General features: G+C 43.1%; 5 protein-coding genes across 6 annotated transcripts in view; 3 read left to right on the top strand and 2 right to left on the bottom strand.

Annotated features, from left to right (window-relative positions):
• Positions 1 to 4491: 4491 nt before the first annotated feature.
• On the bottom strand, positions 4492 to 7018 carry LOC106583448 (uncharacterized). The gene is made up of 2 exons (XM_045705756.2): positions 6661 to 7018; positions 4492 to 5975 (listed from the first exon to the last, which is right to left on the bottom strand). Exons 1-2 carry the CDS (start codon positions 6851 to 6853, stop codon positions 5074 to 5076), a joined length of 1095 nt encoding a protein of 364 aa, XP_045561712.2. The 5' UTR covers positions 6854 to 7018; the 3' UTR covers positions 4492 to 5073.
• A 12025-nt stretch (positions 7019 to 19043) lies between these two features.
• Positions 19044 to 62280, top strand: LOC106583446 (protein bicaudal D homolog 2). The gene is made up of 8 exons (XM_014167620.3): positions 19044 to 19536; positions 49688 to 49900; positions 52798 to 52950; positions 53267 to 53725; positions 54376 to 55398; positions 55659 to 55810; positions 57298 to 57544; positions 59767 to 62280. Exons 1-8 carry the CDS (start codon positions 19297 to 19299, stop codon positions 59767 to 59769), a joined length of 2490 nt encoding a protein of 829 aa, XP_014023095.1. The 5' UTR covers positions 19044 to 19296; the 3' UTR covers positions 59770 to 62280.
• Positions 62281 to 63114: 834 nt separating this feature from the next.
• Positions 63115 to 67384, top strand: LOC106583362 (caspase recruitment domain-containing protein 19). Of its 2 annotated transcripts, none has more exons than XM_082967627.1 (6): positions 63115 to 63404; positions 64337 to 64472; positions 64672 to 64828; positions 65105 to 65170; positions 65297 to 65362; positions 65807 to 67384. In XM_082967627.1, exons 1-6 carry the CDS (start codon positions 63352 to 63354, stop codon positions 65914 to 65916), a joined length of 588 nt encoding a protein of 195 aa, XP_082823753.1. In that variant the 5' UTR covers positions 63115 to 63351; the 3' UTR covers positions 65917 to 67384. The 2 variants fall into 2 exon arrangements, with proteins under 2 accessions (XP_082823753.1, XP_045561738.1); XM_045705782.2 differs by having other exon boundaries at positions 63118 to 63404; positions 64333 to 64472.
• LOC106583445 (ninjurin-1) lies at positions 67377 to 80366 on the bottom strand. Its single transcript, XM_014167618.2, has 4 exons — positions 80176 to 80366; positions 74408 to 74651; positions 71038 to 71221; positions 67377 to 69626 (listed from the first exon to the last, which is right to left on the bottom strand). Exons 1-3 carry the CDS (start codon positions 80230 to 80232, stop codon positions 71079 to 71081), a joined length of 444 nt encoding a protein of 147 aa, XP_014023093.1. The 5' UTR covers positions 80233 to 80366; the 3' UTR covers positions 67377 to 69626; positions 71038 to 71078.
• Positions 80367 to 131090: 50724 nt separating this feature from the next.
• The window catches only part of LOC106583444 (serine/threonine-protein kinase WNK2), a 25344-nt gene continuing 12255 nt past the window's right edge, over positions 131091 to 144179 (top strand). Inside the window, exons 1-5 of the mRNA XM_082967504.1 lie at positions 131091 to 131099; positions 131859 to 132176; positions 137381 to 137433; positions 143306 to 143468; positions 143672 to 143788. Coding sequence (XP_082823630.1) covers positions 131091 to 131099; positions 131859 to 132176; positions 137381 to 137433; positions 143306 to 143468; positions 143672 to 143788 — 660 coding nt within the window. The remainder of the gene's footprint in view (positions 131100 to 131858; positions 132177 to 137380; positions 137434 to 143305; positions 143469 to 143671; positions 143789 to 144179) is intronic.

Below are 144179 nucleotides of genomic sequence, written 5' to 3' on the forward strand. Positions count from 1 at the left end.
CCCTTTGTCTTTCCTGCTTCTTTCTCAGTCCACACCCACTTCCCTTTGTCCACCAAGTCGTCATATCGGCTTAGCCCACTAGGGAATCTTCCCTATCCTTGTTAGTAACCAATATCTAATGTTTATTTGTTTGTGCATTTCTGTGATTATTTAGTTAGTTAGTAAATAAATGATTAAGCCAATTGGTGTATGGATGATTTAAAGTAAAGGCTGGGTTCGTGCAGATAACCAACAATTTACGACGTTTGGAATGAGACTGACGCGAGGTAAAGAATAATTCATTAATAGAAGACTAATTAATTAGATATTAGAGTTATATTCTGAAAAGTATAACTTTGTAATCTGAAAATTTTCTGTGGTGGCCCGACTTCCTAGTTAATTAAATTTACATGATTAGTTGAATCACGTAATAATAATTACAGAGAATTGATTTGATAAAATAAGTATTCACCTTTAATGATGGATAAGATACGACAACTCCAACACCATCATTAAGTTTGCTGACGACACAACAGTGATCACCGACAACGATGAGACAGCCTTTAGGGAGGAGGTCAGAGACCTGGCCATGTGGTGCCAGGATAACAACCTCTCCATCCAAACACACCAAGACAGTCGTGAAGAGGGCACAACAAAGCCTATTCCCCCTCAGGATACTGATAAGATTTGGCATGGGTCCTCAGATCCTCAAAAGGTTCTACAGCTGCACCATCGAGAGCATCCTGACTGGTTGCATCACTGCCTGGAATGGCAACTGCTCGGCCTCCGACCACAAGGCACTGCAGCGGGTAGAGCGTACGGCACAGTACATCACTAGGGCCAAGCTTCCTGCCATCAAAGACCTCTATATCAGGCGGTGTCAGAGGAAGGCCCTAAAAATTGTTAAGACTCCAGCCACCCTAGTCATAGACTGTTGTCTCTGCTACCGCACGGCAAGCGGTACCAGAGCGCCAAGTCTAGGTCCAAAAGGCTTCTTAACAGCTTCTACACCCAAGCCATAAGACTCCTGGAAAGATAATCAAATGGCTACCCAGACTATTTGCATGTGACAATTTGATTTAACACAGTCATCCCTACTGCCTCTGATCTGGCGGACTCACTAAACACAAATACTGCGTTTGCAAATGATTTATGAATATTGGAGTGTCCGCGTCTGTCCGTAAAAAATGTATACATGTATATTTAAAAAAATGGTGGGCTCTGGTTTGCTTAATTTAAGGAATTTGATGTATAGCATTTACTTTTACTCAAGTAATACAACTGAGTACTTTTTCCACCACTGTACTTAAGTACATTTAAAACCAGATGCTATTAGACTTTTACTCAAGTAGAATTTCACTGGGTGACTTTTACTTGAGTCATTTTCTATTAAGGTGTCTTTCCTTTTACTCAAGTATGACAATTGAGTACTTTTTCCACCACTGAAACTATGGCATCATAATTTTGTCATGAGCTTCATTGACAACTCCAACCACCATGCTCCCCAGGTATTCAGCGACCGCCTCTGTTACCGACCTGTGTCTGTGCCTGTTTGGCACTTTGGAGAGTATATCAGTGGTCGGTGGCATCTTCTGATAAAGAATGCATTGTTTGCATCGCCGAGCAGTGCCCGGGAAATAATTAAATACATTTTTTACATTCTACCACCCCCTCCAATTTAAAACCAAACATGGATGTCAATGTTTGCGAGCGCTCCATTCTACTTCCAGTCTGCGGCAGCATGGTGCCCATATAGAGCTTGCCAGCTTGTAGTCCTAAGACCCGGAAATGATCAGCCATTCCTATGGGGAAAATGAATGGGGAAAGAATAGGTTTTTGGGATAAACGCTGAAAATAATGTCTGTTTTAAACACAGGCTTATATATTTTATTATATGCGATAATATCAGTTAACATGACCTTTATGAATTATGAAGCCTTTATGTCCTTTGTGCTTTTTAAAAATTACATAAATGCTTCAAAATTCACAAAAAAATGTCCTTAGCTGATGAAAATGATCTCATAGAACAAAACGTATAAGATCTCCTAAGCCTGCGCTTACCACAGACCTTATTTTCAGTGTTTGTCCAAAACTCCATTCATTTTCCCATAGGCAGAGTTAGTGCCTAAAAAAAGACATCATTACTACTGCTCTCTATTGCGAGGCTGATTGTCAGGACAAACAGGGGTGTATGTATTCATTTGTAGGATTGCGTGCAAAGCGTTTGTTCTGTTGCAAAACAATTTGCAAAGGAAACAGTTTACTCCAAAGGGATTTCATTACACTGAACAAAAATATAAACGCAACATGAAAAACCTTCAAAGCTTTTACTGAGTTACAGTTCAAATCAGTAAATTGAAATAAATTCATTAGGCTCTAATCTATGGATTTCACATGACTGGGAATACAGATGTGCATCTGTTGGTCACAATACTTAAAAAATAAAAGGTAGGAGCATGAATCAGAAAACCAGCCATGCAGCGCGACACATCTCCTTCACAGAGAGTTGATTGTGGCCTGTGGAATATAGTTCCTCTTCGATGGCTGTGCGAAGTTGATGGATATTGGCAGGAACTGGAACACGCTGTCGTACACGTTGAGTATGCAGGCCATGGAAGAACTGGGACATTTTCAGCTTCCAGGAATTGTGTACAGATCCTTGCGACATGGAGTTGTGCATTATAATACTGAACCACGAGGTGATGGCGGCGGATGAATGGCACGACAATGGGTCCCAGGATCTCGTCACGGTATCTTTGTTTATTGAAATTGCCATCAATAAAATGCAATTATGCCTACCAATACCATAACCCCACCACACTGGGGCACACTGTTCACAATGTTGACATCAGCAAACCGCTCTCCCATAAACACTTTCTGCCACCTGCCCGGTACAGTTGAAAGCGGGATTAATCCGTGAAGAGCACACTCCTCCAGCGTGCCAGTGACCATCGATGGTGAGCATTTTGCCCACTGAAGTCGGTTACAACACATTAAAAACAATCTGCCATTTCCAGCTACAAATGTCATTTACAACATTAACAATGTCTACACTGTATTTGTGATCAATTTGATGTTATTTTAATAGACTTTTTTTGTTGTTGCTGGATCACATTTTTTAATGGACATTTCTAAGTGACCCCAAACTTTTGAACGGTAGTGTGTGTGTGTGTGTACACACACACACACACACACACACACAGTCTACCAAACATTAGGAACACCTTCCTAATATTGAGTTACACCCCCCCCCCCCCCCCCCCCCCCCCCCCTCAGAACAGCCTCAAGTCATCGGGGCATGGACTCTACAAGGTGTCAAGCGTTCCACAAGGATACTGGCCAATGTTGACTTCAATGCTTCCCACAGTTGTGTCGAGTTGGCTGGATGTCCTTTGGGTGTTGGTTCATTCTTGAACCAACACCAGGGTGTGTAACATCCTCTCAGAACAGAGGGTGTGTAACATCCTCTCAGAACAGTGGGTGTGTAACATCCTCTCAGAACAGTGGGTGTGTAACATCCTCTCAGAACAGTGGGTGTGTAACATCCTCTCAGAACAGTGGGTGTGTAACATCCTCTCAGAACAGTGGGTGTGTAACATCCAGAACAGAGGGTGTGTAACATTCTCTCAGAACAGAGGGTGTGTAACATCCTCTCAGAACAGTGGGTGTGTAACATCCTCTCAGAACAGTGGGTGTGTAACATCCTCTCAGAACAGTGGGTGTGTAACATCCTCTCAGAACAGAGGGTGTGTAACATCCTCTCAGAACAGAGGGTGTGTAACATCCTCTCAGAACAGAGGGTGTGTAACATCCTCTCAGAACAGTGGGTGTGTAGCATCCTCTCAGAACAGAGGGTGTGTAACATCCTCTCAGAACAGAGGGTGTGTAACATCCTCTCAGAACAGAGGGTGTGTAACATCCTCTCAGAACAGAGGGTGTGTAACATCCTCTCAGAACAGTGGGTGTGTAGCATCCTCTCAGAACAGAGGGTGTGTAACATCCTCTCAGAACAGAGGGTGTGTAACATCCTCTCAGAACAGAGGGTGTGTAACATCCTCTCAGAACAGAGGGTGTGTAACATCCTCTCAGAACAGAGGGTGTGTAACATCCTCTCAGAACAGAGGGTGTGTAACATCCTCTCAGAACAGTGGGTGTGTAACATCCTCTCAGAACAGAGGGTGTGTAACATCCTCTCAGAACAGAGGGTGTGTAACATCCTCTCAGAACAGAGGGTGTGTAACATCCTCTCAGAACAGAGGGTGTGTAACATCCTCTCAGAACAGAGGGTGTGTAACATCCTCTCAGAACAGAGGGTGTGTAACATCCTCTCAGAACAGAGGGTGTGTAACATCCTCTCGGAACAGAGGGTGTGTAACATCCTCTCGGAACAGAGGGTGTGTAACATCCTCTCGGAACAGAGGGTGTGTAACATCCTCTCGGAACAGTGGGTGTGTAACATCCTCTCGGAACAGTGGGTGTGTAACATCCTCTCGGAACAGAGGGTGTGTAACATCCTCTCAGGAACAGAGGGTGTGTAACATCCTCTCAGAACAGAGGGTGTGTAACATCCTCTCAGAACAGAGGGTGTGTAACATCCTCTCAGAACAGAGGGTGTGTAACATCCTCTCAGAACAGTGGGTGTGTAACATCCTCTCGGAACAGTGGGTGTGTAACATCCTCTCGGAACAGAGGGTGTGTAACATCCAGAACACTTCTTATTTGCTTTATTTGTCCAACATGTCAATATTTACAAGTCTGCTTTTAGGGGGTAAACACTCCCCCCAGGGGGTACTATAGACACACACATCAATGGTTTCATTTACATTTTGTTTGTCCATTCTGTGAGACATATAAATTGTGATTTTTACATGCAAATAATGCTGGAATTGCCAAATAACTACTAGGTTCTGAAAAACGTATTACAGCATATACATTTGTGCCATGCTCAGAAGGGTTATGAAACATCAGCGTTTTACAATGGAAAGGTCCTCCTACAAGTGAGAGTACAATTTTTCCCCAAGCAGCACTGTCATGTTTATCCCTCTGGGTTCATTCTCATCCTCAGTTCTTACAAGTGAAGCATTTACCACAAAGTCAGCAACGTGGTTTCTCTCCTGTGTGATGTCTTCGCTGGTGCCATTTTAGATGACTTGCTGATCTGAAGCATTCTACACACATGGGGCACTTATATGGTCTCTCATCTGTGTGAGTCCTCATATGAACAGTCAGGTTTCTCATCCGGCTGAAGCATTTGCCACATTCTTTGCACTGATATGGTTTCTCCCCAGTGTGAGTTCTCATATGCTCAGTCAGGTGTCCCATCCGGCTGAAGCATTTGCCACATACATTGCAACAATATGGTTTCTCCCCAGTGTGAATTCTCTGATGAGTTTTTAAAATGCTACTTTTCAGAAAGCATTTCCTGCAGACAGGACACCTGTGTGGTCTCTCCCCTGAGTGAGCCGCCCTCAATGGAACTTTCAACTCACTGGCTTCCCTGGTCTTAATAGAGCTTTGTACTTTCATTGTCCATGTTGTCTTTGATTTGAGTGGCTGTAACCCTGACATTAACCCTCTACTGTCCCTTTCACTGTTCCCAATCTGAGCTGCAGAATAGTCGGTATTTACTGGAGAGCGGGGCTGTAATTCATTGTTTGCTTCAGATTCTCCATAGCCCTCTCCATCCGGTTCCGTTTTGATCTCTTCAGTTGTTTTGGTGGGTAGAGCGTCCCTCTCTCTGTTCTCCACAGTTTGGGTTTGGGAATGATGTGAGGGCTGGGGAGGAGAGGGAGGAGAGAATATGACCTCTTTGATATCAGACTCCAGCCCCTGAAGCTGCTCTTCCTCCCGACTGGTCACAAACTCCTCCTGTTCCTCTTTAATCGGAGTGGGCTCTGGGTCCTCCTGGCCCAGACTGGGGCTCCACTCCTGCTCACAGTGCTGCTTCTCAGGAAGAACCTCCTCTTCAGGGACAGGGAGAGTGAGCTGCTGGGGGTCTGAGAGGATTGGATAAAAAATTAGTAGTCAATCAGTTGATTGGCAGGCCTGGCTGGTTCAATCACATTGATTGAGCTAGCTTGCAGCGGTCATCATTCACTACTAACTATCCATTAATAGACACTAACTGTTTCAGCGCCTATTGACGATAGTATGTTCTGATCTGACCAGGGGAGTTTTGCTAAGAGCCCCGATGCTTGCTCTAAACATTAATACGCATCGCTTTCGGTACGATTTTGGAAACATAAGAAACATCTTTCATATCAGCGAGAAATAATTTTCTACAAACAATAAGGTTCAATTACACACCTTTTATCGGGTTAGGTTCCCACAAGGCCATATGATATATGTCCATGTTACAGCACTTGTTTACGGAAGACAGAAGACAGAGTAGACTACCTGTGCTATTAGCTGTCTGCGAACCCCTGTGTTAATGGAAGACGGACGCCACAAACATGTCACTGAAAATGTCTGCTGCAACTGTTAAAACCGGGTAAAACAGTGTACAGTATGTGTGTATTTTTCATTTGTTAAATTATTTTGATGTGCCGCAATTGAGAATCGATTCATATTTACATGGAGTATTTGGGCTTCGAGTGCCAATTTGCCTTTACACAGAACTTGTAAGGTCCTTACGGAGTAAAGTTGGGTTCCTTTAGTCCATTATAAGGGCTAACTACTAACCTGCTCTCTGTAGCTTTATGTCGGGTTGGAAAACCAAATCCAGCAGCCTCCGTAGACGATCGATCTCTTCCTTCGAACGGGAGATTTCTTCCTGGTACTCTGCTATGGTATTTTCCACTGCCCCAAATATCTCAACAGCCACCGCTGTTAACCGCTCGCTTAGATAAACCTGTAACAGCTGCATTTTAGACATTTTCAAGGAAACGTTTAGGCTATTTTGTTGTGAACGCTAGCAAGCAACAACCATTTCCCCTAGGTTCAAGATTGAAGATACTTTCCCCTTTCATCTGTAGCCTTTTATCATTTCGGTTTGTTCATCTCCTGCATCACTACTATTATGCTAGCGACACTAACGACGACGTCAGTTTGCTATGGTAATGAGGAAACCTTCAAAATAAAACATTGCAAGGTGGATAACGTAACAAATATCACATTTTAATCAGTCGATGACATTTTTTTTCACTTATAAGCAAATGCAAGAAGGAATTTATGAAAAAAAAATTATGTTTTTAAACACATTATTTTAAGACCACCCTTGACAATACAATGTTCAAGCTTGTATGTTGAAAATATTAGGCTTTATAGTGAAACATTTTTTTATTTGTGCCGATCTAAAAGTGGGGTTGTGAGTACTCAGTAGAGTCTGTAGAATATACAAGGAACAATAATACAAACACAACATGCAACAATTTCTAAGATTTCACAGTTCACATAAGGAAATCAGTCAATTGAAATAAATTCATTAGGCCCTGGCCTATGGATTTCACATGACTGGGAATACAGATATGCATCTGTTGGTCACAGATACCTTAAAAAAAGGTAGGGGTGTGGATCAGAATACCAGTCAATATCTGGTGTGACCACCATTTGCCTCATGCAGTGACACATCTCCTTCAAATAGAGTTGATCAGGCAAATGATTGTGGCCTGTGGAATGTTGTTTCACTCCTCTTAAATGGCTGTGCAACGTTGCTGGATATTGGTGGGAACTGAAACACGCTGGGTGACATATCTGGTGAGAATGCAGGCCATGGAAGAACTGGGACATTTTCAGCTTCCAGGAATTGTGTACAGATCCTTGCGGCGTGGGGCTGTGCATTATCATGTTGAAACAGTATGTGATGGCGGAGGATGACTGGCATGACAATGTCCCGTGTGGCTCAGTTAGTAGAGCGTGGCATTTACGATGCCAGGGTTGTGGGTTCAACTCCCACGGGGGACCAGTACAAATAAAAATGTATGCGCTCACTACTGTAAGTTGCTCTGGATAAGTGCATCTGCTGAATGACTAAAATGTATAGGTATCTCTGTTTATTCTAATTGCCATCAATAAAATGCAATTGTGTTCGTTGTCAGTAGCTTATAGTTACCAATATCATAACCCCGCCATCACTATGGGGCACAATGTTGACACCAGCAAACCGCTCTCCCATACACACTGTCTGTAATTTGCCAGGTACAATTGAAACTGGAATTTATCTGAGAAGAGTACACTTCTCCAGTGTGCCAGTGTCCATTTGCCCACTGAAGTCAGTTACAGTGCCAAACTGCAGTCAGGCCGTGAGGATGGTGAGCTACCCTGAGATGGTTTCTGACAGTTTGTGCAGAAATACTTCAGTTGTGCAAATTCACAGTTTCATCAGCTGTCCATGTGGCTGGTCTCAGACAATCCCGGATGTGGAGGTCCTGTGGTTACATGTGGTATGCGGATGTAAAGCCGGTTGGACGTACTGCCAAATTCTCTAAAACCCTGTTGGAGGCAGCTTATGGTGAAGAAATGAACATTCAATTCTCTGGAAACTGCTCTGGTGGACATTCCTGCAGTCAGCATGGCTATTACACACTCCCTCAAAACTTGAGACATCTGTGACCTTTTATTGCCTCCAGGACAAGGTGCATCTGTGTAATGATCATTCTGTTTTATCAGCTTTTTGATATAACACACCTGTCAGGTGGATGGATTGTCTTGGCAAAGGAGAAATACTCATTAACAGGGATGTAAAGAATTTTGTGCACAACATTTGACACAAATAAGCTTTTTGTGCGTATGGAGAATGTCTGGGATCTTTTATTTCAGCTCATGAAACATGGGACCAACATGCATTCCAGACCCCTTGACTTTTTCCCCATTTTGTTACGTTACAGCCTTATTCTAAAATGGGATATGAAAAAATTCCCTCATCAATCTATACACAATACCCCATAATGACAAAGCAAAAACAAGACGACTCTTTGCCAGTTGTGCGCCGACTCATGGGTCTCCTGGTCACAGCCGGCTGTGACACAGCCTGGGATCGAACCCAGTGCTGTAGTGATGCCTCAAGCACTGCAATGCAGTGCCTTAGTCCGCTGTGCCACTCGGGAGGCCCTTACTCAGTATTTGGATGGGGAGTGTTGCTGCGCAGCTATATGTAGGACTCTCCAGAGATGTTCGATCGGGTTCAAGTTCGTACTCTGGCTGGGCCACTCAAGCACATTCAGGGACATGTCCCAAAGCCATTCCTGCTTCGTCTTGGCTGTATGCTTAGAGTCATTGTCCTGTTGGTAGGTGAACCTTCATCCCAGTCTGAGGTCCTGAGGGCTCTGGAGCAGGTTTTCATCAAGGATCTCTCTGTACTTTGCTCCGTTCATCTTTCCCTCGATCCTGACTAGTCTCCCAGTCCCTGCCACTGAAAAACATTCCCACAGCATGTTGCTGCCACCACCATGCTTCTCAGTAGGGATGGTGCCAGGCTCCCTCAAGATGTTACGCTTGGCGTTCAGGTCAAAGAGTTCAATCTTGGATTCATCAGATCAGAGAATCTTGTTTCTCATGGTCTGAGAGTCCTTTAGGTGCCTTTTGGCAAACTCGAGGCGGGCTGTTATGTGCTTTTTACTGAGGAGTGGCTTCTGTCTGGCCACACTACCATAAAGGCCTGATTGGTGGAGTGCTGCAGAGATGGTTGTCCTTCTGGAAGGTTCTCCCATCTCCTCAGACGAACTCTGGAGCTCTGTCAGAGTGACCATTGAATTTTTTGTCATCTCCCTGACCAAGGCCATTCTCCCCCGATTGCTTAGTTTGACACGGTGGCCAGCTCTAGGAAGAGTCTTGGTTGTTCCAAACTTCTTCCCTTTAAGAATGATGGAGGCCACTGTGTTGTTGGGGACCTAATAGACAGGTGCGTTTCTTTCCAAATCATGTCCAATCAATTTAATTTACCACAGGAGGACTCCAGTCGAGTTGTAGAAACATCTCAAGGATGATCAATGGAAACAGGATGCACCTGAGCTCAATTTCGAGTCTCATAGCAAAGGGTCTGAATACTTATGTAAATAAGGCATTTCTGTTTAAAAAAAATATACATTTGCAAATATGTCTAAAAACCTGTTTTCACTTTGTCTTTTTGGGGTATTGTGTGTAGATTGATGAGGAAAACAATTTCCGGTCTTTCCGAATGCACTGCATGGTGTCATTTCATCAGGCGCTGCGTAATACAGAGTGTTTCTGGACTTTTACTACACCCATTCCATAGGCCACAACGCAAATCCCTGTATATGAAATACATATCTGCTTATAGTGAATTTTTTTATATTTTTGCTGACGTAAAATTAGGGTTTGGAGTACTCCATTTAGAAAGTGCCTACAGAAAATATTCATAGTATACCCCTTGACCTATTCCACATTTGTTACACACAGTACCCAATAATTGCAAAGTGAAAACATATTTGTAGAAAATTGAGCACATTTATTGGAAATGAAATACAGAATGATTTAATTTACTGTACATAAGTATTAACATCCTTTTGCTATGACACTCCAACTTGAGCTCAGGTGCGTCCAATTTCCTTTGATTATTCTTGAGATGTCACTACAATTTGATTGGAGTCCACCTGTGGCCAATTCAATTGTTTGGACATAATTTAGAACAAAACACATCTGTCTATATAAGGTCCCACAGTTGACAGTGCATGTCAGAAGGCACGTAAAAGACTATGAGATTATAAGGGAAAAGATGTTGTGGTCTGAGGAGACAAAAATATTACTCTTTGACCTGAATGCAAAGTGCTATGTCTGGAGAAAACCAGGCACAGCTCATTACCCATCTAAAACCATCCATACCGTGACACATTGGTGGTGGCAGCCTCATGCTATGGCGATGCTTTTCAGTGGCTGGTGCTGGGAGACTGGTAAGGATAGAGGGAACAATGAATGGAGCCAAATACAGGCAAATCCTTGATGAGAACCTGCTTCAGCGTGCAAACAACCTTAGACTGGGGTGAAGATTTACATTCTAACAGGACAATGGCCCCAAGCATACAGCCAAAGCAACGCTGAAATCGCTTCAGAACAAGGATGTGAAGGAACTTGAGTGGCCCAGCCAAAGCCCAGACTTGAATCCAATTGAAAATCTGTGGAAAGACTTGAAGATTGCTTTTCACTGCCACTCCCCATCTAACTTAACAGAGCTTGAGAAAATCTGCAAGGAAGAACGGGAGAAAATCCCCAAATCCAAATGTGAAAAATTGATACAGGCATACCCAAGATGACTCAAAGTTGTAATCTCCACCAAAGCAATTTCTACAAAGTATTGACTCAGGGGTGTGAATATGTATGCAAAAATGTATATTTCTCTATTTCATTTTCAATGAATTAGCAAAGGTTTCCTAAAACGTTTTGACTTTGTCATTATGAGGTATTGTGTGTAGATTTAGAATTCAGACTGTAACACAACAAAATGTGAAGTCAAGAGGTATGAATACCTTCTGAAGGCACTGCATATATATGGTGGCGCTGAATAATGCCAAGTGTTGCTGGCCTTTTACTACACCCATTCCATAGGCCATATGGCAAGTATTGTCTTATAGTGAAAGCTTTTTTGTGCTGATGTAAAAGTGGGGTTGGGAGCACTCAGTAGGGTGTTTATCGTACACCTCTTTGAATGATCTAGTATCATAGTATTTTCTGATAATTACACATTTGTGAAATCTATCTGGTATCATACAAAAATAATACAACATTTTCCTCACAAAGACAAGTCATCTGTGCTCTAACAACTGCACATAGAATGACTATCTGGGTCTAAACATCAAATTGCAAAGACAACCAAAACTCTTCCCACTGGGCACAGGCATCAGTTCAATGTCTAGTTTTGATTTACATTTGTTTGAGTTGTGAACTATCGTGAATTCAACATGAAATCAACAAAGAAATTCACCATGTCATTGGATGTAGGTGAAAAAATGGGTGAAAAAAAGACTAAATGCTCCTAGGTGACGATTTTCCGCAAATCAAATTTGTTTTCCACGTTCATTTAATGTCATCACATTGATTTTTGGGGGTTGAAATGATGTGGAAACAATGTTGATTCAACTAGTTTTTTCCCCAGTGTGTTCCATCTCCACTAACTAAAGAGGATTATAACATATTAAGCAATGACAGAATAATGAATGGCTAGAATGATCTGTTGAAGTTACATCTGAAGGAACAAATTAGGTTAATGTGCACTGTGTTTTTTTGCGAGTCAGAAATGACAGTCTGTTTTATGACAGCGAAGAGGTTATGCCAAATTTCCCAAGAATGGCCATCAACTGCTGTGGTTTTAAGCATGTGATAGTGCCAGTGAACTTAAGGTCACATTGGACAGTAATTGAGAGATATACAACATAAAGTTAGTAGTAGTAATTGCGTTACTTTAAATTTGAAGATGATGGATTCCTTAAGCCAGCATGAAATAGAATTAGAGGATACATTACTTCAGATTTAGAAATACCTGGCATTACAGCATCTTGGGGTTGTGGTGGATGTTGCAAATCAATATTAGGAAGGTGTTTTTAATGTTTAGTATTCTCAGTGGCGATTCTACAGACCCTACTGAGTAATCCTAACTGAGTAAATTATTTATACTTTTACTTTTACTTTTGATACTTAAGTATATTTAAAACCAAATACTTTTAGACTTTTACTCAAGTAGATTTTACTGGGTGACTTTTACTTTTACTTGAGTCATTTTCTATGAAGGTATCTTTACTTTTACTCAAGTATGACAATTGGGTACTTTTTCCACCACTGCCAAAATGTAGCATGTTTTTTAAAGGGAACTCTTATTTTGATAAACAAAACTGCGATCGTGGTGACAGCCTAATATCCTGCTGCCAGGAGAACAATAATTACTAGCTGTGTGTAAACAACGCAAACGCTTCCTCTATTTGCGTGCCTGTAAGGGAGGGAGCTGTCGCTGTCTGCTGTGCTGGAGGTCCAGAACTCCAGGATTCTATAAAATGGTTAGGTGCTGAGACTCGATTGTAAATATACTATACAAGCTCTCACAGACCCCAAAATAATATCTACGCAACGGTCACAGATTGAGGAAGCATTTTGTAGACAATGAGGTTGTGGCTAGATGGATTACAGCATTTTAGCTAAACTTAACTATTTTTCTAACCTTAAAAACTTCTTATAGGCAGGTGGGACGGTAGCGTCCCACCTGGCCAACATCCGGTGAAATTGCAGAGCGCGAAATTCAAATGACAGAAATATAAATATTTAACATTCATGAAAATACAAGTATTATACATCAAAATAAAGCTTAACTTCTTGTTAATCCAGCCGCTGTGTCAGATTTCAAAAAGGCTTTACGGCGAAAGCACACCATGCGATTATCTGAGGACAGTGCCCCGCATACAAAAGCATGAAAAACTTTTTTAAACCAGGCAGGTGCGACACGAAAGTCAGAAATAGCAATATAATAAATGCCTTACCTTTGAAGATCTTCTTCTGTTGACACTCCAAAAGGTCCCAGTTACATCACAAATGGTCCTTTTGTTCGATAAAGTCCTTCTTTATATCCATAAAAACTCAGTTTAGCTGGCGCGCTTCATTCAATAATCCACCGGTTTCCCTCCTTCAAAATGCATACAAAATGAATCCCAAATGTTACCAATAAACTTATCCAAACAAGTCAAACAATGTTTATAATCAAACCTCAGGTACCCTAATACGTAAATAAACAATACAATTTAAGATGGAGAATAGTATGTTCATTACCGGAGATAAATAACAAAGAACGTGCTTTCACCCACGCGCATGGAAACACTACAGCCAAAATGGGAGCCACTTCGAAAAACGACAACTTCTAGCACATTTTTCCAAAAACCAGCCTGAAACTCTTTCTAAAGACTGTTGACATCTAGTGGAAGCCCTAGGAACTGCAATCTGGGAGGACTTCGACTCATAATAAACATGAAAACCATTGGAAACAATGGTAGGCTGAATTTTTTTTATTTAAATGTTTTGTCCTTCGGGGTTTCGCCTGCCATATCAATTCTGTTACACTCACAGACATTATTTTAACAGTTTTAGAAACGTTTGAGTGTTTTCTATCCAAATCTACCAATTATATGCATATCCTAGCTTCTGGGCCTGAGTAACAGGCAGTTTACTTTGAGCACGCTTTTCATCCGGATGTGAAAATACTGCCCCCTACCCAAGAGAGGTTAACCTAATTCTCCTAACCTGCAACGTCAATACTCCTAACCTGCAACATTAATTATCCTACCCTGCTACTCTAATTCTCCTAACCTGCAACGTTAATTCTCCTAACCTGCTACTCTAATTCTCCTAACCTGCTACGTTAATAATTCTCCATTCGCCACAACCGTCACCAGTTCCGTGAAACTATCAGTGTCGCCATACCAGGACAATGACACCAGTTTTGTTTAGGTAGGGCTACTTACGTTTTTGTACACAGTTTGTCTCAATGGACTAAACAATGTAAGTACAAAATACGTTCATTGTAGCATGAATGAATATAATTCCCCTTACAAAAAAAGGCAGTTTTGAACCTGCAGTAAAAGTGCAGTAAATGCAGTCGACTGTGGTATCTTGGCCGCAGTAATTGCAGAATATCTGCAGTGTACTGCAGTTGAATTGTAGTTATACTGCACTCTAAATGCAGTTACACTGCAATCTGACTGCAATCTTTTCCATAAGGGTCTGTATAATTTGTTATGTTAGGCTTACCCTTACAAAAAAAGATTGCTTCCAGAGTGCAGTGTAACTGCAGTATGCTGCAAATACTGTGTCCAAAACAAAATAAAAAAGATTACGGCAGTAATTTTGCAGTGTAACTGCAGTTCAATTACTGCATCCAAAATACCCCAGTCAGCTGCAGTTACTGCACTTTTACAGCAGTTTCAAAACGGCAATCTTTTTTTGTAAAGGCAGATGGCAGTTCTGTCGAGTGAAGGGGCCAAGTGATAGTCAGTGTCAGCAAGAGTCTGTTGCTTTAGCCAGGCAAGTCAAGTGAAAGGGGCCTTTAGAAGTAGGCTAAATCTTTTTTAACATCAACTCAAGAATATGGTACCACCTCATTTGACTGTGGTATAACAGCAATCTTACTTGAAAGTACAAGTCCTCCAACCGGACGTGAATTCCTGAATGGATGGTAATGTGATTGATGTCTGTTTGTTTGTCCAGTTTCTCTCCACTCTACCAGGTAGACTGGTATGGCAGCGTGGTGCAACCCAAAGATTTCAATGGGAGCTCATTATGGCAGTGGCTTTATTGTTTGGCAATTCCACAGTTACTGAATAATGCTGAGACTCATATTTTTCACTTTAAAATGTACGCCAAACAAAAAACATTGATTTCACAAACCATACAACTCTATGCTCTACTTTTAACAATGCACACTTACAAAACACATTTACTGGAAGAACTGTGCAGATGAAAAGTTTGGTAACAGGATTTCGGTACAATCTACCTCAATTTGTTATGTGACCAAATTTTCCAAAACGGTTACATTTTTGATCTGAATTAAGATTCAATGATGTCTGCAGAAAGAATGGGGTGTCAGCTATGACATGACACCTTGACTTAGATTTTTTTTACATTTTGGTTAATGAACTACAGTAAGTGAAGTGGATTTGCACCCAGTAACAGAATTACTGTAATGGAATTTCATCATGGGTCCCTGATCTGTACTGTACAGAAATGCATCAATTATGGCTATGAATATCATTCTCTTCATGGTGATATAGCCTGAATACGTACACAAAGGTACAAAAATGCAATATCCTATTTTGAAAATGTGGGTATTATTCTACACAATGGCTATTATTTTAATGAGATCCGCCCCCAAACCAGACCAAATTTGGTTGGTGCATAAAAAATCTGAACCAATCATAGACGTCTATGTTTCGTAAGTTTGAACATCAAAGTACAGTGCAGTAGAGCTCAGTAGAGTACAGCACATTACAGCACTGCACAGAACAGTTGAGTAGAGTACAGTAGAGTACAGTAAAGTAGAATATAGTTCAGTAGATTACAGTACATTATACTGTACTCAAGTCCAGTGTGCTCTGCTGTACTGAACTGATCTATTTTCTACTTTACTGTACTCAACTTTCCTTTACTGTACTGTACTCTGCTGTGCTTCACTGTACTGTACTGTTCTTTCCAAACTTGTGAAACATAGACATCTATGATTGGTTCAGATTTGGTCCGGTCTATGGATGTCTATGTTTGGACCAAATCAAGGTCGGTACCCCCTGCAAAAAAATGTATGTTAAAAAATCTATGTCTGTGTACATTGAAATTAAAGCTGCTCCGGACCATAACAAAAAACATCGTCTGTGGACTTTGAAATCAAGGCCAGGGAGGACTGACCAAATTGAAACTACTTTTCAACGTCCATTGACATCTGATTTCGGTCGGTGCTCAGTGGGTAAGGATGTTGGTTACAGTAAATGGAAAGAGAGGGGGCTCATGGGTAGGACTCAGTAAGAGCCAGGAGAGGATTTTACTGACACGATATTAATTGATACTCTCCTTCTAAAGCAGGCTGTTTGGGTCGTCTCCGTGTCAAAAATACAGAGTGTTTGGTACAGTTCCCAAGAGTGATGGAACATTGTGTCCCATCCTGGACTTTGCCAGCTATTGCAGTCGGTGTGTCCCAGTGATGGTTCACGTTCATAGATCTGAAGGATGCATATTTTCATGTGCTAGGGGATGCCAGGTGATCAGGGTATCTGGGCGATTGGCTGGTCATAGCGGTGTCGAGGGAACAGGTGGAGCTCCACAATGCCATGCTGGTTTCCCATATTCAGTCTCTGGGGTTCATAGTGAATCACAAGTAAAGTTGTTTAACTCCGGCTCAGCGCATTCAGTTTCTGGATCTTGTTGTGGACTTGGTTCTGAATTATGCATTTTTATCCCAACAGAAGAGGGTCGCATTCCGGCTCTGTCTGGTGCGGTTTCAGCTGGGCACTCTGAGAACAAACTCTCCAACAGAAACAAACTTTTCAACAGAGATCCCGACGACACACTGAGTGTAAATATATATATTGATTGCAATTGTTCCCGAATGAGTGAGCGTTCATGTGCAAAGGCTTAGCATTTCAATTGTTATAATTATCAACTCTGTAGTGCCTTCTCAGCTGACCCACACTCCCCTTTTGTCTAACAAGCCGCCATGCCGGTTTAGCCCACTAGGGCACATTCCTCTATCATTTCTTTGTAACGATATCTACTGTTTGTTATGCATTTCTGTGAATTACTTAGTTAGTAAATAAATGATTTTAAGACAATTGATGTATGGATGACTCATAGGGAAGACTCAGTTCGTGCAATAATAATTACAGAGAGTTATTTGATAAATATGTCTTCAGTTTTAATGATGCCAAAGACACGACAGGGACTATAACCTGGAAGCTTATAAGAAATCTCGCTATGCCCTCCGACGAACCATCAAAAAGGCAAAGCGTCAATACAGGACTAAGATCTAATCGTACTACTCCGGCTCTGACACTCAGGTAGCATTTTTGTCCGGGTTAACAGTTTCCTGTGGGCTTGAGGTGAGCCTTGGGCTGCCGTGGCAGCCCGCAAGTACACAGTTTCCAGGTTACTGCAGATTTCCTGTGGGTTTGAGCCTCGGGCTGCAGTGGTTCATCGACTCAGGTGTGCATGTGTGCGCTTTACCAAGTCACGACAGGTGTCCTGTTGTTTTGGACTTGAGATTCCTTGTACTAGTTCTGACATTTCAGTCTCTCAAGGTAAGTGTTTTTCTGGGAACCGTGGAGTCTAGAGACTTGGGCTACAGTGTTATCGTGTCAGTGGTGTCAGGTTAAAGGAGCAAGCTGAAATTAGCCAAGTTGCAGCAGGTTCTGGTTCCCTATATGGGGCTCAGGCCCTATGAAGCTCTGAGATTTGGCTTCTGTAACCCTTTTTTGGAGCCGGTGGAACCTATATGTGCATGGGCTGCCGTGGGCCTCCTAGTTTGGTACCCTCTGAGCTGGCTTGATTGTATGTCCCCATAGTATGTTATACCGAGTGACCGACTGAAAGGGAATGTACAGTTATGAATATAACGGACAGGGGGTTTGGGCTCGCTGAAGAGTGGTACTGAATTGAGGAATGGATGCTAGCCCTGGTATTATAGATAGGAAGGCGGGGCTTCTGAAGGCGGGCTCTGCATCTATTGGGACGATGGGCATCGTTTCAGTTTGCTTCAGGTGTAAAAGATTGGTTATTGACTCCCCATAGTATGTTATACCTTATTTCCTCCTTCAGGGAACAGTACCGTAGTTATATTCATAACTGTACGTTCCAGAGCAACCTCTTCGGGCAGCCTTCAAAAGGAGAGCCCGTGGTCTATGTCCGTCTACCTGGAAATCCTGAGGGGACACACCCTAGCGCTGGTATGTTTCATTGGTCTAGTGCCATTCTACAGTCACCTGATCTCCTGTAACTGATCACAGACAGAACTCGACCATTCTTTTGAACACCACCACATACTGAACCCCTGTAACCGACCACAACAACAAACTCAATCATTATTTTTAATTAGTATATAAATCATCTAAAAATCATAATCTTGCCCTATGTCCTGATTTCAAATGAGTATAGTCATGTGGGAAATGACTCATGCTTACTTTTTTGCACTGAGCTCTTTAATGCTATGATGTTCTGATGATGATATAACAATACCGAGAAGTAATTCTCTAGTAAGTAATGTAGCAGCATAATAATTTAGTGTGAGTCGTCAGGCAAGCACAGATGGGCCTTCACACAGATTAACCACATTGTACTTGTAATAACTCGATCATAACTGTACTGCAGTATTGTTTTTAAATCCCTAGATGGCAGTCTTGTTAAAGAATCCGTGTTTCCAGGGGACTGTGGGCCTGTAGGGGTTACCATTGACAGTAAGGTTTTACCATATGTTTCTTCAATAGACCGAGTGGCGCATCAACTCCCGAAGGACCATGGTAGTTGAAGTCCATATGCTAAACAGTGAGCGTAGTCTTTTATCCAATCATAATGGAAAAAAACTACATCTCCCATGGCGCACAATTGTAGACCTGAAACGTACGGTATTCGTTTAGTTAATTTCCTCTAGTGGCATGACGTAGGTGGGGGAGGAAGATAGGGATCGACTATGGAAAGAGCTGAAGATGCAATCTTATAACGGTACCGGCTGATAGATAGCTGAACTTTTTGTTCACATCAAAAAAAGTGGAGGACCCGACGAAACAGACAAAAACACAGCCATGCAGTTCAAATACAGAAGGCACTGATTTATTTTTATAGGATATTTTTCAGTGCTCCTTCAAGGGCTGGGTCCGTTGTCGCTGTTGTTAGCGGAACCGGCTGGCCAAGATGTCTGTGGAGGAACAGGAATATCCCGAGGCGACTCTGGTGGCAGAGGCCGGGCCGCAGTGGTTTCGGGCGGAATTAGAGCGCCTATCCCGGGAGCTGAGCGAGACGACTCATGAGAAGATCCAGGCGGCGGAATACGGGCTGGCGGTGCTCGAAGAGAAACAGCAGCTCAAACAGCGTTATGACGAGTTGGAGACCGAGTTCGAGACTGTTCGGCAGGAACTCGACCAACTGAAGGAGGTAGAGTGAGGTCACAACATTCCATTGCTACAAATGTGTCCAATTTACTGTCAACGCGCTTGTGTATTGTAACCGTTAACGGATACATTGTTTCTAACAAAGAGCAAATTAGGCACGTAGCCTACGTTTCTCATTCGATTCAGGCAGTGCTATGTTGCTTTGTTTCGAAAGTTTTTAATTAAAATCAGCTGTGATGTTGTTATAACCTAATCCTAAACACCCAGAATGCTCTCTGAACACGTTTGCTTGTTGACTCAAGTGGTAAACAAACACCACAAAGTTGTATTAGAAGTTTCTTAGCCTACTTTGATAACAACATTAAAGTTGGCCTAGTGTGATAAAAGACAACGTTCAAAAAGACAGAACACTAACTTTAGTGCAAGAGGGCAGATGTTTTCAGATGTATACAAACACATACATGTGAAATGTGTGTCAAAATGTTATGTGTGAAAATATGGGTGCTATTTGAATATCTTTGTTAAAGTTATCATCTCTGCTTGACATTTATCAGCAGCAGCCTTCACAAGTCCCAACATGCTGTTGGTGTGACAGTAGAAATTGTTCTGGTGAAAGCAGTAAGTACTATATTTAAGCTAGTCAGGCCCATGCTGGCTCTGTCTCTGCTAGATAAGGGTTTCCCTCCCTCAGGCTACTCAAATGGGAGAGAACAGCAGCCAGGTTGTTAGGCTGTTTTTGATCAGCTCTGCCCTTATGCTTTAGCCTTTTTTTCAGAGAGACAATGGCCTCTATCTTGTGGACATACATGTGTTACAGAAGAATCCTGTTGCAGTTGCTCCCTGCTTCATAGGAGCTAATACCCATTGTTAAACAGGGCTGTACTCAATTGCCTCAATAACTAAATTGAGTCATTCTGTCTCTTGTGAGTCCAGAGGCCTTTCTAGGTCCAGCCCAAATCCTTACAACGTTTAAGGGGATTTTAGTTACCCTGACGCATGTGAATCCCTCTCAATCGCTTGCAGTATACTGAAGTAAACACTTAGACTGTGTCTTATATCTAAGAAAGAACATTCTCACAGAATTCTGACTATGGTGCTCTAGCAGAATGACAGCATTTATAGCAAGCTCAGCCACACAACACAACTGGCTATCATGCTAACTTCACTAGCATTGTTTATGTTTACCTGATTATGTCTGTCTCTATCAAGAATAGCTAGTTTCTGTTGTCATTCATTTCAAGCATATTGATGTTAAATTCCCTCCACTGAAGCTCAGCCTCACTTTTGAGCTTCATTGCCCTCCCACGGGGGGCCAGTACGGAGGGGGAAAAAAATGTATGAAATGTATTCACTACTGTAAGTCACTCTGAATAAGAGCATCTGCTAAATGACTAAAATGTAAAATGTAAATGTAAACAAAGACGGGGAATGAAAGGACATGAGTTCCCAGGCCAAGCATTAAGCATATGTGTTCCTTGTACGGTGCCTTCAGAAAGTATTCATACCACTTGAATTCAAAATTGATTAAATATATTATTTTCTCACCCATCTACACACAATACCCCATAATGACAAAGTGAAAATATGTTGTTGGAATTTTTTGCTAATATACTGAAAATTAAATGCAGAAATATCTCATTCACATAATGTAAATATTCACACCTCTGAGTCAATACTTGTAGAAGCACCTTTGGCAGTGATTACAGCTGTGAGTCTTCAAGCTCATTAACATGTTCAGGTCTTGCCATGGATTTTCAAGTAGATTTAAGTCAAAACTGTAACTCAGCAACTCAGGAACATTCACTGTCTTCTTGGTAAGCAACTCCAGTGTAGATTTGGCCTTGTGTTTTAGGTTATTGTCTTGTTGAAAGATTAATTAATCTCCCAGTGTCTGGTGGAAAGCAGACTGAACCAGATTTTCCTCTAGGATTTTGCCTGTGCTTAGCTCCATTCCGTTTATTTTTTTCATAAACAAACTCCCCAGTTCTTAAAGATTACAAGCATACCCATAACATACCTAGTGGTTAGAACGTTGGGCCAGTAACCGAAAGGTTGCTAGATCGTTCTGCCCCTGAACAAGGCAGTTAACCCACTGTTCTTAGGCAGTCTTTGTAAATAAGATTTTTTTCTTTACTGACTTGCCTAGTTAAATAAAGGTTAAATAAAAATACAAAAATAAAACATGATTCAGCCAGCACTATGCTTGAAAATATGGAGAGTTGTACTCAGCAATGTGTTGTATTGAATCTGCCCCAAACATAACACTTTTGAATTCAGGAAAGAAAGTTCATTGCTTTGCCACATTTTTTTGCAGTATTACTTTAGTGCCTTGTTGAAAACAGGGTGCATCTTTTGTAAAAAAAAAAAAAATCTGTACAGGCTTCCTTCTTTTCACTCTGTCAATTAAGTTAATATTGTGGACTACAATGTTGTTCATCCATCCTCAGTTTTCTCCTATCACAGCCATTAACCTCTTTAACGGTTTTAAAGTCACCATTGGCCTCATTGTGAAATCCCTGAGCGCTTTCCTTAATCTCCAGCAGCGGAGTTAGGAAGGATGCCTGTATCTTTGTAAGGACCAGGTGTATTGATATACCATCCAAAGTGTAATTAATAACTTCACTATGCTCAAAGTAATATTCACTGTCAAATTTTTTATTTTTTTACCCATCTACCAATCGGTGCCCTTCTTTGCGAGGCATTTGAAAACATCCCTGGTCTTTTTGGTTGAATCTGTTTTTGAAATTCACTGCTCGAAATGACCTTAGAGATAATTGTATGTGTGAGGCACAGAGATAAGGTAGTCATTCACAAATCATGTTAAATCAAATCAAATCAAATGTATTTATATAGCCCTTCTTACATCAGCTGATATCTCAAAGTGCTGTACAGAAACCCAGCCTAAAACCCCAAACAGCAAGCAATGCAGGTGTAGAAGCACGGTGACTAGGAAAAGGGTTTTGGCCCTAGAAAGGCCAAAACCTAGGAAGAAACCTAGAGAGGAACCAGGCTATGAGGGGTGGCCAGTCCTCTTCTGGCTGTGCCGGGTGGAGATTATAACAGAACATGGCCAAGATGTTCAAATGTTCATAAATGACTAGCATGGTCAAATAATAATAATCACAGTTGTCGAGGGTGCAACAAGCCTGCACCTCAAGAGTAAATGTCAGTTGGCTTTTCATAGCCGATCATTGAGAGTATCTCTACCGCTCCTGCTGTCTCTACAGAGTTGAAAACAGCAGGTCTGGGACAAGTAGTACGTCCGGTGAACAGGTCAGGGTTCCATAGCCGCAGGCAGAACAGTTGAAACTGGAGCAGCATCACGGCCAGGTGGACTGGGGACAGCAAAGAGTCATCATGTCAGGTAGTCCTGAGGCATGGTCCTAGGGCTCAGGTCCTCCGAGAGAGAGAAAGAAAGAAAGAGAGAATTAGAGAGAGCATACTTCAATTCACACAGGACACCGCATAAGACAGGAGAAATACTCCAGATGTAACAGACTGACCCTAGCCCCCGACACATAAACTACTGCAGCATAAATACTGGAGGCTGAGACAGGAGGGGTCAGGAGACACTGTGGCCCCATCCGATGATACCCCCGGACAGGGCCAAACAGGAAGGATATAACCCCACCCACTTTGCCAAAGCACAGCCCCCACACCACTAGAGGGATATCTTCAACCACCAACTTACCATCCTGAGACAAGGCCGAGTATAGCCCACAAAGGTCTCCGCCACGGCACAATCCAAGGGGGGGCGCCAACCCAGACAGGAAGACCACGTCAGTGACTCAACCCACTCAAGTGACGCAGGGACGGCATGGAAGAACACCAATAAGCCAGTGACTCAGCCCCTGTAATAGGGTTAGAGGCAGAGAATCCCAGTGGAGAGAGGTGAACCGGCTAGGCAGAGACAGCAAGGGCGGTTCGTTGCTCCAGAGCCTTTCCATTCACCTTCACACTCCTGGGCCAGACTACACTCAATCATAGGACCACTGAAGAGATGAGTCTTCAGTAAAGACTTAAAGGTTGAGACCGAGTCTGCATCTCTCACATGGATAGGCAGACCATTCCATAAAAATGGAGCTCTATAGGAGAAAGCCCTGCCTCCAGCTGTTTGCTTAGAAATTCTAGGGACAATTAGGAGGCCTGCGTCTTGTGACCGTAGCATACGTGTAGGTATGTACGGCAGGACCAAATCGGAAAGATAGGTAGGAGCAAGCCCATGTAATGCTTTGAAGATTAGCAGTAAAACCTTGAAATCAGCCCTTGCCTTAACAGGAAGCCAGAGTAGGGAGGCTAGCACTGGAGTAATATGATCAAATTGTTTGGTTCTAGTCAGGATTCTAGCAGCCGTATTTAGCACTAACTGAAGTTTATTTAGTGCTTTATCCGGGTAGCCGGAAAGTAGAGCATTGCAGTAGTCCAACCTAGAAGTAACAAAAGCATGGATTAATTTTTCTGCATCATTTGTGGACAGAAAGTTTCTGATTTTTGCAATGTTATGTAGATGGAAAAAAGCTGCCCTTGAAACAGTCTTCATATGTTCTTCAAAAGAGAGATCAGGGTCCAGAGTAACGCTGAGGTCCTTCAGTTTTATTTGAGACGAATGTACAACCATCAAGATTAATTGTCAGATTCAACAGAAGATCTCTTTGTTTCTTGGGACCTAGAACAAGCATCTCTGTTTTGTCCGAGTTTAAAAGTAGAAAGTTTGCAGCCATCCACTTCCTTATGTCCGAAACACAGGCTTCTAGCGAGGGCAATTTTTGGGCTTCACCGTGTTTCATTGAAATGTACAGCTGTGTGTCATCCGCATAGCAGTGAAATTTAACATTATGTTTTCGAATGACATCCCCAAGAGGTAAAATATATAGTGAAAACAATAGTGGTGCTAAAACGGAACTTTGAGGAACACCGAAATTTACAGTTGATTTGTCAGAGGACAAACCATTCACAGAGACAAACTGATATCTTTCCGACAGATAAGATCTAAACCAGGCCAGAACTTGTCCGTGTAGACCAATTTGGGTTTCCAATCTCTCCAAAAGAATGTGGTGATCGATGGTATCAAAAGCAGCACTAAGATCTAGGAGCACGAGGACAGATGCAGAGCCTCAGTCTGACATCATTAAAAGGTAATTTACCACCTTCACAAGTGCAGTCTCAGTGCTATGATGGGGTCTAAAACCAGACTGAAGCGTTTCGTATACATTGTTTGTCTTCAGGAAGGCAGTGAGTTGCTGCGCAACATTTTTTTTTTTTTTTTGAGAGGAATGGAAGATTCGATATAGGCCGATAGTTTTTTATATTTTCTGGGTCAAGGTTTGGCTGGATTACTGCCACTTTTAGTGAGTTTGGTACACATCCGGTGGATAGAGAGCCGTTTATTATGTTCAACATAGGAGGGCCAAGCACAGGAAGCAACTCTTTCAGTAGTTTAGTTGGAATAGGGTCCAGTATGCAGCTTGAAGGTTTAGAGGCCATGATTATTTTCATCATTGTGTCAAGAGATATAGTACTAAAACACTTTAGTGTTTCCCTTGATCCTAGGTCCTGGCAGAGTTGTGCAGACTCAGGACAACGGAGCTTTGGAGGAATACGCAGATTTAAAGAGGAGTCCGTAATTTGCTTTCTAATGATCATGATCTTTTCCTCAAAGAAGTTCATGAATTTATTACTGCTGAAGTGAAAGCCATCCTCTCTTGGGGAATGCTTCTTTTTAGTTAGCTTTGCGACAGTATCAAAAATACATTTCGGATTGTTCTTATTTTCCTCAATTAAGTTGGAAAAATAGGATGATCGAGCAGCAGTGAGGGCTCTTCGATACTGCACGGTACTGTCTTTCCAAGCTAGTCGGAAGACTTCCAGTTTGGTGTGGCGCCATTTCCGTTCCAATTTTCTGGAAGCTTGCTTCAGAGCTCGTGTATTTTCTGTATACCAGGGAGCTAGTTTATTATGACAAATGTTTTTAGTTTTTAGGGGTGCAACTGCATCTAGGGTATTGCGCAAAGTTAAATTGAGTTCCTCAGTTAGGTGGTTAACCTCTCTGGGCTAGGCGGGACGAAATCGTCCCACCTACGCAACAGCCAGTGTAATCCCGTGGCGCGAAATGCTATTACTTCAATTTCTCAAACATATGACTATTTTACACCATTTTAAAGACAAGACTCTCGTTAATCTAACCACACTGTCCGATTTCAAAAAGGCTTTACAACGAAAGCAAAACATTAGATTATGTCAGCAGAGTACCCAGCCAGAAATAATCAGACACCCATTTTTCAAGCTAGCATATAATGTCACAAAAACCCAGAAGACAGCTAAATGCAGCACTAACCTTTGATGATCTTCATCAGATGACACACCTAGGACATTATGTTATACAATACATGCATGTTTTGTTCAATCAAGTTCATATTTATATCAAAAAACAGCTTTTTACATTAGCATGTGACGTTCAGAACTAGCATACCCCCCCGCAAACCTCCGGTGAATTTACTAAATTACTCACGATAAACGTTCACAAAAAACATAACAATTATTTTAAGAATTATAGATACAGAACTCCTTTGTGCAATCGAGGTGTCCGATTTTAAAATAGCTTTTCGGTGAAAGCACATTTTGCAATATTCTGAGTAGATAGCCCAGCCATCACGGCTAGCTATTTAGACACCCACCAAGTTTAGCCCTGACCAAACTCAGATTTACTATTACAAAAGTTTGATTACCTTTGGTGTTCTTCGTCAGAATGCACTCCCAGGACTGCTACTTCAATAACAAATGTTGGTTTGGTCCAAAATAATCAATCGTTATATCCAAATAGCGGCGTTTTGTTCGTGCGTTCAAGACACTATCCGAAGTGTAAATAAGGGTCACGAGCATGGCGCAATTCGTGACAAAATAATTCGAAATATTCCATTACCGTACTTCGAAGCATGTCAACCGCTGTTTAAAATCCATTTTTATGCCATTTTTCTCGTAAAAAAGCGATAATATTCCGACCGGGAATCTGCGTTTAGGTAAGCAGACGAAAGAAAACAAGGCATGGGGTCGACGCGGGCACGAGCCTGAGTCTCACAGTACTGTAACCAGCCACTACCCAAACGCACTACTTTTTTTCAGCCAGAGCCTGCAAAGCCACGATTCAGCTTTTTGCCGCCTTCTGAGAGCCCATGGGAGCCGTAGGAAGTGTCACGTAACAGCAGAGATCCTCTGTAATGGATAGAGATAATCAAGAAGGGCAAGAGATTGTCAGACAGGCCACTTCCTGCATGGAATCTTCTCAGGTTTTGGCCTGCCATATGAGTTCTGTTATACTCACAGACACCATTCAAACAGTTTTAGAAACTTTAGGGTATTTTCTATCCAAAGCCAATAATTATATGCATATTCTAGTTACTGGGCAGGAGTAGTAATCAGATTAAATCGGGTACGTTTTTTATCCAGCCGTGTCAATACTGCCCCCTAGCCCTAACAGGTTAACTGATTTTTGTCCTCTGATGTCTTTCGGTAGGCAGAGGGAGTCTGGAAGTGCATCAAGGAATCTTTGGGCTGTCTAAGAATTTATAGCACGACTTTTGATGCTCCTTGGTTGGGGTCTGAGCAGATTATTTGTTGCGATTGCAAACGTAATAAAATGGTTGTCCGATAGTCCAGGATTATGAGGAAAAACATTAAGATCCACAACATTTATTCCACGGGACAAAACTAGGTCCAGAGTATGACTGTGGCAGTGAGTAGGCCCAGAGACATGTTGGACAAAACCCACTGAGTCGATGATGGCTCCGAAAGCCTTTTGGAGTGAGTCTGTGGACTTTTCCATGTGAATATTAAAGTCACCAAAAATGTGAATATTATCTGCTGTGACTACAATGTCCGATAGGAATTCAGGGAACTCAGTGAGGAACGCTGTATATGGCCCAGGAGGCCTGTAAACAGTAGCTATAAAAAGTGATTGAGTAGATTTCATGACTAGAAGCTCAAAAGACGAAAACGTCGTTGTTGTTTTTTTTGTAAATTGAAATTTGCTATTGTAAATGTTAGCAACACCTCCCCGCCTTTGCGGGATGCACGGGGGATATGGTCACTAGTGTAACCAGGAGGTGAGGCCTTATTTAACACAGTAAATTCATCAGGCTTAAGCCATGTTTCAGTCAGGCCAATCATATCAAGATTATGATCAGTGATTAGTTCATTGACTATAACTGCCTTTGAAGTGAGGGATCTAACATTAAGTAGCCCTATTTTGAGATGTGAGGTATCACGATCTCTTTCAATAATGGCAGGAATGGAGGAGGTCTTTATTCTAGTGAGATTGCTAAGGCGAACACCGCCATGTTTAGTTTTTGCGAGGGGCAGAAAATAGTTTTCAACCAGCGATTGAGTTGTGAGACTCGGCTGTAGAGCTCATCACTTGCCCTAACTGGGAGGGGGCCAGAGACAATTACTCGATGCCGACACATCTTTCTAGCTGATTTACACGCTGAAGCTATGTTGCGTTTGGTGACCTCTGACTGTTTTATCCTAACATCGTTGGTGCCGACGTGGATAACAATATCACTATACTCTCTACACTCGCCAGTTTTAGCTTTAGCCAGCACCATCTTCAGATTAGCCTTAACGTCGGTAGCCCTGCCCCTTGGTAAACAGTGTATGATCGCTGGATGATTCGTTTTAAGTCTAATACTGCGGGTAATGAGTCGCCAATGACTAGGGTTTTCAATTTGTCAGAGCTAACAGTGGGAAGCTTCAGCGTCTCAGTTCTCGGACCAGGAGGAGTAGAGACCAGAGAAGGCTCGGCCTCTGACTCCGACTCGCTGCTTAATGGGGAGAACCGGTTGAAAGTTTCTGTCGGCTGAATGAGCGACACCGGTTGAGCATTCCTACAGCATTTCCCTCCAGAAGCCATGAGAAAGTTGTCCGGCTGCGGGGACCGTGCGAGGGGATTTATACTACTATCTGTACTTACTGGTGGCACAGACGCTGTTTCATCCTTTCCTACACTGAAATTACCCTTGCCTAACGATTGCGTCTGAAGCTGGGCTTGCAGCACAGCTATCCTCACCGTAAGGCGATCGTTCTCCTGTATATTATGAGTACAGCGACTGCAAATAGAAGGCATCATGTTAATGTTACTACTTAGCTTCGGCTGTTGGAGGTCTTGACGAACCATGTCCAGATAAAACGTCTGGAGTGAAAAAGTTGAATTAAATAAAGTTGAGTGAGAGAAAAACTAAAAATATAAACGGTAATTAAAAAGTAAAAACCGTAAAGTTGTCAGGTAGCAAAGTAAGGTTGGCAACAAAAACGCACACCAGCACGTAAACAAGTCTGCAAGTTGTGTACTGACCTACACACAATTATTGCACACAGAGTGAGTCTGTGGGTCGAATACTTAGGAGTTGAATAATTAATTATTGACTCAAGGCATTTCAGCTTTTCATTTTGTATTAACTTATAAACATTTCTAAAAACATAATTCCACTTTGACATTATGGGGTATTGTGTGTAGGTCAGTGATAAAAAAAAATCTAAGGCTGTAACACAATAAAATGTGGAAAAAGTAAATGGGTGTGAATACTTTCTGAAGGCACTGTATAGTATTGTATTGTACATGTGTACCCCAATATTCTTTCACACACACACACACACACACACACACACACACACACACACACACACACACACACACACACACACACACACATAACCTCTATCACTCCAGTATCCCTGCTCGTTGTAAATGTGGTGTTGGAACTGACCCTGTATATAGCTTACTTACTTCTTGTGTTCTTATTTTTATTTATTGTGTGTTTTTGTTCTACCTTATGTTATTTTTTTGTACTGCATTGATATTGATTACTGTATTGTTGGGTTTGGAGCTGGCAAGAAAGGTATTTCACTGTACATCTGCACGTGATATTAAAACTTGAAACACAGAGCCACACACACAGCCACACACAGCCACAGGACACCTATGTTATTTCTCATAGAAACACTTAATTGTTTGGATCAGTCATTGTTTGGGTAACTCATTGTTTGGATCAGTCATTGTTTGGTTCAGTTATTGTTTGGGTAATCCATTCAACTGTATGGCGCCGACGGATTGGGCTGCCGTGCTTCTGGCTCTTAGGAAACTTTTAGGTATTTACCGTAATTTCCGGATTATAAGCCGCTACTTTTTTCCCACGCTTTGAACCTCGCGGCTTACCTTCTCTAGGGCCGGCGGGACGAAATCGTTCCACCTACGTAACAGCCAGTGGAATCCTGTGGCGCGTTATTCAAATACCTTAGAAATGCTAGACTTCAATTTCTAAAACATATGACTATTTTACACCATTTTAAAGACAAGACTCTCGTTAATCTAACCACACTGTCCGATTTTAAAAAGGCTTTACAACGAAAGCAAAACATTAGATTATGTCAGCAGAGTACCCAGCCAGAAATAATCAGACACCCATTTTTCAAGCTAGCATATAATGTCACAAAAACCCAGAAGACAGCTAAATGCAGCACTAACCTTTGATGATCTTCATCAGATGACACACCTAGGACATTATGTTATACAATACATGCATGTTTTGTTCAATCAAGTTCATATTTATATCAAAAACCAGCTTTTTACATTAGCATGTGACGTTCAGAACTAGCATACCCCCCCGCAAACTTCCGGTGAATTTACTAAATTACTCACGATAAACGTTCACAAAAAACATAATTATTTTAAGAATTATAGATACAGAACTCCTCTATGCACTCGATATGTCCGATTTTAAAATAGCTTTTCGGTGAAAGCACATTTTGCAATATTCTAAGTAGATAGCCCGGCATCACAGGGCTAGCTATTTAGACACCCAGCAAGTTTAGCACTCACCAAAGTCATATTTACTATAAGAAAAATGTTATTACCTTTGGTGTTCTTCGTCAGAATGCACTCCCAGGACTTCTACTTCAATAACAAATGTTGGTTTGGTCCCAAATAATCCATAGTTATATCCAAATAGCGGCGTTTTGTTTGTGCGTTCAAGACACTATCCGAAAGGGTAAATAAGGGTTACGAGCATGGCGCATTTCGTGACAAAAAAATTCTAAATATTCCATTACCGTACCTCGAAGCATGTCAACTGCTGTTTAAAATCCATTTTTATGCAATTTTTCTCGTAAAAAAGCGATAATATTCAGACCGGGAATCTGCATTTAGGTAAACAGACGAAAGAAAATAAAGCATGGGGTCGACTCGGGCACGCGCCTAAGCCCATAGTACTCTGATCGGCCACTTGCCAAAAGTGATAATGTGTTTCAGCCAGAGGCTGCCTCGATATCATTCAGCTTTTTCCCGGGCTCTGAGAGCCTATGGGAGCCGTAGGAAGTGTCACATTAGAGCAAAGATCCTCAGTCTTCAATAAAAAGAGCCAAGATGAACAACAACTTGTCAGACAGGCCACTTCCCATATAGAATCCTCTCAGGTTTTTGCCTGCCATATGAGTTCTGTTATACTCACAGACACCATTCAAACAGTTTTAGAAACTTTAGGGTGTTTTCTATCCAAAGCCAATACTTATATGCATATTCTAGTTACTGGGCAGGAGTAGTAACCAGATTAAATCGGGTACGTTTTTTTATCCGGCCGTGTCAATACTGCCCCCTACCCCCAACAGGTTAAACAATGACGCGGCTAATATATGGATTTTCCCACTTTCAAATTTTTTTCAAAAAAAACACATTCTGTGACGTGCTCAGTTTTTTGCCGGCATGAAGCTTTCATTAGACCAATGAAATTGCCGAACGGGTTAAGGTCAAACAACTGTTTTGTTTACTGTTTAGATTAAATCGAGCGCTCTCAAACTTCCCATCATTCTGATTACGGTAGTCATTTTGTCACCCTCATCATGGCAAAGACACGGAGAAATGCATATGATGCAGCTTTCAAGTTGAAGGCGATTGATCTTGCTGTTGGAAAAGGAAATAGAGCTGCTGCACGGGAGCTTGGTCTTAACCTGTTATGGCTAGGGGGCAGTATTTTCACGGCTGGATAAAAAACGTACCGATTTAATCTGATTATTAGTCCTGCCCAGAAACTAGAATATGCATATAATTATTAGCTTTGGATAGAAAACACTCCAAAGTTTCTAAAACTGTTTGAATGGTGTCTGTGAGTATAACAGAACTCATTTGGCAGGCCAAAACGTGAGAAGATTCTGTACAGGAAGTACCCTGTCTGACCATTTCTTGAACTTCTTTGCCATCTCTATCCATTACAAAGGATCTCTGCTCTAACGTGACACTTCCTACGGCTCACATGGTCTCTCAGAGCCCAGGAAAAAGCTGAATGACTTAATTCAAAGCCCTGGCTGAAACACACGAGCGCTTTTGCTAAGTGGTCTATCAGAGGACAAAGGGCTTAGGCTCGTGCACTGGCCGCCCCCGTCTTTCTGTTTTTCCCTTTATTTGCCGAAACACAGATTCCCGGTCGGAATATTATCGCTTTTTTACGAGAAAAATGGCATAAAAATTGATTTTAAACAGCAGTTGACATGCTTCGAAGTACGGTAATGAAATATTTAGAAATCGTTTGTCACGAAATGCGCCATGCGCGCGACCCTTATTTAGCATTCGGATAGTGTCTAGAACGCACGAACAAAACGCCGCTATTTGGATATAACGATGGATTATTTTGGACCAAACCAACATTTGTTATTGAAGTAGAAGTCCTGGGAGTGCATTCTGACGAAGAACAGGAAAGGTAATCAAACTTTTCTAATAGAAAATCTGATATTGGTGAGTGCTAAACTTGGTGGGTGTCTAAATAGCTAGCCCTGTGATGCCGGGCTATCTACTGAGAATATTGTAAAATGTGCTTTCACCGAAAAGCTATTTTAAAATCTGACATATCGAGTGCTTAACCTCTTGGGGCTAGGTGGGACGCTAGCGTGCCACCCGTGGTGCACTCCATCAACAGCAGGTGCATTTCAAGAGCGGCAAATTTGAATCCAAATAAATGTCAAAATTCAAATTTTTCAAAAATACAACTATTTTACACCATTTGAAAGATAAACATCTCCTTAATCTAACCACGTTTTACGATTTCAAAAAGGTTTTACGGCGAAAGCATAAATTTAGAGTATGTTAGGACAGTACATTTACAAGAGTTGTGTGTAATGTTTTGTCAAGTCAAAGACAGGGTCACCAAAACCATAAAACCAGCTAAAATGATGCACTAACCTTTTACAATCTCCATCAGATGACACTCCTAGGACATTATGTTAGACAATGCATGCATTTTTAGTTCTATCAAGTTCATATTTATATCCAAAAACAGCGTTTTACTATGGCATTGATGTTGAGGAAATCGTTTCCCTCCAATAACCGGCAGTCAAGTCAGCGTAACAAATTAAATAATTAAAATTAGAAAACATTGGTAAAATATTATATTGTCATTTAAAGAATTATAGATTTACATCTCTTGAACGCAATCAACTTGCCAGATTTAAAAATAACCTTACTGGGAAATCACACTTTGCAATAATCTGAGCACTGCGCCCAGAAAAATACGCGTTGCGATACAGACTAGACGTCATGTTGGGGAGATCTAAAATCGAAAATACTATGTAAATAATCCATTACCTTTGATTCTCTTCATCAGATGTCACTTCCAGGTATCACAGGTCCATAACGAATGTAGTTTTGTTCAAAAAAGCTCATCATTTATGTCCAAAAATCTCCGTCTCGTTAGCACATGATGTAAGCCAGCCGGACTTCTCGTCATGAACGAGGGGAAAAAATATATTTCCGTTCGTTCAAACATGTCAAACGTTGTATAGCATAAATCATTAGGGCCTTTTTTAACCAGAACATGAATAATATTCAAGGTGGACGAATGCATACTCTTTTATAACGTATTGGAACGAGGGTACCCAACATGAACTCGCGCGCCAGGTGTCTAGTGGGACATCATCGTTCCATGGCTCTTGTTCGGTCAGATCTCCCTCCAGAAGACTCAAAACACTTTGTAAAGGCTGGTGACATCTAGTGGAAGCAATAGGAAGTGCCAAAATATTCCTAAACCCCTGTGTTTTTCAATGGGATAGGTTTAAAGTCAATACAACACATCAGGTATCCACTTCCTGTCAGAAAATGTCTCAGGGTTTTGCCTGCCAAATGAGTTCTGTTATACTCACAGACACCATTCAAACAGTTTTGGAAACTTTCGAGTGTTTTCTATCCATATATAATAAGTATATGCATATTCTAGTTACTGGGTAGGATAAGTAACCAGATTAATTCGGGTACATTTTTTTTATCCAGACGTGCAAATGCTGCCCCCTAGACCCAACAGGATAAAGGAGTTCTGTATCTATAATTCTTAAAATAATTATGTTTTTTGTGAACGTTTATCGTGAGTAATTTAGTAAATTCACCGGAGGTTTGCGGGGGGTATGCTAGTTCTGAACGTCACATGCTAATGTAAAAAAGCTGGTTTTTGATATAAATATGAACTTGATTGAACAAAACATGCATGCATTGTATAACATAATGTCCTAGGGTTGTCATCTGATGAAGATCATCAAAGGTTAGTGCTGCATTTAGCTGTGGTTTTGTTTTTTGTGACATTATATGCTAGCTTGAAAAATGGGTAGTCTGATTATTTCTGGCTGGGTACTCTGCTGACATAATCTAATGTTTTGCTTTCGCTGTAAAGCCTTTTTGAAATCGGACAGTGTGGTTAGATTAACGAGAGTCTTGTCTTTAAAATGCTGTAAAATAGTAATATGTTTGAAAAATGGAAGTTTTCGGATTTTAGAGGAATTTGTATTTCGCACCACGCCCATCATTGGATATTGGAGCAGGTGTTCCGCTAGCGGAACATCTAGATGTAAGAGGTTAATGAGTCGATGATAAGACGTTGGAAACAGCAGCTTTAGGAATTGACTCAGTGCAAAAAGACAACTAAAGCTTACTGCTAATTTTTTATTTTTTGTTACAAGCCGTGTTTCGTTAAAGCCTATTTATTTTTGTTACAAGCCGTGTTTCGTTAAAGCCTAATTATTTTTGTTACAAGCCGTGATTCGTTAAAGCCTGTGTAAAGTTCATTTGTTTCAATGTACCGGTAGGCACCTGCGGCTTATAGACATGTGCGGCTTATTTATGTTCAAAATAATATATATTTTTTAATTCAGTGGGTGCGGCTTATATTCAGGTGCGCTCAATAGTCCGGAAATTACGGTAGTTTTTTTAATGTGTTATTTTTTACATTATTAGCCCAGGAAATTTTTGGTGTTATTACATACAGCCCGAGAGAACTTTTGGATATCAGAGCGGCGGTAACTCACCAGCATTAACAGCATTACAACCAGCAAAACAACTTTCCCGAATCGGATCCTTTGTTTGTACCCCCCAGGGCAATTGAACTGGCTGAGCCAAAACACCACCGTTGGAAAAGAGGTACTCGGAGTGGTCTTCTAGTCCGACTCAGGAGGCGCGCATACCACCCACCGCTTCCGAATATATTACTTGCTAAAGTTCAGTCTCTGGATAATAAAGTTGACGAGTTCAGGGCGAGGATTTCCTTCTAGAGAGACATCAGGGATTTTAACATACTCTGTTTCACGGAAACGTGGCTCTCTCGGGATATACTGTCTAAGTCCGTACAGCCAGTTGGGTTCTCAATTCATTGCGCAGACAGGAATAAATATCTCTCAGAGAAGAAGAAGAGGGTGTATGTTTCATGATTAACTACTCATGGTGTGATGGTGATAACATACAGAAACGCGCAAAACTGAAAGTGCGAACCATCACATTTAATCAGGGCAAGGTGACTGGGAATATTGCCAAATACAAACAGTGTAGTTATTCCCTCCATAAGGAAATCAAACAGGCAAAACGTCAGTACAGAGACAAAGTGGAGTCGCAATTCAACAGCTCAGACACGAGACGTACAGTATCTCACAAAAGTGAGTACACCCCTCACATTTTTGTAAATATTTGAGTTTATCTTTTCATGTGCAACACTGAAGAAATGACACTTTGCTACAATGTAAAGTAGTGAGTGTACAGCTCGTATAACAGTGTAAATTTGCTGTCCCCTCAAAATAACTCAACACACAGCCATTAATGTCTAAACCGCTGGCAACAAAAGTGAGTACACCCCTAAGTGAAAATGTCCAAATTTATTTAACCAGGTAGGCAAGTTGAGAACAAGTTCTCATTTACAACTGCGACCTGGCCAAGATAAAGCAAAGCAGTTCGACACATATAACAACACAGAGTTACACATGGAGTAAAACAAACATACAGTCAATAATACAGTAGAAAAATAAGTCTATATACAATGTGAGCAAATGAGGTGAGATAAGGGAGGTGAATAATGTGAATAATAATAATAATAAATAAATAATGTGAATAAGACATTTAAGCATGTTTACCCTCACAAGGCTGCTGGCCCAGATGGCATCCCTGGCCACGTCCTAAGAGCATGTGCAGACCAGCTGGCCGGAGTGTTTACAGATATATTCAATCTCTCCCTATCCCAGGCTACTGTCCCAACATGCTTCAAGATGTCCACCATTGTTCCCGTACCCAAGAAAGCAAAGGTAACTGAATGAAGTGACTAGCGCCCCTTGTCATCATGAAGTGCTTTGAGAGACTATTCAAGGATCACCTCTACCTTACCTGCCACCCTAGACCCACTTCAATTAGCTTACCGCCCCAATAGATCCACAGACGATGCAATCGCACTGCACACTGCCCTATCCCATCTGGACAAGAGGAATACCTATGTAAGAATGCTGTTCATTGGCTATAGCTCAGCATTCAACAACATAGTACCCACCAAGCTTATCATTAAGTTCGAGGCCATGGGTCTCAACCCTGCCCTGTGCATCTGGGTCCTGGACTTCCTGACGGGCCGCCCCCAGGTGGTGAAGGTAGGAAACAAAACCTCCACTTCGCTGATCCTCAAAACACTGGGGCCCCACGAGGATGCGTGCTCAGCCCCCTCCTGTACTCTATGTTCACCCATGACTGCGTGGCCATGCACGCTTCCAACTCAATCATCAAGTTTGCAGACAACACAACAGTAGTAGGCCTGATTACCAACAATGATGAGACAGCATACAGGGAGGAGGTGAGGGGCCTGGGAGTGTGCTGGCAGGAAAATAACCTCTCACCCATTGTCAACAAAACTAAGGAGCTGATCGTGGACTTCAGGTAACAGCAGAGGGAACACTCCTCTATCCAGAATCGATGGGACCGCAGTGGACTAGGTGAAAAGCATTAAGTTCCTCGGCGTACTCATCACTGACGATCTGAAATGGTCCACTCACACAGACAGTGTGGTGAAGAAGGCGCAACAACGCCTCTTCAACCTCAGGAGGCTGAAGAAATTTGGCTTGGCACCTAAAACCCTCACAAACTTTTACAGATGCACAACTGAGAGCATTCTGTCAGGCTGACTGTCGATGCAGTTGCCTGGTACAGCAAATGCACCGCCTGCAACCGCAAGGCTCTCCAGAGGGTGGTGCGGTCTGCCCAACGCATCACTGGGGGCAAACTAACTGCCCTCCAGGACACCTACAGCACCCGATGTCACAGGAAGGCCAAAAAGATCATCAAGGACAACAACCACCCGATCCACTGCCTGTTCACCCCGCTATCATCCAGAAGGCGAGGTCAGTACAGGGGCGAAAATCTGATATCAACTTTGGAGGGGACAATTACATGAAATGTTCTCAAGAGCAATTCCTGAGGGGGACACCAAAAGTAGTGCTGTAACACATAGCCTACATTGTAATATGGTAAATGTATATTGAGGAACCAAAGAAATAAGGTGTTTGCCGTTCTCCTAACTACCGGTACCCAAAACTACACAACTAATCACAACAGCAATACCATTGCCTTTAACAAATCTTAGTTCAGTCACCAGTTTAAGTTGAGAGTGGGGGTATCCATGGCATTTTCCAATTATGTTCCTATTTTACAAGTCAAAAAAATTGAGAACCTTTCATAATGTTGCCAAACAAAGACTCAACAAACTTACCTGAGACTCCCTGTCTCTGCCAGTCTGTCCCTGCATATCTGTCCCCAACTCTGCTGTCTGTGTGCCATCTGTTGCCTGCTCTGCCTAATGACATCATTGTGAAACATTTCCATTAGAATTTCATTTCTTTCTTATGAACATTTTATCAACTAGTCTTTGAGATATTAGGCTACTAGGGTTCTTACTTTGCGTTTTGGTGTACTGAAAAATAGTCTGATGTCCGTCTTTTATTTTTCTGCCATTTTTCTACCTGGCTGGCTGGCTACACACACACACAGTGTGTAGGTTATTTACAGTAGGAGATGGGCTTCTATCATCTTATCTTTTATCATTCTATTTGGGCTTCGATCTAAAAGGTAGCTAGCAAATGTGAAACGGATTAAAATGACAAGAGTTGACAGCTGTATGAGTTCACCATTTACACAACATATGCTGCAACCTTTTGTAATTTTAATAGTTTGTTTCATATTGGCTGGCTTCCAACAATAGCTGAATTTGCAAAGCTAGCGAGCACCAATTCCGTTTCAGTGGTGTTTATTATAATCTTTGCTACCCGGGTTAAATAAAGGTGAAATAAAATAAATAAATAAAAGTTCCCTTGCGACAATTTAGCTTTTGCAACGAGACCATTAAATATATTTAAGACAATGGTAGAAGAGAGTGTAGTTCTGTTCAGTTTGGACTTCAGTTTATCGCTAACCTTATCACAGGGACTTTGAAGCACTAACTTACATCATCTGCATGCTGATCTTGGAATAAATTGACGATAGCAAAGATTCCATCTTTGACAAGGCCACATAAATGGAATAGGTACTTGCTAGCTTAATAGTTAATATTTGCCCGCTAGCTCTGCATATTCAGCTAGTGTGTGTGCGCGATTGACTGGATTAACCTCACGTCAGTTACGTTCATTGAGTGTCTTTCAGACAGTGGATACCACCCCTCTGTTACCTTGCCAAATAAGGAACTGGCAGTGGATCAAACCATTGTGAGGCAAAGGGTGGGGGGGGGGTCGCAATCTTTTGAAACTTAAAAACGCGCTATTAAGTGTCTATAATCAGCACAATTGTTTTCATTGCGTATTATTAATATTATTTAAATTACATAGTTATGTTTCAGTGATATATTGGGGGGGACAAATCATATTTTTCCCAGGGATTTCCGCCCCTGGGTCAGTACATGTGCATCAAAGATGGGACCGAGAGACTGAAAAACAGCTTCTATCTCAAGGCCATCAGACTGTTAAATATCCATCACTAGCACATTAGAGGCTGCTGCCCTATATACATACCGTCATTTCCGGACTATTAAGCACACCTGAATATAAGCCGCACCCACTGAATTAAAAAAATATATTATTTTGAACATAAATAAGCCGCACATGTCTATAAGCCGCAGGTGCCTACCGGTACATTGAAACAAATGAACTTTACACAGGCTTTAACGAAACACGGCTTGTAACAAAAATAAATAGGCTTTAACGAAACACGGCTTGTAACAAAAAATAAAAAATTAGCAGTAAGCTTTAGTTGTCTTTTTGCACTGAGTCAATTCCTCACGCTGCTGTTTCCAACGTCTTATCATCGACTCATTAAGACCAAGCTCCCATGCAGCAGCTCTATTTCCTTTTCCAACAGCCAGATCAATCGCCTTCAACTTGAAAGCTGCATCATATGCAATTCTCCGTGTCTTTGCCATGATGAGAGTGACAAAATGACTACCGTAATCAGAATGATGGGAAGTTTGAGAGCGCTCGATTTAATCTAAACAGTAAACAAAAACGTTGTTTGACCTTAACCCGTTCGGCAATTTCATTGGTCTAATGAAAGCTTCATGCCGCCAAAAAACTGAGCACGTCACAGAATGTGTTTTTTGGGGAAAAAAGAAATGAAAGCGGGAAAAATCCATATATTAGCCGCGTCATTGTTTAAGCCGCGAGGTTCAAAGCGTGGGAAAAAAGTTGCGGCTTACAGTCTGGAATTTACGGTAGACTTGAAATCACTGGCCACTTTAAAAATGGAACCCTAGTCACTTTAATAATGTTTACATATTTTGCATTACTCATCTCATATGTAGAACTGTATTCTAACCTATTCTACTGTATCGCTCTGACATTGCTCGTCCAAATATTTATATATTCTTAATTCCATTCCTTTACTTTAGATTTTTGTGTATTGTTGTCAAATTTTTTGATATTACTTGTTAGATATTACTGCACTGTTGGAACTAGAAACACAAGCATTTTGCTATACCCGCAATAACATCTGCTGAGCACGGGTATGTGACAAATAAAATTAGATTTAATTGATAATATTTTGTAAACAGTCCTAAAAAAGGTCTAAATCTCCCACTGGGTTTTAAGATGGTTCATCCCCATCTCTCTCTGAGGAAGGTTTATGGACTGGACCTAGGAGTATTGCGTGTTCAGATCCTCGGAAGTTGAGTTATTTCCGTATTGCTCCCTATTGGTTGATTCTAGCACTTCAAGTGAGAAACTCAGAGCTCAACTAGTTTCCAAGTCGGACATTTCAGAGTTTCCTAGTTCCCACTAGCACGTGAACGCTGCATATGCTCAGAGCAGGGGGGGACTAAGACTTGGGGGACTAGTAGTATCATTGAGAAAGGATATATTTTTCTTCTCTGTAGCTAGGACCAGCATCAGAGAGTATTGGGCCACCATTAAACTCATATCTCCACTGATTGAACTACATCAGAATGAAAATATATGTATTTATTCAGATAGCCCTACTTTCGCTACATACTGCGAGTTGGTGTTTGTAAAAACAGACATAGGAGTTTAAGAAAGAGAGAGCGAGAGAGCCATCAGATGGGATAGGTATAACCAAGGCAAGCTAGTAGGCTCACCACATTCCTGTTACACACATTCTCACACTAACACCCTCTTATTCATGGAATTCCCAGGTCAGCAAAACCTTAGCTTAGTTAATACAGTAATTACATGTTTATTTGCTGACCTTTACGTGAACCGCTTACAGTACATCCGTGTGGGATTGTCTGTTCCTGTGAAGCCGACGTCACACACACGCACACATATGCACACACACACTGAGCGCTTGTTACGTACGTGGACATGGGGTCAGACAGAGGCTTAGACACAGGTGGAGGTAGTTAACACTAAGCTCCTCATGTCTCAGACAGGTCTCCCGCCTCGCTTCAACTCTACTGCGCCAAACACACTTCAGGAACTACTAGACAGTGCAAAAACAGGCCTAGGGTTCGTCCAACCAGGATTTCCGGAAAACCTGGGAGTTTTGGGAAAGTTACTGTTGCAACCCTACCAGAAACTACGGGACAGTGCAACAACAGTCTTCTAATCAATGACAATCCTTTAATGTTTATATGTATTTCCTTTAGGCCTTATTCTATGCCTTCCCTGTGGCTCAGTTGGTAGAGCATGGTGTTTGCAACGCCAGCATGGTGTGTGCAACGCCAGGGTTGTGGGTTTGATTCCCATGGGGGGCCAGTACAAAAATAATAAAAATAAATGTTTTTTAAAAAAATGCATAAAATGAAATGTATGTATTCACTACTGTAAGTCGCTCTGGATAAGAGTGTCTGCTAAATGACTAAAATGTAAATGTAATTCTTTAATCAATTATCACATATCTGATCTGGAGTCCATAACATGTCAGAGAGTGTCCAAAGTATAAAGCAAAACAGGAGTGACATACTGTAGATCTGTTCTCAAGAGCAGGTGATTGTATGAACATTACTGTCTGTATTTTGTCCACTGAAGGCATGTGACCTATAATTATGTGAAAGTCTGTATTGTAATTATGACTTATAGTTCACTACAGTTAAACAACAGTGTTGTCACAGTTCCTCAGGGAGAGGGGGCTGTATACAGTAGCACTGTTTGTTCAGTAGGGCCTCATCTGTTCATCGGTACATTTTGTGGTACCCTGCCCCTTAGGAACAATTATCATTGTTTTCCTGGGTCGTACTGTAGTTTCGCCTTGTTGGCTGACATGTTGACTGGCTCTGATAGGTCTGTGGTCCGCAGACACTAATTATCAACAGACACTGTAATATAAGATATACAGTAATTTGATTTATCCTTCAGGACGATTAGATACAACAAAACTAAAAGCCTATACTGTATTGCTTTATAGGTATTGTGAATGCAGAATTTGGGAATTCCCTGACTGATTGTATGGATTGATTTCAGTGCCAACAGAAATTGTATTTACATTTTATAATTTTGAATTTGTATTAGGATATTGAATTAGAATTTAATATTTGTTTATGTTTAATGCATAAATGGAATAATTTAATTCATCATTTGAACTTGTATGTCATTATTTGAAACGGAAATGAATGCAAATTGCATTTTTTTGTTTTTGTGACACTTCCTTCTAATGCAGCCTGTGATCATCATGGAGGGGAACAGAAGGCACGTCCATGCTCCAGAGAGTAGCTCATAGCCAAAACGGTTCAAATGCTAGAGCCAAATTCATAGGAAGAAAATAAATTCAACATGCCACATTAGCTTCAGAAACCTTCTGTTGGCTTCAGAAGTTTCTGTTTACCACTGTCACGGCTGTTTAAAGGATCGGACCAAGGCGCAGCGTGTTTGTAGTTACACATAATTTATTATTATCGTGAAACGTTGCAATACACCAAATACTTGAAATAACAAAACAACAAAACCGTGACGCAGAGAGAATATACACTACTCACAAATTAACAACCCACAAACACAAGTGGAAAAACCCCCTACTTAAATATGATCTCCAATTAGAGACAACGAGGACCGGCTGCCTCTAATTGGAGATCATCCAACAACCCCAACATAGTAATAGAAACCTAGAAAAACCACATAGAAAACCACCCAAAAACACCCCCTGTCACGCCCTGACCTACTCTACTATAGAAAATGTCATCTTACAAGGGTCAGGACGTGACAACCACAGTGAATGTTTGATTCTATCTGTTCTCCTATACCTTTCCTGTCAGGAAAAGGACTAGGATGTTGTCTCTGGTTTTGAATCTAAATTTAAAGAACTCAGTTTGAAAACTGAATCTGTATGTATTTGAGAAGTTGAATATAGGAAACTTTGGTAACACTTTACTTGACACCCAGCGTCATAACATGTTATGACACTGTCATAACCATGTCATAATATGTCATAACGGCTGACATAACTTGTCAAAACCTGTAATAATATGGTCAAAACACTGTCATGACACATATATTTAGACCTGTTGTGACATATAATGCATTATTTCATGGCTGGTTATGACACCAACATAAGAGTGTCAAAACCTACCACACAAGGAAGAACATTCCATTACACCATAGCCTACATATCAACAGTATGTTTGTTATATTTTCTGAAATTGACCATATCAAATTATCATTGTAATTGCACACAACGTTATATCAGACAAGCACCTACCCCAATGCACTTTTGCTGTTGACTGGGATGAATGTAGGAGCAGATTTCAGGAGCAGGACAAAACACCCTCTTTTTGACTGATGATTGACATAAGGGCATATACAGTACGTGATAGGCCTATCTGGCTTATGTGATTATGATGGTCATAATGCTTCTTGACAGTGTCAAAGTGTATTTTCATAGTCCTAGTAAAGTGACACAGGATGATCATAATGCTTCTTGACAGTGTCATAAAGTGTATTTTCTTAGTCCAAGTAAAGTGACACAGGATGGTCATAATGCTTCATGACAGTGACAGTGTCATAAAGTGTATTTTCCTTTATTTAAAATAAGATGGGGAAAAAACATGACTGTGAAGAATGAATTACAACAACAACAAAGGACTTAAGAAACCCATTTTCAAACAAAAGGATACTTGTGTTCAGTTGGAAGTCGGAAGTGTGAAGTTTACATACACTTAGGTAGGACTCATTAAAACTCGTTTTTCAACCACTCCACAAATTTCTTGTTAACAAACTATAGTTTTGGCATGTCGGGTAGGACATCTACTTTGTGCATGACACAAGTAATTTTTCCAACAATTGTTTATAGACAGATTATTTCACTTATAATTCACTGTATCACAATTCCGGTGGGTCAGAAGTTTACATACACTAAGTTGACTGTGCCTTTAAACAGCTTGGAAAATTCCAGAAAATGGTGTCATGGCTTTAGAAGCTTCCGATAGGCTAATTGATATCATTTGAGTCAATTGGAGGTGTACCTGTGGATGTATTTCAAGGCCTACCTTCAAACTCAGTGCCTCTTTGCTTGACATCATGGGAGAATCAAAAGAAATCAGTCAAGACCTCAGAATTCTTTTTGTTGACCTCCACAAGTCTGGTTCATCCTTCGGAGCAATTTCCAAATGCCTGAACGTACCACGTTCATCTGTACAAACAATAGTACGCAAGTATAAACACCATGGGACCAAGCAGCCGTCATACCGCTCAGGAATTAGACGTGTTCTGTCTCCTAGAGATGAACGTACTTTGGTGCGAAAAGTGCAAATCAATCCCAGAACAACAGCAAAGGACCTTGTGAAGATGCTGGAGGAAACATGTACAAAAGTATCTATATCCACAGTAAAACGAGTCTTATATTGACATAACCTGAAAGGCCGCTCAGCAAGGAAGAAGCCACTGCTCCAAAACTGCCATAAAAAAGCCAGACTACTGTTTGCAACTGCACATGGGGACAAAGATCGTACATTTTGGAGAAATGTCCTCTGGTCTGATGAAACAAAAATAGAACTGTTTGGCCATAATGACCATCATTATGTTTGGATGAAAAAGTGGGAGGCTTGCAAGCAGAAGAACACCATCCCAACCGTGAAGCACGGGGGTGGCAGCATCATGTTGTGGGGGTGCTTTCCTGCAGGAGGGACTGATACTTCCAAATTTGTGGAAAAATGGCTTAAGGACAACAAAGTCAAGGTATTGGAGTGGCTATCACAAAGCTCTGACCTCAATCCTATAGACAATTTGTGGGTAGAACTGAAAAAGCGTGTGCGAGCAAGGAGGCCTACAAACATGACTCAGTTACACCAGCTCTGTCAGGAGGAATGGGCCAAAATTCATTGTGGGAACTTATTGTGGGAAGCTTGTGGAAGGCTACCCGAAACGTTTGACCCAAGTTAAACAATTTAAAGGCAATGCAACCAAATACTAATTGAGTGTATGTAAACTTCTGACCCACTGGGAATGTGATGAAAGAAATAAAAGCTGAAGTAAATCATTCTCTCTTCTATTATTTTGACATTTCACATTCTTAAAATATAGTGGTGATCCTAACGGACCTAAGACAGGGACTTTTTACAAGGATTAAATGTCAGGAATTGTGAAAAACTGAGTTTAAATGTTTTTGGCTAAGGTGTATGTAAACTTCTGAATTCAACTGCTGCCACCACCATGCTTCACTGTAGGGATGGTGCCAGATTTCCTCCAGATGTGACTCTTGGTATTCAGGCTAAAGAGTTCTATCTTGGTTTCATCAGACCAGAGAATCTTGTTTCTCATGGTCTGAGACTCTTTAAGGTGCCTTTTGGCAAACTCCAAGCGGGCTGTTATGTGCCTTTTACTGAGGAGTGGCTTCCGTCTTGCCACTCTACCATAAAGGCCTGATTGGTGGAGTGCTACAGATATGGTTGTCCTTCTGTAAGTTTCTCCCATCTCTACAGAGGAACTCTAAAGTGCTGTCAGTGGCCATTGGGTTCTTGATCACCTCCCTGACCAAGGCCCTTCTCCCACTGATTGCTCAGTTTGGCTGGGCGACCAACTCTAGAAAGAGTCTTGGTGGTTCCAAACTTCTTCCATTTATGAATGATCAAGGCCACTGTGTTCTTGGGGACCTTCAATGCTGCAGACATTTTTTGGTACCCTTCCCCAGTTCTGTGCCTCCACACAATCTTGTCTCGGCGCTCTACGGACAATTCCTTCATCCTAATGGCTTGGTTTTTGCTCTGACATGCACTGTCAACTGTGGGAGCTTATATACAGTGGCTTGCGAAAGTATTCACCCCCCTTGGCACTTTTCCTATTTTGTTGCCTTACAACCTGGAATATAAATGGATTTTGGGGGGGTTGTATCATTTGATTTACACAACATGCCTACCACTTTGAAGATGCAAAATATTTTTTATCGTGAAACAAACACTTGAAAACTTGAGCATACATAACTATTCACCCCCCCAAAGTCAATACTTTGTAGAGCCACCTTTTACAGCAATTGCAGCTGCAAGTCTTTTGAGGTATGTCTCTATAAGCTTGGTACATCTAGCCACTGGGATTTTTGCCCATTCTTCAAGGCAAAACTGCTCCAGCTCCTTCAAGTTGGATGGGTTCCGCTGGTGTACAGCAATCTTTAAGTCATACCACAGATTCTCAATTGGATTGAGGTTTGGGCTTTGACTAGGCCATTCCAAGACATTTAAATGTTTCCCCTTAAACCACTCGAGTGTTGCTTTAGCAGTATGCTTAGGGTCATTGTCCTGCTGGAAGGTGAACCTCCGTCCCAGTCTCAAATCTCTGGAAGAGTGAAACAGGTTTCCCTCAAGAATTTCCCTGTAGTTAGCGCCATCCATCATTCCTTCAATTCTGACGAGTTTCCAAGTCCCTGCCGATGAAAAACATCCCCACAGCCTGATGCTGCCACCATACTTCACCATAGGGATGGTGTTCTCGGGGTGATGAGAGGTGTTGGGTTTGCGCCAGACATAGCGTTTTCCTTGATAGCCAAAAAGCTCAATTTTGTTCTCATCTGACCAGAGTACCTTCTTCTATATGTTTGGGGAGTCTCCCACATGCCTTTTGGCGAACACCAAACGTGTTTGCTTAGTTTTTTCTGGCCACTCTTCCGTAAAGCCCAGCTCTGTGGAGTGTACGGCTTAAAGTGGTCCTGTGGACAGATTCTCCAATCTCCGCTGTGGAGCTTTTGCAGCTCCTTCAGGGTTATCATTGGTCTCTTTGTTGCCTCTCTGATTAATGCCCTCCTTGCCTGGTCTGTGAGTTTTGGTGTGCGGTCCTCTCTTGGCAGGTTTGTTGTGGTGCCATATTCTTTCAATTTTTTAATAATGAATTTAATGGTGCTCCGGGGATGTTCAAAGTTTCTGATCTTTTTTTATAACCCAACCCTGATCTGTACTTCTCCACAACTTTGTCCCTGACCTGTTTGGAGAGCTCCTTGGTCTTCATAGTGACACTTGCTTGTTGCTTGGTGGTGCCCCTTGCTTAGTGGTGTTACAGACTCTGGGGCCTTTCAGAACAGGTGTATATATATACTAAGATCATGTGACAGATCATATGACACTTAGATTGCATACAGGTGGACTTTATTTAACTAATTATGTGCTCCAGATCTTATTTAAGGGCTTCTTAGCAAAGGGGGTGAATACATATGCACGCAGCACTTTTCCATTTAGAATTTTGTAGAATTTTTTGAAACAACTTATTTTTTTCATTTCACTTCACCAATTTGGACTGTTTTGTGTTTGTCCATTACATGAGATCCAAATAAAAATCAATTTAAATTACAGGATGTAATGCAACAAAATAGGAAAAATGCCAAGGGGGTGAATACTTTTGCAAGGCACTGTAGACAGGTCTGTGCCTTTCCAAATCATGTCCAATCAATTACATTTACCACAGGTGGACTTCAATCAAGTTGTAGAAACATCTCAAGGATGATTAACGGAAACAGGATGCACCTGAGCTCAATTTCAAGTCTCGTATCAAAGGGTCTGAATACTTATGTAAAAAAGGTATTTAAGTTATTTTTTGCAAAAAAATCTAAAAACCTGTTTTGGCATTATGGGGTATTGTGTGTAGATTGATGAGATGTATTTATGTTTGAATCTATTTTAGAATAAGGCTGTAACATAACAAAATGTGGAAAAAGTCAAGGGTTCTGAATACTTTCCGAAGTCACTGTAATCAGCACGTGAGTTTCAAGTTTGAGGAAGATAATTTTCACCATAGAATTACATGCGTAATCACATTTGTGGTCACTTTTCCCGCTAATGGAACATTAGTGCTTATAGCCTTCTGCCATGTGCGCATTTCTGCGCTTATAATGTGAAGAAAAGGCCTAATTGTTTATCAACATTTTAAGCTAAATGTTCTGATCTGTTGCATCAGCCATATTGTGTAAAAACATATATTTTATTTATTTCTTGCACAGACCTTTTGGTGTTAATGACATGCTATCTATCAAGAAGTTCGAAGATAGCTGTTGTTGATTGCAAGCACTGCATCCACATTATGGTACGATCAGTGGTGGAAAAGTACCCAATTGTCATACTTGAGTAAAAGTAAAGATAACTTAATAGAGAATTACTCAAGTAAAAGTGAAAGTACCCCAGTAAAATAAAATGTGAGTAAAGGTCTAAAAGTATTTGGTTTTCAATATACTTAACTATCAAAAGTAAAAGTATAAATAATGTAATATTTCTTATACTAACCAAACCTGACAGCCCAAATTTTCTTTACTTTTTTTTTTTTTTACAGATAGCCAGGGGCACAACCCAACACAGACATCATTTACAAACAAGGCAAATGTATTTAGTAAGTCCGCCAGACCAAGGCAATAGGGATGACCAGATATGTTTTCTTGATAAGTGTGTGAATTGGACCATTGTCCTTTCCTGCTAAGCATTCAAAATGTAACGAGTACTTTTGGGTGTCAGGGAAAATGTATGGAGTTAAAAGTATATTAAAAGTTGTCAAATATAAATAGTAAAGTACACATACCCCCCCAAAAAATGTTTTATTAAGTACTTTACACCACTGGTGGATAAGGAGGGATTGCTTTGGTAATGCTCTCCAGTCCAACCCCCTAGACTCTCCTAGGCGCCTCCTTCAGCCCTGGCCAGACAGAGAGGGAAGGTAGTGTAGGCTGTACTGTACTGTGTGGCCACTGGCCAGAGAGCCACTGATATGTGCTATATCAGACCCAGGGTCACTACGGGTGCAGTGGCTAATAAGATGACCCAGATGGGCAGCTGCCAGAAAAGCAAAGCAGCAACTGGACTCCAGTCCCTTGAATCACCACCCAGTCATTCAGCCCTGCTGCTGTGTACTGTACTGTAGGTTAGACAAGTTGGCCACTACAGATTCTGCTCAGCTTATGAAGCAGCTGTCAGGTAGCAGTCTTTTGAACAGCCCTGCTCTAAGTGAATCATTCTGTAATTATGACTCCGTCCAGATCTCTCAGGTTCTGAGTGGGCTCCTCCTTGTTGGGAATTGAATATGTACACAGAATGGTGATGTAGTAGTGATGTATAAAACATGTAATAATACATGTCACCGTGTCAGAGAGAGAGAGATCTGGCTGAGTCAGTCGAAACAGAGCACCCACCAAAATATTTCCCTGCAAGGGGGAGAGAGAGAAATATTTTGGTGGGTGCTCTCTTGTGACTGACAGCCATATCCAGCACTGCCTATCTGCCCCCCCAGGCCTCTAATAGTAATGGAACATTTGCCTTGTCAGAATGTAGCAACGCCTCAGTGCTCCAACTAGCAAACTTTTGTCATTGCGTCAGCGACTGACATGCCGGTTTATTACAGGGTGCAGAGAATTAAAGGTTAGATGGACACAAGGCAGGAGAAGAACCCTGGGTTTTTGGACTGTTCTGCTCCAGAATCCTGTTACATCATCAGTTGGCACAGAATGTCCCTGGCGATGTCCCAAATGGCACCCTTTTCCCTATATAGAGCCCTATGGGCCCTGGTCAAAAGTAGTGCACTTTATAGGGAATAGGGTGCCATTTGGGACAAAGATCCTGTGATGCGGACTGAATGTTTTATAAGCCCAGGGGCCAACTGTCTGTGGGAATCTCACATTGATCTGTTCAAGCCATTTAAACTGTTTTGTTTACCCTCACTGGTTAATGACATCTGGTTTATCATGCTAAATGTCTGTCTTAATCCTACATGTATCATATGTAGTATTTATTATTATGACTTATATGACTATATTGTCTATTATGGTATTATGACTCTCAACCTGTCATGATGCTCACAACTGGTCATGCTCACAAGTCCTTCTCCCCCAATGTTGTACTCATATCACTGTTCAATCCTGGTACTAATCCATGTCTGGGTATGCTTCTCCTCTCTTCTCCCCAGGTGTTCAGCCAGGCCTACTCCCCACATGGGAAGGTGTTCAGTCCTGGTACTAATGTATGTGTCTCCCTTCCTCTCCCCAGGCATTCGGCCAGGCCTACTCAACCCATAGGAAGGTGGCTGCAGATGGGGAGAGCAGGGAGGAGTCACTAATGCTGGAGTCGGCCAGTAAGGAGGCCCACTACCAGCAGATGGTCCTGGAGCTGCAGAACGAGCTGCGGTTGGCCAGGACTGCCCTCACCAGCAACCAATCAGAGAACGAGCGCCTGGCCTCCGTTGCCCTGGAGATGAGAGAGGTGAGCTGGAGGGTGGAGGACCTGCCCAAAACACAAACATGGTCAATGTGGAGAGGTCAAATCTCAATGTGCAAAGACTTGTGTATCTCACCAATCTGACGAAGAGGACCAAACCGCTCAGTCAGTAATGATGAAGTAAAACAGGGACAATGGGACAGAGAGAGAGTGTCAGAGCTAATGGGATAGTGGGACAGAGAGAGAGCGAGTCAGAGCTAATGGGATAGTGGGACAGAGAGAGAGAGCGAGTCAGAGCTAATGGGATAGTGGGACAGAGAGAGAGTGAGCAAGTCAGAGCTAATGGGATAGTGGGACAGAGAGAGAGAGCGAGTCAGAGCTAATGGGATAGTGGGGACAGAGAGAGCGAGTCAGAGCTAATGGGATAGTGGGACAGAGAGAGAGTGTCAGAGCTAATGGGATAGTGGGACAGAGAGAGAGCCAGTCAGAGCTAATGGGATAGTGGGACAGAGAGAGAGAGCGAGTCAGAGCTAATGGGATAGTGGGACAGAGAGAGAGTGTCAGAGCTAATGGGATAGTGGGACAGAGAGAGAGCGAGTCAGAGCTAATGGGATAGTGGGACAGAGAGAGAGCGAGTCAGAGCTAATGGGATAGTGGGACAGAGAGAGAGCGAGTCAGAGCTAATGGGATAGTGGGACAGAGAGAGAGCGAGTCAGAGCTAATGGGATAGTGGGACAGAGAGAGAGCGAGTCAGAGCTAATGGGATAGTGGGACAGAGAGAGAGCCAGTCAGAGCTAATGGGATAGTGGGACAGAGAGAGAGCGAGTCAGAGCTAATGGGATAGTGGGACAGAGAGAGAGCGAGTCAGAGCTAATGGGATAGTGGGACAGAGAGAGAGTGTCAGAGCTAATGGGATAGTGGGACAGAGAGAGAGAGCGAGTCAGAGCTAATGGGATAGTGGGACAGAGAGAGAGAGCGAGTCAGAGCTAATGGGATAGTAGAACAGAGAGAGAGCGAGTCAGAGCTAATGGGATAGTGGGACAGAGAGAGAGAGAGAGCGAGTCAGAGCTAATGGGATAGTAGAACAGGGAGAGAGCGAGTCAGAGCTAATGGGATAGTGGGACAGAGAGAGAGCGAGTCAGAGCTAATGGGATAGTGGGACAGAGAGAGAGCGAGTCAGAGCTAATGGGATAGTGGGACAGAGAGAGAGCGAGTCAGAGCTAATGGGATAGTGGGACAGAGAGAGAGCCAGTCAGAGCTAATGGGATAGTGGGACAGAGAGAGAGAGCGAGTCAGAGCTAATGGGATAGTGGGACAGAGAGAGAGCGAGTCAGAGCTAATGGGATAGTGGGACAGAGAGAGAGCGAGTCAGAGCTAATGGGATAGTGGGACAGAGAGAGAGCGAGTCAGAGCTAATGGGATAGTGGGACAGAGAGAGAGCAAGTCAGAGCTAATGGGATAGTGGGACAGAGAGAGAGTGAGCAAGTCAGAGCTAATGGGATAGTGGGACAGAGAGAGAGAGCGAGTCAGAGCTAATGGGATAGTGGGACAGAGAGAGCGAGTCAGAGCTAATGGGATAGTGGGACAGAGAGAGAGCGAGTCAGAGCTAATGGGATAGTGGGACAGAGAGAGAGCGAGTCAGAGCTAATGGGATAGTGGGACAGAGAGAGAGCGAGTCAGAGCTAATGGGATAGTGGGACAGAGAGAGCGAGTCAGAGCTAATGGGATAGTGGGACAGAGAGAGAGCGAGTCAGAGCTAATGGGATAGTGGGACAGAGAGAGAGCGAGTCAGAGCTAATGGGATAGTAGAACAGAGAGAGAGCGAGTCAGAGCTAATGGGATAGTGGGACAGAGAGAGAGCCAGTCAGAGCTAATGGGATAGTGGGACAGAGAGAGAGAGCGAGTCAGAGCTAATGGGATAGTGGGACAGAGAGAGAGCGAGTCAGAGCTAATGGGATAGTGGGACAGAGAGAGAGCGAGTCAGAGCTAATGGGATAGTGGGACAGAGAGAGAGCGAGTCAGAGCTAATGGGATAGTGGGACAGAGAGAGAGCAAGTCAGAGCTAATGGGATAGTGGGACAGAGAGAGAGTGAGCAAGTCAGAGCTAATGGGATAGTGGGACAGAGAGAGAGAGCGAGTCAGAGCTAATGGGATAGTGGGACAGAGAGAGAGCGAGTCAGAGCTAATGGGATAGTGGGACAGAGAGAGAGCGAGTCAGAGCTAATGGGATAGTGGGACAGAGAGAGAGCGAGTCAGAGCTAATGGGATAGTGGGACAGAGAGAGAGTGAGTCAGAGCTAATGGGATAGTGGGACAGAGAGAGAGCGAGTCAGAGCTAATGGGATAGTGGGACAGAGGGGGAGCGAGTCAGAGCAAAGTGAGACTGGGAGAGGTTTAAACTGGTATGGAGTCTATAAAGGTTATTTGATTGGTCAGCGGACACCAGTTACACTGATGATGTAATAGTCGTCAGTGAGTGACACACTATTAGGCTCTCTCACTCTATAGCCTGGTTTGGTATCTGGATTTGGTTCCCCCCTGGTTAAAGTTGCCAAGCTGCCAAGATCTCATCCCAACACAGTTCCACTGACATACAGCCACATAAGATGCTGCTTTGACATTACAGTACAACCATTGGGTGCATTCTGGATCAAATCCACACGTCCTTGTATTGCACTCTCTGACATGACGTTTTACTCTTTCACTTCTTCTCTCTCCCTTTTCTTCCCCTCTCTCCCTTTTCTTCCCCTCTCTCCCTTTTCTTCCCCTCTCTCCCTTTTCTTCCCCTCTCTCCCTTTTCTTCCCCTCTCTCCCCTCGTCTGTTGAACGTGCCATATCCATTCAAGACAAACTTGCTTATGAACAGACTTTGTTGATGATATGCACACTTCCTTAAAGTAGCAGCCTACTTTCTGATATTTTTTCCTCTGTTGTGCTGTGTAGAGTTCTGAGCTGGTGGAGCTGCAGCGCAGCCAACTGCGTGATGACATCAGAGAGTATAAGGTGCGAGAGGCACGCCTGCTGCAGGACTATAGTGAGCTGGAGGACGAGAACATCTCCCTGCAGAAACAGGTGTCCCTGCTCCGACAGAGCCAGGTGAGAGGAAGGGCGAGGGACCAGGACTGGGGCAGGAAAGGGGAAGGGGGAGGGTCCACTGAGGCAGGAGATGGGTATGGAGTATGGGTATGGAGATGAGGGCAGGATGAGGGCTATTATGGGTAATGTGTAGAGGTAAAGGTTGTAGAGTGGCCAATACACTTTGGGTGGTAAAGTGACAGGACCAACGAATTAGGCCGTTGATACAATGACCAACTGGAGGGGATGAGACAAAACAATGCTTTTGTAATGAGGAGTGGAAGGGATTCTCCATATTTACTTAGTGATTCCTCTGATGTGCTGTGGACTCTCTTAGGTGGAGTTTGAGGGTCTGAAGCATGAGATCTGTCGCCTGGAGGAGGACTCCCAGTGCCTCCACAGCCAGTTGGAGGAGGCCATGCGCCTACGGGAGATCGCCGAGCGCCAGCTGACCGAGGCTCTGGAGACCATTAAGACTGAGCGCGAGCAGAAGGCCGCCCTGCGTAAAGAACTGTCCCACTACATGACCATTGGGGACAACCTGTTACCGTACCACCACAGCCCCCTGAACATCTCCCTGGACGGCCTCAAGTTCAGCGAGGATCCCACTGCTGCCACCAACGAACCCAATAACGATGGCTCGTTCCATGGCTATGAGAACGGCCTGGCTAAGATGGCTTCCGACTGCAACGAGGATAACAGAGCCAAGCTCCGGCCCGCCCCCAGCCTAGTGGATGACCTGCTGAGTGAACTCAACATCTCAGAGATCCAGAAACTCAAGCAGCAGCTAATGCAGGTATAGAGAACTCTGTTTACAGATGACACTTTTCAGATGACCACATAGTAGCAGTAGGCAAGGACTTTAAAAACGGTTAGCCTGTTTGCTTTATTCACAGTCAACTGTCAAGGTGTCAACTTCCCTGGTAAAGAAATAAAGTAATTCTTAGCGTTATCGATGTTATCAAGCTTTGTGTGTGTTGCCTGGAAAATAGATAGGCTTACATCCCTCCAGCTGTAAACAGTCCTTTGCCTTATGGTTGGAAGGTCCATTAAGCTTTGTGGAACACACTGGTCATCCATTTAGGGACATTGATTACTTATACTGACCTGAGCGGCCGAGTCAAAGACACATCAATGGAACCCTATGTGGGACTTGATGGGCTACATGGCCTGGTTAGGATACTTCTCTTATCCCGGTGAATAAATACTGTGTCTCACACTACAGTGTGAAAACCTAAATTCGTATGGCATTTTGGGTTACACTTCATTCTAGAGCCAGCTATTTACCTGGTATTTACATAGAAATTGTATAATAAAATGGTAAATACACAGTAATTGCCTAATAATTTCTCAATCAATACTAATTAACTCCAAGCTGAAATAGGACTATGTTGCAGACATTCTCAGTGCTGTTGTGTGACTGTGTCCAATGTCTGTGTTGTCCAGGTTGAGCGGGAAAAGGTAGCGCTACTTTCCTCTCTGCAGGAGGCCCAGAAGCAGCTAGAGGTGGCCCACGGGACTCTGTCTGAGCAGCAGGAGATAGTAGGACGTCTCACCGAGAACCTCAGCGCCATGAGGAAACTCCAGGCCAGCAAGGAGCGCCATTCGGCCCTGGACAGCGAGAAGGAGCGTGACAGCCGTGACGATGGTGACGGGGATTACTACGAGCTGGACATCAACGGGCCTGAGATCCTGCAGTGTAAGTACACCGTGGCTGTGTCCGAGGCCGGGGAGCTCAGACAGGAGCTTAAGACTCTTAAAGCAGAGTACCAGTCATGCCGTAGCCAGTACGAGGAGGAGCGAGCCCGCCTGGAGAGCGACGTGGCAGGGCTGAGCGAGAAGCTAGCTTCCCTGGAGAAGAGCAGCCGGGTGGAGCGCGAGGAGATGGAGCGCCTGGAGAAGGACCTGCGGCGGGTGAGCGAGGCGGCGGGCGAGTCGCAGGGCAGTCTGAACGTGGCGCAGGACGAACTGGTGGTGTTCAGTGAAGAGCTGGCCAACCTCTACAACCATGTGTGCATGTGCAACAACGAGACGCCCAACCGGGTCATGCTCGACTACTACAAGGAGGGCAAGGCCAGCGTAGGTGGCGGGGGCGGCCGGGAGGGGAAAGGACGACGTCTGTCCCACGTTCTGCTCTCCAACGGGCTGGTCCCTGAAACTGACCCCAGTAAACCTGAAGCCAGTGACCCAGCCGCCGCAGCCCCAGTTTCAGCCCCAGAATCCCGCCCAGAGCCTATGAACATCTATAACCTGGTGGCCATCATCAGGGACCAGATCCGTCACCTGCAGCAGGCGGTGGACCGCACCACAGAGCTGTCCCGCCAGAGGATGGCCACCATGGAGCTGGGCACCGTGGCTGATAAGGACAGCGAGGCCTACATGGGGGAGATCCTTAAACTCAAGTCCCTCCTCAGCACCAAGAGGGAGCAGATCGCCACCCTGAGGACCGTGCTCAAAGCCAACAAACATGTGAGCAGGAGTTTGTGAGTGTGTGCATGCTTGGGTGTGTGTTGGTGTGTGCATGAGCAGTTGATACTGTTTAAAAGTGAAGGTGATACTGTATGAAATTCACAGTAGTTGAGAGTATTTACTTTTTGTGTAGGAGTTCAGACAGAGTTAATATTAGCAAAAGGTCAAGATAACCCAGTGACCTGTGACCCCAGCCCTCCATTATAATAAAATTGACAAAGTATTTATTCTATTGTACTCTGCTCTATTCTACTCTGTAGACGGCTGAGGTGGCACTGGCCAACCTGAAGAGTAAATACGACAACGAGAAGACCATGGTGAGGGATACCATGTTAAAGCTCCGCAACGAGCTGAAGGCTCTGAAAGAAGACGCTGCCACCTTTTCCTCACTACGGGCCATGTTCGCAACAAGGCAAGCCTTAGTCGATACACGCTAAGAGCAGTTATAAGTAGGCCTACTCAGTCTGCTCTTAATACACCAAGAAATAAGGCACCTTACATTCTTAGAAAAATAAGGTGCCATCTAGAACCTAAAAGGGTTATCCATCTGTCCCCATAAGAGAATCCTTCTAGGTAGAACTTTTTTGAGTTCTGTGTAGAACCCTTTACACAGAGGGTTCTACATGGAACCCAAAAGAGTTCTCCTATGGGGACAGCCGAATAAGCCTTTTTGAACCCATTTTTCTAAGAGGGTAAATGTTGTCCACACCCATCATATCCAACCAAGGGGTAGGTCTACAAAGGTTTATTGGAATTCAGTACATATAAATAGTTGAAATATGAATTGTTCATGTTATACTAAGGTCAAAATCATTAAAACACTAATTAAACCATATATTATATTTTTATTAATCTTTTATAGTGGGCTTTTTATCCCATATTATCCATCTCCTCCACCAGGAACTATTTAGAAAATCTAAGGGAATAAGAACAGAACAGATGTGAGAGACCAGTGAGCTTTTAGGTTGTTGAGGAGCTGTTTTTCTGCCAGAGTCTGCATATGTGTGTGTAGGAGAAACAGGGCATTGTGGGAGCTGTCTGATGTAATAGTGAAGTGTCTCAGAGTCCGCTGGCAGGCTCCTCCTGACAGCATCTGGAAAATGCGGCTCTGTGAGTCTAAATGGAGAAAACATGCACCAACCGGCAGCAGCAGTAAAAGAAGATTTGTGCCACCTGGTGGAGAAAGTTATACATTGATCTTTTGTGTTATTGAGTACATTTAGATGCACACTAATAATTCGATATTTAACTGATTATGGCAGTAGGCAGATTATGCATTAGTCATGTAAACACCTTACTCTGCTTATCTTAATCGGCGTAAGGTCAAAATAAAAGTAAGCATACGCCGCCTAAAATACCTGGTTTTCTGATCTTTTGAATTATTAGGACATAAAGATGCGCATGTGCTAGCACCAGCCACGCAAGCCTCCCTCTTTAGTGCGAGTAAAGTGTGTTTGAAACAACTGAATGTATGCGTTTTAGAAGTAGTTTTTACATACAAACTTTGTATGTCCAAACTCAGAATCAAATATGCTTCCTGAAAATAATGTTCGCTGTGGTAGAACGTTTATTTTTATTGCCGATTTTCTGCGTTTATCAGAGTGCCATCAGCTAGCCTGATTTCAGATGTGTCCATGTAAACAGGATTATTAGGAAAATCGTTTTTCTTGCAAAGCATGTAAACGGTTTACTCTAACTATTATATTAATCTGACTATCCAAAATAATCACATTATTGTGTCCATGTAACCGCACTCACTGTTGGACTCATGCTACTCTCTCTCTTATCTCTTGCTTTCTTTCTCTCTCCCCCCCTCTCTCCATCTTCCCCTTCTTTCTCTCTTTCCCCCCTCTTTCTCTCTCACTCCCTCTGTCCCCCCTCCCTCTCTCCATGTCTCAGGTGTGATGAGTACGTAACTCAGCTGGATGAGATGCAGAGACAGCTGGTTGCGGCGGAGGACGAGAAGAAGACCCTGAACTCCCTGCTCCGCATGGCCATCCAGCAGAAGCTGGCCCTGACCCAGCGTCTGGAGGACCTGGAGTTTGATCATGAGCAGGCGCGCCGTGGCGCGGTTACAGGAGCAGCGACGGGCAGTCGAGGCAAGACCTCGTCGGCGCGGGGCAAAGGGGCCTCGGCCAATCATCACGTAAGTCAGAGACGCTCCTGCAGGGTCCTCCCCGAGCCCCACGGCATCCTGGGAGGCCCCGTGGTCCTCTGCAGAGAGGAGTACAATATCTACTGTGACCTTTGAACGCTATAACCTCCATCATAACCTCTAACCTCTCATCACGCTTTGCACTGCTGAGCTTCACCGGCATGGTTCTGTCAAGGCTGTTGCTGTAACCATGACAATAGTGGCTAACGGTGTAGCATGTATGCGTTATTACATGACTTTAGAGCAGGAGTGTACATGGCATAATCTGTATGACAATGTTATGTCATGTAGCTCTTATGACAAGAGGGTTTGAGTAAAGTGTAAGAGAGTATAACCGTCAGTCAGACAGGCGGCAGCGTCGGCTGCAGACAAAGACAGACAGGCAGACAGACTTAATGCCTTTTCACTGCCAGAGGCTTCTACCCTGCTGCTTCTGTCTGGTCCAAAACCACTCAGGGATAACTAAAGAAGTGCAATTACATGTACTGTAGCTACTAAATAAAAATGGACTGTGAGTTTAGGCACTTTAGTGTTTTGCTTTGATATCATAAAGTGATAATGTGTGATGTGGTTTGTTTTCGTGGCACTTTATGTAATGGAGATTGTCGAACAAGGTTTGTTCTGAAGAGAAATACCAGAGCATTGCTACATTAGGCTTAGTTAAAGTTAGGAATAAGCATTTAAACATGGGTCCAGTTTTGTATAAATTAAACCAAGAAATGGTTATCAACGTAGGTTGGTTGTGAAATGTTTATTGAGGGTTTTAAGGATGACGTTACTGAGGACTAGAAACTCTATATACTCTACTGAGGACTATATACTCTACTCCACTGACTATATACTCTACTGAGGACTATATACTCTACTCCACTGACTATATACTCTACTGAGGACTATATACTCTACTCCACTGACTATATACTCTACTGAGGACTATATACTCTACTCCACTGACTATATACTCCACTGAGGACTATATACTCTACTCCACTGACTATATACTCTACTGAGGACTATATACTCTACTCCACTGACTATATACTATACTGAGGACTATATACTCTACTCTAATGAGAACTATATACTCTACTCCACTGACTATATACTCTACTGAGGACTATATACTCGACTCTACTGAGGACTATATACTCTACTCCACTGACTATATACTCTACTGAGGACTATATACTCGACTCTACTGAGGACTATATACTCTACTCCACTGACTATATACACTACTGAGGAGTATATACTCTACTCTAATGAGAACTATATACTCTACTCCACTGACTATATACTCTACTGAGGACTATATACTCTACTGAGGACTATATACTCTACTGAGGACTATATACTCTACTGAGGACTATATACTATACTGAGGACTATATACTCTACTGAGGACTATACTCTACTCTACTGAGGACTATACTCTACTCTACTGAGGACTATATACTATACTGAGGACTATATACTCTACTGAGGACTATATACTCTACTCCACTGACTATATACTCTACTGAGGACTATATACTCTACTCCACTGACTATATACTCTACTCTAATGAGAACTATATACTCTACTCCACTGACTATATACTCTACTGAGGACTATATACTCGACTCTACTGAGGACTATATACTCTACTCCACTGACTATATACACTACTGAGGAGTATATACTCTACTCTAATGAGAACTATATACTCTACTCCACTGACTATATACTCTACTGAGGACTATATACTCTACTGAGGACTATATACTCTACTGAGGACTATATACTCTACTGAGGACTATACTCTACTCTACTGAGGACTATACTCTACTCTACTGAGGACTATATACTATACTGAGGACTATATACTATACTGAGGACTGTATAATATACCTCCTGCTGTTCTCTTATAACCCTATCACCCAATTGTCAACCCACCCTCCTCATCTTCTCTAACCTGTCATCAGAAAACGCATCTCCTAAATCATCATCAATCCTCTAACCTGCATGTGAATACCATACCTGTGAGTCCTCTATTTCCTGCAGCCAGCAGGCCTGCACTGTACATGATTAACCATCCTCTTGACCCCATTGACTCCCCACTGCCACTAACATAGGTAACGGTTTAATCAAACAAGATTTATCAAATGAAGACTGGCCAGATGATTATCTAACCCTCAGATTTTAATGTAATTTTCTTATCTCTATTTTACAGTAATTTAATCAAGCCCAGTGTCCTTCAAAGGTTGACAGTCACCTTGCCGATGATTACTTCAGTGTCCCCTCCTGGCCTGAGACAAATGTCAGAGACACGTACTGCTGTAGTATGAGGACTTTGTTTCTGTGCACACACACACACACACACACACACACACACACACACACACACACACACACACACACACACACACACACACACACACACACACACACACACACACACACACACACACACACACACACACACACACTCTTGACCTTTATAGACGCGTGAAATCCCCAGGGGTTTGGTATCTTGGTGTGGCTGCAGGAAACAATAAAGACTCATGGGTATGATGACCATAGAGATATCTAGGTCTATTTCGGTGGGCATGACCATAGAGATATCTAGGTCTATTTCTGTGGGCATGACCATAGAGATATCTAGGTCTATTTCTGTGGGCATGACCATAGAGATATCTAGGTCTATTTCTGTGGGCATGACCATAGAGATATCTAGGTCTATTTCGGTGGGCATGACCATAGAGATATCTAGGTCTATTTCGGTGGGTATGACCATAGAGATATCTAGGTCTATTTCTGTGGGCATGACCATAGAGATATCTAGGTCTATTTCTATGGGTATGACCATAGAGATATCTAGGTCTATTTCTATGGGTATGACCATAGAGATATCTAGGTCTATTTCTGTGGGCATGACCATAGAGATATCTAGGTCTATTTCTGTGGGTATGACCATAGAGATATCTAGGTCTATTTCTGTGGGCATGACCATAGAGATATCTAGGTCTATTTCTGTGGGCATGACCATAGAGATATCTAGGTCTATTTCTGTAGGCATGACCATAGAGATATCTAGGTCTATTTCTGTGGGCATGACCATAGAGATATCTAGGTCTATTTCTGTGGGTATGACCATAGAGACATCTAGGTCTATTTCTGTGGGTATGACCAACAGTATGACCCCCATTGTGATTCAGTCACTCATCCCACATTGTCCACCACTATACTGGTATTACTCTGTCTATGTTTCCCCTGATGACTGCACACTTTTCATGTCTTTTTATTTCTCTTTTTTTGCTTGTTGTAATTCACACCTCAGTGAATGTGTGAGGTGTTCATAAGCTTTTTGTTACATTTAATAATTGTTACATGTTTGGTCATTGGAGCATTAATTAGTCATTTAAATATTTTAGCTTTTGTCATTATATAACTGGCAGATTGATAACAACATTTCCATGGAGAGCAAACCAGCAAAGTCATAGGAACTAACTTGCTCCAGTTTTCTTTGGGGTCAATATTCAATGGGACTCACAAGCTAACAGACATTCTCTGCAAGCACATAGATGAACATCTTAAATTGGAATTAGTATTTTCTCTCTTTTTTTCAAATCTTGTCACATGTTGATAATGTGCTTAAAAAAAGTTTACCAGACAGAGCAGGATGTTTCAGCAGGACATTCAACCAGTGTGTGCCCAGTGGGTACTTTCTGGCCTTAGTTTAGACCAGTAGTTTGTTGTCCACAAAAGAGAAGCTGGATTTAATTTTAGTTTGTTCTGTCCACAAAAGAGAAGCTACATTTAGATTTGAATGTTTTCTGTCTTTGAGAATTGTGGCGAGAGGTTATGACCCCAGTCAATAACAGATTGAGGAAAATAATAGGAACTGGGGTGAATTGTGTGAAGTGATTCTGCGATCCTGCAAGCATGCAGAGTTGCACATTTATGGGCTATTATTAGGATTAGGATTATTATTAATAGGTAAACCTTAATTTAAAAGTAATGATACCACAGCTGTTAACGTTGGCTGCCTAGTTAATAGTGGTTCAGAGCGTTTTTGATGATGGCTGAGGGAGAGATTACTAATGCAAATACTTATTTATACTCTACCTTTGTATGGCAAAGTTCAGGCGACTATGGTGGAGACTTTTTGTATTGTCTGTTTTAATGCAATTTTATGAACCTTTTTACATCCTCCAAAAGCATTGTTGTGATTTCAACAAACAGACTAAGTTAAGTCATGAACACATCTGCAGTGCCATTTAATTTATTGTTGACGCAATAAAAGTTACATTTGGGATTGTCTTTTTTTACAAGTGCAATTTGAACGCAGTATCGATATAGAAACACAGTATAAACATTCTCTGTCTGTCTGCTGATGCTATTGTTACATTTTACTACTACTTCTTACTCACAATCTTGATCCTAATTGAGTTGTATGTCTTTGTACTAAATAACTTCACTTGTTTGTATTTATTTTAAACAATGTCATGTATGTTGGCATTGTCGATAATGTGGATTATGGTTATTGCCATATTGATACCATATCGATGCCTTTTTTCATGTCATCTTCAAGAGACTTTGTGTGGAGATGGTAGGTGAGATGTGTGCTCAGTAGAAGTCAATAGCCTACCTGTATGATGATGATGTTGCACTGGCAAGGTGCATGCTTCATAGTTACCTTTATTATGCCTAAAGGTATGCCAAATAAACTTCACTTTAGTCTTAATGTGGTGTTGGGGTTATATTTTATATAGTGTGAGCTCCAAAAGTATTAGGACAGTTACAAATGTTTTGTTGTTTTGGCTCTGTACTCCAGCACTTTGGATGTTAAAGGATACAATGAGGTTATCCTATGAGGTTAAAGTGCAGGCTGTCATCTTTAATTTAAGGGTATTTTCAACCATATTGAGTGGACCGTTTAGAAATTAGAGCACTTTTTGTACATAGTCCCCCCCCATTTTAGGGTACCAATTCACTTATACAGTATGTGTATAATAGTAAAAAGTGAAGTATTTGTTAAGTGAATTTGTCCTAATACTTTTGGTCCCTTAAAAGTATGGGTGAAAATTCCCTCACTTCAACCTCATTTATAGTCATTGTATATTTTCAAATCCAAAGTGTTGGAGTACAGAGCCAAAACATCAACAACAAATGTGTGTGTGTGTATTTATTGATCTATTCTACAGTATCTTCACTATCTAATCATATTTATGCTTCAGTCATTCAATGTGTCCCTCTAAAATGACCTGTGTATTAATTTAGGAAGTTTTCCAACATTCATTAGTCAATACAAATATAGCCATAATAGCTTAATCCTAAAATGCGTGAAATTGGGCCTTACTGTAAATCAAACGAGATCAAATCATAACACATTTTCACAGCATTTACAACTTTTACAACTTTTTTACATATCCCGCATTATGGATGTTAAATCTCACTGAAATAACCGAAAGTTAGGCTAATTTATATTCAATGTATAGCTGTGGCTAAAATAAGACACATTTAGTCATGGTTACGTGGTATTGGCATTTCCGGGGAAGTTATAGCCACTCCCTACAGTTGTGTTGGGTTGATGGGTTGTCACTGGTTACCCCAGCCACAAAGTTGGCTATGAAGGTCGTCGTAAAATGTATGGGGGAAAAATTCGCCCTCATTTAAGGTTAGGGTTGGATATAATGTTAGCAGTGTGCTTAAGGTTAGGTTTAAAATCAGATTTTAAGAAGATCATTTGTAGAAATAGGCGAGTTTAGCCATAATTCTGACTTTGTGGCTGTGGTAACTAGTGAACACCGGGTTGATGATCTCGAGGGAGAGTCCTAACAAAGAACAGAAGGGACTCCACAATGGGAGGTTTGGCGGAGACTTCTTATAATAAAGTACTAGTGTATTTTCTGTTTTTATGCCATGGATATGTTTTTAGTTTTTTAAATAATTTACACTTACCCACATTATATTGTGCTTGAACGTAACGTAGCCAGTCTGGGCGGGAGAGCATGGTTGTCAACAAGTGGACAGCTTCTTCCTTGTCTTTTCGAGAGTTTTGAATGGCAATGACATGGCACTTCCAACTTCTAATGTAATGTTTGCTATCGTGCTAACACGTGGTACCCAAACCCTTTGCAAAGTGTAGTGTTCCCGGCAGATAAGTCTATTTCTAGCAACATTGTTTCTGGTGTAGGCTACACATCGCGCCTGCCTTTGACCTAATGTAACATGATATCACAAGTTGCTGTGCCCTACTCGTTTACACATTCTAACACATCATATAAGCACATAACACTGATAGCTAGAGACGTTTTGGCGAGATACTGTACATTACTAGCATTAGACACACTGAGCTGAATTCAACACATTTTCTGAAGAGGCAAGTATAGGCTACCGAAGAAAATCATGTGCCAGAGAGCAGCCAGCGAGGCATAAGGCATTTAACTTACATTTCACCCTAGAGTCACTACGTGTTCTTGGCTATTTTAGGACAAGCCATGTCCAGACAAGCAATGTCGACCTGGCATAGCCTACCTATTCTGTCAAAACGTTCCAATTTTAAAAAATGGAACTAGATTTCATTCTGCTGTAAATGCCTCTTCAAACTTTGACTCTAGTAGCATATTTAGAGATTTCACTGTCCTAGTTTGTTTATACTGTATATCCCATATCCTTATTATTAGGGAGTCAATCATTCCATATCCTGGCCCAAATATGAACTGTGTGATCCTCATGTTTTCCCATTTTATTATTATAATTTTCATGTTGTGATTCATTCCAATGTGACTGTCAGACAGCTTCCATGACCAGCTGCTGGAGGACAGTCGGTTCCTTAGAGCAGACCGTCGCCTGGACACAGAACTAGTGGATAAGCTCATCCTGCAGCTCAACAGGATCTATCCACAGATCCTCACAGACAAGGAGGCCACCAAAGTGAGTCTTGCTCCCCAGTAAAATAATTTTGACACAGGGTAGTGGTAACTTCCACTGGTAGTAAGAGTCCGAGAATGACTACTTGTTTCATTGTCAGACCAGCGCCAGACAGACTGTAACACAATGTTAAAATAGGCTAGCGTTCACAGGAAATGTGTTTCTGAATTCCTGGAATGCTGAATATGATATGATGATCCAGTTTAGGGACCTTGATGTGCCCACCTGCGTCCGACTGGCCGAGCTCCTGGCTCACCTGCAGGGGAAAGGTGAAGAGGCCTGCCGGGAGTTCTACCGGGCACTTCACCTGCATGTGGAAGATGTGTACTTCAGCCTACCCACACGTCTCCGCCTCAGAGGTTGGTCTCATCGACTGTCAGTCAGTCAGTCACTGGAGATCTGACATTTCTCTCATTATTATTCACACCAAAATACCTTTTTTACTCCAGTTTATTTTAGTAAATACTTTCTTAACACTTATTTTTCTTTTACTGTGCATTGTTGGTTAAGGGCTTGTAAGTAAGCATTTCACTGTAAGGTCTACACGTGTTGTATTCGGCACATGTGACAAATAACATGTGATTTGATTGAGTGAGGATGACATTATCGCTGACACTTTGCGATCTCTTTCCCAGATTCTATAGACCCGTTCACGACTGCAGCCTCACCCACTCAGCAGAGATATGTACTAAACGACAGAGGTAAGCTATACACACATAAAGTGCACACTCTGTCACTCACCAACACATGTACTGTAAACACACATGCCCTTTACGGTACATTCCTCTCTTTCTCACATACTGTCTTCTGCTCTCTTCCCTCTCCAGGTCAAATGTTCTTCCTGAGTTGTTTCAGTGTTGCAGTTGGGGTGGCTCTACTACATTACTATGACAGTGAGTAAAATTAGTTTTTTCTCCTTTTTACTTTCCCACAGAAAGACCAATAGGAACACCAGAAATCATACATTTTTACAGCTCGTCTGTACTCCTGTAGACGTAAAAAAAAAAAAAATCAAGCATAACATTGCATCTTCATGTTATGACACATCAAATCAAACTTTAATTAAAGTGCAATCGGATGACACTTTACAGTGAAACAAACAAGGAAGAAGCAGTGAAAGGAATGAGAAAAATAACATAAAACGCAAAGGATGTCTAAAACAATAACTGTTTTTTTATAATGTAATTTAAAAAGCTCTAGTGTCTGCATCTCATACCTGACAGGGCAAGCTTTTTCATACACCTGTTCAGTTTTCATTAGGTTGAAGTTGTCAATGCTATCATGATTATTTGTTGGGGAATAAAACAAAGTTGAATCGTCCTTGTGTTGTCCTGCAGAGGCCAAAGTAACAAGGGGCAGCAGGGCTCTTGGCATGGCTGCTCTTGGATTGGGTCGACGAGCCCGAGAGGTTCTCATATGGTACACTGAAGACCCCATCAGGAAGTAGTGGGTGTGTCTCCAACACCACCAGCACATCAGAACACACACTCCAAAGTTGCTTCCGGACATCCACACTACACTACACCCTTTTCACACTACCGTGCCAGCCTGAACCAAACTGCTAGTTACAGCAACTACGGTTAGTACAGCTTGGTTGGGCTCTATTCGATTCGTCTTAGTAGTATGAAAAGCCCTTAAGTCATTGTTTTTTTACAACTCTGTAAATACTATATATATATATATATATTTAGGGATCTTACTTTCTCTGACAATTTTTCATACAGCTCTGTTTTTTATGGACTTTCATTGTCCTAATAATGGTTAGTTATAGACATGCCTCTTCTCTGGTGAAAGCAACTATTATTACTCTAAACTTAAGCCTCTGTTACTGAATAGCATTAGAGATCCTGTCTGCATTCAGCTTCATTTGTGTGGTGTGGACACAGTAGACATGTAGGGGTTTGTACAGAATACCTAGAGACCAGACTCACTTTAAATACGGAACCTTTTCCAGGGTATGTGTTGTACTGCTCAGTATACTCAGGGGATTGACATTAGAAAACATCAATTTTATTTGGCGTGTTTGTAAGATGAGATGTTTAATTTGCTTATTCAAGAAAAAAACAACCAAGCACTACATTTATTGCAATTTGTTTTGTGATAATGTCTCTGTTGTCAGGGGGATTATGAGAAACATGAATGTAATAACAATGTTATAACATGTTGTGCCCAGTGTTTGGCTTGGGTTAAATGTCTACCACATAATGTCTTTACATTAGATGAATCCAGGTCCACTATGTTTCTATACCTAGGCACGGTTTAATGAATGTGTGATCTAGCTATATCAGAGAATATGTTCTGCATTTTTATTTTGGTGTGAGGCTCCTTACCTCTGGTTCATCAACAAAACAATGGCGGTGTGGCGGACAGAGTCGCTGTTTCCCCTATTGCGGACTCCATCTTTAAATCTTTTTTGAGTGAAAATAGTACTTAGTCACTGTTTTTGAAAGTGTTATTTTTTATTATTATGGCCACTAAAAGCCAATACAAATGAACACATTTCAGGTCTCAACCGTGTCTTTTCACCTCAGAATCTATTTCTCTCTCACTTTTCTCAAATGTTAAGCATTTCCAAAGCCTTCTCTAACCAACATGTGTCTTATGTTTTCTCTTACACATGCATGAAGCCTTTGCTCACTAACTTGCTGTAATTTATGTTTAGTTTGTTAAGGTCAATATTGTTAATGGGGGAAGTAGATTATAACGGTTATTCTGTTTTATAGTAGGGAACATCATGTTAAATACACATGTAACCTACCAGATATAAACAATGTGGTGTATCACAGCTCTATCTACTCTTTTTATGTCTAAAAGTGGAAGTTAGGATTCTCCCCACAGACTCTAACTGTCTTAGTCTCTCAAGTGCCATCATTAGCCTTTCCATGCATGGACAATAAAAAAACTATCTGAACAAATTGTTGTATTTTATTCACAAACTTCATTTCAGAATAGTAAAGTGTTCTACTGCATATAGTGCATAAAACAACAACGTATATTAAGTGGGGTTAAAAGATTTGGTCCTTCATTTACAAAAACAGAAAAGGATTAAGAGAATGTAAAAAAAACAATTATACTGTCAAGGCTAAACGAGGCATGACATACACACTTCCAACAAATATATACACCGAGTGTACAAACGATGATCAACACCTGCTCTTTCCATGATATAGACTGACCAGGTGAAAGCTATGATCCCCTTTTGATGTCACTTCAATCAGTGTAGATGAAGGGAGGAGACAGGTTAAAGAATCATTTTTAAGTATTGAGACAATTGAGACATGGATGTGTACCATTCAGAGGGTGAATGGGCAAGACAAAATATTTAAGTGCCTTTGAACGGGTATGGTAGTAGGTGCCAGGTGCACCGGTTTGTGTCAAGAACTATAACGCTGCTGAGTTTTTCACACTAAACAGTTTCCCGTGTGTGTATGTGTGTGTGGGGGCAACTCCATAAATATTAGGAAGGTGTCCTTTAATATTTTGTACAGTATATGACAGGAGGTTGGTAGCACCTTCATTCGGGAGGACGGGCTCGTGGTAATGGCTGGAGTGGAATGGTGTCAAATATGTTTGATTCCATTCACTCCGTTCCGGCCATTATTATGAGCCGTCCTCCCCTTTGCAGCATCCTGTGGTGTATATACATGTACATTTACATTCTAACTATACATACTGTATCTGACAGATCTGAGATTACATATATAAGGCAGCATGCACAGTCCCCTCTGATACCACGTTGAGGTTTGTTGACTGTCAGGTTGCAAAAGTCTGGTAACTTAAACCTGGTTATTTCGGGATAGTTACTTTAATTTTTTAACCCTTATCGACTGTAAACTGTACAGTACTATACAGTACTGCCTGAATATATTCGATATGTAGGCCCAGGCTCACACAGGACTCTGATTATATCCGCTCCTCTCTGCTGTACAATGATGTACACATGTTTAGCATGGGGCTGTGGGCAAAGCATTTACACAGTGGTGGAAAAAGTACCCAATTGTCATACTTGAGTAAAAAGGTACCTTAATAAAAAATGTCTGAAGTAAAAGTGAAAGTCACCCAACAAAATACTACTTGAGTAAAAGTATTTGGTTTTAAATATACTTAAGTATCAACAGTAAATGTAATTGCTAAAATATATTAGAAGTCAAATTTAAAATTACTTATATTAAGAAAACCAGAAAGCACAATTTTCTGTTTTTAATTTACGGATAGCCAAGGGCACACCAACACTCGGACATCATTTACAAATTAAGTATTTGTGTTTAGTGAGTCCACCAGATCAGAGGCAGTAGGGATGACTAGGGATGTTCTTTTGATAAGTGTGTGAATTGGATAATTTTCTGTCCTACTAAGCATTCATAATGTAACGAGTACTTTTGGATGTAAGGGAAAATGTATGGAGTAAAAAGTACATTATTTTCTTTAGGAATGTAGTGAAGTAAAAGTTGTCAAAAATATAGTCATGTACAGATACCCCAAAAAACTACTTAAGTATTAATTTAAAGTATTTTTAATTAAGTACTTTTCACCACTGCCTTTACAACACACCCAGATAAGCTGAAGTCCAAAAACAGCAGTTAAGACAGCTGTGCATTGGGTTTTAGCTAGGGTGGTAAAAATATAAAACTACTTGTTTTTGTACAGAGCTGAAAGCAGACCGAAGACTCTTGCATGCGTGCACACACACGCGTGTGCAGCAGCTGGGTCTGTACATCAAGTATTTCTAGAACAAAGTCACCACGACAGCGGCTCTGGGATATGTATAAAATAACCCTGTAGATCATATTTGAAAAGGCAATAAATGAACGGCATTGGTCATTTGAACAATGTAATGTTCTCACAGCATGTAAATAGCAACTGATGAAGTGTGTGACGTAACATCATGAAGTAGGTTAAATGACCAGGGGAAGACAAAGTTGACAAATTCTGACCTTGATAATGCAACTGACAATCTGATTGAGATCCTGAGAAATGAATACAGAAAGACAAAGATGGTGAACTCTGAGTTTGTAATTGCCTCTGAAATGTTGACTGGCTGTGGATATGAAAGGCCAGTGTGAGTCCTGTAGAGTTGATCTATCCATTGTCTTTGACGAAACAGAGAACCTGATGGCTTGAGACCTATGGAAGACTGGATCCCTGAAATTCTCTGGCCTGTAAAGTAGCAGTAATTGGGTTAGTACTGCTTTGCAGCTATGGTATTCCAATATCAAACATTTAATATAAGATTCACCTATGTGTATTCTAACAATAAGCCTACCTACATATACACTATATATAAAAAAGTATGTGGATACCACTTCAAATTAGTGGATTCGGCTATTTCAGCCACACTCTTTGCTGACAGGTGTATAATGTCGAGCACACAGTCATGCAATCTCCATAGACAAACATTGGCAGTAGAATGGCCTTACTGAAGAGCTCAGTGATTTTCAATGTAGCACCTTCATAGGATGCCACCTTTTCAACAAGTCAGTTTGTAAAATTTCTACCCTGCTATAGCTGCCCCGGTCAACTATAAGTGCTGTTATTGTCAAATGGAAACGTTTAGGAGCAACAACGGCTCAGCCGCGAAGTGGTAGGCCACTTACGCTTGAGTGTAAAAATCATCTGTCCTCGGTTGAAACACTCACTACTGAGTTCCAAACTGCCTCTGGTAGCAACGTCAGCACAATAACTGTTTGTCAGGAGCTTCATGAAATGGGTTTCTATTGCCGAGCAGCAGCACACAAGCCTAAGATCACCATGCGTATTGCCAAGCGTCGGCTGGAGTGGCGTTAAGCTCATCGCCATTAGACTCTGGAGCAGTGGAAATGCGTTCTTTGGAGTGATGAATCACGCTTCACCATCTGTCAGTCCGACGGACGAGTCTGGGTTTAGTGGATGCCAGGAGAATGCTTCCTGCCCCAATGCATAGTGCCAACTGTAACGTTTGGTGGAATAATAATGGTCTGTGGCTGTTTTTATGGTTCAGGCTAGGCCCCTCAGTTCCAGTGAAGGGAAATCTTAATGCTACAGCATAAAATGGACATTCTAGACAATTCTGTGCTTCCAACTTTGTGGCAACAGTTTGATGAAGCCTCTTTCCTGTTTCAGCATGACAATACCCCACGACACAAAGTGACGTCCATACAGAAATGGTTTGTTGAGATCTGTGTGGAAGAACTTAACTGGCCTGCACAGAGCCCTGACCTCAACTCAATCGAACACATTTGGGATGAATTGGAAGGCCGACTGCATGCCAGGCCTAACTGCCCAACCTCACTAATGCTCTTGTGACTAAATGGAAGCAAGTCCCGCTGCAAAGTTCCCTCATATAGTGGAAAGCCTTCCCAGAAGAGTGGAGGCTGTTAAAGCAGTAAAGTGGGGACCAACTCCATATTAATGCCCATGATTTTGGAATGAGATGTTTGATGAGCAGGTGTCCACATACTTTTGGTCATGTAGTGTATTTATAGAGCTCATGTAACCTGAATTTGACATACAACTCTCATACATGTATGATTACCAAACACTACCAAAGTATGTGCGTATTGTACATATAACACTAGTATAATTCCTTTACCTGTGTACTAGCTGATGACTATGGGTAAGGAGTGAGGGCAGTTAGGAGTTGGTGTTGGGCTTCTGGACGCCAAATGCTGTGATGAAGACATTGACTACAACAATGATGAAGACGAGTGCTGTGGTGACATTCTCCATAATGTTCAGCTTGAAGTGCATGCTCTCATCGTTCACGTTCCACTTTACTACAGAACAAGGGAGACACCAAAATATGTTGAGGATTAATTTACTGTCTCCAAGCATGTCCTCAATCCAACCAACAGACAAGATTGGACAAGTGAACTCAAGGGCTCTACCACATGGTGGCCCGCCTGGCTTTTGAACCATCATTTATTTAGCGTTGTCTTACCAATCATTATTGAACCATCTGATATGAAGATACAGCCTTTGACATTTCCTACCCTCAGGTGAATTATTATCTAGGACATTCATTATATTCCTCACTGGAGATGAAGGCTAATATGTTGTTGAGGTGAGAGTTAGTTAGGGCCCAGTTTAGTTTAGCATTTTTCAAATGCTCTCTCAGTGCAGACACACAACTCCTGTAATGTTAGCAATTCCCCCTCAGGACACTAAGCTGAGTATTCCTAATTTGAACCAGCTCAGAGGAGAAATACAACACCCAATGGTCTCATTCCTGAACTCTCCCTCCCACACAATGGGAGCCCCTGGCAGGGGAACATAAGGATATTATGGCCAGGGGTGTGATGGACCAGGCTTCACTCAGTACACAGATAATACTGTGTTTGCAGAGAGAGCCATTCTCAGGCCTACAAACACACATAGGGCTCTATTTTTGTCTGGCGTTGAGGCACAAGTGTCAAAAAGCATGTTAGTTTGCAATTTCGTCATGTAAAAACTGGCATTTTCTAGCCCTAACGGCAGGTTCGGCAACTTACCTGTCTAACATCAGCCCGTTTGCGCTGAAGTGTGAGGGGTGGTAATATTTGAGTTGTGTCTTTAAAAACAGGTGCAAAAGTGACAATTTCATGCAGCGCTAGTGGGAAGTTAAAGACCCACAAAACGCAGGTCTTAATGGTAACACAGTTGATGATAGCATGGATTTTGGGAGCGGAAGCTCAGCCTATCCAGCCATGACGCACAGTGCCCATAGAAGAGAGAGTGCCTTTTGTGCCGGTGAATCTCATATTTAGAAACATTAACAAAATTATTGGTTTCCCCTATTTCATTTAATTTGATTAAAAACCAAGCATAGCCTACTCTCCCCTTAATCAAGGCTCGTTTAGCAGCATCGCATAGATGCGTCTTTTTATCCTTGCCATTAGCCAAGTAGTCTATGAATAAGAGGGTTTTAAATGGTCTACCGAGAGTGCTTTGAAATATTTTGTTTTTTTCCCTCATGCTTTTTCATTATTCACAATTCACATACCTGCATACTTAATTTAGCTTGTTCAAGTAGGCTGTCCATCCCTATTTTCAAAGACCGCCTCTCGTCCGATTAACTGCCTCGCACATAGGCAACGATACAATTGACATGAGCCTAGTATCTTGTATAGACGTGCAAATGTTATACCTAAAGACATTTAGGCCTACGTGTGCACACAGTGCCATGGAACTAGAGAAGTGATTTATGATGTCATGCTTCTGACCCCATCCTATTTAGAAATATTGTTGTTGTTTGTTTTATGTTTCATACCGAGCCCTCCATAAGCTACCCTTACCCTAGGCCTAAGCTACTAAGGCTGGTTCAACAGCAAAGTGTTGTGCCTTTTTTATCCTGGCCTTTCACAGTAGCCTATCCATAAAAGGTGTTTAAATGGTCTGTTAGTCAGAGAGCCTTGAATTTAAAATGTACTGCACATCCTAAAACATCGCACATATGCCTGCTTGCATACTTAATTTTGCTTGTTCAAGTATCCAGGCATGTAGCCTAGCGGTTAAGAGCGTTGGGCCAGTAACCGAAAGGTTGCTGGTTTGAATCCCTGAGCTGGCAAGGTGGAAAAATCTGCTGTCCGCTCCTTGAGCAAGGCAGTTAGCCCCCAGCAACAACTACTACCCTGGCGCAGATGACGTCGATTAAGGTAGCCCCCCGCACCTCTCTTAACACTGGGTGTTTTTTTTGTTGTTGTTTTTTTTACTGTTGTATTACTCGTTATTGTAGCCTATGCTATTAATAAACTGTTGTATCAATCCACATTGGACCAGGAAGTGAATATTCCGTGCCTACAGCCAAACTGGAGTTGATGACAACACGAAGACCGCCAATAACCTACAAAACTTGGGACAAACGCATGCTGTATTATGCCATGGAACACGTTGATTGGCCAGTGAGTGGCCAAGCCCTCGTCACACCTATAACTTCTTTATTCATCAAAACTCAGCCCTTTCGCGCCACCACCAGCTATTGCGCTCATAATTCCGGCTGTAATAATAGCTAAAGTATTTCTGACACACCCCTGGACATACAGCGCTACCGCCAGCGTATAAATCTACCATTGCGTTAGGTTTGTTAAAATAGAGCCCATGATATTTGTTGGGATTCAATCATAAAGTAGGGTCAGGGAGTTGATCTGTTCCTGGAGCAGAGGAGGAACGCATGCTGTATTATGCCATGGAACACGTTGATTTGCCAGTAAACCAAGTGTTCATGTCTCATCAATAATGTCAGGAGTTTTCCCTGACCATGTTATATGGGGGTCAGGTCACATGGTCAGGATAAACTCTTGGCCACAGAAATAAAATGAATATAATGGGCATCCCCATTCATTTACATTACATTTACATTTACATTCAAGTCAATGATGGCATAATGGGTGGACCTGCAGCCATTTTGAGTGTACCAATAAGAGCAAAGCAGGAAGTGTACCCATCAATCAGTGCTGTGATTTGTTGAATCAACTCAACTGACATTACAAAAATATATTCCATTGCATGAGCCACATCATAATTTGAATTAACATTCTATATTACCATGGAAATTATTGCATCACAATACCAGGCAACCAGTGTACCCAGGAGTTTACCAGTAAAATTGTCAAGATAAGAGGTTCCAAACCCGTTCTATTCATTATATTTCTACGCTCCTGGCCCCACGCATCATCAATCTGTGGCTACGTCCCAATTATCTCTCCTTCCTCCCAAAGTGTGCACTTCCCTTCACTGATTTGAAAGAAAAAATAAATGACTGGGATAAGAAATATGGTGGAAACTCTTAGCCCATGGCCTCCACCAATCCAATGCTTTTAGATTTGTGGGAAATATTGAATGACTTCACTCTTCAGGAGAAAGGCGATATTATTGGGAAGCAAACAGTTGCTGGTTAGCGCCAGAGCCAGACAGAGTGTCGATTACTTTCTTCATTTACCCCTGGGGGGATTAATAAAGTTCAATAGAATAGAACTGAGACCCACCGATGAAGATGAGCAGGATGCCCACAGTGACCTGCAGGATGAGGGAGATAGAGATGAGGGTGATGAGAGGGTTGTAGAAGGTGAAACCTGGGCCCTGCTCCAGGACAGCCTTCAGCTGGGAGGCGTTGGCCATGAGTAATGCCACGTCCAGCATGCTCTCTGCTGCACTCTTCTTATTGGCGTAGTGGTTCATGTTCAGAGTACCCACCGTCGCCCTGTGATTCCTGCCCCTAAGATGTGGAACCTAACATGAATACAGAGAGACTAACATTAGTACAACATAGACTAGACAAAGACATCAATTATGTTCAGTATAAACATAACGTATATCTAGTATGGGCTAGGTGGGCCGCTAGCGTCCCACCTGCGGGACACAGCCAGTGAAATAGCAGGGCGGCAAATTCAAAACAGCAAAAATCTCATAATTCAAATTTCTCAAACATACAACTACTTTACACCATTTTAAAGATACACGTCTCCTTAACCCAACCACGTTGTCTGATTTCAAAAAGGCTTTACGGCGAAAGCAAAACATTAGATTATGTTAGGACAGTGCCTAAAAAATAAAAGCCACACAGCCATTTTCCAAGCAAGGACAGGCGTCACAAAAAACTGAAATACAGCTAAAATTAAGCACTAACCTTTGATGATCTTCATCAGATGGCACTCATAGGACTTCATGTTATACAATACATGTATGTATTGCTCGATAAAGTTCATATTTATATACAAAAACCCCATTTTACATTGGCCCTTAATGTTCAGAAATGCTTTTCCTCTGAAAACTTCCGGTGAATGAGCACATTAATTTACAGAAATACTCGTCATAAACGTTGATAAAATATTAAACTGTTATTCAAAGAATTATAGATAAACATCTCCTTAATGCAACCGCTGTGACAGATTTAAAAAAAGCTTCACGGGGAAAGCACACTTTGCAATAATCTGAGTACGGCGCTCAGACAACAACAGCAGGCAATACAGATACCCGCCATTGTGGAGTCATCTAAAATCATAAATAGCATTATAAATATTCACTTACCTTTGATGATCTTCATCAGAATGCACTCCTAGGAATCCCAGGTCCACAATAAATGTTGTTTTGTTCGATAAAGTCCATCATTTTTGTTTGCGCGTTCAGTTTGCTACTCCAAATGTTGGAAGCGTGCAGAAAATTTCACGACGAAAAGTAAAAAAAAAGTTATATTTACGTTCGTAGAAACATGTCAAACGATGTATAGCATCAATCTTTAGGGCCTTTTTAACATAAAACTTCAATAATATTCCAACCGGATGATTCCAATGTCTTGAAACATTTAATGGAACACAGCTAACTCTCACGTGAATGCGCGCCAATGAACTCATGTCCACTCCTGAGTCAACAACTTCCAACTTCCTTTGTTCGCTCTCTGTTCACCATAGAAGCCTCAAACAACTTTATAAAGACGGATGAAGGAAGTGCAAAATGAACCCTAAGTCACTGTATACTGAATAGGCCCAGTCTTGAAAAACTACAAACCACTTCCTGGTTGGATTGTTTCTCTGGTTTTTGCCTGCCATATGAGTTCTGTTATACTCACAGACATCATTCAAACATTTACATTTACATAATTTAGCAGACACTCTTATCCAGAGCGACTTACAAACAGTTTTAGAAACTTCAGAGTGTTTTCAATCCAAATATACTAATAATATGCATATCCTACGTTCTGAGCCCGAGAAGTAGGCAGTTTAATTTGGGCACGTCATTCATCCGAATTTCCGAATACTGCCCCGTCACTAAAAAGATATCTATCCATATGTCTATGGACTTAACTCAGGTATATCACTGTCTGGTTACAGTTGTATGTGAACCTGTAGGAGAGCACACTGTTAGTTATATTATTATATAAGAGGCTGGTCCTATGCTACATTATATGAACACTATGATGAGTTAATGTCCTCACTGAACTTTTTACTATGTCATACTGACCTTCAGCTTATTTAGGATAAAAAAAGTTTTAATGGAAGTATGTGGACATTTTGGGGATTCCTACAGTGACTCTGCTGTGGATTTGTGGGAAATGAAAGTGTTGTGGGACTATTTTAACAGGAAGTGTGACCATGCCCTCGGTCCGTGGTGACTGCGCACCATGCACGGAGAACTGATAGAAAGGAAGAGAGGTCAAGAGATCATGTGCTATATCTTCTCTTCAGTTTCTTGCCAACCAGGGTGTAGATACTGAAACTGAAAACCAAGAGAGAGCAGTTCACCCTGTGGAGGAAGGTCTCTTCTCTACTTTACCACCCTGCAGTAGAGCAGGTTGGAAAATATGAAGTTAAATTGTTACGTCATTGAAAAAGTGGGATTCCTAAACCAAACATTACCCAGGTGTCTTTGTGGGTTGAGGACAGAGTGTATATTTTGGGTGGAACCGTCTAGTCTGACCGTCCAATAAACAACAAGGAGAGCCTTGTGCCCAGGTTGGCAGTGTAAAACAGAGAAGCCCACATGCCTCTCACCACCTCTAAAAACACTCACAGCCCACAGAGGAAAAAGTTGTTCTTGTGACCGAGGCTAGCAATGGTTGGACAGTTACTTATCTCTGAGAAGCAGCCTGCTTTCCTTCACTGACTTATAACCCTCAAATTCCTGCACTGATCTTTCTTTGTCTTTCATTCATTCCATTCTTTGACTTTCACTCCCTTTCTCTGGCCCAGTTTTTATGTACCATTTTTCTCACTCAATCTTGTTGCCCATCTCTCTGTCCTTCAAATGGGCTAGATTCCTATACTGCTGTATTCATAACTTAACAATGTTCTAGAAATAATTAATGAGGGAACTTTCTCATGGCCTTATTCTCAATGTCTGGTTATCCGTCCCTCTCCCTCTCTTGGGCCAAGGAGGGACTTGCCTCTGCTGCTTATGTCCAGAGTGTTATAACAGGCTGAGATACAGTACGTGTGCTGTATTACGTATTCTGGTGATGCCAGACACTTTTCTTAAGCATGATTGTTGAGTAACAAACAGATCATTGTGGGTCTGAACAGACACTGCTGACCAGTCAATGTTGTTGCTCGTGTAAGAGATGGGAGCCCTTCTCAGCTCTCCTTTTTCCTTCCCATCCTCTGCCTTCCTTGTTCATACACTGGTCGTACATAAACTGAACAACTGTTGTTGTTTTACTGTGAGATTCATATGTGGGCTCTTCATGTTGCTTCTATCTGAACAACTAGACTCAACAATTAGTATAAGCCGCAGGTTTAAGATCAACACTGATGGGTAAAAACAACAAACTCTAACAGAGCTCGATGATTGCACAGTTGTTTTCCATTGAGTTTGATCAGGACTTTTCTGAGTAACATAGTCATCATTACCTACAGTACTGGTCCAAAGTTTAGACACACCTACTCATTCCAGGGTTTTTCTTTACTTTTACTATTTTCTACATTGTAGAATAATAGTGAAGATATCAAAACTATGAAATAACACATGGAATCATGTAGTAACCAAAAAAGTGTTAAACAAATCAAAATATATTTGCACACTCTTGGCATTCTCAAACCTGTTAATTAAATGGGCCTGCAGATGTGTTGATTTAACACTTTTTTGGTTACTACATGATTCCATGTGTTATTTCATAGTTTTGATATCTTCACTATTATTCTACAATGTATAAAATAGTAAAAATAACGAAAAAGTCTTGAATGAGTAGATGTGTTCAAACTTTTGACTGGTACTGTAAATGTCAATCATTTCTGGAATCCCAGGCCATTATGCCACTTTGCTCACAGAGCAGAGCAGGTGAAGACTGGACACCTCCTTTATGTTGCTCAGTGCTATTGTGATTCACTTGGGATGTTGGACTTTCAAAATATGTTCTTCAAAGAGGGTATTATTTTTGTAAAGAACTGCAGTGTTTTCTACAACACGCACAACAGACAACCTTGAATAAACCACTGAGGAGAATGACAGAGTTGCAGACGTTCTATTTAATTATTATTATTTTTTAATTATAGCACCTGATAGTTGGATATGCTTTTCTCCCTTCATTAATTCCCAGGCTTAAGCCCAACTCTCATCTATCTAATATCTCTGCCAACCAAACAGATAATTGGACCACTAAGCATTGTGTGACTTTGAGAGACAGGGATAAATGGTCTCTGAGGCTAAGTAAACTATTTCCTTTTCGGCAGACCCCCAACAAGACAAATCAATACTGAGTGATTTGAAAGCGTCCTGCATAATTATGTAAACACTAAATGGGTCTGAAATGGCACCCTATTTCCTATATAGTGCACTACTTTTGACCAGGTCTCTGGTAGCTAGTGCATTACAGTATATAGAGAATAGACCAGGGTGCCATTTCGGACGCAAACATTGAGTAGGCCTAAACTTTGCTTGGTAGGGAAGGACGTTTACCTTTGCCCAAAGGAATGTTTGTTTTCTTTGCCATATTACACCAAATACTAACAACCACATAGCACTGAACACTCAGAGCTGTCGCCTCAACATACATCAATGGGGACTTGTGGGGAATTGTACTTGCTTTCCTTTGGCCTTTGACATGGTTATAACCTATTGTTGTGGTGTAACAGGTGTTTACTCTAGGTTAGTAACAAAATGATGTGGCTTACCCCTTAATATATGTCACCTATTCACAAACATGGCCCTTGGATAACCTGCTATGAATGTGGGAAATCACCACTTCCCCCTACTTTCTCATTGTGTAATGTATTTTTAATGCAACACAGTTTGGTTGATTATAAACAATTGACAACAACATTCTTGCCATCTTCTAGCTACCCAACATTGTTGGATCAATCGTTTGGTAGATCAAGTTCTCTGATACTTTTCATGATGTGGGTTTTCAAACAGATCAACATAATATTGAAGGATAGTGATAAAGGGATTCCCCTCGTGTTGGTAGTCTAAATCAGGAGCATGGCAATGATCTCACACTTAATCCTCAACAGGTGGGTTTTGGACTATAATGAATTACTTAATTAGCTGTAATAGAAAACCTGAACTAGTTCAAAGGTTAGCGTAACAATGGTCTTTGAAATAGGCCTAAAACGTGATCAAGGGTTGTGTATGCTATGCTGTCAAAGGGGTTAAACCACCCTCCCATAAAATACACACAATTCTAAATATGGTTCTGTCTGTATTTAACATTTAATGTGTGGCATTTAATTATCCGTATAGACCTTTTGTTTACGTTCCAAAATACGTCTATGTGCCTTTGGCCGATGTTGATGGCCACCAACAGGCCCACTGGCTACGGTCCCAATCTCATAAAATATCCACTGTTTAGGAGCATAATCCCCATGACAACAGGCACGTGTCAGTCATTGTATTTCTGCGGATTTTAATTTTCACGAGCATAGTGCGTAATCATAACGCGCAAACGATATGCAAAAACGATGCTAATATGCCCATTATAGACTACGAGTACGTCTATTACATTGGGTTTGCAATCATTCAGACGAGACTGGTGCTTAATTTAGTATCGTCCTGTTGAAGCCCCACAAAGAAAAGTTTCAGCATAGAATGTGAATTGTTAATAAATGAACTACCGATAAACATCCGCGTAGCGAGAAATGGTTATATTGTAGCCTATATGGTAGGCTATAACGGTTAGGTTACAATGTAACCAAGATGCAGTAGGCTGCGGCATAGGTTATGGACGTTTTTATTTGAGAAAAAAAAACAACACTTTACATAGATAGGGACTGGCCTCTGTTGCAGACTGCGGTCTCACAGCTTCTTGCATCGTAGCCTATCTTACCTCTCCTCCGTTCTCTCCGTCGGCATCTCCGTTCATTTCCATGTTTTCAGTTGCCATATTTGCCTCTTAAATATTTAATTTAAACTAAAGCGGGTTACAATACAAAATGTGTTGTGGGAGTCCGTGTCGCTGTGTCTCTGCCAGTGGCCGAGTGAAAAACGCCTAAACGGGAAGAAGTGGAGGACTGACTACCGGGCTTCACTAGGGGGCGGGCTACACTGGGGTCTAGAGAAACTGAAAGAAGCCCCTGAATTGTCATGCTTTGATAATTAAGGAATGCCCCTTTCATTTGGGTGAAAAACAAGGGATTCCACAGTTTCACAAAATCTAAAATACTATATAGGGATTTCATGAAATTATGTAAATACCGATGATCTGATAATTTAAAGGGTCTCTGATTCTAACTTTGGGCTAAGCCTGATATTTTTATTTTATTTATTTATTTCACCTTTATTTAACCAGGTAGGCAAGTTGAGAACAAGTTCTCATTTACAATTGCGACCTGGCCAAGATAAAGCAAAGCAGTTCGACACATATAACAACACAGAGTTACACATGGAGTAAAACAAACATACAGTCAATAATACAGTACAAAAATAAGTCTATATACAATGTGAGCAAATGAGGTGAGATAAGGGAGGTAAAGGCAAAAAAAGTCCATGGTGGCAAAGTAAATACAATATAGCAAGTAAAACACTGGAATGGTAGATATGTAGTGGAAGAAAGTGCAAAGTAGAAATAGAAATAATGGGGTGCAAAGGAGCAAAATAAATAAATAAATACAGTAGGGGAAGGGGTAGTTGTATGGGCTAAATTATAGATGGGCTATGTACAGGTGCAGTGATCTGTGAGCTGCTCTGACAGCTGGTGCTTAAAGCTAGTGAGGGAGATAAGTGTTTCCAGTTTCAGAGACTTTTGTAGTTCGTTCCAGTCATTGGCAGCAGAGAACTGGAAGGAGAGACGGCCAAAGGAGGAATTGGCTTTGGGGGTGACCAGAGAGATATACCTGCTGGAGCGCGTGCTACAGGTGGGTGCTGCTATGGTGACCAGTGAGCTGAGATAAGGGGGGACTTTACCTAGCAGGGTCTTGTAGATGACCTGGAGCCAGTGGGTTTGGCGACGAGTATGAAGCGAGGGACAGCCAACGAGAGCGTACAGGTCGCAGTGGTAGGTAGTATATGGGGCTTTGGTGACAAAACGGATGGCACTGTGATAGACTGCATCCAGTTTATTGAGTAGGGTATTGGAGGCTATTTTGTAAATGACATCGCCAAAGTCGAGGATCGGTAGGATATGTATAGCCTTTGGTGAAAAATCTTCCCAAACACCATTTCAACATCATTTGAATAACCTAACTGTTGCAGAATGCGTCAGAATAATATTACACTTTCCAATGCTGAAGGTGCCATCTTGCGTACATCTTCAGTATATATTTTCAGAGGCACACTACTTGACTAGTGGCAATATATAGTGCATTTGGAAAGTATTCAGAGCGCTTCACTTTTTACATATTTTGTTATGTTACAGCCTTATTCTAAAAAGGGTTAAATCGTTTTTTCTCTACACACAATACCCCATAATGACAAAGTAAGACATTTTACCAAATGTATTAAAAATAAAAAACGTTAATATTAAATTTACATAAGTATTCAGACCCTTTACTCAGTACTTTGTTGAAGCACCTTTGGCTACAAGCTTGTCACACCTCAATTTGGGGAGTTTCTCCAATTCTTCTCTGCAGATCCTCTCAAGCTTCCTCAGGTTGGAAGGGGAGCGTTGCTGCACAGCTATTTTCAGGTCTCTCCAGAGATGTTCGATTGGGTTCAAGTCCGGGCTCTGGCTGGGTCACTCAAGGAAAATCAGAGACTTGTCCCGAAGTCACTCCTGCGTTGTCTTTGCTCTTTGCTTAGGGTCATTGTCCTGTTGGAAGGTGAACCTTCGTCCCAGTCTGAGGTCCTGAGCACTCTGGAGCAGGTTTTCATCAAGGATCTCTCTATACTTTGCTCCGTTCATCTTTCCCTTGATCCTGACTAGTCTCCCAGTCCCTGCCGCTGAAAAACATCCCAACAGCATGATGCTGCAATCACCATGCTTCACCGTAGCGATGGTGCCAGGTTTCCGACAAACGTGACGCTTGGCATTCAGTTTTCATCAGACCAGAGAATCTTGTTTCTCATGTTCTGAGAGTCATTTAGGTGCCTTTTGGCAAATCCAAATGGGCTGTCATGTGGCTTCTGTCTGGCCACTCTACCATAAAGGCCTGATTGGTGGAGTGCTGCAGAGATGGCTGTCCTTCTGGAAAGGAGGACTCTGGAGGAACTCTGGAGCTCTGTCAGAGTGACCATCAGGTTCTTGGTCACCTCCCTGACCAAGGCCCTTCTCCCCCGATTGCTCAGTTTGGCTGGGCGACCAGCTCTAGTAAGAGTCTTGGTGGTTCCAAACTTCTTCCATTTAAGAATGATGGAGGGCACTATGTCCTTGGGGACCTTCAATGCTGCAGAAATGTGTTGGTTCCCTTCCCCAGACCTGTGCCTCGACACAATCCTCTCTCGGAGCTCTACAGACAATTCCTTCGACCTCATGGCTTGATTTTTGCTGACATGCACTATCAACTGTGGGACCTTATATAGACAGGCGTGTGCCTTTCCAAATCATGTCAAATCAATTGAATTTACCACAGGTGGACTCCAATTGTAGAAACATCTCAAGGATGATCAATGGAAACAGGATGCACCTGAGCTCAATTTCGAGTCTCATAGCAAAGGGTGTGAATACTTGTGTAAATAAGGTGTTTCTGTCTTAATTTTAATAGATTTGCAACCATTTAAAAAAAAATCGGTATTGTGTGTAGATTCATGAGAAAAACTAATAATTTAATCAATTTTAGAATAAAGCTGTAACGTAACAAAATGTGGAAAAGGTGAAGGGGTCTGAATACTTTCCGAATGCAGTGTAACTCTCCATACAGCTGGAACACTCTGCACGGGCAGAAATAGCACTCGTCATGTTTAAATCCAACAGATTGGCGTCAATAAGAAATAATAACGGAATAACTGTACTGAACTGAACTGAATAAAATATATATTATAGCCTATCAAGATCAAACATCCCACTGGGCACAGACGTCATTTCAACGTCTATTCCACGTTGGTTCAATGTAATTTCATTGAAATGACCGGTGTGTGCCCGGTGGGAATTACTCATCGCTGAACACTTTAAGGCTATAATTTGTACACTATTCTATTTAATTCCAATCTATTCTATTCTATGTTGTTATATTCTATTCTATTCTGTTGAATTTAACTAAAATGAATACAATATATATGTTCACCCATCAAGAACAAGCAATTTCTAATCAGTGATCATTTGCATGATGTTCAGCTATATTATATTCGATTATATTATAGTTGAGTTAAATTCAGTAGAATATAAAATAATAGGCAGTTATTCTATAATGATCACATATTGGCTATAATTTGCAGGTTTCTGCCGAGAACAGGGGAACGTCAACCTCATATAGGCTGCCGAAGCGTCATGCAGAGGATGGGAGGACACAGAGAGTGGTGGTCGGTCCATAACAACCCCTGTCACGGAGGCTGAAAGGTACCGCCTAAAAACGTGTGCATTTATTGGATATGTGTTGTTGCTAGGGGCGTGGATGTGTGTCTTTAAAATTGACTTGTCTCCTTGCAATGGAAAGTGTAATTTGAGAGACACCGCACAAATTCAGCCCGAACGAACGGTGAGATGCCCTGAGCACGTCATCCACACTGGGAGAATACCGTGCCGCAGTGAGCAAACAATCTAATCGCTTCTATTCCGCTCTTGGACACCGCTGAACAGAGGAACTTCTCCCCAGCGGAGGCGAATAGTTAACGGAGTGACGCGATGGGGACGATGCTTGATGTGGAGGTCACACGTCCCTGACTTCATTCAGCTTTTAAACCAAGAAAAAACTGTAATGAATACTCAATAACCAGCTACGGGATCGATTAGCCTACGATTATAGTGGTCACAGCTGCGCACCTCACATTTACATGTGATGGTTCTTTTGAGGGATTAGAGAGAGACAGGGAACTATCCTGGCACGACAACTGTCCGTGAGTGTTTCTTGTAGCAGTTCTACCTACCACGAGTTCTGCTTCTACACTGTAACCAATTTGATCAGTTGAGAAAGCAATGTTGCAATAAACTGCATAAAATAGGAATGAATTACATTGTAATGTATTAATGCAACATTTCAATTGGCTGGCTGGCTGGATTTGTGATAAGCTGAGCCGCATTAAATCAAGCAGTGGCACCATTGCACCTGTTACAAGAATTTGTCATCAATTGGTATTTTATAAATATGCCAGATATCTCAGGTGAGATTATTATTTTAGGGATAGTATAGCTTCCTAACTGCGTCAGTGCAGGCGAACGTTGAAGGTTTGCAGCCCCTCACCGCTGGGGAAGGACCATGATAGTAGTCGCCTCTGAATGTCACCGTTAAGTGTCTAAACATTTCCCGGGGATGGATTCCGGGGACGACTCGGGCTCGGACCCGCCACTTGGATCCACATTCTCCTCGGTGCCCAATTTAGACTCTGACATCAATAACAAGAGGCTTATCTATGAGAACGGTGGACAGAGGAATGTCAACATAGAAACTGCAGTGCTGCGTGGGGCAAGCGACCCGAGCGCGTATCCCTTATCGGACTACCGGGGACTCGTCCGCCAGAGGTTCATTCGCAGAAGTTTGTGGTTTTCGGACGCGGACGACCAAGCGTTGGACGCGCCAGAATGCGGGAACAGCACTCCAGTGCTCAGCGTCCACCTGCGCACCATCGTAGACCGAACCCGAACCCTCGCGATCGGACCACGCGTGGCTTTCCAGGTCCAGGAGAGCTCGAGCACCGAGAGCCAAGTGGGGCAGAAGGACAGCGCAACTGAAAGCGTGAGCGCGGATGAGGAGAAGGAGAGGAGCGAGGCCGAGCCAAAACTAGATGATGCAGCTGTACCGTCGCCTGATACCACTGGGAAAGCTGGGAGTGATGAAAACGAGGATGAGAACGAGATGAAAGCCGTGTCCACCTCACCCGGGGGCCGGTTTCTCAAGTTCGATACTGAGCTCGGGAGAGGGTCTTTCAAGACTGTCTACAAAGGTCTGGACACAGACACCTGGGTAGAAGTCGCTTGGTGTGAACTTCAGGTAATATAACCTTGTTTTCAGGGGCGAAAATCTGATATCAACTTTGGGGGGGACAATTACATGACATTTTCTCAAGAGCAATTCCTGAGGGGGACACCAAAAGTAGTGCTGTAACACATAGCCTACATTGTAATATGGTAAATGTATATTGAGGAACCAAAGAAATAAGGTGTTTGCCGTACTCCTAACTACCGGTACCCAAAACTGCACAACTACTCACAACAGCAATACCATTGCCTTTAACAAATCTTAGTTCAGTCACCAGTTTAAGTTGAGAGTGAGGGTATCCATGGCATTTTCCAATTATGTTCCTATTTTACAAGTAAAAAAAATGGAGAACCTTTCATAATGTTGCCAAACAAAGACTCAACAAACTTACCTGAGACTCCCTGTCTCTGCCAGTCTGTCCCTGCATATCTGTCCCCAACTCTGCTGTCTGTGTGCCATCTGTTGCCTGCTCTGCCTAATGACATCATTGTGAAACATTTCCATTAGAATTTCATTTCTTTCTTATGAACATTTTATCAACTAATCTTTGAGATATTAGGCTACTAGGGTTCTTACTTTGCGTTTTGGTGTACTGAAAAATACTCTGATGTCCGTCTTTTATTTTTCTGCCATTTTTCTACCTGGCTGGCTGGCTACACACACACACAGTGTGTAGGTTATTTACAGTAGGAGATGGGCTTCTATCATCTTATCTTTTATCATTCTATTTGGGCTTCGATCTAAAAGGTAGCTAGCAAATGTGAAACGGATTAAAATGACAAGAGTTGACAGCTGTATGAGTTCACCATTTACACAACATATGCTGCAACCTTTTGTAATTTTAATAGTTTGTTTCATATTGGCTGGCTTCCAACAATAGCTGAATTTGCAAAGCTAGCGAGCACCAATTCAGTTTCAGTGGTGTTTGCTATAATCTTTGCTACCCGGGTTAAATTAAATAAATAAATAAAAGTTCCCTTGCGACAATTTAGCTTTTGCAACGAGACCATTAAATATATTTAAGACAATGGTAGAAGAGAGTGTAGTTCTGTTCAGTTTGGACTTCAGTTTATCGCTAACCTTATCACAGGGACTTTGAAGCACTAACTTACATCATCTGCATGCTGATCTCGGAATAAATTGACGATAGCAAAGATTCCATCTTTGACGAGGCCACATAAATGGAATAGGTACTAGCTAGCTTAATAGTTAATATTTGCGCGCTAGCTCTGCATATTCAGCTAGTGTGTGTGCGCGATTGACTGGATTAACCTCACGTCAGTTACGTTCATTGAGTGCCTTTCAGACAGTGGCTACGACCCCTCTGTTCCCTTGCCAGTGGATCAGACCATTGTGAGGAAAAGGGTGGGGGGGTCGCAATCTTTTGAAACTTAAAAACGCGCTATTAAGTGTCTATAATCAGCACAATTGCTTTCATTGCGTATTATTAATATTATTTAAATTACATAGTTATGTTTCAGTGATATATTGGGGGGGACAAATCATATTTTTCCCAGGATGGGGGGGTTGTGTCCCCCCCGTCCCCCCCGGGATTTCCGCCCCTGCTTGTTTTACAGTTTGAATAAAATGTATTTAGCCTATCATTGTTATGTGTTAGGCATACATCAAAATCTACAAAGAAATTGTTAATTGACCACAAAATCAATATTTCGCAATGGCCATCTCAATCTCCGGACTTGAACCCTATTGAAAACCTATGGTTTGAATCGATGAGGGCAGTACATATGCGCAGACACATATATCAAGGATCTGGAAATATTCTGTATGGAGGAATAGTTTAAGATCCCTCCCAATGTGTTCTCCAATCTCATAAAACATTTTGGAAAAAGGCTCAGTGTCTGTCGTTATCCTCGCAAGTGTGGGTGCTGGCCTCAAGTACTGAAAACGGGTGGCAATAATTTTGACCCATATCTTTTTTAGATTTTGTTTTATTACTTGTTAAACTGAATATCTTTCTCTGAGCAATTGTATTCGTATAAAATACATTTTTTGAACATACAATATAGCTCAGTATTTGTATTATTTATTTTTGCTCATCATTATCAAAGGTGCCAATAATTATTGGACCCCACTGTATATCCAGATGATTGCCTCACTGCAACATATATAACACTATAGCTATTTTATAAAGATGTAATAACACATTATTTTATGGCTGACATATATTTTTTCACTGTATTTGGTCTTTATTAATACTTGTCAGCCACAAGGATGAGTTGAGTTCCTGCCACACTTTGGTTATTGGTCATATCACATTTAATTGAAGCCATAGACTTACTTCTATGATAGGCCTACCACTGCACAGACACACTGACATTATTGTCGGTGCCACCATTTGAACCAGTGTTATTCCAGTTGCATGCATTTTTAATCTGCATGTCAGGGATTACAATTTCCCCTCTTCCTGTAGGGGGATTTTAGTCAGTGTACAGACTGTCACTGAGAGAGTGGCTGTTGGTAATATGAGGGTATACACAAGTATACACCGTATACCCACTTATTTTGTAGTGTACATTGCATATACTCACTTCTTAATCCCCACAATGCATATCAAAGTAGTGTAATGGAAGTATATGATGTACCAATTAATAAAGCTGATGGAACAGATAATAATATTTTGCTTAAAATGTTGATAAACTATTATTTCTTCACAATTTGGTGCAGCAATGTGAACAAGGCGCTAGGTCTACGCGTGAATGTTCCATAATGCAATTTGCGGTAAAACACTGTTCTAAAATGCCACTGCAGTAGTTTCTTGGAGAAAAGATGGAAATAATTAGAAATTAGAAAGAGAGGAGATCTAAAGATGTGTAACAGTATAGCTTTCGTCCCTCTCCTCGCCTCGAACCAGGGACTCTGCACACATCAACAACAGCCACCCTCGAAGCATCGTTACCCATTGCTCCACAAAAGCCACGGCCCTTGCAGAGCAAGGGGAACAACTACTTCAAGGTCTCAGAGCGAGTGACATCACCAATTGAAATGCTATTAGCACGCACCCCGCTAACTAGCTAGCCATTTCACATCGGTTACAGATGCAACAACTATCATGGGTTGCTAATATGACTATGATAATGCCTTTGGCTGCAAGACAATGAAAAAAAGTTGAAAGAAAACCAATAGAACAGGAACCAACTGGACACACACTTGTTGAATCAACGTTGTTTCTACGTAATTTTTATGAAATTAACTTGAACCAACGTGGAATAGTCTTTACAAGACAATTGCCTCCACATTTCTATGGTGGGATTTTGGCTACAGGCTACTTTGAAGCAAGGTAAGACATGCCTCGTAATATGAAGTAAAACATCCAGGTTTCAAACAATTAAGCAATAGAAAAAATATAGCGATGCTATTAATAGACCTAACCCATGTGTGAAATGCTTGATAGTGTATGTGATGTAAACAGAGAGGTGTACTTTCTTGGGTACCTGAATATTGACTGGTTTTCATCACGCTGTCCGCTCAAGAGGAAGCTTCTCACTGTAACCAGTGCCTGTAATCTGTTTCAGATTATTAATCAACCTACCAGGATCTTTACAAACACTACAGGAACAAGATTATCCACATGTATCGATCACATTTTTACTAATACAGCTGAATCCGTACCCATTGGATGCAGTGATCACAATATAGTGGCTATATCCAGGAAAGCCAAAGTTCCAAAAGATGGGTTTAAAATAGTGTATAAGAGCTCATACAAAATATTTTGCTATGTGTCTTATGTGGATGATGTTAAAAATATTTGTTGGTTTGATGTGATTAATAAGGAGCATCCAGATGCTGCACTTGATGAATTTATGAAATTGCTTCTTCCAATTATTGATAAACATGCACCTGTTAAGAAACTGACTGTTAGAACTGATAAGGCTCCATAGTTTGATGAGGAATTGAAAAACTGTATGATTGAAAGAGAAAATTAGTGGCTATTAAGTCTGGCTGCACAGCTGACTGGCTGACTTACTGCAAATTGAGAAATGATGTGACTAAACTTAACAAAAATAAGAAGAAACTGTATTATGAAGCCAAGATCAATGATATAAAGAATGATGGAAAAAAAATCTTTGGAGTACTTTAAATGAAATTATGGGCAGAAAGACAATTCAAGTCCATCTTTCATTGAATCAGATGGCTCATTCATCACAAAACCATTTGATGTTGCCAATTATTTTTATGATTACTTCATTGGCAAAGTGGCCAAACTTAGGCAGGAAATGCCAACAACGAACAGTGAGCCATCGTATTCATGCATAAAAAAACAAATAATGAAAGAAAAGCATTGCAGTTGGAATTTTTTCAAGTTAGTGTGGGAGAGGTGGAAAGATTATTGTTATCAATCAATAATGACAAATCTCCTGGCATTGACAACTTTGATTGAAAGCTACTGAGGATGGTAGCTGACTCTATAGCCACTCATATCTGTCATATATGTAGTTTGAGCCTAGAAGAAAGACTTTGTTCTCAGGCCTGGAGGGAAGCCAAAGTAATTCTGCTACCCGAGAGTGGTAAAGTGACCTTTACTAGTTCTAACAGCAGACCTATAAGCTTGCTGCCAGCTGTTAGCAAACTGTTGGAAAAAATTGTGTTTGAACAAATACAATACTATTTCTCTGTAAACTAATTAACAACAGACTTTCAAGCATGCTTATGGAGGCCACTCAACATGTACTGCACTGACACAAATCACTGATGATTGGTTGTAAGAAATTGATAATAAGAAGATTGTGGGAGCTGTACTATTAGATTTCAGTGCAGCCTTTGATATTATTGACCATAATCTGTTTTTGAAAAAATCTATGTGTTATGGCTTTTCAATCTCTGCCAGATTGTCGATTCAGAGCTATCTATCTAATGGAACTCAAAGGGTTTTCTTTAATTGAAGCTTCTCTAATATCAAACATGTAAAGTGTAGTGTACTGCAGGGCAGCTCTCTAGGCCCTCTACTCTTTTCCATTTTTACCAATGACCTGCCACTGGCATTAAACAAAGCATGTGTGTCCATGTATGCTGATGATTCAATCATATACACATCAGCAACCACAGCTAACGAAGTCACTCAAACCCTTAACAAAGAGTTGCAGTTTGTTTTAGAATGGGTGGCCAGTAATAAACTGGTCCTGAACATCTCTAAAACTAAGAGCATTGTATTTGGTACAAATCATTCCCTAAGTTCTAGACCTCAGCTGAATCTGGTAATGAATGGTGTGGCTGTTGAACAAATTGTGGAAACTAAATTACTTGACATTACCTTAGATTGTAAACTGTCATGGTCAAAACATATAGATTCAATGGTTGTAAAGATGGGAAGAGGTCTGTTTGTAATAAAGAGATGCTCTGCTTTTTTGACACCACACTCAAAAAAGCAAGTCCTGCAGACTCTAGTTTTGTCTAATCTTGATTATTGTCCAGTCGTGTGGTCGAATGCTGCAAGGAAAGACCTAGTTAAGCTGCAACTGGCCCAGAACAGAGCGGCACGTCTTGCTCTTCATTGTAATTAGAGGGCTGATATAAATACTATGCATGCCAGTCTCTCTTGGTTAAGAGTTAAGGAGAGACTGATTGCATCACTTCTTCTTTTTATAAAAACATTAATGTGTTGAAAATTACAAATAGTTTGCATATTCAACATACACACAGTTCGGACACACACACCTACCACAACAGACATGACACCAGGGGTCTTTTCACAGTCCTCAAATCCAGAACAAATCCAAGAAAGCATACAGTATTATATAGAGACATTATTGCATGGAACTCCATTCCATCTCATATTGCGCAAGTGAACAGCAAACCTGGTTTTGAAAATTAGACAAAGTAACACCTCACAGCACAACGCCTCTCCCCTATTTGACCTAGATAGTTTGTGTGTATGTATTGTTATGTAGGCTACGTGTGCCTTTTGCCATTTAAAAAGAATTATGTAGTTCTGTCCTTGAGCTGTTGTCTATGGAGTTTCTGTATTATGTCATGTTTCATGTTTTGTGTGGACCCAAGGAATGGGTAGCTGTTGCATTTGGTTGAATTGTCAACTAACGTGAATTCTACTTCAAGTCAACAAAACAATTCACCTTGTCATTGGATTTAGGTTAAAAGTTGGCAAAAAAACAGCGTTGATGACTTTTTGCAAATCCAATCAGTTTTCCACGTTGATTCAACATCATCACATAGATGTTGTTGAAATGACATTTAATCAACGTTGTTTCCACTTCATTTCAACAAAACAATTTAATGTGATGATGTTTTTGATTAAACTGATTTTGGAAAACTGATTTCATTTGCAAAAACGGATTTCATTTGCAAAATGTCAACAACGTTAGTGAACCTTTTTTTCTTCAGCCAACTTTTAACCTAAATCCAATGTCATGGGGAATTGTTTTGTTGACTGACTTCACGTTGGGTTGCCAAGGTTGCACAGCCTGTCCCCCCACCCACAGATAGGAAAGCAGACCCACACCCAGGGAGTCCTGAACTGGTATCATCTCTGCATAAGGTAGCCTCTGCCAGCCTCTAGTGGCATCAGCCGATCCAGGCTGTATCACACCCAGCCGTGATTGGGAGTCCCATAGGGCGGCGCACAATTGACCCAGCATCGTCCAGGTTTAGCCGGTGTAGGCCGTCATTGTAAATAAGAATTTGTTCTTATCTGACTTGCCTAGTTAAATAAATGTTAAATAAAAAAATCTGATTCACCCTACAGCTGTATCACTGTGGCTTTAAACGGTGTATGTGTGTGACCAATTAGATTCAGTTTACACTTGACAAAGGTTATTATAGTAAAAAAAACTAAAATAAAAAATTAAATAGGAAAAACTATTTAGTAAACTAAAATAAAAATACAAATTGAAAAAAATCACTAATTAGAATAGATTGTTTAGTTTTAGTTTTTTCTTCTAAACTGAACAAAAATCTTTTGGGGTTTTCAAAAAATATTTCAAATGGGGTTTTCGAGCTTCTGAATCTGGTAGATAAATGCTGCCAGTAGATGCCAATGTTTCAAATAGGCCTAGCCAGTTTATTACTATCATTAGCTAACAGGGAAGAAATCCGAGGGCGAGCACAGAGCATGACTGGGCAAAGCTAAAACAGCTTGTAAAGCTGCTGAAGCCATTCACAATCAACACCGACCAACTTGCTGACCAGTGATTGGGCCAAGCTAGAGCAGCTTGTGAAGTTGCTGGAGCTGTTCGCTATCCACACCAACAAATTTCAAACTGACAGCCAGTCACTGTCTGATGTGGTGCCGTGCCTTCTCAACCTTGAAGCACACTTGCAGTCAACTACTATTGCAAAACAGTTGGCACAGGTCCCCCTGAAGTCACTGTGTGAGCGCTTCGCATGCATACTGAATCCTTTGGCATCCGACTTCCATATAACATTTGCAGCAGATTGCCTGATGGATCCAAGTGCGGCTCTGGAACTTTGCTCAACAGACATGGAGCCACTGATGAGGGAAGTAAATCTGTGACAATACCAGTATTGCAATATTTTTTCCATGGCAAAAATGAAAACAGGAAGTAGACCAAACTCTTTGGTCCTTCAAAAACCTGCTGAATGTAAAATATTGTGTACTATAGCTTGTAAAATAAATAAATGTGACTGGGTGACAACATCATTTTGTTTGTTTCCAACATTAGGGCTTTTTAAAAAATCTGGTTGCCACTTTACTAACAAGTATCGCGATGCTGGTATCGTCCCGACCATAGAGGGAAGCAGAGTCTTTTTTTACATCAGCAAATCAGAGAATACAGCCATGGAGCAGCAGGACACCAGGAAGATGCCAGCCAGATGAATCCAGCAAGGATCTTGACCACAGTACTTCAGAAATATAGCTTCTTTGCATCGAAGATTGTGTCTTGGGTCACTGTCCAGCCGAAGGGTCAACCTGGCAGAGCATTAAGTGCCCCGTGTGAACTGCGGAATTACCTGGAAGAGGTAAAGGGGGGTATGTGTACACTCATACTCAAATAAAATTAAATGTTATTTGTCACATACATGTGTTTAGCAGATGTTATTGCGGGTGCAGCGAAATGCTTGTGCTTCTAGTTTCGACAGTGCAGCAGTATCTAACAAGTAATATCTAACAATTTCACAACAAATACCTAATACACACAAATCTAAGTAAAGGAATGGAATTAAAAATATATAAATATATGGACGGGCAATGTCAGAGCAGCATAGACTGAGTATAGTATTTAATACAGTATATACATATGAGATGAGTAATGCAAGATATGTAAACATTATTAAAGTGACATTATTTAAAGTGACTAGTGTTCCATTTATTAAAGTGGCCAATGATTTCAAGTCTCTGTATGTAGGCTGCAGCCTCTCTGTGCTAGTGTTGGCTATTTAACAGTCTGATGGCCTTGAGATAGAAGCTATTTTCAGTCTCTCGGTCCCAGCTTTGATGCACCTGTACTGACCTCGCCTTCTGGATGATAGCAGGGTGAACAGGCAGTGGCTCGGGTGGTTGTTGTCCTTGATGATCTTTTTGGCCTTCCTGTGACATCGGGTCCAGTAGGTGTCCTGAAGGGCAGTTAGTTTGCCCCCAGTGATCTGTTGTGCAGACCGCACCACCTTCTGGAGAGCCTTGCCATGGTGGGCGGTGCAGTTGCCATAACAGCCCGACAGGATGCTCTCAATTGTGCATCTATAAAAGTTTGTGAGGGTTTTAGGTGACAAGCCAAACTCTGTTGCGCCTTCTTCACCACACTGTCTGTGTGGGTGGACCATTTCAGTTTGTCGTGATGTGTACACCGAATAACTTTCCACCTTCTCCACTGGTGTCCCGTCGAAGTGGATCGGGGGGTGCTCCCTCTGCTGTTTCCTGAAGTCCACGATCATCTCCTTTGTTTCGTGGTCATTGGGTGAGAGGTTATTTTCCTGAAACCACACTCCCAGAGCCCTCACCTCCTCCCTGTAGGTTGTCTCATCGTTGTTGTTAATCAAGCCTGCTACTGTTGTGTCATCTGCAAACTTGATGATTGAGTTGGAGGCGTGCATAGCCACGCAGTCATGGGTGAACAGGGAATACAGGAGGGGACTGAGCACGCACCCTTGTGGGGCCCCAGTGTTGAGGATCAGTGAAGTGTAGGTGTTGTTTCCTACCTTCACCACCTGGGGGCGGCCCGTCAGGAAGTCCAGTACCCAATTTCACAGGACAGGGTTCAGACCCATGGCCTCGAACTTAATGTTGACCTTGGAGGGTACTATGGTGTTGAATGCTGAGCTATAGTCAATGAACAGCATTCTTACATAGGTATTCCTCTTGTCCAGATGGGAAGGGCAGTGTGCAGTGTGACGGCGATTGCATCGTCTGTGGACCTATTGGGGCGGTAAGCATATTGAAGTGGGTCTAGGGTGGCAGGTAAGGTAGAGGTGATATGATCCTTGAATAGTCTCTCAAAGCACTTCATGATGACAGAAGTGAGTGCTACGGGGCGATGGTCATTTAGTTCAGTTACCTTTGCAGTCTTGGGAACAGGGACATTGGTGGCCATCTTGAAGCATGTGGAGACAGCAGTCTGGGATAGGGAATTATTTAATATGTTCGTAAACACACCAGCCAGCTGGTCTGCGGATGCTTTGAGGATGTGACTAGGGATGCTGTCTTACTCACGTCAACCACGGAGAAGGAGAGCCCTCTGTCCTTGGTAGCTGGCCGCGTCAGTGGCACTGTATTATCCTCAAAGCGGGCAAAGAAGTGTTTAGCTTGTCTTGGAGCAAGGCGTCGGTGTCTGCGGCATAGCTGGTTTTCCTTTTGTAGTCTGGGATTGACTGTAGACCCCGCCACATACGTCTTGTGTCTGAGCTGTTGAATTGCGACTCTGTTTGATTGCCTTACGGAGAAAATGACCACTCTGTTATTATTCTGCCATATTCCCAGTCACCTTACCATGGTTCAATACGGTGGTTCGCGCTATCAGTTTAGTGCGAATGCTGCCATTTATCCACGGTTTCTGATTAGGGTAGGTTTTAATAGTCACAGTGGGTACAACACCTCCTATACACTTATTAATAAACTCAGTAACCGTCTCGGTGTACAAGTCAATATTATTCCCCCGAAGCTATTTGGAACATATCCCAGTCCGCATGATCAAAACAATCTTGAAGCGTGGATTCCGAATGGTCAGACCAGCGTTGAATAGTCCTTAGCACGGGTACTTCCTGTTTGAGTTTCTGCCTATTATAAGGGAGGAGCGAAATGGAGTCGTGGTCAGATTTGCCGAAAGCAGGGCGTGGGAGGGCCTTGTATGCATCCCGGAAGTTGGAGTAGCAATGGTCGAGTGCTTTCCCAGTGTGAGTGCTGCAGTCGATATGCTGACAGAATTTAGGAAGCCTTTTCCTCAAATTGACTTCGTTAAAATCCCCAGCTACAATAAATGCAACCTCATGGTTTCTAGTTTGCGTGAAGTCCAGTGAAGTTCCTTGATGGCCATCGTGATATCGGCTTGAGGGGGGCTGTGACACGGCTGTGACAATAACCGAAGAGAATTCTCTTGGGAGATAATACGGTTGGCATTCAATTGTGAGGTATTGTAGTTCGGGTGAACTAAAGGACTTGAGTCCCTGTATGTTATTACAAGTCGTTAATGTTATTACGATTCGTTAATCATGAAACATACATCCCCGCCCTTCTTCTTCCCGGAGAGATGTTTATTCCTGTCGGCACGATGGACTGAGAATCCAGATGGCTGGACCGACTCCGACAGTATATAACCGGAGAGACAGGTTTCCGTGAAACAGAGTATGTTACAATCCCTTATGTCTCTCTGGATAGTGATACATGTTTAAAATTACATAAACATAACAAATTGAATGTGCCATGACTTAATTTGTCTTTTTTTCCCTCTCTCTTTCTGTCAGATAAAGGTAAAGGTACATCTCCTACTAAAGTAAAATAAAGCATTGGATTGGATTAAACATGGGAGTTTCCTTCCACTATATTTATTGCACCAGTCTAGGGACCTTTAAATCCAAGTCACATTAGGATTGATTCATAATTTAAACCTAAACAAACCTTTGTCCTGGCTATGGAGTTGTATGGAGTCCTCTAGTGGCAAAAATCCTTTGTTAGCATGAGCAGGGTCATTGAGGACTTTTTCCATTTTGATTTAGTCAGCTGGGCAGGACTTCTAACTTCATTGGCTGATTCCTCCTGATGACCCAGGTTAGAGTCAGGACAGCTGGGTCATCAGGAGGGATCAGCAAATTAATTTTACTTGTGAAGAAGAAAATGGACTATTTCAAGATGGAGATGGCCTCAATGGCGCTGCCCATCCTGTCACCGACGCCATCATGACACAGATATAGAGATGTTATGTCTATCCAAGTCTATGGTCCTGGCCCATCACCTTATGTATAACTGCCCCCCAGTGGCAAGAAGTGCCCCCCCCCCCCCATAAAATAATTAAATAACTATAGGCCTTCAACACATACAGTGCCTTCAGACGTATTCCACATTCTGTTGAGTTACAGCCTGAATTCAAAATGGATTCAATATATTTTTTTCTCACCCATCTACATACAATACCCCATAATGACAAAGTGAAAACTTGTTTTAAGGAATGTTTGCAAAGTTATTGAAAATGATATACAGAAATATCTAATTTACATAAGTATTCACACCCCTAAGTCAATACATGTTAGAATCACCTTTGACAGCGATTACAGCTGTGTACAATATTTGCACATTATACTTTAAAAAAAAAATCTTTAAGCTCTATCAAGTTGGTTGTTGATCATTGCTGGAAAGCCATGTTCAAGTCTTGGCATAGACTTTCAAGACGATTTAAGTCAGAACTGTAACTAGACCACTCAGGAACATTCCATGTTGTCTTGGTAAGCAACTGTATATTTGGCCTTGTGTTTTAGATGATTTTCCTGCTAAAAGGTGCATTTTTCTCCCAGTGTCTGTTGGAAAGCAGACTGAACCAGGCATTCCTCTCGGATTTTGCCTGCGCTTAGCTCAATTACGTTTATTTTTATCCCCCCAAAAAACTCCCTAGTCCTTTCCAATGACAAGCATACCCATAATATGATGCAGCCACCACCATGCTTGAAAATATGAAGAGTAGTACTCAGTGATGTGTTGTGTTGGATTTGCCCCAAACATAACGCTCAGTATTCAGGTCATTTAAAAAAATGTTGTTGTCGCAGTTTTACTTTAGTGCCTTCGTGCAAACAGGATGCATGTTTTGGAATATTTGTATTCTGTACAGGCTTCCTTCTTTAGTGGTTGAATCTGTGGTTTAAATTCATTGCTCGACTGAGGGATTTTACAGATAATTGTATGTGTGGGGTACAGAAATGAGGAAGTCATTCAAAAATCATGTTAAACACTATTATTGCACAGAGAGTGAGTCCATGCAACTTATTATGTGACTTGTTAATCACATTTTTACTCCAGAACTTTTTTCGGCTTGCCATAACAAAGAGTCTGAATAATTATTGACTCGACATTTCAGCTTAATTTTTAATTACATTGTAAAACTTTTCTAAAAACATAATTCCACTTTGACATTATGGGGTATTGTGTGTAGGCCAGTGACACAAAATCTCAGTTTAATCAATTTTAAATTCAGGCTGTAACACAACAAAATGTGGAAAAGGGAAGGTGTGTGAATACTTTCTGAAGGCACTGTAAATGGTTCCTAGCCTCCCACGCATAATCCCTAAAACTAAAACTACTATAAATAATTTAAAAATGAAATAGAAATGTTTATTTTTTTTATCAAACTGAAAGTAAATAAATTTAGTAAAACTAACTGAAACTTAACTGAATTTATAATAAAAATCAAAAAATGAATAGTTAGAAAAAATAATATTAAATCACAAAACTATAATAACCTTGCTCTGGACAGTCAGTATGTATGTCAAATTCTTTCTACCTCCCTACTCTCTCTCCCTCCCGCCCCACTCTCTCTCTCTCCCTCCCTCCCTACTCTCTCTCCCTCCGTCCCTACTATCTCTCTCTCTCCCTCCCTCCCCACTCTCTCTCTCTCCCTCCCTCCCTACTCTCTCTCTACCTCCCTCCCTACTCTCTCTCCCTCCCTCCCTACTCTCTCTCCCTCCGTCCCTACTATCTCTCTCTCTCCCTCCCTACTCTCTCTCCCTCCGTCCCTACTATCTCTCTCTCTCCCTCCCTACTCTCTCTCCCTCCGTCCCTACTATCTCTCTCCCTCCCTCCCTACTCTCTCTCTCTCCCTCCGTCCCTACTATCTCTCTCCCTCCCTCCCTACTCTCTCTCCCTCCGTCCCTACTATCTCTCTCTCTCCCTCCCTACTCTCTCTCTCTCCCTCCCTACTCTCTACTCTCCCTCCCTTCCTACTCTCTCTCTCCTTCCCTCCTCTCTCTTTCCCTGACAGCCTGTTGCCATAGAATAAACAAAATCCCCACAGCACAGAGCAAGTAGAACAATAAAATGCTTTTGTGGAGCTTTTACAATCTTTTATTGAATAATTCTGCTTCAGAACAGTGATATAATCCAGGCCCCTGGATGTCTTTGTTGCCTGTTGCTGCTGTGGTCTGATGCATGATGTATATAATCACTGGCACATTGAGGGATGGCTGTGCCCTTTACTGAGAGGACTGGGGAGACAGATGAGGGAATGAATGGAGAGTTACAGTTCACTGTGCTCTGGTCTGATGCTGCTGAGTGGCCAGGGGCCAGGGCGTGTCTTGGGCCACCACTGTTTGGCTTGTCTTCAGTTGGAGAGTGGGTGGGGGATAGGGACTGCATAATAGAGAGGAGGAAGGGACTGTTTATCCAGGGCTATCTGTGTGTGTGTCCTATATTACCAAACAAGGTAGAGTCATAATCACTACCATCATGGGTTTCATTTGGACAGGCCAAGCAAAGTCTTCATGCAGACTCTATGCAGGTAACTGGGTGACTCTGTGTATAGTTGGGTATAGTTACTTTCACAGTTGCTTTGACATGTCCGACTGTGTATTAACAAAAACTCAGCTCTCAGCTATTCAGCCCCCTTAATGCAAATTACTCTAAAATCAAAGCCATGCATTAATGATAGTGACATTGTGCCTATTGATGTGTCTTTGGCACCATTGAGTTTAATACAACTCTATTCTCTACATTTTCAGAGGACTGAAAAATGACCCCTCACGTTTCTGTAGATCATATCTGGATTTGGTCCATTTGCGGTCAATGTTCTGTACTGCTGCATAGAACGTTTTAGGGTGTCACAAGAGGAGCTGAGAGAAGAGTTTAGTGTCAGAGCAGAGACAGGTGTTTAGTGTCAGAGCAGAGACAGGTGAGAGAGGAGTTTAGTGTCAGAGCAGAGACAGGTGAGAGAGGAGTTTAGTGTCAGAGCAGAGACAGGTGAGAGGAGTTTAGTGTCAGAGCAGAGACAGGTGAGAGAGGAGTTTAGTGTCAGAGCAGAGACAGGTGAGAGAGGAGTTTAGTGTCAGAGCAGAGACAGGTGAGAGAGGAGTTTAGTGAGAACAGAGACAGGTGAGAGAGGAGTTTAGTGTCAGAGCAGAGACAGGTGAGAGAGGAGTTTAGTGTCAGAGCAGAGACAGGTGAGAGAGGAGTTTAGTGTCAGAGCAGAGACAGGTGAGAGAGGAGTTTAGTGAGAGCAGAGACAGGTGAGAGAGGAATTTAGTGAGAACAGAGACAGGTGAGAGAGGAGTTTAGTGTCAGAGTAGAGACAGGTGAGAGAGGAGTTTAGTGAGAGCAGAGACAGGTGAGAGAGGAGTTTAGTGTCAGAGCAGAGACAGGTGAGAGAGGAGTTTAGTGTCAGAGCAGAGACAGGTGAGAGAGGAGTTTAGTGAGAACAGAGACAGGTGAGAGAGGAGTTTAGTGAGAACAGAGACAGGTGAGAGAGGAGTTTAGTGTCAGAGCAGAGACAGGTGAGAGAGGAGTTTAGTGAGAACAGAGACAGGTGAGAGAGGTGTTTAGTGTCAGAGCAGAGACAGGTGAGAGAGGTGTTTAGTGAGAACAGAGACAGGTGAGAGAGGAGTTTAGTGTCAGAGCAGAGACAGGTGAGAGAGGAGTTTAGTGTCAGAGCAGAGACAGGTGAGAGAGGAGTTTAGTGTCAGAACAGAGACAGGTGAGAGAGGAGTTTAGTGTCAGAGCAGAGACAGGTGAGAGAGGAGTTAAGTGTCAGAACAGAGACAGGTGAGAGAGGAGTTTAATGTCAGAGCAGAGACAGGTGAGAGAGGAGTTTAGTGTCAGAGCTAGAGACAGGTGAGAGAGGAGTTTAGTGTCAGAGCAGAGACAGGTGAGAGAGGAGTTTAGTGTCAGAGCAGAGACAGGTGAGAGAGGAGTTTCGTGTCAGAGCAGAGACAGGTGAGAGGAGTTTAGTGTCAGAGCAGAGACAGGTGTGAGAGGAGTTTAGTGTCAGAGCAGAGACAGGTGAGAGAGAAGTTTAGTGTCAGAGCAGAGACAGGTGAGAGAGGAGTTTAGTGTCAGAGCAGAGACACGTGAGAGAGGAGTTTAGTGAGAACAGAGACAGGTGAGAGAGGAGTTTAGTGAGAACAGAGACAGGTGAGAGAGGAGTTTAGTGTCAGAGCAGAGACAGGTGAGAGAGGAGTTTAGTGAGAGCAGAGACAGGTGAGAGAGGAGTTTAGTGAGAACAGAGACAGGTGAGAGAGGAGTTTAGTGAGAACAGAGACAGGTGAGAGAGGTGTTTAGTGTCAGAGCAGAGACAGGTGAGAGAGGTGTTTAGTGAGAACAGAGACAGGTGAGAGAGGAGTTTAGTGTCAGAGCAGAGACAGGTGAGAGAGGAGTTTAGTGTCAGAGCAGAGACAGGTGAGAGAGGAGTTTAGTGTCAGAACAGAGACAGGTGAGAGAGGAGTTTAGTGTCAGAGCAGAGACAGGTGAGAGAGGAGTTAAGTGTCAGAACAGAGACAGGTGAGAGAGGAGTTTAATGTCAGAGCAGAGACAGGTGAGAGAGGAGTTTAGTGTCAGAGCTAGAGACAGGTGAGAGAGGAGTTTAGTGTCAGAGCAGAGACAGGTGAGAGAGGAGTTTAGTGTCAGAGCAGAGACAGGTGAGAGAGGAGTTTAGTGTCAGAGCAGAGACAGGTGAGAGGAGTTTAGTGTCAGAGCAGAGACAGGTGAGAGGAGTTTAGTGTCAGAGCAGAGACAGGTGTGAGAGGAGTTTAGTGTCAGAGCAGAGACAGGTGAGAGAGGAGTTTAGTGTCAGAGCAGAGACAGGTGAGAGAGGAGTTTAGTGTCAGAGCAGAGACAGGTGAGAGAGGAGTTTAGTGTCAGAGCAGAGACAGGTGAGAGAGGAGTTTAGTGAGAACAGAGACAGGTGAGAGAGGAGTTTAGTGTCAGAGCAGAGACAGGTGAGAGAGGAGTTTAGTGTCAGAGCAGAGACAGGTGAGAGAGGAGTTTAGTGAGAACAGAGACAGGTGAGAGAAGAGTTTAGTGTCAGAGCAGAGACAGGTGAGAGAGGAGTTTAGTGAGAACAGAGACAGGTGAGAGAGGAGTTTAGTGAGAGCAGAGACAGGTGAGAGAGGAGTTTAGTGAGAACAGAGACAGGTGAGAGAGGAGTTAAGTGAGAACAGAGACAGGTGAGAGAGGAGTTTAGTGAGAGCAGAGACAGGTGAGAGAGGAGTTTAGTGTCAGAGCAGAGACAGGTGAGAGAGGAGTTTAGTGTCAGAGCAGAGACAGGTGAGAGAGGAGTTTAGTGAGAGCAGAGACAGGTGAGAGAGGAGTTTAGTGTCAGAGCAGAGACAGGTGAGAGAGGAGTTTAGTGTCAGAGCAGCGACAGGTGAGAGGAGTTTAGTGTCAGAACAGAGACAGGTGAGAGAGGAGTTTAGTGTCAGAACAGAGACAGGTGAGAGAGGAGTTTAGTGAGAGCAGAGACAGGTGAGAGAATAGTTTAGTGTCAGAGCAGAGACAGGTGAGAGAGGAGTTTAGTGAGAGCAGAGACAGCTGAGAGAGGAAGAGACTAGTTCACTGGCATTGGTTTAGAACAGCATCTGATACATTTCACAAATCTGCTTATGGATGTGACGTCACAATTTAACAATTCATGCAGTATACACAGTCTACCATATGCACCCTTCGGCTATGCCTGTAAATACACTGTTTCAGTGCACAGGCAGGTGAGTCAGAATATGTGTTGTGGTTCCAGAAGCCAAGGGAGAGGGAGATATTCAGTAGTTTCAGACACAGAGGGGCGAGAGTGTTTTTGCTATGGAGCTGATGCAGCATTTTCAGTGTTAGACCCAGGATTGGAGAGGGTGTTTTTTTAGGAACAATTTTAGCCTGGAGCCCCCTCGTTGTTTAGGTTCCCCAGGGGGAGTCAGGGTCCATCTCAAATGCTACCCTATTCCCTTGTAACGGCTGTTGAATGGAGTAGACCAAGGCGCAGTGTGGTTAGTGCTCATCTTTGAAATTTAATGTAAAAAGAGAACACTTTACAAAATAAACAAAAGACAACAGCCAAACAGTTCTGTCAGGTAACAAATGACTAAACAGAAATTAACTACCCACAAACCCCAAAGGAAAACAGGCTGCCTAAGTATGACTCCCAATCAGCGACAACGATGTACAGCTGTCCCTGATTGAGAGCCATACCAGGCCAAAACAAAGAAATACAAAGCATAGAAAAAAGGACATAGAATGCCCACCCAAATCACACCCTGACCAAACCTAAATAGAGACATAAAAAAGGCTCTCTCAGGTCAGGGCGTGACAGTACCCCCCCCCAAAGGTGCGGACTCCGGCCGGAAATCTGAACCTATAGGGGAGGGTCTGGGTGGGCATTTCTCCACGGTGGCGGCTCTGGAGCGGCGAAGGATGGCGAGGGATTTCCGTGTCTGTGTCCCTCGCCGCGGGCCCCAGACTGGAGGGCTACTCTGGCTGCGCCGGAGGACAGGTGGGCGACTCTGGCTGCGCCGGAGGACAGGCAGGCGACACTGGCTGCGCCGGAGGACAGGCGGGCGACTCTGGGAGCTCCGGACTGTAGGGCGACACTGGGAGCTCCGGACTGTAGGGCGACACTGGGTGCTCCAGACGGGGCACTGTCGTCGGACACTCTGGACGAGGCACTGTCGCCGGACACTCTGGACGAGGCACTGTCGCCGGACACCCTGGACAAGGCACTGTCGCCGGACACCCTGGACGAGGCACTGTCGCCGGACACTCTGGACGAGGCACTGTCGCCGGACACTCTGGACGAGGCACTGTCGCCGGACACTCTGGACAAGGCACTGTTTCCGGAAGCTCTGGACGGGGACTGCGCACTGAAGGCCTGATGCGTGGGGCTGGCTTAGGAAGTGCCAGACTAGGGACACGCACCACTGGGCTAGTGCGAGGAGCAGGAGCAGGACGAGCTGGACTGGGCTGACGCACTGGAGGCCTGGTGCGTGGGGCTGATACTGGAGGTACCAGACTGGAGACACGCACCTCAAGGCTAGTGCGAGGAGCGGGAACAGGACGTACTGGACTGGGCTGACGCACTGGAAGCCCAGGACATGGTGCTGGCTTTGGAGACGCCAGACTGAAAACACGCACCTCAGGGCAGGTGCGGAGAGCAGGATACACTGGACCGTAGAGGCGCACTGGCGGTCTCGGGCGCAGGACTGGCACCGCCCGTACTGGCTGGGTGCCCACTTCCCCCCGGCAAATGCAGGACGCTGGCACCGAGCACACCGGCCTGTGGATACTCGGCCTCGACGCCGTGCGCATCACCCCATAGCACGGGGCCTGACCAGTACCACGCTGCCTCTGGTAAGCACGGAGAGTTGGCTTAGGTCTCAACCCTGGCCTTGCCAAACTACCCGTGTGCCCCCCCAAAAATTTTTTTGGGGGGCTGCCTCTCAGGTTCCCATAGCTCCCTTCGCTTGTCCTCCCAGAGTTGACGTTCCAACTCCCATGTCCATCCTTCCCCCCGATGCTCCAAACCACGCTGCTTGGTCGTTGAAGAGAGTAGACCAAGGCGCAGCGTGGTTAGTGCTCATCATTAATTTATTAAAGATAGAACACTTTAAACAAAAAAACAAGAAACCGACAGCCAAGCAGTTCTGTCAGGTGCAAAACACTAAACCAAAATTAAGTATGTACTCCCAATCAACGACAATGATGTACAGCTGTCCCTGATTGAGAGCCATACCAGGCCAAAACAAAGAAATACAAAGCATAGAAAAAAGGACATAGAATGCCCACCCAAATCACACCCTGACCAAACCTAAATAGAGACATAAAAGGCTCTCTCAGGTCAGGGCGTGACATCCCTATACAGTGCACTATAAAGGGAATCGTGTGCCATTTGGGACACAGCCTTAGTCTCCTCTGCACACTGTCAGGTCCTGTAAGCTGGGAGTGGAGAGATTTTATTTATTTTACCAGGGTAATTGACTGAGAACACATTCTCATTTATAGAAACGACCTGGGGAAATGTTACAGGGGAGAGGAATGAGCTAACTGTAAGCTGGGGATGATTAGGTGACCATGATGGTATGAGGGCCGGATTGGGAATTTAGCCAGGACACCAGGGTTAACACCCCTACTCTTACAATAAGTGCCATGGGTTTAACATCCAAGCCAGAAGACAGCACTCTACACAGGGAAATGTCCCCAATCACTGCCCTGAGACATTGGGATATTTTTTTAGACCAGAGGAAAGGGTGCCTCCTACTGGCCCTCCAACACCACATCCAGCAGCATCTGTTCTCCCATCCAGGGACTGACCAGGACCAACCCTGCTTAGTTTCAGAAGTAAGCCAGCAGTGGGATGCAGGGTGGTATGCTGCTGGCAAATGAGAGAGGAGTGAGTGAGTGAGTGAGTGAGTGAGTGAGTGAGTGAGTGAGTGAGTGAGTGAGTGAGTGAGTGAGTGAGTGAGTGAGTGAGTGAGTGAGTGAGTGAGTGAGTAGGTGAGTGAGTAGGTGAGTAGGTGAGTGAGTGAGTGAGTGAGTGAGTGAGTGAGTGAGTGAGTGAGTGAGTGAGTGAGTGAGTGAGTGAGTGAGTGAGTGAGTGAGTGAGTGAGTGAGTGAGTGAGTGACAGTGATGAATGGAGAAGAAATCTCCAGTTGGAGTCTATTTCATTCTTGTGTTTTTTTGCTTCATCTTGAATGAAGTGGACATTTTTTGAATGGTTTCAAAAGTGTAAGTGACACTTCACTCTGTAATAAACTGAAAGAGTGTGTGTGTGTGGGGGGGAACGACGCAGAGTGATAATTCAGCAATTATACTCTCCATGGAGATAATACCTCACCCTTCAGTGCTCCTGTGCCACAGTGATACAGGGCCTCAGGACATCAAAAGTGTGTGTGTGTGAGAGAGAGAGAGAAAAAATATATATAAAGAAATATTAGGGAAATGAAAGAGATAGCAAAAGAGAGAGAAAAATAATTGAAAATAGACAAAGGGATATAGCCGAGATTGTCTTAGACATCTTCTGCAGAAATACTTTATTAATGTACTAGTACTTATTTAGTAAATCATCTGATCATATGGATGTGTCCCTCTCACGGTCCCTATCTCTGGGCCAGACTGATTTACCAGGTCCTGATTGTCTCGGATCAGTGGATGATGCAACATGATTCAGAGGAAAAAATACTGCCAGCTGCCAGTGTGTCTGATCAGCTGAGGATACAGTTCTCACACACACACACACACACACACACACACACACACACACACACACACACACACACACACACACAAGCGCTCCCCTCTGCAGAGAGAGAGAGAGAAGAGGGAAAAGGGGGGAGTGTGCGCCTGTGCAAGTCATTTGAAGATACACAGTGATCGGCTCTGGCTGCTGTGTATCGGAGACAATAAAGCCATAAGTATTTTATCGTAGCCAGTTGCATTCATTCTGGGTCTCACCCATTCTGTTAGAGCAGGGCTCTAGTGCTGTTAGCTTCTCTGTTTTCTATCACAATGACAAAGCTCAATAAGGCAAGCAGATGCTGTTAGTGCCACACCCTGCCTGGGAGAAAATCCATAGATAGTCACATGATCCTTATACACTGCTCAAAAAAATAAAGGGAACACTAAAATAACACATCCTAGATCTGAATGAATGAAATAATCTAATTAAATACTTTTTTCTTTACATAGTTGAATGTGCTGACAACAAAATCACACAAAAATAATCAATGGAAATCCAATTTATCAACCCATGGAGGTCTGGATTTGGAGTCACACTCAAAATTAAAGTGGAAAACCACACTACAGGCTGATCCAACTTTGATGTAATGTTCTTAAAACAAGTCAAAATGAGGCTCAGTACTGTGTGTGGCCTCCACGTGCCTGTATGACCTCCCTACAACGCCTGGGCATGCTCCTGATGAGGTGGCGGATGGTCTCCTGAGGGATCTCCTCCCAGACCTGGACTAAAGCATCCGCCAACTCCTGGACAGTCTGTGGTGCAACGTGGCGTTGGTGGATGGAGCGAGACATGATGTCCCAGATGTGCTCAATTGGATTCAGGTCTGGGGAACGGGCGGACCAGTCCATAGCATCAATGCCTTCCTCTTGCAGGAACTGCTGACACACTCCAGCCACATGAGGTCTAGCATTGTCTTGCATTAGGAGGAATCCAGGGCCAACCGCACCAGCATATGGTCTCACAAGGGGTCTGAGGATCTCATCTCGGTACCTAATGGCAGTCAGGCTACTTCTGGCGAGCACATGGAGGGCTGTGCGGCCCCCCAAAGAAATGCCACCCCACACCATGACTGACCCACCGCCAAACCGGTCATGCTGGAGGATGTTGCAGGCAGCAGAACGTTCTCCACGGCGTCTCCAGACTCTGTCACGTCTGTCACATGTGCTCAGTGTGAACCTACTTTCATCTGTGAAGAGCACAGGGTGCCAGTGGCGAATTTTCCAATCTTGGTGTTCTCTGGCAAATGCGAAACGGTCTGCACAGTGTTGGGCTGTAAGCACAACCCCCACCTGTGGACGTCGGGCCCTCATACCACCCTCATGGAGTCTGTTTCTGACCGTTTGAGTAGACACATGGACATTTGTGGCCTGCTGGAGGTCATTTTGCAGGGCTCTGGCAGTGCTCCTCCTGCTCCTCCTTGCACAAAGGCGGACGTAGCGGTCCTGCTGCTGGGTTGTTGCCCTCCTACGGCCTCCTCCACGTCTCCTGATGTACTGGCCTGTCTTCTGGTAGCGCCTCCATGCTTTGGACACTACGCTGACAGACACAGCAAACCTTCTTGCCACAGCTCGCATTGATGTGCCATCCTGGATGAGCTGCACTACCTGAGCCACTTGTGTGGGTTGTAGACTCTGTCTCATGCTACCACTAGAGTGAAAGCACCGCCAGCATTCAAAAGTGACCAAAACATCAGCCAGGAAGCATAGGAACTGAGAAGTGGTCTGTGGTCACCACCTGCAGAACCACTCCTTTATTGGGGGTGTCTTGCTAATTGCCTATAATTTCCACCTGTTGTCTATTCCATTTGCACAACAGCATGTGAAATGTATTGTCAATCAGTGTTGCTTCCTAAGTGGACAGTTTGATTTCACAGAAGTGTGATTGACTTGGAGTTACATTGTGTTGTTTAAGTGTTCCCTTTATTTTTTTGAGCAGTGTATATCCCCGAGCAACTCCCTTACCATCAGTTCCCCTCCTTCCAGATTAGGATCCTGAATAATTAGCTGTATAGGAAATACAGTATTGGCAATTAAGGATAGGTTTACAGATGTACAATCTTAATTTGACCAGTATTGTTGCAGAAAAATAATCCTGCAGAAACAGGATTTGAACGTTTACTCCATAATGTTGCTTGATCGGTGGTTAGACTATAAAATGGCCTAAATTAGGCTACATGAAAGTACAATTCTGTTAATATAACCGTGTCTTATTGCGTGTTTTCAGTGAATTTATGTAAATCATGAAGCTCATCTGCATTTCCTGTGGTGCTGGAAATATCTCAGCAACAAAGGAGTGATCAAATGAAGATCCTACATCTGTAATAGGCTAGCATCTGCTTACTAATATGTTAGTTGTTTGGATATACGACAGCTTAGATCGTCATGGGCTTTAGGTGAAATTCGACTCGGCACCTTCCTCCAATAATCCATGCTTGTGAATGGACATGATTTATTTCTGCAATCGGGAACTCTGTAACACTCTATGCACACGGTTCCCTGAAAGAAACTGTGTATGTGTTTGTTTGTATGTGTCTGTGTGTTTATAGTGCCTTTAGAAAGTATTCATACCCCTTGACTTATTCCACATTTTCTTGTGTTACACCCTGGATTCAATATGTTTTTTCTCACCCATCTACACACAATGCCTCATAATGACTAAGTAAAAATATGTTTTGAGAAATTCTGTCACATTTAATGAAAATGAATTACAGAAATATCTTATTTACATAAGTATTCACACCCCTGAGTCAATACTTTGTAGAAGCACCTTTGGCAGTAATTACAGCTGTGAGTCTTTCTGGGTAAGTTTCTAAGAGCTTTCCACACCTGGATTGTGCAACATTTGCCCATTATTCTTTTCAAAATTCATTAAGCTCTGTCAAATTGGTTGTTGATCATTGCTAGACAACCATTTTCAGGTAACGCCATAGATTTTAAAGTAGATTTAAGTCAACACTGTAACTCAGCCACTCAGGAACATTCACTGTCTTCTTGGCAAGAAACTCCAATTGTAGATTTGGCCTTGTGTTTTAGGTTATTGTCCTGCTGAAAGGTGAATTAATCTCCCAATGTCTGATGGAAAGAAGACTGAACCAGATTTTCCTCTAGGATTTTGCCTGTGCTTAGCTCTATTCCGTTTGTTTTTTATCCTGAAAAACTCCCCAGTCCTTAAAGATTACAAGCTTACCCATAACATGATGCAGCCACCACTATGCTTGAAAATATGGAGAGTGGTACTCAGTAATGTGTTGTATTGGATTTGCCCCAAACTTAACACTTTGTAGTCAGGACAAAAAGTGAACTGCTTTGCTACATTTTTTTCAGTATTACTTTAGAACCTTTTCCAAACAGGATTTATGTTTCGGGAATATTTATATTCTGTACAGGGTTCCTTCTTTTCACTTTGTCATTTAGGTTAGTATTGTGGAGTAACTACAATGTTGTTCATCCATCCTCAGTTTTCTCCTATCACAGACATTACACTCTGTAACTGTTTTAAAGTCACCATTGGCCTCATTGTGAAATCCCTGAGTGGTTTTTCTTCCTCTCGGGGCAACTGAGTTAGGAACGATGCCTGTTTTTTTGTAGTGTCTGGGTGTATTGATACACCATACATAGGGTAATTAATAACTTCACCATGCTCAAAGGTAAATTCAATATCTGCTTATTTTTTTTTACCCATCTGCCAATAGGTGCCCTTCTTTGCAAGGCATTGGAAAACCTCCCTGTTCTTTATGGTTGAATCTGTGTTTGAAATTCACTGCTCGACTGAGGGACCTTACAGATGATTCTACTGTATGTGTGGGGTACAGAGACGAGGTAGTCATTCATAAATCATATTACTGCACACAGACTGAGTCCATGCAATGTATGTGACATTTTTGCTCCTGAACTTATTTACAGTGCCTTGCAAATGTATTCACCCCCTTTGAAATTTTTCCTATTTTGTTGCATTACAACTTGTAATTTAAATAGATTTTTATTTAGATTTCATGTAATGGACATACATAAAATAGTCCAAATTGGTGAAGTGAAATGAAAAAAATAACTTGTTTAAAAAAAAAAAAAAAAAAAAAAACAAACGGAAAAGTGGTGCGTGCATATGTATTCACCCCCTTTGCTATGAAGCCCCTAAATAAGATCTGGTGCCACCAATTACCTTCAGAAGTGACATAATTAATTAAATGAAGTCCTCTCTATGGTCATGGCTTGACAGTACCCCCCAAAGGTGCGGACTCCTGCCGCAAAACCTGAAACCAAATAGGGAGGGTGGGGGGGGGGGGGTGATTAGTGTCGGTGGTGGCTCTGGTGCAGGACAAAGTACCCGCTCATCCTGCGGATCCGCCAGCATCGGGGGCAGCTCTGGTGCGGGATGAAGAACCCGCTCAGCTCGCGGATCCACCATCTTTGGTGGTGGCTCTGGTGTGGGCCGAAGAAACCGCTCATTCCATGGATCCAGCCATGGACCCAGGCTGAACACTGTGCCTGGACTGGATCTCAATGCCGAGGAAGACTCCGGCCATGGAGCAGGACTGGACGCCGTGCTTGGACTGGGCATCGGTGCAGGGGAAGGCTCCGGCCTTGGAGCTGGACTGGACGCCGTGCCTGGACTGGGCATTGGCGCAGAGGGAGGCTCCTGCCCTGGAGCAGGACTGGACGCCTTGCCTGGAAGCTCCGGACCGTTGACCCCCGCTGAAGGTTCCGGACCGTTGACCGTCTCAGGAGGTTCCGGGCTGTGGACCGTCTCAGGAGGTTCTGGACTGTGGACCATCTCTGGAGGTTCCGGACTGTGGACCGTCTCTGGAGGTTCCGGACTGTGGACCGTCGTTGGAGGTTCCGGACTGTGGACCGTCGTTGGAGGTTCCGGACTGTGAAACGTCGCCAGAAGCTCTGGACTGGAAACTGTCACCTGAAGCTCTGGACTGGAAACTGTCGCCAGAAGCTCTGGACTGGGAACTGTCGCCAGAAGCTCTGGACTGTGAAGGTGCACTGGAGGCCTGGTGCGTGGAGCTGGCACAGGACGCACTGGGCTGTGGAGGCGCACTGGAGACCTGGTGCGTAGAATCGGCATCAATGGTACCGGTTCGATGGCACACTTCGCACGGTGAGTGCGAGGAGCTGGCACAAGACGTACTGGGCTGTGGAGGCGCACTGGAGACCTGGTGCGTAGAACCGGCATCAATGGTACCAGTTCGATGACACACCTCGCACGGTGAGTGCGAGGAGCTGGCACAGGACGCACCGGACTGGGGAGGCGCACTGGAGGCCTGATGCGTGGGACCGGCACAAGTTGCACCGGACTGATGACACGCTCCTCCAAACGCCTGCGTTGCCGCATACACTTAGCCAACTCCATTCTCCGGTATCCCTCCTCGCACCGTTTCATTGACTCCCAGGCGGGCTCTGGTACTCTCCTTGGGTTGACCGACCACCTCTCTATCTCCTCCCACGTTGTCAATGGCTCACTCCCCGGCTCCGCCGACCACCCCGTGTGCCCCCCCCCCCAAAAAAAACTATTTTCAGCTGTCTTTGTGGCTGCAAACCCTGGCGTCGTCGCTGTCCTCCCTTCTCTCCCTGCGTTTGCCGCCAAGGAAGGCGATCCTGTCCTGACAGGATTTCCTCCCAAGTCTAGGATCCCTTCCCATCCAAGATCTCCTCCCAAGTCCAGGATACCTTCTCCTCCTGGACACGCTGCTTGGTCCTGCTGTGGTGGGATATTCTGTCACGATCGTCGTAATAATTGGACCAAGGTGCAGCGTGAGTAGCGTTCCACATCTTTATTATAATGTGAAACTTAGCAAAATACAAAAACAATAAATGAACAAATGAAACGTGAAGACAGTGAAGTGCAAATAGGCACCTACACAAAAACAAGATCCAACAAAAACAGGTGGTAAAAATAACTACTTAAATATGATCCCCAATTAGAGACAATGATTACCAGCTGCCTCTAATTGGGAATCATACAAATCACCAACATAGAAATAATAGCCTAGAATCCCACATAGAAATAATAAACTAGAATACCCCTAGTCAAGCCCTGACCTACTTCACCATAGAGAAACAATGGCTCTCTATGGTCAGGGCGTGACACCCAGAGTCTGCAACACCCCTAAGGAAGGCGAACCACCAAGCAAATGGCACCATGAAGACCAAGGAGCTCTCCAAACAGGTCAGGGACAAAGTTGTGGAGAAGTACAGATCAGGGTTGGGTTATAAAAAAAGATCCGAAACTTTGAACATCTCACAGAGCACCATTAAATCCATTATTAAAAAATTGAAAGAATATGGCACCACAACAAACCTGCCAAGAGAGAGCAGCCCACCAAAACTCACGGACCAAGCAAGGAGGGCATTAATCAGAGAGGCAACAAAGAGACCAAAGATAACCCTGAAGGAGCTGCAAAGTCCACAGCGGAGATTGGAGTATCTTTCCGTAGGATCACTTTAAGCCGTACACTCCACAGAGCTAGGCTTTACGGAAGAGTGTCCAGAAAAAAGCAATTTCTTTAAGACAAAATAAGCAAACATGTTTGGTGTTCGCCAAAAGGCTTGTGGGAGACTCCCCAAACATATGGAAGAAGGTACTCTGGTCAGATGAGACTTTTGGCCATCAAGGAAAATGCTATGTCTGGCACAAACCCAACACCTCTCATCACCCCGAGAACACCATCCATCCAGTGAAGCTTGGTGGTGGCAGCATCATGCTGTGGGGATGTTTTTCATCGGCAGGGGACTGGGAAACTCGTCAGAATTGAAGGAATGATGGATGGCGCTAAATACAGGGAAATTCTTGAGGGAAACCTATTCCAGTCTTCCAGAGATTTGAGGCTGGGACGGACGTTCACCTTCCAGCAGGACAATGACCCTAAGCATACTGCTAAAGCAACACTTGAGTGGTTTAAGGGGAAACATTTAAATGTCTTGGAATGGCCTAGTCAAAGCCCAAACCTCAATCCAATTGAGAATTTGTGGTATGACTTAAAGATTGCTGTACACCAGCAGGAACCCATCCAACTTGAAGGAGCTGGAGCAGTTTTACCTTGAAGAATGGGCAAAAATCCCAGTGGCTAGATGTGCCAAGCTTATAGAGACATATCTCAAGAGACTTGCAGCTGTAATTGCTGCAAAAGGTGGCTCTATAAAGTATTGACTTTGGGGGGGTGAATAGTTATGCACACTCAAGTTTTCAGTTTTTTTTTCTTATTTCTTGTTTGTTTCACAATAAAAAATATTTTGCATCTTCAAAATTGTAGGCATGCTGTGTAAATCAAATGATACAACCCCCCCCAAAATCTATTTTAATTCCAGGTTTTAAGGCAACAAAGTAGGAAAAGTGCCAAGGGTTGTGAATACTTTCGCAAGGCACTGTAGGCTTGCCATAACAAAGGGGCTGAATACTTATTGACTCAAGACATTTCAGCTTTTCATTTTTTATTAATTTGTAAAAAAACGTTGACATTACGGGGTAATGTGTGTATGCCAGTGACAAAACATCTACATTTAATCCATTTTAAATTCAGGCTGTAACACAGCAACGTGTAAAAAGTCAAACGGTGTGAATACTGAAGGCAAGCTGTTTGTGTGTGTGTGTGTGTGTGTGTGTGTGTGTGTGTGTGTGTGTGTGTGTGTGTGTGTGTGTGTGTGTGTGTGTGTGTGTGTGTCTTTGCCTCTCTGTATCTCAGTACTGCGGCATCCCTCTCTCTGTGGCCTTTAGCTTTCTACTCTCTGTAGCTAGCGTATCAAGCTAGCGTATCACATGACTTTATGCTGCAGCCCCCTCTTCTCCGTCACTGTTTAGTGTTCATTTGGGTCATGTACACAGTACACAGGTGTGTGTATACTGTACATGTGAATACTGTTTTAACACACAGTGGGAAGAGTTTATATTTGTTTATGTACTGTATGTATGTGCAAGTATGAATTTTGTTCAAGCCAAAGATTTTGGATTCATCTTTCGTTAGTCTCTAGTGGGTCTCATGATTCAAGGCTGTGTCTGACGTGTGTGTGTATGTGTGTGTGTGTGTGTGTATGTGTATGTGTGTGTGTGTGTGTGTGTGTGTGTGTGTGTGTGTGTGTGTGTGTGTGTGTGTGTGTGTGTGTGTGTGTGTGTGTGTGTGTGTGTGTGTGTGTGTGTGTGTGTGTGTGTGTGTGTGTGTGTGTCTGTGTGAACATCCGGCCCGGGATTGTCTAAGGTTTCGGCCAAACTGTTCTGAGTGGAACAGAGATGTAGAAGGTCTAAATGTCAGCTGTTTCACTATTTATACAACAGCTAAGTGAAGATAGGGGCTGAAATATTGATCCACAGAGGCCTTCATCACTCAGAGGTGGTATAGTCAGACACTGGGGTTAAATTCATCCTTTCCTCACTACAGTTGTGGAATGCATCATACAACACTTTTGGTGAAGTCTTTGATTCACAACACCTGTTTAACAAAGCAAGACTCTGATCCCACTTCTGACATCACCACATATCATACAAATAGATATATTTGCTGTACATCATTCTTTTTCTGACATCACATCCAGATCACATATGTGTGTTGTATACATGTCTGTTACGAGAAGAGAGATTCACGTCCCTATGCTTCCCTTACTCAAAATATCACACTTTTGTTAACTCCAAACATAGCCTACATTCATGGGTTTGTAGACCAGTCACATAACTGCTGAGACACTGGAATAGTAACTAATGGATGTTTTGAACTTGAATGCAACATGGTCAAATCCTCATTAGTGACATTATTTGTAACTATTTCTATTGATACTTTATATTCAAAATCAGAAGCATGGATATATTATAGAGATGATGTTATGCCAGAGAATTGAAGGAACTGTATCCCTTGTTATTTTCTGTCTTTACCTCCCCCTCTCTTCTTTCTTCTCTCAGGACCGTAAACTGACTAAAGCGGAGCGTCAGAGGTTTAAGGAGGAGGCAGAGATGTTGAAGGGTCTCCAGCACCCCAACATTGTGCGTTTCTATGACTTCTGGGAGTCACCGGTCAAAGGGAAGAAGTGCATCGTTCTTGTGACAGAGCTCATGACCTCAGGGACACTAAAAACGTGAGACACACACAACCAACAGCATGCCCCCCCCCCCCCCCCCCCCCCCCCCACACACAACAGTGCTGAGCTTAACATTAAACACAAGGTCAGGTATCACCTCCTTCCTAAGCTGTTCTTATGAAATGAAGAAAGAGTAACTTTCCACAAGGGAAAATTCCATTGGTGTCAGTTTTCATGGAATGAAATAGTTCCTCCACATTTTGATTCATAGTTGAATGATAGTTGTTCATTATCAGATGGATTGTAATGTTAGTGGTCTTGATGATGAAAATCATGATGATGATGGTCTGCGCTTCATCCTCCAGGTATCTGAAGCGTTTTAAGGTGATGAAGCCCAAGGTTCTGAGGAGCTGGTGTCGACAGATCCTGAAGGGCCTCCACTTCCTCCACACCAGGACCCCTCCCATCATCCACAGGGACCTGAAGTGTGACAACATCTTCATCACGGGCCCCACCGGCTCCGTCAAGATAGGAGACCTGGGATTGGCTACGCTGAAGAGGGCCTCCTTCGCCAAGAGTGTCATCGGTGAGGATGAGGAATCATGCTCTTTCATGCTCTGCTTGGAAGGGTAGTAAATACATCACCTATAAAAGAGTATGGAATCTATACTGTAACTATGCATTTCATGGATTATGACAGTAATTCTGTTGAGACATGAAAGGCTGTTCATGAATTCAATGAGCCTCTTTTGGATGGGTATATGTGAATTAGCTTAGCATGTTTATCATCTTAGCATGAGTGTGTTCCAGTGTGTAAGGAAAAACCTTCTGTTTCTTTCTGAAGGAGCCCTGTAACTCTTGTGACCTTTGACGTTTGCACTCTTCCCTGACCCTTGTCGTCCCAGGCACCCCAGAGTTCATGGCCCCTGAGATGTATGAGGAGCACTATGATGAGGCGGTGGACGTCTATGCCTTCGGGATGTGTATGTTGGAGATGGCCACCTCAGAATACCCCTACTCCGAGTGCCAGAACGCTGCTCAGATCTACCGCAAAGTCACCGGCGTGAGTCCAGCGAGTCCATCTTCAACCCTATCTATCACCCACACCATTGCTAGCACCAATGTTTTCTTACGAGCACCAACTCACCCACCCCATCACTATTGCCAGTGTTTACTTACTAGCACTAACAGCAAGGCCATACAGATCTACAGTGAATAGTCCAAAAGGTTACCATGGTGATGCAAGCTGTTAGTACTAGCAAAACAAACCTACATAAGATCACAGATACAGGCTTCTACAGTCACTCAAAAATATCAAAGTAGCACTAATGTTACTATAGAGAGGCCAGTATAAATGAAGTGCACAGGAGGCTGGTGAGGGAGGTCGGCTCATAATAATGGCTGGATTGTAGTGAATGGAATGGTATCAAACACATGGAAATTACTTAAGGAGACTTAAGGAGAGCATGTCTGTGTCTCAAATGGTATTTTATTCCTTACATAGTGCACTACTTTTGATTGACTTTTCCCTATGTAGTGAAGTACATAGGGAATAGGGTGCTATTTGGAACAGAGCCCATATGTTTTTCCAGAGGGAGCTTCCTGACCATGTCACTGCACCGCGGGGAGTCTGTTCTTAATGGGGTATGAGATTTGTCAGCCATCTTACTCCTGTCACAAAGAATGCAGGTCGAACGCTGTGTGTGTTGTTGTTTTTGGGACTGTGTGAGACATCACCTGATATTTGTGGACTCCAGGAAGAGTAACTGTCGCAACTGGGGATCCAAAAAATAAACAAATGTTCTGAATGTGAATGTGAGTGTCAGTGTGAGAATGTTTGAGATTTCATATGATATTCTTCGTACTTGTCATCCTGAAGATAGTTGTTCTTTGTGTCTGGCCTCTCCAGGGGGTGAAGCCTGCCAGCTATGATAAGATCAGTGACCCAGAGATTAAGGAGATCATCGGGGAGTGTATCTGCCATCGGAGGGAAGAGAGGTAAGTGGACAGAGTCAAATCCATCTGTAAAGTAAAGAACTGAGCAGATAGAGAGCATTAAATGGTAAAAACCAACACATACGCACAACACACACATACACACGACACTGACACATACCAAAATAACAACATACACACACAGACACGGTCGCCCTGTCGCTATCTCCTAGCCAACTTTGCATAAGCATTTCACTGCACCTTTTATACCTGCTGTGTACGTGACAAATAAACACACACACACACACACACACACACACACACACACACACACACACACACACACACACACACACACACACACACACACACACACACACACACACACACACACACACACACACACACACACACACACACACTGTTTCTGTCCTGAGGTATGATGTTGGTGCCAGTATTTGGGTCTGCTGCTGTTAATGTTTTTATGTGTACTGACATTTTACATCAGTGGTTCCGACAGATACCATAACCTTTGCACAGCAGCAGTGTTATGTGTGTGTGTGAACGTGCGTGTGTGTGTGTATACTGTACTGAATGTGGGTTGTCCTCAGGTACACAATAAAGGACCTCTTGAACCATGCCTTCTTTGCGGAGGACACAGGCGTGAGGGTGGAGCTGGCCGAGGAGGATGATGGGAAAAAGAGTTCCATCGCCCTCAAGGTGTGGGTGGAGGACCCTAAGAAGCTGAAGGGGAAGTACAAGGACAGCGGGGCCATCGAGTTCACCTTTGACCTGGAGAAAGAGACCCCAGAGGGCGTGGCCCAGGAGATGGTGAGTTGCCGAGCCGTATGTAGATATTGTATATGACACTGGTGGGATTCACGTTATCATGGCTCAGAAACGGTTGGTGTATTTGCAGTGCCAGTTGCAGAATATGATATGGATATATGATGTAGACTGAGAAACAGAACTATAGACACACTTTATTTGATGAGTCAAAATATATATTTTTGTTCTATGATAAGGGAAATGTTGTAGTTTTTTTTACTTTGATCTAGCCACTTGGGGTGTCCTCTAGAGTGTAGTGTCTGTCACTCTCTGTGCTCTATGGTGATCTTGGTTTCATCTGTTCTGTGCAGACTACATCTCCCAACATGCCAGCATGCCGCTGGGGGCTGTTGTGCAATTGGTGATAGTCATGAAATAGTGTTTTTGAGATTCCAGTCAGACTGCACAGAATCACTGATCTACAAATCGCCTTGCTCAATCCGATTCTGGACAGTAACAAACAGTAACAGACTCATCTCCACAACACTGTCCTGATATAATAACCCATTATGTAATCAGTAAATCGTCATTGGTCTCGTGGACGGGCCGGTATGATCCAGGTATTGATTTAAATCACCCTGCCTGACCCTGTGTTCCGTCTCAGAGTGGTGGGGTGGGGAGGGGCAACCTTCTGTCTTTGGGTGACTGTGATACAAAGATAGACCAACAACTGATCCCCCTAAAATGGTGTTGGATCAATTCTAATTCCCACAGTAGTTCATATGCGGCCCTGTTTAGTGATAACCTGTCTGTTGTAGATGGAGTCAGGGTTCTTAGTAATAACATCTGTCCTGTCTTGTTTTGTCCTATCCTGTTGTGCCCTTCCCTGCCCTGTCTGCATTGCCTTACCATGTCCCGTCCTGTCCTTCTATTTCCTGTCCTGTCCTATCTGCATTGCCCTGCCATATCCTGCCGTGTCCTGTCTGCATTGCCCTGCCATATCCTGCCCTGCCCTGCCCTGTCCAGTCATGTCCTATTCTGTGTACTGTCCTGTTCTGGTCTATTCTGTGTCTTGTCCTGTCCTCTGTAGGTGGACTCTGGGTTCTTCCTGGTTTAGTGATAGCAAAGACAATTTAGTGAAAGACCCTAAACAGTAGAGAAGATGAATGGAGAAATGTGTAACATTTGGAGCATGGGGATTCTTGACCAATCACATTTATGTTGCCATGCTGCATCACATTGCACTCCCTTCAGTGCTTAGTTTAGTAATAACCTCTCTGTTGTAGGTGGAGTCAGGCTTCTTCCTGGACAGCGATGTGAAGATAGTAGGAAAGTCCATCAAGGACCGAGTGGCTCTCATCAAATGGAGGAGGGATCGGACCGTTCCTGCAGTCGAGACCCAGACCCAGAACCTGCTACTGGTTTGTGCTTTTTGTCTTTGTTGATGTTGGTTTTTAATTTGTTCCTTTATTTGTCTGTCTGAATCAATGTTATCATATTATTATTAACCAAATGTTTACATTAAACAACCCTGCTGCAGTTGCCCAGCATGGGGTTACCACCACAGGGGGCACCACTGGCCCCAGCAGAGTCTGAGGAGGAAGAGGGTGACCAGCCCCTTACCCTGCTCTGCAGCCTGCCGGCCCCATGTAAGAACCTGCTCTGCAGCCTCTGAACTAATAGCAAAGACAGAGACACAGGAAAACAACAAACAAATAAAGAAACAAACACATAGACGAATGTGCATACAAGAAACCGGACAAACACTTAAAGTAACTGAAACACACACACATATACACACACTGGTCACCTTCTCTTGAGGCAGGGCCGATCTGTTCAAAGTAATCTGGATGTAAGAATATCTACAGGGCTTATAGAGGACAGGTAATGACATAGAGGGACATGAAGGCAGATCAGTGTGTGTATGTGAGCGAGCGAGAGAGAGAAGAGAGAGAGAGAGGAGAGAGAGAGAGAGGAGAGAGAGAGAGAGAGAGAGAGAGAGAGAGAGAGGAGAGAGAGAGAGAGAGAGAGAGAGAGAGAGAGAGAGAGAGAGGAGAGAGAGAGAGAGAGAGAGAGAGACTGCTGCAGGGTGTGAATAGCACCAGTGAGTCATCTCCCAGCTTTTGAATTATAATGACGCTTAATCTCTCTGTCCCTCTGTTTCTTTCTTACGCTCTAGCTCTTTCGCTATCTCTTTCTTTCAAATTCAAGCTGCTTTATTGGCATGGAAAACATTGTGTCAATATTGCCAAAGCAACAATGTATACAATATACATTGTAATACAAGTATAAACAATAACAAATAATAATATAAAATGGAAGTAAATAATAATACAAAATTAAATACAAAAATAACAAGAATATAGTAGAAATGTAATAAATATTAAAAGCTAAACATGGAAAATGAAACTATAACTAACTTATAACTAAATAACTGTCATCTTTACCATTACATCAGTACTACAACTACCATCATCATTACTACTACCACCACCACCATCATTAAACTGCTCTCATTACCATCACCCTCCTACCCATACCACTACTATTTGGAATGATAAACAACAATAATAATAGAAATAACAATAATAGAAATAACAATAACAGTAATAACAATAATAGTAATAATATGTAAGTTACTATTTACTATGCAGATGTTATTATCCAGTGTCCCTCAGGCTATGGCAGGCAAATACATATTTGTAAATGTAGTCATTTCTGTGAATAATGAATCTCTTGGTGAGGAATATTTCTCACAATAAAGGGGAAAGTGCATCTCTGTTGCTACCTCCTCTCTCTCTCTCTCTCTCTCTCTCCTCTTCTCTCTCTCTCTCCCTCTCTCTCTCTCTCTCTCTCTCTCTCTCTCTCTCCTCTCTCTCTCTCTCTCTCTCTCTCTCTCTCTCTCTCTCTCTCTCTCTCTCTCTCTCTCTCTCTCTCTCTCTCTCTCTCTCTCTCTCTCCTCTCTATAGTCTGAGGTTGGCGTAATGTTTTCTCCACACACTGTTCCCTATTATTCTAGACAGTCAGCACAGTGCCCCCTACCAGTCCCTCCCAGAGCCCATATCTACACCCCAGGTCTACAGCTCACCTGTGCAGTACCAGGCCCAGCTGCACCAGGCGTCCTACCAGCAGCCCGCAACACAGCCTCCGCAGGTGGCCTACTCCCAAGCTACTACCACACAGTTTCATCAGGGGGCCTACCAGCAACATACAGCACAGCTGCACCAGGGGGCCTACCAGTCTCCACCTGTAAGTTCTCTCACACAAAATGCCCCATTGTCTCAAACTCATATTTCAAAACTCATTATTTAAAATGTATTCTCACTGCAAGTGTCAGACATACCCTTTGTATGTCTCTCTAGCTCCTTGTTTATGTTGTGTTTTGGGTAGTTTCTGTCTTTGTAAAGACAAACTAAACTAAAATATGTTTTCTTTTGTCCGATCGACCTGAGCAGCACTACTTCAGTGAGCCCTTTGCATCTCAGAATGCTCTTCTCTCCCTTGAGAGGGCAGAAGATTGGTTTGCTGGTTGTGGGACCAATGAGAGGACAGTGAGTTATGGCGGGACCAATCAGTGCGCTAGGCGTGGAAGCACCTCCTTGATTGACATGTGCAGGGCCCACTCTCTCCCTAAGCCACTGAGTCGTTCTCACTGCCACCTCTGCCCCAAACGAGACAATACCCTGCGTGGGAGCCGAGAAGGGGATGAAATCTCAGAGGAGTGCGCAGCAGGCTCCCTTCCCCCTCCCCCTCGGGATCCTGTCCTGTCCCCTCCACTGTCCCAGCATCATCAGTGTTCCTACCATGACTCAATCAGTCAGTCAGTCAATCACCCCCATCCTGCCATCCTGGTTACAAAGCCCATACAATGCCCCTCTGACCTGCCCCTGCCCCACTCCCACCCCCACTCCTGCAGGGCCTGTGCGAGCTTTGACCTTCTACTGAGGACCAGGATTGAGGCCGGGGAGTCTCTAGGCCACCCCCACATGCCCCCCCTCCCTCCCTCTCCCCAGTGCTCACCAGTCCACACCCCCTCATCAATCTCCCCCCACCTCCTCTCACTGCTCAATCTCCCTCCAATCACCTCCTCCCTGTCTGCTCCTCCATCTCCCTTCTGGACCACACCCTCACATCTTTCCCCACCTCCTTACTTATTGGTCCGCTCCTCTAGAGGAGGTCTGTCCCTGCTCAACCACTGTCTAAGACACATCGTCAGTCGCAGGAGCAGCTCCCCAACACCGATAGACACCCTGTACTGGCCCAGCCAAAGCTATGGAAAGGCTGGGCTTCGCAGGACCAGCTCCCCTATACCACCAGACACCGGGGCCTACTGGCCCGGCCAAAGCTATGGAAAGGCTGGGCTTCGCAGGACCAGCTCCCCTATACCACCAGACACCGGGGCCTACTGGCCCAGCCAAAGCCAGCCCACCTCTCCTGTGCCTGAGCATTCTAATCAAGACCAGGGCTTGGGCTTGAGCCTGACTTTGGAAAAGGCTCTGCTTCTATCGCCACATGACAGCGAAGGCAGACCAGGTGGTCCAGGTGGCTCAATGGTAGGTCAGGGATACGACAGGCTTGATTGAACTTTGACCTTGTCCATGAGTTGCCGTAGCAACACCCGACCTAGCTGCAGCAGGGGCATGGGGCTGGTTCTTCTTCCTGCTTTGCTCAGCTTCCTCTGTCCCTCCCATGATGACCAAGCTTAACATTACTTCCCAATCCAAAATCCACCCCTAATAGGATTACAAAGTTCCGGTAACTTTCCCAAATTTCCCAGGTCTTCCAGAAATCCTGATCGGAGGATTGCAGATTTCCTGCTTATTCCCTCCTGATTCTGTGAATCTTCCTCTTGCGATTTCTGAAAAAGCTGGGTAATTTGGAAAAGTTACTGAAATGTTGCAACACTTCCCCTAGCCTCAGTTCTAACTGTTTCTGTTCCCTCCTCAGCAGACAGAGAATGTCTTGGATTACTATTTCATCTATGATATGATAGATCACCTGTGTAGTTCCCCTTACTAGTACAACACCCCCCTTATCCTGCCATTTCCAGCAGCAATATCAACCCTGCTCACAATGATTCCTGTGTTGCTCCTGTGAAGGAACATTTCTCAGTTGAAGATGCTGATGATTATTTTTGTGTCTCAATGTTCATTTTCTTCTCCAGATGATTGTTCTATATGATGTGTTCTAGATCATCTTAGCCATGAGCTGAAAGCCAGCCTTTCCCCTATGTGTTCCAGCCCAGTACAGGATTGATCCAGTCCCAGGCTCAGCATATCTCTGCTCCAGCCACCCCAGGGCCTACAGTACATGAGAGCAGACCAGCTGCAACACAGAGCTTCCCAGCTGCTGCCCATGTCCCCACTGGACAGGCACAGGCACAGCTTACTGCTACTGCCCAGCCCAACCAGAAGGTAAGGGTCTGTTCTGAATCCAACACTTGGGTGTGAATGTGTGTTTGTGTATGTGCATGTGTGTGTGTACCTGTGAGTGTGTAGCTATGAGAAGTAATAGCTTGTGGGACTCTCATTGACAAAATCTTGACTGTCCAGTCAGATGCTGTCTGTCCCAGGCTTCTGTTCAATGAGCAGAGGTGAAGGTGGCTGTGATGTTTCTTGTTCTCAGCTGTGAGTACAGGATATTCACACATTGACAAGCCCTGTGGTGTGTATGTGTGAGCCCGGAACCTTGTGTTTCTGTGTGTTTGTGTGTGGGTTGGTGTGTGTGGGTGTGTGTGTGTGTTTGTATGTGGGTGGGTGTGTGTGTGGGTTTGTGTGTGGGTGTGTGTGTGTGTTTGTATGTGGGTGGGTGTGTGTGTGGGTTTGTGTGTGGGTGTGTGTGTGTTTGTTTGTGTGTTTGTTTGTGTGTGGGTGGGTGGGTGTGTGTTTGTGTGTGGGTGGGTGTGTGTTTGTGGGTGGGTGGGTGGGTGGGTGTTTGTGTGTGGGTGGGTGGGTGTGTGTTTGTGTGTGGGTGGGTGGGTGTGTGTCTGTGGGTGGGTGTGTGTGTGTTTGTGTGTGGGTGGGTGGGTGTGTGTTTGTGTGTGGGTGGGTGGGTGTGTGTTTGTGTGTGGGTGGGTGTGTGTTTGTGTGTGGGTGGGTGTGTGTTTGTGTGTGGGTGGGTGTGTGTTTGTGGGTGGTGTGTGTGTGTGTTTTGTGTGTGGGTGGGTGGGTGGGTGTTTCTGGGTGTGTGTGTGTGCATATGTGTTTGTGGCCAACCAGACCCGATGACAGAGTATGTGTGGTACGTGTGCCAGTCAGACAGACAAACAGACAGATACGGCCAACCAGACTTGGTGACAGGACAGACAGAGTGTTTGAGGCAATAGATTATGTTTGTGGAACAGGACAGATATAGATGTTCAATTAACTTTGTCATGACGTTTACTCACCCTGCCTGTCTGTCTCTCTCTCTCCCCTCTATCCTCTCTCCCCCATCACTCACTCCCTCTCTCTCTCTCTCTCTCTCTCTCTTGGTGACAGGACAGACAGAGTGTTTGAGGCAATAAATTATGTTTGTGGAACAGGACAGATATAGATGTTCAATTAACTTTGTCATGACGTTTACTCACCCTGCCTGTCTATCTCTCTCTCTCCCCTCTATCCTCTCTCCCCCATCACTCCCTCTCTCTCTCTCTCTCTCTCTCTCTCTCTCTCTCTCTCTCTCTCTCTCTCTCTCCTCTCTCTCGCTCTCTATCTCTCTCTCTCCTACTACAGTTGTCTACCAGTCAGCCTCTACCTGAGCAGTGCTCTGACATCACCACCAGTCTTGTCCAATCTGCTGCCTCCCTGGTCAGCAGTGCTCCTCCTCCTCTACAGCAGCCTGCCCAGGCCACACCCCCTCTCCAGCCACTACAGATCAAGACACAGGTGGGTAGTAGATAGTCTCGCTTGACAGACTCATGATGCTCAAGCAACACAGATACAGTTGAAATCGGAAGTTTACATACACTTAGGTTGGAGTCATTAACCTCTATGGGCTAGGTGGGACGCTAGCGTGCCACCCGTGGTGCACTCCATCAACAGCAGGTGCATTTCAAGAGCGGCAAATTTGAATCCAAATAAATGTCAAAATTCAAATTTTTCAAAAATACAACTATTTTACACCATTTGAAAGATAAACATCTCCTTAATCTAACCACGTTTTACGATTTCAAAAAGGTTTTACGGCGAAAGCATAAATTTAGAGTATGTTAGGACAGTACATTTACAAGAGTTGTGTGTAATGTTTTGTCAAGTCAAAGACAGGGTCACCAAAACCATAAAACCAGCTAAAATGATGCACTAACCTTTTACAATCTCCATCAGATGACACTCCTAGGACATTATGTTAGACAATGCATGCATTTTTAGTTCTATCAAGTTCATATTTATATCCAAAAACAGCGTTTTACTATGGCATTGATGTTGAGGAAATCGTTTCCCTCCAATAACCGGCAGTCAAGTCAGCGTCACAAATTAAATAATTAAAATTAGAAAACATTGGTAAAATATTATATTGTCATTTAAAGAATTATAGATTTACATCTCTTGAACGCAATCAACTTGCCAGATTTAAAAATAACCTTACTGGGAAATCACACTTTGCAATAATCTGAGCACTGCGCCCAGAAAAATACGCGTTGCGATACAGACTAGACGTCATGTTGGGGAGATCTAAAATCGAAAATACTATGTAAATAATCCATTACCTTTGATTCTCTTCATCAGATGTCACTTCCAGGTATCACAGGTCCATAACGAATGTAGTTTTGTTCAAAAAAGCTCATCATTTGTGTCCAAAAATCTCCGTCTTGTTAGCACATGATCTAAGCCAGCCGGACTTCTCGTCATGAACGAGGGGAAAAAATATATTTACGTTCGTTCAAACATGTCAAACGTTGTATAGCATAAATCATTAGGGCCTTTTTTAACCAGAACATGAATAATATTCAAGGTGGACGAATGCATACTCTTTTATAACGTATTGGAACGAGGGTACCCAACATGAACTCGCGCGCCAGGTGTCTAATGGGACATCATCGTTCCATGGCTCTTGTTCGGTCAGATCTCCCTCCAGAAGACTCAAAACACTTTGTAAAGGCTGGTGACATCTAGTGGAAGCAATAGGAAGTGCCAAAATATTCCTCAGCCCCTGTGTTTTTCAATGGGATAGGTTTAAAGTCAATACAACACATCAGGTATCCACTTCCTGTCAGAAAATGTCTCAGGGTTTTGCCTGCCAAATGAGTTCTGTTATACTCACAGACACCATTCAAACAGTTTTAGAAACTTTAGAGTGTTTTCTATCCATATATAATAAGTATATGCATATTCTAGTTACTGGGTAGGATTAGTAACCAGATTAAATCGGGTACATTTTTTTTATCCAGACGTGCAAATGCTGCCCCCTAGCCCTAACAGGTTAAAACTCGTTTTTCAACCACTCCACAAATTTCTTGTTAACAAACTATAGTTTTGGCAAGTCGGTTAGGACATCTACTTTGTACATGACACAAGTCATTTTTCCCAAAATTGTTTACAGACAGATTATTTCACTTATAATTCACTGTGTCACAATTCCAGTGGGTCAGAAGTTTACATACACTAAATTGACTGTGCCTTTAAACAGCTTGGAAAATTCCAGAAAATGATGTCATGGCTTTAGAAGCTCCTGATAGGCTAATTGACATCATTTGAGTCAATTGGAGGTGTACCTGTGGATGTATTTCAAGGCCTACTGTAAGGGCTGTCGTCGGAAGAAAACCAAAATGCAGCGGAGTTAGTGTTCGTCATATATTTAATTACGGCAAGAACACTATACAATACAAAACAATAAACAGACAACCAAAACAGTCCTGTCACGTTTAACACAGCAACACGAACAGAAACAATTACCCACAAAACCCCAACGGAAAAACATGCACTTATGTGTGACTCCCAATCAACAACAACGAACTTCAGCTGTGCCTGATTTTGGAGCCACACACGGCCCAAAACAAAGAAGTACAAACACATAGAAACAGAACATAGAACGCCCACCCAATGTAACACCCTGGCCTAACCAAAATAAAGAACAAAAAACCCCTCTCTATGACCAGGGCGTTACAGTACCCCCCCCCAAGGTGCGGACTCCGGCCGCAAAACCTGACACTGAAGGGGAGGGTCTGGGTGGGCCCTCTGACGGCGGCGGCTCAGGTGCGGGACGTAGCCTCTGCCCCACCCTTGGCGTCGCCCTCTTAGGTGGCGCACCTGGCCGCGCCAAAGGTCTGGTGGGCGACCCTGGCTTCGCCCGGCTGGCGGGCGACCCTTGTTGCGCCCGGCTAGCGGGCAGCGCTTGCTGCGTCCGGCTGGCGGACGGCGATGGCTGCGCCCGGCTGGCGGGTGTCCCTTGCTGCACCCGGCTGGCGGGCGGCGATGGCTGCGCCCGGCTGGCGGGTGGCTGATCCGGGCAGACGGGCCACTCTGGCTGATCCGGGCAGACGGGCCACTCTGGCTGATCCGGGCAGACGGGCCACTCTGGCTGATCCGGGCAGACGGGCCAATCTGGCTGATCCGGGCAGACGGGCCACTCTGGCTGATCCGGGCAAACGGGCTACTCTAGCTGCGCCGGAGGACAGGCGGGCCACTCTGGCAGCTCCAGACAGGCGGGCCACTCCGGCAGCTCCGGACAGGCGGGCCACTCCGGCAGCTCCGGACAGGCGGGCCACTCCGGCAGCTCCGGACAGGCGGGCCACTCCGGCAGATCCGGCACGGCGGGCCACTCCGGCAGATCTGGCACGGCGGGCCACTCTGGCAGATCCGGCTCAGGATTCACCAGGCTGGGGAGACATGAGGGAGGCCTGGCTCTGGGCGCAGGCCCTGGACTCACCAGGCTGGGGAGACCCGCTGGAGGCCTGGTCTGAGGAGGCGGCACAGGAGAGACCAGGGTGGAGGGATCCACCAGAGGACTGGTCCTTGGAGGAGGCACAGGCTTGACCAGGATGAGGAGACCCACTGGAGGACTGGTCCGTGGAGGAGGCACGGCTTGACCAGGATAGGGAGACCCACTGGAGGACTGGTCCGTGGAGGAGGCACGGGCTTGACCAAGATTAGGAAGACATGCAGGAGGCCTGGTTCTGGGCGTAGGCACAGGACGTGCAGGGCTGGGAAGACATGCAGGAGGCCTGTTTCTGGGCGCAGGCACAGTCTTCACCAGACAACCAGCACGCACCTCAGGATGAGTATGGAGAGCTGCCTCAGGTGACATCATTTCCACGACACGCTCCGTAGGGCGAATGCCGTGCCTTATGCACCAAACTAGCAGCTCTCTCCACTCTCTCCTTTAATTTCCCCATTAACTCCTTCACAGTCTCTGCCTCATACCCCTCGCTCACCTCCAATGTCAACCCGACTGGCTCTGGTTCCGACCTCGGCTCCGCTGACTGTCCCGTGTGCCCCCCCCAAAAAAATTACTGGGGCGGCCTCTCGTGCTCATTGCGCTCTCTCTCCTCATAATATCGCCTCTCCGCTCTCGCCGCTTCAATCTCCCACTGCGGGAGGCGATACTCCCCAGCCTGAGTCCATGGTCCCTCTCCGTCCAGTATCTGTTCCCATGTCCACGAGTCCATCAAGCTGTTCTCCTGTTGCTCCTTCCTCCTCCGCTGCTTGGTCCTGGTTTGGTGGGTAATTCTGTAAGGGCTGTCGTCGGAAGAAGACCAAAATGCAGCGGAGTTAGTGTTCATCATATATTTAATTACGGCAAGAACACTATACAATACAAAACAATAAACAGACAACCAAAACAGTCCTGTCACGTTTAACACAGTAACACGAACAGAAACAATTACCCACAAAACCCCAACGGAAAAACCTGCACTTATGTGTGACTCCCAATCAACAACAACGAACTTCAGCTGTGCCTGATTTGGGAGCCACACACGGCCCAAAACAAAGAAATACAAACACATAGAAACAGAACATAGAATGCCCACCCAATGTAACACCCTGGCCTAACCAAAATAAAGAACAAAAAACCCCTCTCTATGGCCAGGGCATTACACCTACCTTCAAACTCAGTGCCTCTTTGCTTGACATCATGGGAAAATCAAAAGAAATCAGCCAAGTCCTCAGAAAAATAATTGTAGACCTCCACAAGTCTGGTTCATCCTTGGGAGCAATTTCCAAATGCCTGAAGGTACCACGTTCATCTGTACAAACAATAGTATGCAAGTATAAACACCATGGGACCACGTAGCCGTCATACTGCTCAGGAAGGAGACGCGTTCTGTCTCCTAGAGATGAACGTACTTTGGTGCGAAAAGTACAAATCAATCCCAGAACAACAGGAAAAGACCTTGTGAAGATGCTGGAGGAAACAGGTACAAAAGTATCTATATCCACAGTAAAACGAGTCCTATATTGACATAACCTGAAAGGCAGCTCAGCAAGGAAGAAGGCACTGCTCCAAAACTGCCATACAAAAACAGACTACTGTTTGCAACTGCAGATGGGGACAAAGATCATACTTTTTGGAAAAATGTCCTCTGGCCTGATGAAACAAAAATAGAACAGTTTGGCCATAATGACCATTGTTATGTTTGGAGGAAAAAGGGTGAGGCTTACAAGCCGAAGAACACCATCCCAACCAAGAAGCACGGGGGTGGCAGCATCATGTTGTGGGGGTGCTTTGCTGCAGGAGGGCCTGGTGCACTTCACAAAATAGATGGCATCATGAGGCAGAAAGATTATGTGGATATATTGAAGCAACGTCTCAAGACATCAGTCAGGAAGTTAAAGCTTGGTCGCAAATGGGTCTTCCAAATGAACGATGACCCCAAGCATACATCCAAAGGTGTGGCAAAATAGCTTTAGGACAACAAAGTCAAGGTATTGGAGTGGCCATCACAAAGCTCTGACCTCAATCCTATAGAAAATGTGTGGGCAGAACTTAAAAAGTGTGTGTGAGCAAGGAGGCCTACAAACCTGACTCAGTTACACCATCTCTGTCAGGAGGAATGGGCCAAAATTCACCCAACTTATTGTGGGAAGCTTGTGGAAGGCTACCAGAAACGTTTGACCCAAGATAAACAATTTAAAGGCAATGCAACCAAATACTAATTGAGTGTATGTAAACTTCTGACCCACTGGGAATGTGATGAAAGAAATGAAAGCTGAAATAAATCATTCTCTCTACAATTATTCTGACATTTCACATTCTTAAAATAAAGTGGTGATCCTAACTGACTTAAGACGGAATTTTTACTAGAATTAAATCTCAGGAAAATTTAGTTTAAATGTATTTGACTAAGGTGTATGTAAACCTCCGACTTCAACTGTATATCATATAGATTTGATCATAACTGTTTATGCACACTGTTTATCCATTCGCAAGTAATAAGTAATGAGAGTAACGTAAGAATTCTGGTCAAAAAATGCCCTGGAGGACTGACAACGAGGGAAGGTCTTTGTGAGTGCACACGTACTGCAAAACCAATGAAGAAAAGGAACAGGCTCCACTCCATGGTGAAAATCAAACATCTTGTTTTGTTTGTTTGTTTTTGTTTCAGGTTGATTGTGTTTGTACTTTATATTGTTGGGTCACAGAATTTATGGATTGGGCCTTTAATTAATGAATTAAGATCAGAGGTTGTTTCACTCCCAATCTAAACTGATGCCTGTGGACAACAGAGAGATTAAAGCTGTGTGTTTATTACATCTTCATTATGTTTATTTTGCTTTTTTTATTCCATAGTTTCCCTCCTTGCCTTACCCTGCCATGGTGGGGACACCAGGCGGATGCGAGTCCGTCCCCTACTCCCCGGCTCCTCTGTGCCCTGTCTACCCCCCAGGATTGCCCTCCCTGTCCCTGGTCCCCCCAGCCCCTGTTACTCTACTGTGCCCTCCCTAACCACCGTTGGCACCCCCCAGACCCCAGTGTTCTGGCCCAACCACTCCAGCAGACATTAGGCATGGCAGTACCCGTCCCCCTGCTTGCCATGATCCTGCCCCCTAGGATGCCCCGACTGCAGCCCTGGCATCAGTAGGTCTATCCTGCCACCCCTCAGCAAGACCTCCCCCTCTTCAACCCTCTTACCACCTGCCCCTCTCCCATGTACACCCTACCGCCCCCCTTGCCCACCTCCCTGAGAAACATGTGGCAGAGCAACCTCTCCATGTGAATATTCTAGTTAGTGCTCACTGTAGGGTTGTAAAATTCTGGTAATTTCCCCCAAATTACCTAGTTTTCCTGAAATCCCATTTGGAAGATTCCCGGAATTAGGTGAGAAGGAGTAAGGACATTCAGAATCCTCTAACCAGGGTTTCTGGTAATCTGTGGAAAGTTTACCACCGTAACTTACTACGGTGCCTGAAACACAGCAAACCTCCCAAATACATTACGTAAACTGGGTTTACTAAACCTTCCAAAATGTTGGCTTTACATTTTTACTTTATGTTGGAATGTGGACAGTAAGACATGGACAGTAGCACAGTTCAGAACACACATTTGGATGAACTAGTAGATTGTACCATAGAAATAGAATTGGAACATCTAACCCTGGCAATTTGACTGGCAATCTCAAGAGAACTCATGCGATGGAATGTATTTTTGTAATGTCAGTTGAGTTGATTCAACAAATCACAGCAAAGATTTATGGGTAGACTTCCTGCTTTTACTTTCTGCTTTTAATTCCTGCTTCGCTCCTATGGGTATGCTCCCGATGGTTGCCAGTCCACCCATTATGCCATATGGGGATGCCCGTTCCATTCCTTCTATTTCCAAATAGCACTCACAGTCTCATGTCTGAATTAGACGTTCATCAATATTTCTTAAATGTCAAATTTCGAATTTGTTGCAACGTCAAATTTTGAAGTGTTTAAGGTTAAGTTTAGGCATTAACTCCGAAATCTTAAGGTTAGGCATACCTCTGAATGGTTAAGGTAAGGTTTAAGGTTTGGGATAGGCTTAAAACAAAAATCTTAAAACTACTTTCTATCGCTGGATTCGAACTTGCAACCTTTGGAATCAGAGTCAGATGCATACACATATCCACCATGCCTTTCCACAACACCCTAGCAAAACCCTAGCGCTTACTGTTGCCTCTAGTGGCCAGTTACGAAAACTGACTTGTATCACAGGTGACCTGGCTGTCTATTTCTATGGGTTGTACAGTGTTAGCAGCAGTGGCAAAAAAGGTTCTGTAATACCTAAGTTATTCCTCCCTCCAGATCCAGACTGGTGCCCCTCAGGACCCCCAGGGAGAGGCTCCGGTGTCAGCACTGGCCCCACTCCACCCCGTCCAGCCTGCCGTCCTGTCCCCTCCCTGGAGGGGGGATGTGGTTGACACCGACCCTGCTGGTGCAGCCGGGTCTGATCAGACACTCCCTGAGAGCCCAGCCCCGGCCCCACCCCTGGCGCCGGCCTCGGCTCTGGCTGCAGCCTTGCAGCAGGCTGGCACCCAGAAAGGTGCCAACCTGCCCACGACTCAGCAGAACCTGGACACTGCATCCATATCTATCGTTTCCCAACCTGAGGCCAGCCAAGAGGTAGGTAGCTACACAGACAGTACCCTACAGTTCTCTACAGTTCCCTACCCTACAGTTCTCTACAGTTCCCTACCCTACAGTTCTCTACAGTTCCCTACCCTACAGTTCTCTACAGTTCCCTACCCTATAGTTCTCTACAGTTCCCTACCCTACAGTTCTCTACAGTCCCTACCCTACAGTTCTCTACAGGACCCTAGCCTACAGTTCCCTAACGTACCCTAAAGTTCCCTACCCTACAGTTCCCTATAGTTCCCTAACGTACCCTACAGATCCCTACCCTACGGTTCTCTACAGTTCCCTACCCTACAGGTCCCTACAGTTCCCTACAGTTCCCTACCCTACAGTTCCCTACAGTGCCCTACCCTACAGTTCCCTACAGTACCCTACAGTTCTCTACAGTTCCCTACCCTAGAGTTGTCTACAGTCCCTACCCTACAGTTCTCTACAGTTCCCTACCCTACAGTTCTCTACAGTTCCCTACCCTACAGTTCTCTACAGGCCCCTACCCTACAGTTCCCTAACGTACCCTACAGTTCCCTACCCTACAGTTCCCTATAGTTCCCTAACGTACCCTACAGTTCCCTACCCTACAGTTCCCTACAGTTCCCTAACGAACCCTACAGTTCCCTACCCTACAGTTCCCTACAGTTCCCTAAAGTACCCTACACTACCCTACCCTACAGTTCCCTACAGTACCCTACAGTACCTTACAGTTCCCTACCCTACAGTTCCCTACAGTTCCCTAAAGTACCCTACAGAACCCTACCCTACAGTTCCCTACAGTACCCTACAGTACCTTACAGTTCCCTACAGTTCTCTACAGTTCCCAACCCTACAGTTCCCTACAGTACCCTACAGTACCTTACAGTTCCCTTCAGTTCTCTACAGTTCCCTACCCTACAGTTTCCTACAGTACCCTACAGTACCTTACAGTTCCCTACAGTTCTCTACAGGTCCCCACCCTACAGTACCCTACAGTACCTTACAGTTCCCTACAGTTCCCTACAGTTCCCTAAAGTACCCTACCGCTCCCTACCCTACAGTTCCCTACAGTTCTCTACAGTTCCCTACCCTAGAGTTCCCTACAGTTCTCTACAGTTCCCTACCCTACAGTTCCCTACAGTACCTTACAGTTCCCTACCCTACAGTTCGCTACAGTTCCCTAAAGTACCCTACAGTACCCTACCCTACAGTTCCCTACAGTACCCTACAGTACCTTACAGTTCCCTTCAGTTCTCTACAGTCCCCTACCTTACAGTTCTCTACAGTCCCTACCCTACAGGTCCCTACAGTTCCCTACAGTTCCCTACCCTACAGTTCCCTACAGTACCCTACCCTACAGTTCCCTACAGTGTCCCTACAGTACCTTACAGTTCCCTTCAGTTCTCTACAGTTCCCTACCCTACAGTTCCCTACAGTACCCTACAGTACCTTACAGTTCCCTACAGTTCTCTACAGTTCCCTACCCTACAGTACACTACAGTACCTTACAGTTCCCTAAAGTACCCTAGAGTTCCCTACCCTACAGTTCTCTACAGTTCCCTACCCTAGAGTTCCCTACAGTTCTCTACAGTTCCCTACCCTACAGTTCCCTACAGTTCCCTAAAGTACCCTACAGTACCCTACCCTACAGTTCCCTACAGTACCCTACAGTACCTTACAGACCCCTACCCTACAGTTCCCTACAGTTCCCTAAAGTACCCTACATTACCCTACCCTACAGTTTTTCCTACAGTACCCTACAGTACCTTACAGTTCCCTTCAGTTCTCTACAGTTCCCTACCCTACAGTTCCCTACAGTTCCCTACCCTACAGTTCCCTACAGTACCCTACCCTACAGTTCCCTACAGTACCCTACAGTTCCCTTAAGGTTTCTACAGTTCCCTATCCTGCAGTTCCCTACAGTACCCTAAAGGTACCTACAGTACCCTACAGTTCCCTACAGTACCCTACAGTTCCCTACAGTACCCTACAGTTCCCTACAGTTCCCTACAGTTGCCTACAGTTGCCTACAGTTCCCTACCCTACAGTTCCCTACAATACCCTACAGTTCCCTAAAGTACCCTACCGCTCCCTACCCTACAGTTCCCTACAGTTCTCTACAGTTCCCTACCCTAGAGTTCCCTACAGTTCTCTACAGTTCCCTACCCTACAGTTCCCTACAGTACCCAACAGTACCTTACACACCCTACCCTACAGTTCGCTACAGTTCCCTAAAGTACCCTACAGTACCCTACCCTACAGTTCCCTACAGTACCCTACAGTACCTTACAGTTCCCTTCAGTTCTCTACAGTCCCCTACCTTACAGTTCTCTACAGACCCTACCCTACAGGTCCCTACAGTTCCCTACAGTTCCCTACCCTACAGTTCCCTACAGTACCCTACCCTACAGTTCCCTACAGTACCCTACAGTACCTTACAGTTCCCTTCAGTTCTCTACAGTTCCCTACCCTACAGTTCCCTACAGTACCCTACAGTACCTTACAGTTCCCTACAGTTCTCTACAGTTCCCTACCCTACAGTACACTACAGTACCTTACAGTTCCCTAAAGTACCCTAGAGTTCCCTACCCTACAGTTCTCTACAGTTCCCTACCCTAGAGTTCCCTACAGTTCTCTACAGTTCCCTACCCTACAGTTCCCTACAGTTCCCTAAAGTACCCTACAGTACCCTACCCTACAGTTCCCTACAGTACCTTACAGACCCCTACCCTACAGTTCCCTACAGTTCCCTAAAGTACCCTACAATACCCTACCCTACAGTTTCCTACAGTACCCTACAGTACCTTACAGTTCCCTTCAGTTCTCTACAGTTCCCTACCCTACAGTTCCCTACAGTTCCCTACCCTACAGTTCCCTACAGTACCCTACCCTACAGTTCCCTACAGTACCCTACAGTTCCCTTAAGGTTTCTACAGTTCCCTATCCTGCAGTTCCCTACAGTACCCTAAAGGTACCTACAGTACCCTACAGTTCCCTACAGTACCCTACAGTACCCTACAGTTCCCTACAGTTCCCTACAGTTGCCTACAGTTGCCTACAGTTCCCTACCCTACAGTTCCCTACAATACCCTACAGTTCCCTACAGTACCCTACAGTTCCCTACCCTAAAGTTCCCTACAGTACCCTACAGTACCCTACAGTTCCCTACAGTTGCCTATAGTTCCCTACAGTACCCTACAGTTCCCTACCCTAAAGTTCCCTACAGTTCCCTACAGTACCCTATAGTTCCCTACAGTATCCTACAGTTCCCTACAATTCCCTACCCTACAGTTCCTTACCCTACAGCTCCCTACCCTACAGTTCCCTACAGTACCCTACAGTTCCCTACCCTAAAGTTCCCTACAGTTCCCTACAGTACTCTACAGCTCCCTACAGTACCCTACACTTCCCTACAGTACCCTACAGTTCCCTACCCTACAGTTCCCTACAGTACCCTACAGTACCCTACAGTACCCTACAGTTCCCTACAGTACCCCACAGTTCCCTACCCTAAAGTTCCCTACAGTACCCTACAGTTCCCTACAGTACCCTACAGTTCCCTACAGTTGCCTATAGTTCCCTACAGTACCCTACAGTTCCCTACCCTAAAGTTCCCTACAGTTCCCTACAGTACCCTACAGTTCCCTACAGTTCCCTACAGTTCCCTACCCTACAGTTCCCCACAGTTCCCTACAGTACCCTACAGTTCCCTACCCTACAGTTCCCTACAGTACCCTACCCTAAAGTTCCCTACAGTTCCCTACAGTACTCTACAGCTCCCTACAGTACCCTACAGTTCCCTACAGTACCCTACAGGTCCCTACCCTACAGTTCCCTACAGTACCCTACAGTTCCCTACAGTTCCCTACCCTACAGTTCCCTATCCTACAGTTCCCTACCCTACAGTTCCCTACAGTTCCCTACCCTAGAGTTCCCTACCCTACAGTGCCCTACCCTACAGTTCCCTACAGTACCCTACAGTTCCCTACCCTACAGTTCCATACCCCACAGTTCCCTACAGTCCCTACCCTACACTTCCCTACAGTACCCTACAGGTCCCTACCCTACAGTTCCCTACAGTTCCCTACAGTACCCTACAGTTCCCTACAGTACCCTACAGTTCCCTACCCTAAAGTTCCCTACAGTACCCTACAGTTCCCTACAGTACCCTACAGTTCCCTACAGTTGCCTATAGTTCCCTACAGTACCCTACAGTACCCTACCCTAAAGTTCCCTACAGTTCCCTACAGTACCCTACAGTTCCCTACAGTACCCTACAGTTCCCTACAGTTCCTTACCCTACAGTCCCTACCCTACAGTTCCCCACAGTTCCCTACAGTACCCTACAGTTCCCTACCCAACCCTACCCTAAAGTTCCCTACAGTTCCCTACAGTACTCTACAGTTCCCTACAGTACCCTACAGTTCCCTACAGTACCCTACAGTTCCCTACAGTTCCCTACCCTACAGTTCCCTATCCCACACGTCCCTACCCTACAGTTCCATACAGTACCCTACAGTTCCCTACCCTACAGTTCCCTACCCTACAGTACCCTACCCTACAGTTCCCTACAGTACCCTACAGTTCCCTACCCTACAGTTCCATACCCCACAGTTCCCTACAGTTCCCTACCCTACAGTTCCCTACAGTACCCTACAGTTCCCTACCCTACAGTTCCCTACCCTACAGTTCCCTACAGTTCCTTACCCTACAGTTCCCTACAGTGCCCTACCCTACAGTTCCCTACAGTACCCTACAGTTCCCTACCCTACAGTTCCCTACCCTAAAGTTCCCTACAGTACCCTACAGTTCCCTACCCTACAGGTCCGTACCCCACAGTTCCCTACAGTTCCCTACCCTACAGTTCCCTACAGTACCCTACAGTTCCCTACCCTACATTTCCCTATAGTTGCCTACAGTATCCTACAGTACAGCACAGACACAATTCTTACTCAACTCCCACACACTGCACAGCACATACTGTGAACACTACTCCTACATGTATCAGGGAACACTTATCTTGTGTGTTGGCTATGCACTACTCATATTGTAAATGTAGGCTATGTCCCAAATGGCTCCTATTCACTACATAGTACCCTATGGGCGCTGGTCAAATGTAGTGCACTATATAGGAAAGAATAGGGTGCCATTTGGGATACAAGCATACTCTACCCCATATGACATGTTTTGTGAATCCAACAACCCCATTGTCTTTCCCTCAGGAGCCAGTGCAAGAAAAACCCATGGCGTTTCACAGTTATGCCGGCTATGACAGGTGTGTGGCCATACCTTCTGACCTTGACTAGCGTGTTGTTAAGATGTTTTTCCCCAATGTACAGTACAGGGGCTATAGTGGGTACAATGAGAGTGACCCTGACTCTCTGTGAATAATAAACCTAGAACACTACTCTGTGTGACAATGGACACCTTGCCCTGTCAATCCTGAATGGTTTATTTTTTATTATTATTATATATTTTTTAAGGGGTGGATCAGAATTAATATTGCGTATAGATTGTTGCTTCCATCAATGTAATTGTCTGCATCATTTCCAATCCCCCATATATTTTTTGGGTAAATATATATATTCATATACATACATACATACTTACATACATACATACATACATACATACATACATACATACATACATACATACATACATACATACATACATACATACATACATACGCACCTATATATATATATATATGATACATTTTTTACTAGGATTAAATGTCAAGAATTGTGAAAAACTGAGCTCAAATGTATTTGGCTAAGGTGTATGTAAACTTCCGACTTCAACTGTTGAAGTCGGAAGTTTACATACACCTTAGCCAAATACATTTGAGCTCAGTTTTTCACAATTCTTGACATTTAATCCTAGTAGAAAATTCCCTGTTTTAGGTCAGTTAGGATCATCACGTTATTTTAAGAATGTGAAATGTCAGAATAATAGTAGAGAGAATGATTTATTTCAGCTTTTATTTCTTTCATCACATTCCCAGTGGGTCAGAAGTTTACATACACTCAATTAGTATTTGGTAGCATTGCCTTTAAATTGTTTAACTTGGGTCAAACATTTTGGGTAGTGCTTTTTCAGTTCTGCCCACAAATGTTCTATAGGATTGAGGTCAGGGCTTTGTGATGGCCACTCCAATACCTTGACTTTGTTGTTCTTAAGCCATTTTGCCACAACTTTGGAAGTATGCTTGGGGTCATTGTCCATTTGAAAGACCCATTTGCAACTAAGCTTTAACTTCCTGACTGATGCCTTGAGATGTTGCTTCAATATATCCACATAAGTTTCCTGCCTCATGAAGCCATCTATTTTGTGAAGTGTACCAGTCCCTCCTGCATCAAAGCACCCCCACAACATGATGCTGCCACCCCCGTGCTTCACAGTTGGGATGGTGTTCTTCGGCTTGCAAGCCCCCCTCCTTTTCCTCCAAACATAACAATGGTTATTATGGCCAAACAGTTCATCAGACCAGAGGACATTTCTCCAAAAAGTACAATCTTTGTCCCCATGTGCAGTTGGAAACCGTAGTCTGGCTTTTTTATGGCGGTTTTGAAGCAGTGGCTTCTTCCTTGCTGAGCGGCCTTTCAGGTTATGCCGATATAGGACTCATTTTACTGTGGATATAGATACTTTTGTACCTGTATCTCTAGAAGACAGAACGCGTCTCCTTCCTGAGCGGTATGACGGCTGTGTGGTCCCATGGTGTTTATACTTGCGTACTATTGTTTGTACAGATGGACGTGGTACCTTCAGTCATTTGGAAATTGCTCCCAAGGATGAATCAGACTACAGGTCTACAATTCTTTTTCTGAGGTCTTGGCTGATTTCTTTTGATTTTCCCATATCAGGCAAAGAGGCACTGAGTTTGAAGGTAGGCCTTGAAATACATCCACAGGTACACCTCCAATTGACTCAAATGATGTCCATTAGCCTATCAGAAGCTTCTAAAGCCATGTCATAATTTTCTGGAATTTTCCAAGCTGTTCAAAGGCACAGTCAACTTAGTGTACTGTATGTAAACTTCTGACCCACTGGAATTGTGATACAGTGAATTATAAGTGAAATAATCTGTCTGTAAACAATTTTTGGAAATATGATTTGTGTCATGCACAAAGTAGATGTCTTAATCGACTTGCCAACACTATAGCTTGTTAACAATACATTTGTGGAGTGGTTGAAAAACGAGTTTTAATAAGTCCTACCTAAGTGTATGTAAACTTCCGACTTCAACTGTGTGTATATATATCTATTTCTATATATAAACTTTCATACATATATACATACATACACAAACATACATATACACACTTTTTTTAACCTTTATTATTTCCTGCAAACCCTACCAACCCTCTCCTAATGGAGTAAACTAATAAACATTAACACTTAGGCATCTACCTTCAGTTTATACATATTATACACATTTTACAGACACAATCTATTTTACAATAGTTATATTTTGTTTGTTTTTAGTCCTTTCTCTATTTCTGATGTCCATCCAGTTTGATTTATATTTGTAACTGTGCTATTTCACAACATTTCTGAACCTATATACATTTTACAGACCCCGTATGTTTTACAATGGTTATCTTGTTGTTATTAGTCCCACCCTTCAGCTCCATTCAACCCCTCCCATTTATCTCTTAACACCATCCATTTTGGATTTCTATTTGCCATATATTTTTCAACTGTGCTGTGATGCTTCACAAAAGTACTGAACCTTTCTATTCTCATAGCTTCGACAGATTCTAAATTAAAGATAACATTTTTTTCTAAAATAATTATTATATTATTGATTGACTATGACTTTTCAAATCCCCCAGTATTGCTATCTGCAGCGTTAGTTCTAGGTAAATGTTCCAATTCTTCAGCCATTCCTGGACCTGTGACCAAACACGAGCTACATATGGACAGTACCAAAATAAATGATCTAATGACTCTGCCTCTGGAAGATTGTATCCCCCATATATTTAACATTCTATTGGTTGCAAGAATTTTGTATAATAATTTGAATCCGGCGTTGTTTTGCGTGTCAATTCATAATCCATGTGCCATGGAATCGGTACATTGAAATCTCTTCCCAACTATTTTGCAATTTATATGGCACAGCTGTCAATTTTTTGGTCCTTAAATGAAATTGGTATATGTTTTTATTTATCACAGTTTTTCTTTAACCATTTATGGTCTTTAATACAGGGCCAACAGACAAGTTCCTTACTTTTTCCACCTTCTACTTGCCTCTTTCATTTTTGTGGTAATGCTGCAATTAGTTGGTTGTAATTTTGGGTAGAGCAGACATTTCCATTTGTCTGTGTTAGCTGCATGTGTGACATAACTCTACCTGTCCTATTTATGATAAATTACAAAAATTACCTTTTACATTTTTTTTTATCAAAAAATATGTTTTTTTTATTAATTACTATAATTGAGTTTAGCCACAATATCAAATCAAATCAAAGTTTATTTGTCACGTGTGTCGAATACAACAGGTGTAGACCTTACAGTGAAATGCTTACTTACAGGCTCTAACCAATAGTGCAAAAAAGGTATTAGGTGAACAATAGGTAAGTAAAGAAATAAAACAACAGTAAAAAGACAGGCTACATACAGTAGCGAGGCTATACAAGTAGCGAGGCTACATACAGACACTGGTTAGTCAGGGTGATTGGGGTAGTATGTACATGTAGATATGGTTAAAGTGACTATGCATATATGATGAACAGAGAGTAGCAGTAGCGTAAAGGAGGGATTGGCGGGTGGTGGGTGGCGGGACACAATGCAGATAGCCCGGTTAACCCATGTGCGGGAGCACTGGTTGGTCGGCCCAATTGAGGTGGTATGTACATGAATGTATAGTTAAAGTGCACTGGCTTGTAACGGCTGTCGGGAGAGAGAGTAGACCAAGGCGCAGCGGAGTTAGTGTTCATCATGATTGTATTTAATTAACGTAAGAACACTATACAAAAACAAGATAACCGACAGCAAAACAGTCCTGTTCGGAAATAATCTAAACAGAAACAATTACCCAGAAAACCCCAATGGAAAAACAGGCACTTATGTGTGACTCCCAATCAGCAACAACCAACAACAACTGTGCCTGATTGGAAGCCACACGGCCAAAATCAATGAAACAGACAACATAGAAAATGAACATAGAATGCCCACCCAATGTAACACCCTGGCCTAACCAAAATAAAGAACAAAAACCCCTTTCTATGGCCAGGGCGTTACATGGCTCCTTGTTGTATTATTTGTTGTCTTTTCAGGTGGATTAAACTGAAATTGCAACCAACTTTCTAAGGCTTGTTTAAAAAGTAATATTATTTTGGAGATTATGTCATTTTCAAATAACTGAAAGTGAGCAGTTGTAATCTGAATAAAGGGAAAAAGGCCATTCTTGAACATGGGGTGAGACATTCTTACTAATTTACTAGAGAACCATTTCGGATTTAAGTATAATTTTGTATGACTGATGCCTTTAGTGAGAGGACAAGTGCTTTAATATTTAATCGTTTCTACCCTCCAAATTAATATTTGTTTTATAAATAGGCCTTTTAATTTTGTCTGGCTCGCCATTCCAAATAAAATTTAATATTTTTGGTTCATATAATTTAAAAAGCAGGTCACTAGGTGTAGGCAAAACCATAAGCAAATAGGTAAACTGTGATATGACTAAAGAGTTAATCAGGGTGATTTTTCCACAAATAGACAGGTATTTTCCTTTCCATGGTAGCAAGATCTTATCTATTTTTGCTAACTTTCTACACAAATTTATTGGAGTGAGATGATTTCTTTCTTTCGGGATTTGTATACCGAGTATATCCACATCCCCGTCAGACCATTTTATTGGTAAACTACACGGTAATGTAAAAGTTGAATTTTTTTGGTGATCCAATACAAAATATAGTACACTCATCATAATTTGGTTTTAATCCAGAGAAGTTAGCAAAAGTATATAGGTCTTCTATGAGGCTGTGGAGGGAGTCTAATTGTGGTTTTAAAAGAAAACATCAGCGTACAATGAAACCTTTGTTTTTTAGCCATGGATTTCTAATCCCTTAATATTATCGTTGGATCTAATTTCAACAGCTAACATTTCGATGGCAATAATAAATAGATATGCCGATGGTGGACAACCTTGTTTTACTCCTTTTGACAGATGTAGCCGTTATTTACTATTTTACTATGAATGTTTTCTTACTGAAATGTTAACCTTCCAACCCAGTGACTACACCAGAGTGCTATCTTAGTCAGTGGCAACACATAAGATCTCTATCTCTGTGCCACAAGCAGAAAGAGAGAGAGAAATAGACAGAGGAAAGTGTTAAAAGTGTTCTTTGAGTGTTCTTTCTCTCTGCCAAAAGCAGAAAGAGAGTATCGGAGAGAGAGAGACAGAGAGGAGAGAGAGAGACAGACAGACAGAGAGCAGAGAGAGAGATGAGAGAGAGGAATGAGAAGAAGAGAATGTAAGGATCCAACCCTTTTTTAAAATTTTCGCCTAAAATGACATACCCAAATCTAACTGCCTGAACCTCAGGACCTGAAGCAAAGATATGCCTATTCTTGATACCATTTGAAAGGAAACACTTTGAAGTTTGTGGAAATTTGAAATTAATGTAGGAGAATATAACACACTACATCTGATAAAAGATAATACAAAGAAAAAAAGTGTTTTAAAAAAAAAATGGTAGCATCATCTTGATACATTATTCCAGCCCAGGCGCAATTTAGACTTTGGCCACTAGATGGCAGCAGTGTATGTCCAACGTTTTAGACTGATCCAATGAACCATTGTATATATGTTCAAAATGTTGTATCAAGACTGCCCAAATGTGCCTAATTGGTTTATTCATACATTTTCAAGTTCGCAATTGTGCACTCTCCTCAAACAATAGCATGGTATTCTTTCACTGTAATAGCTACTGTAAATTGGACAGTTCATTTAGATTAACAAGAATGTACGCTTTCTGCCCATATCAGATATGTCTATGTCCTGGGATAATTTTTTTCTTACAACCTCATGCTAATCACATTATCCTACGTTAGCTCAACCGCCCCACGGGGGGGACACCGATCCTGTAGTGGTTAATTAAAAGTGTTCTTTACCTCCTTCATATCCCTACCTTTAGCTTCAACTCAGATGTGGCGTCAGGTAAGGAGATGAGTGATGGCTACGATGGCTCGGCCAGCAGCGGGAAGGGGGATGGGAAGCCACGGAAACACCACCGCAAGTCGACCCGCACGCGCTCACGCCAAGAGAAGACCAACAAGCCCAAACTGAGCATGCTCAATGTAAGTCCGTCCATCCTGACTACCCATCTCTCCGAACTGACCAGTGGTCAAGGTTTTTGCCATTCATAAGCTATTCAGTAAGTCCAAAGGAAAAAGTTTCAAACAGAAAGGACCATTTATACTGTATATTCATATATTGCTATCTTCAAAGTATATGCATATTCGTACTTGCACATTAAAAGTTATTTCTCCTTCTCCCTCAGGTGAGCAACATGGGCGATAAGATGGTGGAGTGCCAGCTGGAGACCCACAACCACAAAATGGTAACCTTCAAGTTTGACCTGGACGGAGATGCTCCAGAAGAAATCGCTATTTACATGGTGAGGTCATGACCTTGGCAGACCTGTCCAAATGGGGGTTGGGTTCTACTAAGCTAACATATGGAATTGTTTTAAGATGTCATATCATGGATCATTTAGCTATTTGATTTGGAATTGTTGGACCGCTTTAGGCCTTTTGGTATCAAAAAACACATACAGTTGAAGTCAGCAGTTTACATACACCTTAGCCAAATCAAATCAAAGTTTATTTGTCACGTGCGCCGAATACAACCTTACTTACAGGCTCTAACCAATAGTGCAAAAAAGGTGTTAGGTGAACAATAAGTAAGTAAAGAAATAAAACAACAGTGAAAAGACAGGCTATATACAGTAGCGAGGCTATACAAGTAGTGAGGCTACATACAGATACCGGTTAGTCAGGGTGATTGAG

This window comes from Salmo salar, chromosome 22 (assembly GCF_965601325.2).
Source record: "Salmo salar chromosome 22, fSalSal1, whole genome shotgun sequence".
Lineage (NCBI taxonomy): Eukaryota > Metazoa > Chordata > Actinopteri > Salmoniformes > Salmonidae > Salmo > Salmo salar.

Coding starts and splice junctions, on each gene's coding strand:
- LOC106583448 (XM_045705756.2), bottom strand. CDS start 6,853: ATGTCTAAAATGCAGCTGTTACAGGTTTATCTAAGCGAGCGGTTAACA. Junction 5,976..6,660: donor CATAAAGCTACAGAGAGCAG/GTTAGTAGTTAG, acceptor CAATCCTCTCAG/ACCCCCAGCAGCTCACTCTC.
- LOC106583362 (XM_082967627.1), top strand. CDS start 63,352: ATGATCTCGAGGGAGAGTCCTAACAAAGAACAGAAGGGACTCCACAAT. Junction 65,171..65,296: donor ATATGTACTAAACGACAGAG/GTAAGCTATACA, acceptor TTCCCTCTCCAG/GTCAAATGTTCTTCCTGAGT. Junction 65,363..65,806: donor TCTACTACATTACTATGACA/GTGAGTAAAATT, acceptor GTTGTCCTGCAG/AGGCCAAAGTAACAAGGGGC.
- LOC106583445 (XM_014167618.2), bottom strand. CDS start 80,232: ATGGCAACTGAAAACATGGAAATGAACGGAGATGCCGACGGAGAGAAC. Junction 74,652..80,175: donor ACGGAGAGAACGGAGGAGAG/GTAAGATAGGCT, acceptor TATTCATGTTAG/GTTCCACATCTTAGGGGCAG. Junction 71,222..74,407: donor CATCCTGCTCATCTTCATCG/GTGGGTCTCAGT, acceptor CTTGTTCTGTAG/TAAAGTGGAACGTGAACGAT.
- LOC106583446 (XM_014167620.3), top strand. CDS start 19,297: ATGTCTGTGGAGGAACAGGAATATCCCGAGGCGACTCTGGTGGCAGAG. Junction 52,951..53,266: donor CCCTGCTCCGACAGAGCCAG/GTGAGAGGAAGG, acceptor GGACTCTCTTAG/GTGGAGTTTGAGGGTCTGAA. Junction 53,726..54,375: donor TCAAGCAGCAGCTAATGCAG/GTATAGAGAACT, acceptor TGTGTTGTCCAG/GTTGAGCGGGAAAAGGTAGC.